Source organism: Leptodactylus fuscus, chromosome 11, assembly GCF_031893055.1.
Source record: "Leptodactylus fuscus isolate aLepFus1 chromosome 11, aLepFus1.hap2, whole genome shotgun sequence".
In the NCBI taxonomy this organism is placed as follows: Eukaryota; Metazoa; Chordata; class Amphibia; order Anura; family Leptodactylidae; genus Leptodactylus; species Leptodactylus fuscus.
Window position 1 is genome coordinate 11,913,605 of NC_134275.1, and position 144,179 is coordinate 12,057,783.

The 144,179-nt window shown below is 44.6% G+C and overlaps 4 protein-coding genes and 3 non-coding genes across 7 annotated transcripts in view; 5 read left to right on the forward strand and 2 right to left on the reverse strand.

Annotated features, from left to right (window-relative positions):
• The window catches only part of PPP1R26 (protein phosphatase 1 regulatory subunit 26), a 5,739-nt gene extending 5,038 nt beyond the window's left edge, over positions 1–701 (forward strand). Inside the window, exon 2 of the mRNA XM_075260338.1 lies at positions 1–701. This exon is cut by the window's left edge and continues 3,670 nt beyond it. The gene's annotated coding sequence lies outside the window, so the exon portion shown is untranslated.
• A 10,472-nt stretch (positions 702–11,173) lies between these two features.
• PIERCE1 (piercer of microtubule wall 1) lies at positions 11,174–12,515 on the reverse strand. The gene is made up of 3 exons (XM_075259814.1): positions 12,393–12,515; positions 11,839–11,917; positions 11,174–11,359 (listed from the first exon to the last, which is right to left on the reverse strand). The coding sequence occupies exons 1-3, from the start codon at positions 12,500–12,502 to the stop codon at positions 11,174–11,176; spliced, it is 375 nt and encodes a 124-aa protein (XP_075115915.1). The 5' UTR covers positions 12,503–12,515.
• Positions 12,516–13,505: 990 nt separating this feature from the next.
• Positions 13,506–16,357, forward strand: MRPS2 (mitochondrial ribosomal protein S2). The gene is made up of 4 exons (XM_075260225.1): positions 13,506–13,591; positions 14,640–14,774; positions 14,867–14,996; positions 15,741–16,357. Exons 1-4 carry the CDS (start codon positions 13,555–13,557, stop codon positions 16,282–16,284), a joined length of 846 nt encoding a protein of 281 aa, XP_075116326.1. The 5' UTR covers positions 13,506–13,554; the 3' UTR covers positions 16,285–16,357.
• A 5,238-nt stretch (positions 16,358–21,595) lies between these two features.
• LOC142185798 (small nucleolar RNA SNORA17) lies at positions 21,596–21,728 on the forward strand. Its single transcript, XR_012711972.1, has one exon. It is a non-coding gene; the product is annotated as a small nucleolar RNA SNORA17 (small nucleolar RNA).
• Positions 21,729–21,978: 250 nt separating this feature from the next.
• Positions 21,979–22,110, forward strand: LOC142185796 (small nucleolar RNA SNORA17). The gene has a single exon (XR_012711970.1). It is a non-coding gene; the product is annotated as a small nucleolar RNA SNORA17 (small nucleolar RNA).
• Positions 22,111–22,862: 752 nt separating this feature from the next.
• Positions 22,863–22,994, forward strand: LOC142185797 (small nucleolar RNA SNORA17). The gene has a single exon (XR_012711971.1). It is a non-coding gene; the product is annotated as a small nucleolar RNA SNORA17 (small nucleolar RNA).
• A 4,809-nt stretch (positions 22,995–27,803) lies between these two features.
• DIPK1B (divergent protein kinase domain 1B) lies at positions 27,804–89,956 on the reverse strand. Its single transcript, XM_075260744.1, has 6 exons — positions 89,704–89,956; positions 88,205–88,868; positions 59,805–59,939; positions 30,026–30,133; positions 29,259–29,435; positions 27,804–28,836 (listed from the first exon to the last, which is right to left on the reverse strand). The coding sequence occupies exons 2-6, from the start codon at positions 88,265–88,267 to the stop codon at positions 28,024–28,026; spliced, it is 1,296 nt and encodes a 431-aa protein (XP_075116845.1). The 5' UTR covers positions 88,268–88,868; positions 89,704–89,956; the 3' UTR covers positions 27,804–28,023.
• Positions 89,957–144,179: the final 54,223 nt, after the last annotated feature.

Consider the following 144,179-nt stretch of genomic DNA (forward strand, 5'->3'; position numbering starts at 1 on the left):
GACTAGGCATCTGCATTTTCCACAATTCTTTGTATAATATTAGTGATCTGGGGACATTGATCATGAATTCATAGTCCCTGCCATCTCCCCTGTATCCTATAGGCAAAGTCTAGGCCGTTTTGGTGTCGGTGACAAAGTCCTGGCCCACCCCTGAGTGCAGAGCTCTGCTAGGGATTGTGCAGTTGTCAAGTATAAGCCACAACCTCTATACTAATGTAAGTAAGGACACTCTCCTCCGGCCAGTAATAGCACTCCAGGAGTCAGAAGTGTCAGGCAATAGCCGATCCCCCACCTGTGACCTCAGCACTTGTAGTAATAGAGGTTACCTGCAGGAGGCGCCCCTCATCTTCTGATCCATACCCCCCCCCCCTCCAGTGAACATTCCAAAATATTAATTTGTGAAATTTGATGAAATGTAAATATTTTTGGCTTTTAGTGTTTTTTACATTCGGCATCGTGTAGGTTTTACGCCCGTTTGGCACTTGAAGGATTTATTTGCACTCCATTTTAATACAATTTATTTTCTGATTAATATGTTTTTTTTTTCCCTCCGGTCTGTGGCGTTCTGGAGTTTTTCAGCTGCTGCCTGTACAATGTCTGTGTCTGGCTTTTCTGTTTGCACCGCCGTCTCTTGTTCTATTCTGTAGATTTTGTAAATGATGTAAAAACTTTCTCTTTTACTTGGAAAAAAACCCACAAAACCACAAACAACTTGCCTCGCACTCAGATTCCTGGAGCTTGTCAGCGTTATCCCAGTTCTGTGTTTTACATAAAGCTCAGTTTTCTTTTCCTTTTAGAAGACTGGATTTACTTCATGCATTGCTTTTCGTGATTCTGTAACCAGCAGGTGGCGCTGTGTTATGACTTATTTTACCAAGTTTAGTAGTCTGTAGCTCCTAGAATGGGAAGGTTTCCTAGATTACTATGTTAAGGTAAGGGCTACGTGTTAGTATTAGTACGATGTCTATGCAACCTAAAGGATGCTGTGACCATAACTCGTAGTTGTAGAAAAAGCTGCTTTGTTTTTATTTTTTGCAACTACAAGTTATGATCGAAGCCCCCATGAGATCGCACTGCAGTTCTATTCACTTACATTAGTCAAGGGTTCGCAGGTTGACATGGCAATCTGCGATTGTGTTATTGGAGTTGCGACCAAAGTCGCCATATAGCCCTAGTCATAGAAACGTGTAGGGTCTAAGGCCGGTTGCAAACGGTGGTACTGCAACTGGCCTGCCGTGTGTTAAAAGCATAGGCTGCACATGGGGGACACAGGGATGTCCCTTTCGTTAAATGAATAAGAGCGACAGAAGCACTGGCCACAAAGTATGACAAGAATGGGACATGTCTTATCTGACACAGGACGGACTGTCGGCCCGCACATGGGACCGTGAAAATCACAGTCGTGTGTCGGGGCCCATAGAAAAGAATGGGTCAGTGTGTTCTCCGTGAAATACAGAGATAGCACTGACCCCCAGCAAGGTCATCTGCAAACAGCCTTAGTTTCAGGTCCAAATATGACTCCAGAAGGACTTGTAGACAGCGCCACCTGCAGGCACACTGTAGGCCATGGGCTAAGCAACCTGCAGGGCTCCAGTAACTGTAAAAGTACAGCTCCTAGTATGGACAATATGCAACACCCATAGCAGTGAATGGAGCAGGCTGGGAGTTGTAGTTTGTGTCCTGCTTTAGCCCTGCTTTACACCTTGCTGGAGGTCGCTGCATCGCCCAGGACCCTAGCCTGTGATATTCCTTTGGGGCAGAGACCACCAGTCATGCTTTGTTCTCCTTAGATGGACCGGCAGCTTGTTCTATCCTCCTGCAGCGGTTGCAGCTACACCTCGTAAGGCCTTGTTCTCACATAGCAGACGGCACATGTCATTATAGACCTGTGAAATTAATGGGTTAACCTGTCTACATATTGTGTCATCTGCGGCAGCTTGAAACCTGCTGTAAAGGATAATAAACCGCCCAGATGTGCAAATGGAGAGTCAAAACTGTCTGAAGGAAAGGAAAATATTCTGTGTTGTGTGAATGAGGTCCTGCATCGGCCCAGACTTCCCGGTCACTGCACTAGATAACATGGGGAACAGGTCTACATGTAAGAGTTGTATCTGGTCTTCGCTCTATTCACAGTTAAAGCTGCGTTCACAGTGTAATCAGTCAAGTGCCCCAAGTGCAGCTGGATAAGACCTCCTCCCCCCAGTATGCCCTGTACATCGCATGAAGAAGCAAGGAGGTTTGTGGCTGCAGCTTTGGCTGTAACTAGAGTAAGAGCATCTACCACTCAGTATCTTCTCCATTACAGTCAGCTCTTTCCATGTGGATGCAGCTGTTCTGTGAGCGGGGCCTGGGTATCATAAGCCGTTCCACTCTCTCGGGTCTCTGTTTCCTCTGAGACTCTTTGTTTTGGCAACAGGTGACTAAGACTGGAGATCAATTACACTATAAGCCGCAGTGCAGACTGATGTGGAAGCATGTGGAGTCAAGAGAGAAGTGCAAGCCAGAAGGAACGCTCAGTCAGCCCGGTGACACCCTGACATATAGCTGTCACCTATAGAAGTCATCTCCCTGGCTCTGCTGGTGCAGTCACTGTGTACATACATTATATTACTTATCCTGTATTACACTCCAGAGCTGCGCTCACTATCTTCTGGTGCAGTCACTGTGTACATACATTACATTACTTATCCTGTATTACACTCCAGAGCTGCGCTCACTATTCTGCTGTTGCAGTCACTGTGTACATACATTACATTACTTATCCTGTATTATACTCCAGAGCTGCGCTCACTATCTTCTGGTGCAGTCACTGTGTACATACATTACATTACTTATCCTGTATTATACTCCAGAGCTGCGCTCACTATTCTGCTGGTGCAGTCACTGTGTACATACATTACATTACTTATCCTGTATAAGGGTGCATTCACACTAAGTGTACGCTGAGCTGATTCTGAACGTAAAACACGTTCAGAATCAGCGCGTACAAAGCAGATCCCATTCATTTCAATGGGAGCCGGCATACAAGCGCTCCCCATTGAAATGAATGGGCTGCTTTTTTCCCTATTGGTTTCAATGTGATACGCGCGTCTCGAGCTGCGGACACCGCGGGTGACTCAGCCGCAGAATCTCACTGAACATCACTAACGGTAAAAAACTGCGAGTGACTCCCATTGAAATGAACGGGAGGCGGATTTTGAGGTGGATTCCACCTCAAAATCCGCCTGCAAAAAATGTCTGTGTGAACGGACGCCTACACTTTAGTAGACACAATGTTACAGTACAGTTTCTACATTGTATGTGTCTAGTAGGTGACTGGCTCCTCCCCTTATATATGTCTGGCTCCTCCCCATGGTGTCCATCTTCTGAGCGTTCCTATGATTTCTGGGTTGTCTTAGACATGAGTACATATGGTAGGTATAAAGCAGATGTGTAGGTGGCGCTCTGAGTGGGGGCTGCTGTCCTTGTGTAATGGGATCAGTACAAGTGCCCTATAGGTTTACAGCAAGGCATGTTAGTCCACGTTAATGTCCCCGCACAGTATAATACCACATTAGTGCCCCCTCACTGTATAATACCATATTAGTACCCCCTCACTGTATAATACCATATTAGTGCCCCCTCACTGTATAATACCACATTAGTACCCCCTCTGTATAATACCATATTAGTGCCCCTGCACAGTATAATACCATATTAGTACCCCCTCACTGTATAATACCATATTAGTACCCCCTCACTGTATAATACCATATTAGTACCCCCTCACTGTATAATACCATATTAGTGCCCCCTCACTGTATAATACCACATTAGTGCCCCCTCACTGTATAATACCATATTAGTGCCCCCTCACTGTATAATACCACATTAGTGCCCCCTCACTGTATAATACCACATTAGTACCCCCTCTGTATAATACCATATTAGTGTCCCCTCACTGTGTAATGCCATATTAGTGCCCCCTCACTGTATAATACCATATTAGTGCCCCCTCACTGTATAATACCACATTAGTGCCCCCTCACTGTATAATACCACATTAGTACCCCCTCTGTATAATACCATATTAGTGCCCCCTCACTGTGTAATGCCATATTAGTGCCCCCTCACTGTATAATACCATATTAGTGTCCCCGCACAGTATAATACCACATTAGTGTCTCCACACAGTATAAATACAGATTAGTGCCCCCTCATTGTATAATGTCATATTAGTGCCCCCGCACAGTATAAATACACATTAGTGCCCCTTCACTGTATAATGCCATATTAGTGCCCCCGGATATTATAATGCCATGTTAGTGCCCTTGCACAGTATAATGCCATATTAGTGCCCCCTCACTCTATAATGCCATATTAGTGCCCCCTCACCTTATAATGCCTTGTTAGTGCTCCCAGACATTATAATGCCTTGTTAGTGCCCCTGCACAGTATAATACCTCATTAGTGCCCCCTCACTGTATAATGCCATGTTAGTGCCCCCGGACATTATAATGCCATGTTAGTGCCACCATACATTATAATGCCATGTTAGTGCCCCCGCACAGTATAATACCTCATTAGTACCCCCTCACTGTATAATGCCATGTTAGTGCCCCCGGACATTATAATGCCACGTTAGTGTCCCCTCACTGTATAATACCATATTAGTGCCCCCATACATTATAATGCCATGTTAGTGTCCCCGCACAGTGTAATACCTCATTAGTGCCCCCTCACTGTATAATGCCATGTTAGTGCCCCCGGACATTATAATACCACATTAGTGCCCCCTCATTGTATAATGCCATATTAGTGCCCCTGCACAGTATAATACCACGTTAATGTCCCCACACAGTATAATGCCATATTAGTGCCCCCTCACAATATAATACCATATTAGTGCCTCCTCACTGTATAGTGCCATATTAGCGCCCCCAGACATTATAATGCCATATTAGTTCCCCCGCACAGTATAATGCCATATTAGTGCCCCCTCACTGTATAATGCCATGTTAGTGCCCCCTCACTGTATAATACCATATTAGTGCCCCCTCACTGTATAAATGCCATGTTAGTGCCCCCAGACATTATAATACCACGTTAGTGTCCCCGCACAGTATAAATACACATTAGTGCCCCCTCATTGTATAATGCCATATTAGTGCTCCTGCACAGTATAATACCACGTTAATGTCCCTGCACAGTATAATACCATATTAGTGCCCTCACACTGTATAATGCCATATTAGCGCCCCCGGACATAATACCAAGTTAGTGCCCCCGCACAGTATAAATACACATTAGTGCCCCCTCACTGTATAATGCCATATTAGTGCCCCTGGACATTATAATTCCATGTTAGTGCCCCTGCACAGTATAATGCCATATTAGTGTCCCCACACAGTATAATGCCATGTTAGTGCCCCCTTACAGTATAATACCTCATTAGTGCCCCCTCACTGTATAATGCCATGTTAGTGCCCCCTTACAGTATAATACCATATTAGTGCCCCCTCACTGTATAACGCCATGTTAGTGCCCCCAGACATTATAATGCCATGTTAGTGCCCCCGCACAGTATAATACCATATTAGTGCCCCCATACATTATAATGCCATGTTAGTGTCCCCGCACAGTGTAATACCTCATTAGTGCCCCCGCACAGTATAATACCATATTAGTGCCCCCTCACTGTATAATGCCATGTTAGTGCCCTCAGACATTATAATGCCATGTTAGTGCCCCCGCACAGTATAATACCATGTTAGTGCCCTCAGACATTATAATGCCATGTTAGTGCCCCCGCACAGTATAATACCATGTTAGTGCCCCCTCACTGTATAATGCCATGTTAGTGCCCCCTCACTGTATAATGCCACGTTAGTGCCCCCGCACAGTATAATACCGCGTTAGTGTCCCCGCACAGTATAATACCTCATTAGTGCCCCCTCATTGTATAATGCCATGTTATTGTCCCCGCACAGTATAATACCTCATTAGTGCCCCCTCACTGTATAATGCCATGTTAGTGCCCCCAGACATTATAATGCCACATTAGTGCCCCCGCACAGTATAATACCACGTTAGTGCCCCCTCACTGTATAATGCCATATTAGTGCCCCCTCACTGTATAATACCATAATAGTGCCCCCTCACAGTATAATACCATGTTAGTGCCCCCGCACATTTTTCTTGTCTAAACCTGGGGGGCATCTCATAGTCAGACGCGTCTTTTTGTCCGAAAAATACTGGACATGTTCAGCTCGGCGCTTTAATGTTGGACCCGGTCATTAGACCTTTACTAATAGGGGCTCAGGTAATGTTATTGTCCTGTAGACAGTGATCAAGTAGAAAATTGTCATCTGTCTCCAAGGTAACAGACTACAGACAAACCCTTCGTAGTCTGATCCTGAGGTTTTGCTCCACTCCTGCCTTCTCTACTACGGTCTGTAGAAGATCATACAATAACAGCTGAAGGAAGCAAAGTCGACGACATTGACGTCCATGACGTGTGTGTGTATATATATATATATATATATATATATATATATATATATATATGGTGTCAAGGCTGTGCAGAGGGGGCGGAGCATGTGAAATACTGACCAATATACCGCTGTGTGATTGAGACCCTTGGCGGTCACCTCTCCACCTCCAGGCAAGCTTGTGCTGCCCCCACAGTCATGGCCATGTACTACATCAGTGCCGTCCTTGTGAGGGTAACGGACTGAAGTACTATCAACCCATCATTGTGTGGATATGAGGAAAACATGGCAGAGTTCTCACCGCTCCATAGAGCAGTTTGTTATAGGTTGTATTAGGTCCAAATACTTTGCTAAGCCGCTTTATTGTATGTCAGCGGTCAGAGCCTTGTCTCTCTGATACAGAGGTCCAAATCCCCTGCACAACCAGTTACATGATGTTCTGCTGCCTGCAGTCACCAGTAGGGGGAGCTCGGAAGCGTTCTGTCGTTTTGAGTTCAGCTCTGGAGTATACAACACAGGCTGTGACTCAGCAGTATACATTGAGCTGTGTATATCTGTGCTGAGGATTTGGAGTTCTGTATCAGAAAATAAAGTTCTGAGCTGATAAAGATTTGGCTGCGGGGTCTGTGTCCTCCCCGCTGTTGCTCCATTCTAATGGGGGACACAGGGCCCTAGATTTATTGATTGGTGGGGGTCCCTGAGCAGACGCTTAGCCTGGACCCTGTGATAAGTTATGTGGCTGGTAAGATTGATAACAGAGAACAATTGCACCCGGCTGTACTGCAGATCCTTTTATTGTCACTCCCATATAGGTATATATTAGTGATATTGTGTCACATGATGCTGCACCAGATCTATAGAAATGACATAGGGGCAGGATCCCAGCCCTCAGCCCTCCCCTCTACTGTTGTCAGGGGGGGCAGGGGTATTACATAGAGGGCTAGTCCTAAAGCTCACACTCTTGTCTTCTGCAGATGTCTGACCTCTCACTGTCTTCTCTCCAGCTCCTCCATTGACCCCGGATGGACGATGTCGCCCTACATATCCCTGTCCCCCGAAAAGATCTGTAAGCAGCTGTATGCCAGCAGGAGATGTGATAGAATCCTTCCCCAGGTATCTGTGCATATATATATATATGTATTATGTGGGTATATAACCTACTGCTGGGGCGCGGCTGTGTGTACTGAAAATATTCCAAAAGCTTCCACCTGCCCTGCTGATAATGCAGGACACACAGCTGAGGGTCTGTTACCGTGTGTCAGCCATGATAAGAGCCCAGGACAGGAGGGAAGTTTGTGCTGCTTCTGTGATTAGAGGACTGTCTACACTGGTACACAGCCTCAAACCTTCAGCTCTTCTAGGCCAGGTTGGCTTTTCACTGATACACAGTAACTGCAATAATGAAACTAATGGAAACACATCGGGTCCTGCTCTCCACAATTCTGCCATCATTTGCAACTTTTTATGTCGTTGCTTGAAAAATTGGCTCACAAAGCGGTCGTAGTTATCCGGGCAGTCGAATCACACAGGACTATTACTGGTGCTGTGTGTATAAGTTATCGCACTACTGGTCAGACCCCACGTGACCCTCACCCCATATAGCTGTACATGTATGATAATATCCGTGTTATCTGTGCCCAGAGATCATGTGACAGCTCTGCGTCTGCTCAATTGTATAGGTTTGTAAAACAAGAGGTCGCAACACACGGACCAGACAGTGACCGGATACAACAGCAAACTCATACAGGTAAGGATACACCTAAAGGGACACCCCACCTGCAAGAATGTCCATGGCCAGGACAGGGGAATACAATCTATTACTATCTGTTATCAGCCATGTCAGGAGGGGCCAACTGTAGGACAGGAGAATACAATCTATTACTATCTGTCATCAGCCATGTCAGGAGAGGCCGACTGTAGGACAGGGGAATACAATCTATTACTATCTGTTATCAGCCATGTCAGGAGAGGCTGACTGTAGGACAGGGGAATACAATCTATTACTATCTGTCATCAGCCATGTCAGGAGAGGAGAGGCCAACTGTAGGACAGGGGAATACAATCTATTACTATCTGTTATCAGCCATGTCAGGAGAGGAGAGGCCGACTGTAGGACAGGGGAATACAATCTATTACTATCTGTTATCAGCCATGTCAGGAGAGGAGAGACCGACTGTAGGACAGGGGAATACAATCTATTACTATCTGTTATCAGCCATGTCAGGAGAGGAGAGACCGACTGTAGGACAGGGGAATACAATCTATTACTATCTGTTATCAGCCATGTCAGGAGAGGAGAGACCGACTGTAGGACAGGGGAATACAATCTATTACTATCTGTTATCAGCCATGTCAGGAGAGGCCGACTGTAGGACAGGGGAATACAATCTATTACTATCTATTTACCTGTCCTGTTTCGGCTATTCTGTACAGGCGCTTTCACTGCTGTGACATTATTTTCTCTATTTTCTTCCAGGGATATTCTGTAGATGATGACCGGTTGATCTCTCTTCACCGTGTTCACCTCCAATTTATCTTGTTAATCTTCTGATCCATTAGTTATGTTTTTTGGTGTAGACACCCAAGTTATGACGTTATTGTTACTTTGTATATTAGATGAGTGTATACACTCAGGATATCGTTACATTGTACTTTTCATGTCCTCTGACACCGGTGATATTATAAATCGCTAGAAATCAATCAGGGCGTTGAATTCAGCTCTCTATCCGCTTTTCTGGTATTTTCTTACCTGATATCCCTGCACTGTCAGAAGTGCGGCCTTACAGCTCAGCGTCATCTCTAGACTATGAGAAACGCCTGCCTGCTGGTATTCGGCAGTAGCCTCATACTGTCAGTGGGGTGTTACTCACAGTCCCGAGATGATGCTGAGCTGTAACGTCCACACTGCTGACAGTGCAGGGGAATCAGGGAACAAATTAATGGCGCCCACATATCTGGCACTGGGGCGCACTGGATTCAGCACTTTGTCAGCTATCTAGAGGTTTGAGATCCCGCTGATGTCCGAGGTCATGAAAGGTACTTTTTAAGCCCGGGGCCTCACATGGTCAAAACGGCGTGAAAAAAACTGTGGTGTTTTACAGTCATTGTGTAGTAGATGAGATTCTAGTGAATCCCATCCCTACGCCATGTCACTTATACCTAAGGAAACGCTGGCGGTTTCCCTATAGGTATAATGGAATCTTCTGTGAGAAGCCCTGTAGGAAGTTGTGTTGTGCGTTGTGTTGCCGCCGTGGTTTTTCCCACATTACTTTTTGCTGCGGCTCGCGATGTAGGGCCAAAACCAAAGTGAGGGGCATAACTTGTTATAGTGTCAGGTAAGACAGATATGATAGGCAGGGGCCACTGCTACCAAGTACCAAGGCCCCCAAGTCCCAGAGTTGGCTGCATATGGCTGTTTCCTTGAGTCCTGTTCCTTCCTAGGCCCTGAGATCTGGTATAAAGTCTTGGTGCCCCGCAGTAATGGCGCCCTATTCTTCATGGATCCTGTCGGCAGGAGTTACTACTATAATCCGTCGTGTGTCATCTGAAGGATCTGGAGTAACACCCTCAAATATAAAAGGGTCACTTTAATTGATGACCCCTTCATTACGGAGGACATTGGGGCCACAGATCCTGTCGAGGAGGCGACGTAATCTCTCAGGAGATTTCCTATGTGTAATCCTGCTCAGGGTGATGTTTCTGAAGTCTCCCATATTGATATAGATATAAGTACAGTATATACTGGAGGATTATTCACCACAATAAAGTTTCATTCACTTGTTTAATCCAAACTCCATTTATTTCCATTATTTACATAAAGCTGTCATAGTCTGTGGCGCTGTATGCTGCGAGTGTACGGTACAGTAACACAGAGTATATCAGTACATCAACCTACTGGAGTTATATGTATGGTGATATGTGCGGAGACCAGCGGAAGATTCCCATATACCCCCTGCTACTCACTATCTGATGCCCCCTACTGTCCAGCCTCTCCATCATGACCTGCTCCCTACTTTCCAGCCTCTCCATCATGACCTGCTCCCGACTATCCAGCCTCTCCATCGTGACCTGCTCCCTACTATCCAGCCTCTCCATCATGACCTGCTCCCTACTGTCCAGCCTCTCCATCATGACCTGCTCCCTACTATCCAGCTTCTCCATCATGACCTGCTCCCTACTTTCCAGCCTCTCCATCATGACCTGCTCCCTACTGTCCAGCCTCTCCATCATGACCTGCTTCCTACTCTTTAGCTTCTTCATGACCTAATCCCTACTATCCAGCCTCTCCATCATGTCCTGCTCCCTACTATCCAGCCTCCTAACCATCAACTCCTTTACCTTCTTGCTGCCCCACTATCTCCGACCCCCCCTGCACCTCTGCTCCCCACTATGTACATAGTAATGGTGTCATGTTGGTCTTATGTCTTGTCCATGTGTTCAGGCCCCCTCCCCTCCCCCGACCAGGAACCTCCTCATCTTCGTCAGCCATTGAAGACTGTCGGTCATACCCCTGGAGTAAGATACATTATTATGGAATATGGATGTATATCATCCTGTATATAGGGTAATATAGTGCTGTCTATATATATATACGCACACACTTATATATATACACTGCCCTTGTCCCAGACATCAGAGCTGATCACAGAGATCTCAAAGTTCAGGAGTCACCCAGCACCAAGGCCTGGGAAGCGTTTTACTTGTTATTGTAGAGCGGGGCCCTTCATGCTGTAGCTCCTGTGGAAGTTCCTGCGGTCGTGGACGGTGATGAGATTGTCGGGGCCGCTCACAAAGCTCTTCTCTATGTGTGTGTTAAATCCGTTGTTCCGGTACATTCCACATTTGGTCGTGGCTTCGGAAAATTTGTCAGATACTCCATTAAATGTGGTCTGGAAGTGACAAATACATTGTTAGAAAGGTGGAGTTAGGTGCAATGGGGCAGAGCATAGCGCAGAATCGGCCTGACACCATACAGGACACACCCATTACACAAAAATCATAAAAAATCCAAACCTGCTGGGTTATTGGTCAAAGGTCACAAGAGACTGAGCCTAGCCTAGGAATTGTACCTGCCGACAAACAGCGACTTTATGTCACATGACCAAAGCCGGTGTAGCCTGCGGCCTATTCACACACAAACTACATCACGGACCTGCAGTCGTGACCTCACGCTCACATTTTCGCAAGGATCGGCCTCTGCATGGTAAGAACACGGCCCAATCTCTTATTTGATCTGTTTTTGCAGGCCAGAAAGGTTAAAAGAACAGCGGCTGTGTGAATACGGCCTTAGCCAGAGCAGGGAGCGACGCTCTGGAGGGCTGAGTGCAGCCAGTGAGGGATCAGACACGAGCAGGGTTCAGGCTCTCACCGGCATCTCGTGGACGCTTGGCGCTTTACTCCCGTACGTCTGGTTGGTCGTCCTGTACAGAGGATTCCCCGGCTTTATTCTGTAATGAAAAGTAAATCCTCAGCATCAGAAATACACAGAGAGCGGAGCGAGACCCCACATCACATAAGTATGTGCCCCCCGCCCCCCCCAGGATTCTGCTGCTCCCATCATCCTCTGCAGGTGCTGTAAAAAATTTTGTTCATTATATCTGCTTCTGGGAAAGCTGGGTTACGGCTGCCATGACCCATCACCTTCTCTACAGTGCAGTTTCACTGTTCAGAACCCTGTGGAGATTGCATGTCAGCCATATTGGTTGTCACCCAGCTTTCCCAAGAGCTGAATAGAAGGTTCCACAAGCTACCCAGGATTCTTACGGTATTTGCTGCAGACATTTCCCTGTCTCTCCGGTTCATCTGAATGGAGTTTGCAGAACACAAGGCCCTCGGTTATAAGTCTTAGGAATTTCTGCAACAAATCTGCAGTGTGTGAACACACCCATAGTGAGGAGATTCTATCTCTGACCCAGAACATACCTGTATCCTCCGCTCCACATCTGCGGCTGATTGAACCTGGCAGGTAGGTCCGGCTGTACCCGGTAGTAGTCACTGGTTTTGGGGTTGGGGGGCTCCTGGGGCTCAGACATTGTATCCTGGTCCTGCACACAGAGCACGGGCTGCACTACAAGCTTCCTGGAGACTGTTGCTAGGAAACCACCAGAGGGCAACAAAGTATCCACAATGAGGAGTATAAGGGGAGGAGTTTCCGGGTTTTACTCCGGGGGGGGGGGGGGGGTGTCACCTCTGAGGATGGGCTGCTCAGACTGACAAGAGTCCAATGTCACTGCCCACAACAACCAATCACGTCTCGGCTTCTTCCTTGGTTGGCACTGTATGGATTCTATAGTCTCCACTATAAGGAGGTTTTTCTCTTTCTACAACTGATGTCCTGCCCATAAGATATTGCCTTTAGATTGATAGGAGAGCGACTGTCTGGACCTCCGCAGATCAGCCAGCGGGCACACGGACAGAGAATACAGCCGCTCCGCGGGGGTCCTGACAGTCTGACCCCTCAAACACTCAGAGGACAGAACCTAAAATCTGAGTATGATAAGCCTCACCGGGTCCGGGCCCTAATCTCTCCATAACCCCCATCCATAGGGGCCACATGCCGTCAGATTGGACTACACTGTCCTATATGGAGGGCGCACCTGATATACATTGTTTTACTATAGGCGGTTCTATATGGTATCCATACGTATGTACACACATGAATTTTAGGTTCATACACAGTGTATACAGATCCTTAGTGATATCTTTTCCTAGAAAAGCTGGGTACAACCAACATGGCCGCCATCCAGCTCACAAAGGGTTGTCCTTCTTGAAGGTTGTGATAAATTACAATGATAGAGGATCTGGGAATAAAACTGGCCCTTCAGGAGTCAGGGAAAGCTGGGTGAGCACCAGTATGGCCGAGATAAACTTCCACTGAGGTAGTTGTCAGACTTTCCAGCAGTAATAACAGGGGATCGGGAAAGCTGGGTGCCTGCTGGTCTGCTCAGGTATATGCAGAGCGATGTGATAAGCAGGAGGGAAGTACAAGGCTTGGCCACCAGGTGGCGCTGCAGAGCCCTCAATACTGGAAGAGGAGGCGCAGAGAGAGGAAGCGCCGCACAGTGTGACCTTACCCACAGACAGCATGGCGGCCCCTGGACTGCCCGGGCTCTGCAGGACTGGTGAGGACAGGACAGAGGGGGTTAATAGTTGTATGTACCCTATACAATGTGACATGTGCTGGATTATTACCATAGGATTACATGATATATTGTATATTACTGCATACATTGTTATATACTATATTATTATTACATGTGCTAGATTATTATTCATATAGGATATTACTGGATAGATTATTATAAGACATTATTACATGATATAATATTATTGTTATTTACTATATTATTATAACATTTATAATTCTGAGAATCCAGCTGAGATCTCATCATATTTTCCCTTGAGTATGAGATAAGCGGCGCCTCTGTGTTTGTGCTGCTACTCCTCAATCCCCTCCTTAGTGGTCAGAAGCCATGTATAGGGGCTGTATATGCATAGGGGCTGCATATGTATAAGGGCTGCATATGTATAAGGGCTGCATATGTATAAGGGCTGCATATGTATAGGGGCTGCATATGTATAGGGGCTGCATATGTATAGGGGCTGTATATGTATAGGGGCTGTATATGGTGGGCGTCCTCCCCACTGTACTCATATACATTTAGTTTGTCACATGACAGCCGGGGCCCCGAGTGACATCTGTTATATGGGGCTGGGCTCTCTGTGTAGGGGGAGGGGATATACATTTAGTCACTGTCCCCTCTCTCCAGATATGGGGTTGGATCAGATTATGGAGCTTTCCCTTTAAGGCCAGGCAGGACATATACAGAAGGTAGAAAGTCTGGAGAGATTTACTGTAAAGCGGATGAGATTCATCCTGAGTGAAATCTGCAGCAATCCCTCAGCCATCAGTGCATGTTCACACATGGCAGATTTTGATGCAGAAATTTCAGCAACTAAACATCAGTTCTATTCCTTATAAAGGGTCTCCAAAGTCCAAAGCAACCTGATTCAGATGAATGGAACAATTTGGGACAATCTGCCATGTGTGAACACTCTGCATGATGCCTTATACAATCCACATGATAAGATTTCGGTTCCCCTCCAGGACCTCTGCAGGACTCTCATTGCGCCCCCTGCACTTCCCACTAATACCCGTCTGTTTTGCAGTGATTTCGAGGTTCGGCGGCCTTGTCCTCCCCGCAGCAGCTTCATCACGGCTCTTCTCGTCCATCAGTCCTGGCACCAGGTCATATGGAAGCGCCGCGACCCCTGCAGCTGAGACCCCTGAGACCAATGTGAAGGGTCAGTGACCAGATGTCCTCGGGTGACACCTGAATAAAGCTGCCTTAATAATTCCGTGTTAACCCTTTCCTCCTGCTCTTTGCGTTTTCTAGATTTCACGGACTGGCTGATCTCCGAGCCCCTGAAACATCCGGATTTCTTTAATGTGAAGGAATTGCTCTCTATACGGACGCTGTTTGATGCTCGTGTCCACCTGGGACACAAGAAAGGATGTCGTCACAGGTGCGTCCCCTGTCCACCATACTGGGGGAGGGGCAGAGGAAAGAGTTAAAGGGGGTGTCCAGGACCAGGATGCTACACCTGTCCATGGCTTTTGTCTGGTATTGTAGGCCTTGTGATGAGTTGCACTACCACTTAAACCCTGTGGACATGGGTGGTGCTGTTCCTGGAAAACTTCCAGAGTGTGTAACCCTATTCACATGTATAGGATGCAAAGTGTTTGTGGATTTTTTTGCAAAATTCAACCCAAAATCTGTATAAAATCTTTAACATATGAACACGAGCTAAATCAGGGATCAGCAACTTTCAGCACTCCAGCTGCTGTGAAACTACAACTCCCAGCATGCTCAATTCACTTCCATGGGAGTTCCAAGAACAGCAGAGCCATTGTGCATGCTGGGAGTTGTAGTTTTACCACAGCTGCAGTGCCGATGGTCGCCGACCCCTGAGCTAAATGATAATCAATTAAAGGGGAAGTGTGTCTTTAAAGGAGGCTGTCACATCCTCACTGGGGGTAGATCTTGTTAGTACACTGTGGCGAGTCCTGCAGCTACGCCAGAGCTCTGGATATAGGGGATTTCTAGTCACGTACTGAGGGTTTGTGGCCCCGAGTATCTCAGGAGGTTACAGACCTCAATCCTGTATATATGAAGTAGTCAGAGCAGCGCTCATGTTTGGTGCTGTGTTTGCAGCGTCTGCAGTAAGTGGAGTTTCTCTCAATATTGCCTTTGTTTCCCATTGCTCCAGGCTCATGGAGTCGTACATCTTTGGCTGTCGATTGGATCAGGACATCATTGATCTGAACCAGACGTTGGAGCACCTGCAGCTGGCGCTGAATTTCACTGCCCACGTCGCCTACCGCAATGGAGTCATCTTGTTTATCTGCCGTAATCGTCAGTTCTGTCACAGGGTGGAGACTTTGGCGGAGGAGTGTGGTGAATATGCCCACACCCGGTTCTGGAGGGGCGGCCTGCTCACCAACGCCAATATCCAGTATGGCCGCGGCGTTCGCCTCCCAGATCTCGTTGTCTTCCTGGGGACTCTCAATACTGTGTTCGAACAGCACGTCGCCATCCGGGACACTGCCAAAATGAACATCCCAACGGTGGGGATAGTGGACACCAACTGCAATCCCAGCCTGATCAGCTACCCCGTCCCGGGAAACGACGACAGCCCCTCCGCCATGGAACTGTACTGCCAACTCTTCAAAATGACCATCACCCGAGCCAAAGCCAAGAGGAAGCAGATGGAGATTCTGTACGGACTGAGAAATAAGATCGAAGACTCCTAAGACCCTCAGAGACCCCCACACTGTAAATGTTCACCCTTGTACATTGTTTACTATCAATAAAGTTGTTAAGATATCCCATCTCTTCCTGAAGTCACAAGATCAGAAAAGTCACTGCTGTACTGTCATGTCTTCTGTTATATTAGACGTCATCTCCCCTCCTGACAGCAGCCTGTACCTCAGCAGCCCCCTGCCATATAAGGCTTGTAGTCACTGGTATTGGTCAGACCCCCGGTATTACAGGGATTGTAGCGATCATTTATCTACAGCTGTCCAACCACAGAAGCCCCCCAACAATCATAGAGAACAGGGCTCGCCTTCCCCAATATGAATGCAGCAAGGGATGAGCCCTGTACTCTGATTCTCTTAGACAGTGTCATAAAGAAGGAACAAGCAACAACATACATGATAGACCGCTGACCCACTCATGTGCAGGGGCCACTACGGGACATAATACTGTGTGCAGGGGCCACTACGGGGCATAATACTGTGTGCAGGGAACACTACGGGGCATAATACTGTGTGCAGGGGCCACTATGGGACATAATACTGTGTGCAGGGGCCACTATGGGGCATAATACTTTGTGCAAGGGCCACTATGGGACATAATACTGTGTGCAGGGGCCACTATGGGGCATAATCCTGTGTGCAGGGGCCACTATGGGGCATAATATTGTGTGCAGGGACCACTATGTTGCATAATACTTTGTGCAGGGGCCACTATGGGACATAATACTGTGTGCAGGGGCCACTATGGGGCATAATACTGTGTGCAGGGGCCACTATGGGGCATAATACTGTGTGCAGGGGCCACTATGGGACATAATACTGTGTGCAGGGGCCACTATGGGGCATAATACTGTGTGCAGGGGCCACTATGGGGCATAATACTGTGTGCAGGGGCCACTATGGGGCATAATACTGTGTGCAGGGGCCACTATGGGTCATAATACTGTGTGCAGGGGCCACTATGGGGCATAATACTGTGTGCAGGGGCCACTATGGGGCATAATACTGTGTGCAGGGGCCACTATGGGGTATAATACTGTGTGCAGGGGCCACTATGGGACATAATACTGTGTGCAGGGACCACTATGTTGCATAATACTTTGTGCAGGGGCCACTATGGGGCATAATACTGTGTGCAGGGGCCACTATGGGGCATAATCCTGTGTGCAGGGGCCACTATGGGACATAATATTGTGTGCACGGACCACTATGTTGCATAATACTTTGTGCAGGGGCCACTATGGGGCATAATACTGTGTGCAGGGGCCACTATGGGACCTAATACTGTGTGCAGGGGCCACTATGGGACATAATACTGTGTGCAGGGGCCACTACGGGGCATAATACTGTGTGCAGGGGCCATTATGGGGTATAATACTGTTTGCAGGGGCCCCTATGGGACATAATACTGTGTGCAGGGGTCACTATGGGGCATAGTACTGTGTAAAACTTTGAAAAATTCCAGCAATCACTGTTTTGTAAAACTTAACTTTTACTCCGATATAAAGATTAAAAACCTGGATATTACATCACCATTCACGAGGCGGAAACATGGCAGAAAAAGATGACGCGTTCCAGGATCGATATTCTTAACGTCCCTTAGCTATGAGTAAGGGAAGCTTTGCCTTATATTCACCTTATAACAGTCGGGTGTTTTTCCGTGCAACCATATTTTCAAAACCATGCTGTGCAACCAAGTAGAGGGTTATTTTTCTTTTTGTGTTGTTTTCATAATACTGTGTGCAGGGGCCACTATGGGACATAATACTGTGTGCAGGGGCCACTATGGGACATAATACTTTGTGCAGGGGCCACTATGGGGGATAATACTGTGTGCAGGGGCCACTATGGGACATAATACTGTGTGCAGGGGCCACTATGGGACATAATACTGTGTGCAGGGGCCACTATGGTGCATAATAGTGTGTGCAGGGGCCACTATGGGGCATAATACTGTGTGCAGGGGCCACTATGGGGGATAATACTGTGTGCAGGGGCCACTATGGGGGATAATACTGTGTGCAGGGGCCACTATGGGGGATAATACTGTGTGCAGGGGCCACTATGGGGCATAATTGTGTGTGCAGGGGCCACTATGGGGCATAATACTGTGTGCAGGGGCCACTATGGTGCATAATAGTGTGTGCAGGGGCCACTATGGGGCATAATACTGTGTGCAGGAGCCACTATGGGGCATAATACTGTGTGCAGGGGCCACTATGGTGCATAATAGTGTGTGCAGGGGCCACTATGGGGCATAATACTGTGTGCAGGGGCCACTATGGGGGATAATACTGTGTGCAGGAGCCACTATGGGGGATAATACTGTGTGCAGGGGCCACTATGGGGGATAATACTGTGTGCAAGGGGCACTATGGGACATAATAGTGTGTGCAGAGGCCACTATGGGGCATGATATTGTGTAGTGTGTGTGCGGGGGTTAATTATTCCAGAGTTCTCCCTAAAATGTTTTCCCATATTACGCACTGGCCCCTTGTACATGACTATATCTGCCATATGGTCTGACTGAAAGTTTGTGTGTTTGGATGTTTGTTCCTCAATCACGCAAAACCCGCTCCACCGATTTGGCTGAAATTTTCCACAAACATAGTTACTACACAGGATTGCGCAATAGGCTACTTTTCGTCACAATAGCGCACATATGTTTTTCCCAGGACCCCCACAAAAGCCAAACTCACATCACCATCTCTGCAATCTCACACACTTTGGACCATAGCAAGCCACAAAATTCATATTACCCTCTACAGCCTCGCCCCTAACCCCACACAATCACATTTACATATACTTTACCACTTTGCCCCTCACCTTAACGATACTCCAGGAGGCTACCTCTAACCCTCCGGAGCAGCAATGTTTGCCGACCCCCATCGCTCTGACGATCCGCGACACCGCCCACCCAGCCACTCCACTCTGTTGCCAGGAGCATCCACAACTTAGCCACCTACAGAACGTGTTTCCAGCATGCCACCATTTTGCACCTCCACCGTAGGCCGCAGCACCCGAACTACTCTCTCCAGCCTGCCAGACTCCCCGACGGCACTCTCACCTCACTGCTGTTTCGTCTTCACGATCCATCCACCTTCCCTAGGTCTTCACGCCAACGACACTGGTAAGTTCCGATAGCATGTTTGCATTGGGACTACTTCTGGCCTGTATACTTCGATCTACCCTTTCAACACACCACGAACATGTAACGGTCGATAATAATGTCACCGATCTGCCTTACTGCCCACCTTACAATTACCCGGCGTCCCTTCACATAAACTAGAACTGAAGATTGGCGGCCCTGTTCTACTCATGCGTAATCTCGCTGCCCCCGATTGTGTAATGGCACGAGGCTACGTGTCACACAACTAGGAACAAATCTCATTGCAGCCACTATTCTTACAGGAGCAGCTACAGGTGACAGTGTGTTAACCCCACGCAGTCCAATTATACCAAATCAATTTCAATTTCAATTCAAACAACTACAATTTCCCCTTAAGTTGCTTTTACAATGACCATTAATAAATCCCAAGGACAAACGCTGAAAGTAGCAGGAAGACATTTACCACACCAGGCTCCTCATATGGACAACTTTATGTGGCTGCTCAAGAGTATCCTTTGCCCAAAACTTACATGTACTGGCGGAAAATAACGAATCATACAATGTCGTATATAGAAGTATATTCACTTGTAATACCTCTGTCCCAAAGACACTATGTACAGTTTATACCAACACCGTATAGCAGCTGAAATACTAATTACATTCAACACAAACGTCTCACGTATTCTCAGAATTACAGCAAAAACAAGATACAAAGTTACATTTCATATCCCATACCTTATACACAGTACAAAAACCTTACCCGCGCCTGTATATACCCACTTCTACAATCACCGCAGACGAAGTCGTGGGTACCAGCTAGTGGTAAATAATGACACAATGGAGTAAAAATTCATAATAAATTTATTGATAAATAATCTAAAATGAATAATAAACAGCAGTAGGACAGATGGTATGAGCCATGATACAGAGAGAACATATAGAGAAACGCTTGACCAGGCAAGTAAATAATATGTAGATAATAGAAAAGTCTGTAGACTGTCGCCTACCACATATGGTGAACTTCAAGCTTCGAGGTGCTAGGCCGTGCCTCTGGACCTGGAGGCTAGCCGACTAGGAAAGGATTCAAAAGGAAGGCGGTCTGCAACACTCTTGGTTCATATAAAAGCTAAATCTTTAATTCATCCTCTTTAAAAGTACAAAATCCACGCAACAAAAGTGAAAGCAAAGAAATACAAACACAAGGTGAATTAAAATAACAGCTGACGCGTTTAGGGGTGGATTATGGGGGACCTCCACCCCGAAACGCATCAGCGGTTATTTTAATTCACCTTGTGTTTGTATTTCTTAGCTTTCACTTTTGTTGTGTAGATTTTGTACTTTTAAAGAGGATGAATTAAAGATTTAGCTTTTATATGAGCCAAGAGCGTTGCAGACCGCCTGCCTTTTGAAACCTTTCCAAGTAAATAATATATCAGAAAGAAACATATATGTACACGCCAAAACACACGTATCCTGATTGTACAATCGAAAGTGTCTAATGCTCGGGGTCCAGAGGTCTTTATTTGACTTGTCGTTTTTCCAGCCCTGGTTGTTTGAATTTTCGAGGTGCTTTTTTGTTTTTCTGACTATATACTGGGCACATATATACTGGGCACATACAGTATATACAGGACACATATATACAGGGCACATATATACAGGACACATATATACTGGGCACATACAGTATATACAGGACACCATAGGTATTATTGGCTGCTGGTCTGTACTTGGAGAATGATAAATATTGGGATTTGATAGTTTTCATATTTCTTTCGCCATCTAGTGGCCACTTGTGTTATCACAGCCTCTGAGGCTACAGATACATAATAGCAGTGATCCCTCTGCCGCCATCTAGAGGCCACCTCTTGCATCACAGATTTGTCCCCTTCGGCACTCCGTAGTCGCCTATTTATAGCCTGGTGAGCACGTGCACTTCCTCTGTCTGCTCGGCCTGTGGAGGGGAGCGGAGCTGTGGAGTCCGGGGGCTGCTGGGTGAGTGTCCTGCGGGGGGCTGTAGTGTTGTCAGGGGTATATAGGGGTGAAGGGCTTTATGTTTTGTGTGTTCAGGGTGGATTGAGTTGCTCCTTTTGTTCTGTTTGTCCTCTGTATTTTTGGAACTACAAGTCTCAACATGCCCCTGGAGTTTGTAGTTTGCCCCTGGGAGTGCCATATTTATGGTGGGGTGGGGGTATTTTTGCCCCTAGAGGCGTTGCAGACATGACCCTGGTTTCGTGTTTGTGTCATTAGGTGGCATAGAGGGACATGGCCATGCGCTACACTTGGTGCCCGCTGTATGGACACCAGGAATGGTCTTCAGCCTGACATGTGCTGAGTGCTGCGCTATGATTACAGCTCTGGCAGTCACGGGACACAAGTCCTTAGATTCTTGTGTTTTAGTCTTGGATTGCCCTAACACTTTCCTATCCACAGCCCTTGCATTGTACTATGAGGATGATGGTGGTTGTAGTCTGCTGCTGACGAATGACTTTTATTCCTGCAGGATGGAGGCCGCATTGACCCCCCCCCCCCCTCGACTGGTTTGGCAGGTACAATTCTTATCTTGATTTCGGTTTCTCCTTGCCCCTAGAGGCGTTGCAGACATGACCCTGGTTTCATGTTTGTGTCATTAGGTGGCATAGAGGGACACGGCTGCGTCTACGCTCGGTGCTCACTATGTGGGTACTAAGAATGATTTCCAGCCGGACATCTGTGTAGTCTTACATTGTGGAGTGTACAGAGCCCCCTCCCCATATTGTTTCACTACTACAGTATCCATAGCTTAGATTTGTTCACAAGGTTATAGGTGAATGCTATGGTGGACCTCCAACTTCAGTATCTCAGCCCGCCTGTGTGCCCATACAGGGGGAGTCGGTATTATAACTACCTGGGTAATGGCCCCACACAGTATGAAATGGTCTACAGTAGTCCTCCTCCCCACAAAGCAGTCATCGCTCACTAACTGCTAATCCTGTACCAGATTCCCCATTAGTGAGCGATCCGGGTGACCGCATGTGTGCTATAGGTTCGCCATCACTGCCCTAGGTAAAGGTCACTTGGGGGGCGACACCAACTTGGCCAAAAAACAGTCTCATTTAGCCCTCACAGTTTGAGTTGGGGGCTGTGTGACTTTGCCAGGTAATGGCGGCTTCACCTGCACAACATGTCGGGATCCCCGTGTGTGGGTATTGCACTCGTGTACCCAATGCAGGACGCTGTATCAGAGTTGCCTACCTTGTATGTTGTTATGGATAGCAGCTGTATAATGGGACCTTCCAGTTTTTCGATAAGGCCCACCCCCCCTTGTGTAGGACGTGTACAGGATAGTTTAGCTGCTCTTATGCTGCTGCGTTGTCTCTGCTGTAACAGTTCGGTCACTTGTCATGTCTTGTTCCTACAGGTTGGACGCTGTGTCCCTGGAGCGCCGCTCTTCAGGTATGTCTGCCTTATTTTCAGAGTTCTTCTTGCCCCTAGAGGCGTTGCAGACATGACCCTGGTTTCATGTCTGTGTCATTAGGTGGCATAGAGTGATGCGGCTGCGTCTACGCTCGGTGCTCGCTATGTGGGTACTAAGAATGATTTCCAGCTGGACATGTGCTGAATGCCCACCAGGGGGCGCTGGTGCTCTGCTGATTATCTCGTATACCTTAGTACTCTCTATATTTGGGGTGATGTCTCATATGTCTTTCCCCTTCTTTTCAGGATGATGCCCCCTGTACCAGGATGTGGTGAGGAGTAGACGGGGGTCTTGTCTGACACGGGTGGCCTCTTCCTTGCAGGATTTGGGGAGCTCTCATCTGCTGGGGCCGCTCGTTTATTCCATCACTAGTGCAGTAGTGGATTATGGTGAATGTCTGTGGCAGCTCAGAGGGATACAAATGGTTAAAGGGGCCATCACCGCACTGACGCTCACAAGATTCTGGTGCAGGGTCTGTGTGTTTTGGGTTTTCAGGCTGGTTCTGACCCAGGGTCACTTGTCTGATAACTGGCTCTCCTCTGCCTGGTCCTTTGTATATTGCAGGGGCTGACAAATGTGAATTTGCTTTTAAACTGAATTAGTCTGTAAGCGCCCCCCCCCCTTCCCCTAGTATACCAAGAAATGGGGAGAGAAGGGCGCCGGACACATGACCCAGGGTCAGTAGCCGCATATTCAGTCCCCTGGGCTTTGGGGTTCAATTTAGACTTGAAGCTAAGTATTTATGCTTGGTTAGACTCTTCTAAATAAAGAAAGTCAAGTGTTATATACCCCCTAGTGGTGACTGTATAATCTGTATGTAGTGAGCTCCTCCTAGTGGTGACTGTATGATCTGTATATGTAGTGAGCTCCCCCTAGTGGTGACTGTATGATCTGTATATGTAGTGAGCTCCTCCTAGTGGTGACTGTATGATCTGTATATGTAGTGAGCTCCCCCTAGTGGTGACTGTATGATCTGTATGTAGTGAGCTCCCCCTAGTGGTGACTGTATAATCTGTATGTAGTGAGCTCCCCCTAGTGGTGACTGTATGATCTGTATATGTAGTGAGCTCCTCCTAGTGGTGACTGTATAATCTGGAGTCCATGACTCTGCTCAGTGGTTCCACCTTGTGGCAATGTTATGTGTTTCCTGTTTTCAATAAAGTTTTATAAATCGGCGTTGGCTTCTGTGTATCTGCTTTATTTACAAATCTGCTCATCTTGGCTCCAGGTCTGGTGATGACCAGTCAGATATGGGTGAGGGGTATTGGGGGGGGGGGGGGGGGGGGGGGGGGGGGCTTCTCCAGCCAGGGCCTCTCTGTAGTGTCTTAGAACTTCATATATTTGTTGCTCGGAGCCCCCAGACTGTATTGTAGGATTGGTCTGCCTGTGACCTCCTGCCATGATGCTCTTGGTTGGGGGGAGTCTTACATTGGGGGTGCTGGCTCACACCTGGCAGATACCCCGCACAAGCAGCTGCCTCGCTGATGACTTGTCGCAGGCTGACGGAGCGATGGCTGGTGTGAAGATAAATAGCCTGGCAGGCTCCGGCACCGCAGAACGCTGGGAAATTTCCCTCATTAATCTGGAATTATTGGGGCCAAAGGTGTTATTAGCCCAGCGGCTGGCGGCAAAATGAAGCAGTTAATTGCTAAAAGTCATGACTAATGGAAGAGTGTCCTAAAAGAATCTTAATGAGATTTCCCACAGAGGCGGTGAAATCCTGGAAGAAACGTTCATGTGCACCTGTAGTCACAGAACAGACACCGGCGGGTGGTGGGCGGCTCTAACAGTGGGCAGGTGGTCACCTCCAGAGCACCAGGACCTATACAGTCACATGTGTCCTGCTCATGATCTATGGGGCAGCTGGGTGAGAACCCTGCCCTGTGTATAACCTATAAAGCCTTGCACTGATCTGTATGTTCTAATGGATCATTATATTGGGTAGGGGGTCTATCATTCCTCTACTATTGTGAGTGGTGATGATCAGTTCCTGTGACCTCTATGCAGGTCTGCATGAATTTTCCTCTCCAGGGTATCGCATGAGAATTTTCTGCTCCTGGGGAGAAATTTCCATAATATAATGCTCTGTAGGTTACGGCTGGGTTCACATGTGACTTCTGTCTCCATATGACATGTATGCAGCAGGGCTGCTCTGTACATATACTAAATGTTCTGGCCCTGTGGGGATAACGTCTTTCCTTAGGAAGAGACCACCTTCTCAGGTGTGTGGAGACTTATACAGCCATAGTTGCTCCACTGCAAAGGAACATGGGAAGAATATGCGAATCATCTGTCTCCCAAGATGTAAACAGGGCCTTGTGACCCTGCATTATATATAGTCCCATATAGCACAGTATACAGGACACCTGGACTCCAACCACGATGGATCACAGGGAGCCCTGGCCCCATTCAGGTCACCTGCGGACTGGATTTTCTGGACAGGTGTTGCCCATTGTTTGGAGCCAAGTCCAGGAGGGTCTTATAGATATAATGGGCATCACTTCCCCTCTAGGATTCGCACTTGGTCAGCTATGTCTTATCGGTGCAGACCACATGGGGCGCTATCGGGAGGATGTGTCTGATCCGATTAGTATCTGCACTTAATAAGCTGCCATTCGCATGTAATGGTCTCTAGTGTGCCCCCCTGTCTGCCATTTCAGGCCACTGCCCTTGTGGATATCTGAGATGCGTTATCTTGAGCTAGTTACATCCTATTTGGTGTGGAGGAGCGGCAGGTACTACTACTCCCAGCATGGAATAGTTCTAGGCCTGATTACAGTGCACTGCTCTAGAATAGATGGGAGTCTGTGGCTGCAGTACCTCAGTGTTACCACGTGAGGGCAGTGCTGTGCCACCAATCTCGGCGGTGCAGTCAGATTCTGCAGGTCGCCTCCTGGTCTGAATTGTGTGTTAATGTCTCTGTTTGCTGTCAGTGACTGGAAATCTTAATAGTTTTCATCCCTGTCTCCTGATTTTTTTTTTTTTTTGCTGCCCCACGTTAGGACAGATGATGATTTATTCACATACAGCAAGCATAACTGCACACCCCTACATCAGTACAAGGGCCCTGTGCACAACATTACGCGTATGACTGACCACACATGGACTTTATGGGGGCCCACACCAGTCCCAGGAATTTCGGGGGATCTTTCGGACAGACGTATATTTTAGTTGCATAAGTTTGCACCAGAATTCTGCTGTGTGAATTGCCCCTTACAGCGGATTTGCCCCCTTAGCACCATTCATTTACAGATTACATCCACCACCAATATCTGATCCCTAAAATTTTCACCATTACTAACAACCATGTTTGCTATGCAGCGCCCCCTTCAGCTTCTTACCATTACAGCACCTCTTCCCACCTGAATGAGGTTATTTGGGCACAAGTACACGGACTGTGAGGACACTGTTGGGGTCCTGGCCCCCCATTATTATGACCATCTGTTATGTGATACTGGTGTATTGGTGGGATCAGTCATCTATCGGGGTATATCTGAGCGCACCCACCACTCTGCTGGCCACAGGGTACTCCCCTTCAGCTGTACTCTGCCGCCTCATCCATGGCGGTGGTGCAGCTTCATCCTGTTATTACGGTATTTGAAGTAGACCATTGTGGCCCCTCACCAAGCTGAGTGGTGGGCTGCTGCTGATCACTGATCTGATGGCCTATGCCCCTTAATGAGTGAGCCCCATCCTCCAGCACTAGGTGGCCTATGCCCCTTTAATCCGTGAGCCCCATCCTCCAGCGCTGGGTGGCCTATGCCCCTTTAATAAGTGAGCCCCATCCTCCAGCGCTGGGTGGCCTATGCCCCTTTAATCTGTTAGCCCCATCCTCCAGCGCTGGGTGGCCTATGCCCCTTTAATCCGTTAGCCCCATCCTCCAGCGCTGGGTGGCCTATGCCCCTTTAATCCGTGACGTCAGCTCCTTCACCGCTGGAGTGGTCTTGGCTTCTTTCCGTTGTGTCGCTGCTCTCAGGTATAAAGGGGCTTATAAATGGCCGCCCTTTCATTACCAGGCACCGGCGTTCAGCGTTGCCATAGAAATAATTTTCCGTAGCATAATCTGAACAGCGTTGATCCGGAGTCACTGAGCTGTGCCGCTGTGTCCTATCTGTGAATGTGAGGCCGCCTAACAGATAAGAGACACCTTAGTCACACCGGGTAGGTACGTGTTCAGGTGTCGCCATGGACGTGGGCTCCTCCATGAGGGATGAGCTGACGCCGCCGCCTCCAGCTTGTGTGAGGTGTTTGTGGATAATGGTGACAGAATAAAGAGGTTTACAGAAGGAAAAAATCTCCGGGACGTGTCACATAAAAGCTTTTAATTTACATGTAAATTGCCGGCTGGAAACTGTGCTGACAATTCCAGCAGCTGCAGGCGCCATGGAGGGATGTGGGAGCCTGCGGGAGTGATTATCGGGGCTGGCGCGCTTCGCTGTTGGCTGCATGGAGGAAGCATGGTGTCTGCAAACCTGGCCATAGACAGTACAAACCTTCACCTGAGGTGCCGGACATGAACAAGTACTGACCGCTACAATGACATACGCCACAAGCGGTAAACACAGCAGATAATGGACCTACCCTTAAAGGGGAAGTCCAGACTTACTTTACTGCCAGCTCTGATCTTAGGCGTAGAGACACAGCTGTACACTGGGCAGGAAGGTAACCATGCGATGGGTCGTATTCTAATAGTACCCATGTATGATACCTGCTAAGGGTCACCTGACTGCGCCACGTGTGGCTGTATCTCTCCGTCCAGGCCTGGACAACCCCTTTAAAGGAGAGTTCCTCCTATATTTACCCTTTGACATAGTAGATCTTAAGACCACTTATATGACCTTTGTAGGGCACTGTTGGACTTTTGGGGTCCCAAAACATCCGCCTGTAAGACTGTAATCACTGCCTTGTACTTGGTAAGTAGCCCAGGGATGTTACCCTGTGATATGTCTATAAGTCTAGTGGCCTACCTCAGATATTGGTACCATCTACGGCCAGCATCCTGTAGCCATACATATGATATGTAGGTTGGCAGATGTGGCCAGTCTTGGTGACATCTTGCAGCCATGTAGGGTCTATGATCCACCATGGACATAAGACTTGGCTGTAGATGCCACCACTACTGGCTGGATCCACCACCAGCTCTGATGTTCGCAGCTTGAGACTCCAGTTAGGAATATTTGGTATTTGAGATCTTTTTCCACAGCAAGGTCTTGAGATTGTTTAGGACCAGTGAATGGTGGACTTCCATCTGACTGGCAAGTCCGCTGAGGGTCATACAAGTCCGCAGCTGTTTCTGCAGCTCCTCCCTCAGGTCTGCGGGCGAGCCGTACAGCAGGTATTCCTGCAGCAGTTTACAGGCCTTGGCCAAGTTTGGCTGGATCACATCATTTTTACACTGTTTCATGAGTTTGTCGCAGGCGGCGGTGCAGTCTCTGCCATATGTACAGTCCGAGTTCTGCTCGCAGTGGCGCCCCTTCAGGAAGCCTTTGATAGTCATTTCGGTAGCCACCTTCCTCAGGTCCACCACCTTGAAGTCGTACTTCTCATTGTACCCAATGTTCTTGAAGCTGGTTTCACAGATGAAGAAACTTCCATAAGTCCCGTGGAAAATTTCCTCCACAAATTCCAATAGTCCAATGGCAATTTTAGCTCTTCTGGGCCAGGCGGGAGCGAACCACTGGTGGACGAGTCTGTGCACAGGATAAGGGAGGAGGTTCTGTAGGAAACTGGGCATCTGAGTGCCATACAGGGAGTCGTGAGGGATCTTCTCGGTGACGTAGAGGTCGCCACAATGGCCGAGGAGCTGAGACGTGTGCTCCTTCTCGTGTAACGAGAGAATGAGAAGAAATTCATTCAGTTGCAGTAAGGCCCAAATTGATTTGGCTTCTGCCAAAGACACTTTACCATCATCATTTACATCTGCCATGGTTAAAATCCGGTTGACCAGGGCTGTTAGTGACGTCTGGTCTCCCAAATTAGCCTGTAACGATAGAGAACAGATACCATAAGGCAAAAGGTTTTAGCAGTGAGGACAGAGAAAGATGATAAAACAGGATCAGTTTCCACTGGACAGAACCAAGCGTCTAGGCCTGGCTATATGCTGTAGGTATCCTTAGGCCAAGCACTCGTGGTCATGCACCAATCCTCCTGACTACCTCCCAAACCTTCATTCCCCTGATATCTGTCATTGGTGTACAGTCAGGGCCATCCCATAAAACGCTGTTCCTGCCCTACTACAATATACTAATGTTGTGTCATTATAGGGGTAACATCCCCTTGGCTGGCAGCCATAACCCCTGGGGGACAGGTGACGGATTTCCTCATGCTCTGCTATATATGTGTGCTCTCCTGACTATATACATGATGGGCTCTGCCTCCATTCACAGCGTACCCCATTCTCACCTTCAGGAAGTTCAGAAGCATCTCCTTGAACTCGTCCATGGACGTTCCTCTGGTGGGTTTATCAAACAGGACTAGTTCTCTCCGAGGGGCGGTGTCAGGGTTACTGTCCACTTTTAAAGTCTCCTCCACCCCGCACTTGATGATGACCTCTCTGTCCCTCCACAGTCCCCTGTAGACCTGCAGAAGACAAAAATGTTGAGGACATTACGGCTTTAGGTAAATCTATAGGTAAAGGTGCAGGACAGGGCGGGGGATGTGCCGCTTGGTTCAGTGTAGACATTCCTATAATGATAATCTGACTTGAGTGATCACTGAAGGGGGACAGACAAGAGGTCGCACCGATAGTCACCGACCATTGAAGTGAATGGGAGATATGAGAGCTGACAAGCCTCGCTATGTAACATGCAGACTGTCTGCTCCGGTATACACAACCACATGGGTAGTCACTGACTACTGCAGCTTCCTAACCAGAGAGGTGAATAGCTGCAGAATTTATACCACAAGATGGCGGAGTGTTTAGCCACCATGGACAGGGTTTTGGTTCCATTTGTCTATATTCTAGGTGTCAGTCCACGCACAGCAGATATTTTCGGGCTTACATCCTGGGTTTCTGTACATTGTCATACTCTGAATTCTGCAGCTACTTTACCCTGACTATTAGACCGGCCGATGACTATTCTGTGCTGATGCATATATACTTATAGGCTGACAGGAGTGACATCCACATTCACCTACACTGGAGAGGATTCTGGTTTATGACGTCATACCTGTTGGGTGGGCGAGGAGGACAAGCACTGGTGGAAGACCAGCGAGTGGTCATCACATAAGTCTTTGCAGGCGGAGCCCGAAATAATCCCCTTCTTGTACTGGTCGCACTGTAAGAAAGAAAAACCGTAGAGTTAGGGGTCGCTACACCAGGTTAGCAGAGTCAGACACCACCCCGTTCCCCCATCCCCCTCCTGCATACAGACATCTCTCAGTTTACCGTAAGGTCCCATGACAATATTCAGTAATTTTTCATTGCACTTTTATTTTGCCATCTTTAGCACCTCTGCTTGTGGCCAGTGAATGGACTGGTTTTAGGTTTTCTCTCCAGGTTGTGAGATGCTGCAGTAAAAGGTTTGCAGGATTTACATGAAGGATATTCTGCAATGGCGCTTTCTGCTTTCCTTCCCCGGGCACAGTACAGCCGCTCTATAGCAGAAGCTTCCTAACAGACTTCAATAAATAAATTAGTCCCAGCAGACGCGGGGTCAATACATTGTTATCAGTCCGTCTTTAACAGTAACCACCATCTGACAGACGCACAAGTACCTTAATTAAAACAGAGTGGCAGCCGGCCGGCCGCACAAGATCTGCCACAGCTTTAAGAGACAAAGCCATTTTCAACAGGCTCCACTTTAATTGCATTGCCGGCTTGGCCTGAGCTGCAGAATTGTCTGCAATATTGTCATCTGGTAATGGGGGACGGAGGGAAGGTGCTGCAGGTTGGAGGCCATGTCTGCAATACACTGAAATGTACATGAGCTGTGAAAATACAACAGATGGAATATGGAGCCGCCGGAGGGTTCAGCATAAAGCCCAGACACTGTGGAGGTGAGAAGCAGAGTCTTATTATCTACAAGGAACGGTGCACGACTACACTTCGCATCCCAAGGATACTCTGGTACATTGTGCGTCTTCTCACTCACTATGATCTGGGCAAACATCTGCCACTGTTTAATCATGTGCTGCCACCTACAGGTGGAGTTATAGAGCTAAAGTAGTAGTCCAGGCCAGGCACTCAGGGATCTCCTCCAGGCTCCGCCCCCCAGACTGTAGACAGGAAGTGACATAATAGCCGCCGCTCATTGGCTGTTGCAGAGTGACTTCCTCTTCCAGCCTTGGTCATTAGTGATGGACATCCGAGTGGCCGGATTGATTTCCAACCTGTTATATAACCCTACATAACCTCCAGCTATAAGATTCCCTCTGAAGTGTCAGAAAACGTGTAGTTCCCCTTTAAGGAGACTAGCACATGTCCCTATCTTGGTAGCATATAGTAAGGTATGTGCACCTGGTTTTATCCCTCCACGACCCTGACATCTTATCTGCAGGACAGGAGTGACATGGACAAAGGATTCATTGACCGACACTGGGAACCAGCTGAGAACAAAGCGGCCGAGTGTAACACGGTAATTTGGCTGCTTTAGAGGTTTCTGGCCTTTTCTCTGAGCCGCTGCTTCTACCTTCAAACAAAGCTGAACTTCATAGTGAACAATCGGCAGCAGCTCCAGATGTCTCCAACCCAACTAAAGTCCTAAAACAGAAGTCCCCGTATACCCCATGGCCGAGACATCAAAGTGTACAAGAAATAACAAAGGTAACAGTCACATATATCCCCAATAAGAGCCAAAGATCCAAGATTCAAAGAATAGTCTTCTACCTATGGCTTCCCACTAAACACTACAACTCCCAGCATGCGCTATCAAGCAAATGGTAACCTATCGTCATGGAAGATCCAGCCTGGGTGAATTCTCTGGATTTATGTCTCAGACCTTCCAAGGACCAAATGTTGTTATTATGTCCTAACAAATTGGTAAATCCAAGCTCAGATGAAGGACATCACACAACGGAGTCCACCGGGTCATTCTGTATTTACCAACAACTAGGCCAAAATGTAGGAGCCATGTGTAAAAAATGAAGGGCCATAGGAAATAAGGGGGTAAGAAACTGCCAGGTCCTGCTAATAACATGCCCTCGAGTAATTTATCACTAGTACGTGTGACCACTGCTATCATGGCAGAAGTTTTGGCAGTTTGCTGGTCTGGAACATACAGGTGTGTGTGTGTGTGTGTTAATCCCAAGGAGAAAAGATATCAGCACTGATCTTAGAGATGCAGTTGATGCCGTCCTTCTGGGAAGGGTTATATAAGGCCATTTCCGAACACTATGAAGTCGCCATTTTACATTGGAAGAAAATTCAAGACAGGTGGCAATCTTCTCAGGAATGGACGTCCTAGCAAATTCACCTCAAGACCAGCCCATGTGATGCTTAGAGAAATGTATGAACAAGTATGGCTTGTCTGGAGGAATAACATGACAGCGCGTCTTATATTTGTAAAGCTGCATGTGAACAAACCACAAGACTTCTTTGGACAGAGGAGACCAAAGTAGAGACGTTTGGCCATAATGTCCAGTGCCACGTCTAGTGAAAACCACAGCCAGTGTTGGCACAAACACCTTATAGCACAGTGGTTCTTAACCTTGTTTGAGGTACTGAACCCACCAGTTTCATATGCACATTCACCAAACCCTTCTTTAGTGATAAATCAAATATGATTTATTTCCAAATTCAAGACATAGGTAAATGTTTTTTTACTGGCACACAAAATGAACCATGCCTAGGGACTAGGGTCGATCAAACCCTGGTTAAGAACCACTGTTATTGCGACTGTGATTTGAGCTTGTTCATCTCCTCTGTATAATAAAGAGCTGGTCATAGACCTGAGTACAGCAACAAATGTACAACAGAGTGGACAAAATGGAGAAGAATCGGTGACAGTGCAGACCCCGACCCAATAGAAACGCAGTAGAGATCTGAGCAGAAACCAATGTGAACAAACATCAATTACTGTAACTAACGTTGTAATGAGAAGTCAGACGAAATTCCTCCAGAACAATGTGAGAGATGGATAAAGTCATCCAGAAAACCAGGATGTCAGGTCACTGCTGTATAGTTGGATCTACATGGTATTGATTCATGGGGGGCACTTACTTTATCACACATGGCGTGTCCATTTTGGCATTGTTTTTGGTAAATAATGCCCCAGTGGGATGTCCTGAGGTGAGGTTGGATTTGTAAGACCTTCTAAGGAGCAGATGGTTTTATTATGTGCTGATACGTAAAGTCGGAGAATTCCCCGAAGGGCGGACGGCGGAGTTCTCTAGGTGCGAGAGAAGAAATGATGTATTGGTGTCTTGCCAGCTGTAGCAAAGCCATAACTCTCAGCATGCCAAGGAGTGTCAGGGTACGCTGGGAGTTATTGTCTTGTAACATCTGGCGAGCCACAGGTTGTACCCACTTGTCCTAAAGCATTAGGTAAATCCTTTTACGGCGATTCCAGGACTCGCATTTACAGTTTTGTTTTTTTTTGATATTTGAGAAAATTTACCAAGGAATTTGCAGCTCGGTTCATGTACTTGGAGGAGGAAGAGACAGAAAGGGGAACGAGATGAAGCTGCGGAGACTCCCAGATTCCCTTGCGCCTGGTCAGCAGCCAATACATGATGGAATTAAAGCCGCGTTTCGCAGCAGGTGTTTGGTGGCGATAAGTACGGCGCTCTGTCCGTGTTCCAGGATCACCTGGCGCGCTCACTGAAGTGGATTGAGTCTCAGCGCTCTTGAATAAGCAGCTTCTTATGGAACATAAAATGCCAAAAAAATGAAAATGGGCCTAATCCTCTAATAAAATCCATCAAACATACGGCGCGCACAAAGACCGAACAGATGAAGCAGCATTAGGTGAAGCATCCAGAAAGGCGTCCGCCCTTCTCATGTCTCATCCGCTTTACCTACAAACAATCAAAATACACAATTATCAAACGCCAAAGCGAAATCCTTTCCTGGTAACTCAGCTTTTCTGCTTTCTGCTGCATTGAACCAAGCTGGATATCAAAAAAGGCCGGCTCCTTGTAATGAATATTAATGACCGAGAACCACTTGTAAGAGCCGCGCGGCTCCCACAAGACACAATCTCTGGGTAATCTCATGAAAATACCCGCCTGCGTCACGAATCCTGCTTTACTGGAGATTTGGGGGTTTATTTTTGATGCAGTCAGAGCAGAAGACTGGCAGCAGCAATGGGAGATTGGGCAGGCAGGCGGGCATCCTCTGCTGGACAGGCACCAATGCCATCTGTCCTGGCCGCTCCGCTACCTGCTAATGGACCTGACAATTACCCTATATACTATAGTGGAGACATCGTACTTCATTTGGTCTTGTCAGAGCCGAAGCTTTAAGACCCGGGGCCCGAAACAAGATCTGAGCGGGGCCACTCATGTATTAGTGGGTGGTGTCAGGGAGGAGCAGGCAAGGGGGTGTGACTCACAGATCCAATCAGAACCACAAAGCCACGCCCCCTTCTGTTACTACCTGATAGCGCGATTCACATTCCCGCCCTCTGTTCTACCTTGTCCTGCTCACACAGCTGCAGTTTACACCAGTAGATCAGACCCATCCACAGAGAGGCGGACACAAAACACTAAACTTTTAATAAAGTTGCAGAACTTTGCAGTTAAAAAATTCCAAAAAACCCATCAAGACTGGGCGCACTGAAGAATGTATATATTTACTCCTGTATTTTGGGTCCCTGCCTGAGGCCTGTACACATAGAGGTGACCATACTGTGACAGGGCTCAGTCCTTACCGGAGGGTGGGATTCTGTGGGCTCAGAGCCTGTGTTTGTGTATATGGCGCCCCTTCCTCTGGCCTTGTATTTCCATGACAATGACAAGGACGGCCTCCCTGGAATTAGCGGGGGTTCATTACAACCTTATTATCCGATCATTAATCTTGCACATGGGCGGCTGGCGATGAATGCCGGCGTCTACGTGCTGTTGTCAGGAGACGGAGGCTCGCACAGCAGGTTGGTTGGCAGGAAGGAGACTTTACTAATTCCCCTCAGGTGCCGTTCACCTCAAAAATCACAGTTACCAGAACAGAACTGGCAGCGGGGTCAGCCGCAACGTCTGCGGGTATCTGACGGGCAATTAAAAGCGGACAGGCTGTCCAGGCAACCGCGCACTCATCTGCATATTATACTCAGCCTGATGGCGCTCGCTGCCACATGGCGGGGGATACAGTCTCTGCAGAAGTAAACACGGCCGGAGCGGGAAGTCAGAACGCAACAAACCGCAGACAGTAGATGGGCGCCAGCGAGGATCCAGAGTGACAGCAGGGATCAGAGGGCGAGCCGAAAATGTCACCATTACAAGAGGAGGAACGGAGAGCTGTGCGGCTCATGGAGACAGTATCACACAGGACAGGATTAGATACAGGATCACATCATAGGATTAGATACAGTATTACATATCATAGGATTAGATACAGGATCACACATCATAGGATTAGATACAGGATCACACATCATAGGATTATATACAGTATGACACATCATAGGATTAGATACAGGATCACATCATAGGATTAGATACAGTATTACATATCATAGGATTAGATACAGGATCACATCATAGGATTAGATACAGTATTACATATCATAGGATTAGATACAGGATCACACATCATAGGATTAGATACAGGATCACACATCATAGGATTAGATACAGGATCACATCATAGGATTAGATACAGGATCACATCATTGGTTATAGTCAGTGGTTTATCAGGCAGTATACCACAATATGCTTAGATACAGCAACAGTATTATGTATCATAGAATTAGATACAGTATCATACATCATAGAATTAGATACAGTATTACACATCATAAGATTAGATACAGTATTACACATCATAGGATTAGATACAGTATTACATATCATAGGATTAGATACACAACTCAGCAGATTTTAACTTTGCTTTGTTTTCCTAGCTCCTCCCATTACGCCGTTTATGATGAGCTGATTGGACTGCGGGGGATGCCATAGTAGGCTCCAGGAGATTATAATGTGCCAGATAGCAGACCGCGCCAGTCACAATGTACAATTATTGGTTGGGGCTGAATCCTTTACCCCAAGTGGCAGCGGAGAGAGCGGCATTACCATGGCGAACACCACAATGACGAGATCAGATTATCCCCAACGTCTGAGATCACAGGTCACAGAGAAGATGGAGGGAGAGACGTTTGCTGAAGTGCTGATGTCTGTCGGGTTCATGCGCGATGTTTACACAAAGCGCCAAGTCTTTTGGCGTCGTCTTTTCAGGGAAACAACTGAATCTCCTCAAAATCCTTTATAAGTCAGTGGATTTATGTACATCAGCGGGGACCGGATCTGTACCGACAAATCAATGGCAAGGTCGTGTCTGTACAACATCACAAAATCCGTCTCACGTACATGAATCACATGGAGGACTGCAGATAAGACAAGTACTAGGCGGGTGAGAATCAGGGTGTAATCCATATAAATAACTACATAGTATAGTGAGCGCAGCTCTGGGGTATAATACAGGATAAGTAATGTAATGTATGTACACGGTGACTGCACCAGCAGAATAGTGAGCGCAGCTCTGGTGTATAATACATGATAAGTAATGTAATGTAGGTACACAGTGACTGTACCAGCAGAATAGTGAGCGCAGCTCTGGAGTATAATACAGGATAAGTAATGTAATGTATGTACACAGTGACTGTACCAGCAGAATAGTGAGCGCAGCTCTGGTGTATAATACATGATAAGTAATGTAATGTAGGTACACAGTGACTGTACCAGCAGAATAGTGAGCGCAGCTCTGGAGTATAATACAGGATAAGTAATGTAATGTATGTACACAGTGACTGTACCAGCAGAATAGTGAGCGCAGCTCTGGTGTATAATACATGATAAGTAATGTAATGTAGGTACACAGTGACTGCACCAGCAGAATAGTGAGCGCAGCTCTGGAGCATAATACATGATAAGTAATCTATGTACACAGTGACTGCACCAGCAGAATAGTGAGCGCAGCTCTGGAGCATAATACAGGATAAGTAATGTAATGTATGTACACAGTGACTGCACCAGCAGAATAGTGAGCGCAGCTCTGGTGTATAATACATGATACGTAATGTAATGTAGGTACACAGTGACTGCACCAGCAGAATAGTGAGCGCAGCTCTGGAGCATAATACAGGATAAGTAATGTAATGTATGTACACAGTGACTGCACCAGCAGAATAGTGAGCGCAGCTCTGGAGTATAATACAGGATCAGTAATGTAATGTATGTACACAGTGACTGTACCAGCAGAATAGTGAGCGCAGCTCTGGAGTATAATACAGGATCAGTAATGTAATGTATGTACACAGTGACTGCACCAGCAGAATAGTGAGCGCAGCTCTGGAGTATAATACAGGATAAGTAATGTAATGTATGTACACAGTGACTGCACCAGCAGAATAGTGAGCGCAGCTCTGGAGTATAATACAGGATAAGTAATGTAATATATGTACACAGTGACTGCACCAGCAGAATAGTGAGCGCAGCTCTGGAGTATAATACAGGATAAGTAATGTAATGTATGTACACAGTGACTGTACCAGCAGAATAGTGAGCGCAGCTCTGGAGTATAATACAGGATAAGTAAATGTAATGTATGTACACAGTGACTGCACCAGCAGAATAGTGAGCGCAGCTCTGGAGTATAATACAGGATAAGTAATGTAATGTATGTACACAGTGACTGCACCAGCAGAATAGTGAGCGCAGTTCTGGAGTATATATAGATACTAGATATAATACTATAGATATAATATGTATACTAGATATAAATAATAGTACAATGCCCGTTATACCATTAATATTGTGGTTCAGTGATTGATCAAAAAGTGATCCCACAGTCTGGCTGACTGGGGTTGATTTGCCACTAATTCTCTTTAATGTCAGTCTCCTTTCTTGCCCTATAATGGGATTTCTGGCAGAGATTCAGTGAAGATACTTGGAGAATTCTTCGCTGCATCGGCCATTTATACTTTCAAAATGTACATGGAGGAAAAGAAAAAAAAAAGCGTTTTCCCTCCTAACAAAGCTTCAGATTTGCGCCGGCTTTTCCCGTACGGAGGATACAACGCCTCCTTTTTTTCCTAGAGTTTAATTGGTGGTTACTATGACAACAGGAGTATTATTTATCCTGGAGGTTTCTGAGTTTAAATACTTGTAGAGAAGAAAAACTGTCTTAAAGGGGCGTCACAGCAGGATGATGGCATGGATCCCTTTAATCAGCTGAGGAGGTTTTATCTTTTGTTCTCTGGTACAATTAGAGAAAATGGCAAAAACAGCTTAAAGGTGAATAATCTGCCGACAACGACCCCCCGGACCCCTCATATATACTGCCTATCGTTTCGCAATGGGTATAAACAGAACTCAGATTCCTCTGATGATGGCGCTATATAAGTAAGTGGAATATATAATATATAGATGTAGCCGCACATTACATACCCTGTAGTGAAGGGAAGTTATTGGACGCCAATGCCAGGAGCGCTGACAGACACATGCGCAGGTTCAGTACAGGCTTAGACAATATTGTAAAATGCACCAAAATCAGCTTTTAGACACATTTATGAAGAAAATGCAACAAACCAGTTTTCCAGCTCAACGAGGGCAGTGACGTAAAACTCGCCAACAATGTGCCAATACTTGGTAGAAGATCAGACAGGCAGTTCACATCACCTAAAATACATGCCAGGAAATTCTCGTTTGCGGGTCTGCGCACCCATTACACCCATTCTATACTGTTGATAAGGCAGGACCCCGCTCTTCTACCATGATGAATAATAAGCGTCTGTCACTCACAGCTATTGAAATCAATGGTTTGCCATGTTGGGTCTTAAGCATTTTTCTTGACAGAATCAGCAGTGTGAACTTGGTCTAAGGATGCCCCAGATTTATCATCCAGCAGCAGCCATTGTGATACACAAGAGACGTCAGGGAGAGCAGCAGCGCCAGTAATGGGGGCGCCGCTCTCCTGATACAGCTGCATTGCCTCCCACACACTCCTGCACGACTCTGACTATAGGGATGGGCCGGCAGGAGCTGCTACTGAATGGAATCGCTCGTATCATGGGAATCAATCCATCTCCAGACAGGAAAGGGTTAAAATCTCCCCTCTTTCCATCTGTTCTACAAAGAGAAGTCAAGCTGGTAGATCCCAATATAGAGAGAACCACCAAAAAACAGGAGTGGCCCTTCTGAGGGGTCTAGCTTATATAAAGGGTGTGATTAATTATATCAAACCCCCCCCATATTAAAGTTATGGGCCACTTTTTTGCAGTCTCAGGAGAGGACAGAAAGGCTAGAGGGCCCCCTGACCTACTGGGCCCTTGTCTGGGCGCACAGACTGCATCAAATGGTAGGTCCAACCCTGGGGTAACCATCAGGAAATCCAGGACATGTCTATAACCAGCCCCTCCTCTGCTTCATTAGCTGACAACCAATATTATTACAGCTCACACAAAGGTTGTCACCCATCTCTACAGGCTCCTGACTGGCTTATCCAAGTACACAAAGAAAATAAATCCCATACTCACATCACAAGATTTACCATTCAGTAGTAGGAGAAAGCCATCTGACAACCCTTGTCAGTTACAGCCGCATTTCTAGTTGTCCTGAGTATATGGGCCTTGTATTTCCTGTGGATTTGGGGATTGTAGGGGTTAATGCTCTCTGATGTTCAGGCCTCGTCCTGATGATAAAATCCGCTGAGCGTTTTCAATGTCGCACAATGGCAGCGGCGCCTGGATTTGCCTGGAATCCATTCATTTACATTAATCTACAGATTATCGTCGGCGACGCTTTTAACTTATTATATTTGTGTCAGATAGAGGACGCCCTTCAGCAGTGCAAGGATCTTCATCCTAAACTTTCCTGCCCCCTCCTCACGGACACCCCCCCCTCCCCAGCCTCTTCAGCGACTACTTTGGCTGAGCCTCAGCGCATTGGAGCTAAAACAAATTAAAGCACTTGTAGAAAGTGCCGCACTAATCAAGGTAAATCAAGGCTGGTGCTTAGGCAATTACTTCCCGAGCCCAAGGAAGGAAGGAAAATCAGCCGCACTCCCATGTCGCATACGCCGGCCACTGATGAAGCCTTATATTACAGGTCTCTCTAACAGCAGCCACATGGATAACCCTTTGAGGGAAAGCAATGTTCTCCTGGAAGATTCGACAATACTATACAATTAAAGAAAGTATAATCCACGGTCTTACATGGGACTGCAGGTAACACCTGGAGCATTTATATGGTATAGCAATGCAGGCAGGGGGGCCAGACATACAGATCTTTACAACATAAGAGATAATCCTTTAAATAATCCCACAGTGGGGATACTCAGTATGTTACAGCAGCATAGTAATACAGATACAGGATAATACACAGTAATATATTACAGGCGTAGACACACATCTACTGAGAAGAGAAGATATACTAGGAATCCATAGCAGCTATGGAACAGAAGAAGAAAGAAGGAAGACTTCATAGTCACAATCATTAGTTCTCTGTGCGGAGTGTCTTTGCTTGGTCTGATGTAGATTATACAGCCTGACCGTGGTTGAGAGGAAGGACTTGTGATAGCTTCTTCTCACACTTGGGGTGAAGCAGACGGTCACTTACAGTACTGGCAAGTGCCATCAAGGTCTCATACATGGGGTGGGAGTTGTTCTTCCACATGGAGCTCACCATGGACAGTGTCCTTCTGTCACCCACCACCTGTACTGGGCCCAGGGGGCTCCCCAGAACAGACCCGTCCCTTCTAACCAGCCTGTCAAGTCTATTTCTGTCCCTGGAAGGCATCACTATGGTGGGGCCCTGCAATAGGGCCCAGGAGCTTCAAGATACACCTAATGTAAGTGAGAGTAACAGAACATGCTAAAAAGAGCTTTTGGGCCCCAACAGCATTTTTAATAGGTCATCAGTATCCAATCATTTAGTATCAGATACCTGGACCCCGCACCGATTAGCTGTTCTGGCTGCCAGCGATAGAAGACACTGCACTGGATGGGGCTAGAAGCAGCTCTACTCTTATATACTGTATATGCTACGTGCCCAGCTGCTCCTATATATGTGCTATGTGCCCGGCTTCTCCTATATATGTGCTATGTGCCCGGCTGCTCCTATATATGTGCTATGTGGACGGCTGCTCCTATATATGTGCTATGTGCCCAGCTGCTCCTATATATGTATTGTATGCCCAGCTGCTCCTATATATGTGCTATGTGCCCAGCTGCTCCTATATATGTACTGTATGCCCAGCTGCTCCTATATATGTGCTATGTGTCCAGCTGCTCCTGTATTTGTGCTATATGCACGCTGCTCCTATATATGCAATACATGCCCAGCTGCTCCTATCTATGTGCTACGTGCCCAGCTGCTCCTATATATGTAATGCGTGCCCAGCTGCTCCTATATATGTAATACGTGCCCAGCTGCTCCTATATATGTAATTCGTGCCCAGCTTCACCTTGATGAGGCCCACAATATTTTGCATTATCCAAAAAGCATAGCTGCTAGGAGTTATAGTACAGACAGAACATGTTGTTGCTTTATAGTGTAATAGTAAAAGTATCTTCTCTCTTTCTTGATGATGTCTATACATGAAGTTCACTGCCCCAGACGTATCAGGCTTCCATGGGCTGGGAGTAATTGTCATATATACAGGATATTCCTAGCTGATATCGTTTTATACATAAAGCGGGGTAGACAGAGGAGATGATTTTGGATTCATGCTTCTGATAACAGTTAATATTTGGGGGTCCTGATGTTCTCCATGCTGCACTGAGAAGACAGGAGCCAGAGAGATAGCAATGATGCCTTTTCCCATTTGACTGAAGTGTTTAGACGGGTTTCAGGAAGGAGAACGCTGACGCTTCGTCTTGTCTAGTAAACAGCTTGTGAGACACATACTGAAGGCACTGACTGGAAAGACACCTTGAAGGTGACATTATTCTGCACACTCAATGGGCTGCTGCCCGGGCAAATGATATGGTAGCATCAAATTACAAAAATGGCTGGCGTCTCTTATATACTGAGGTAACAAACTGATGCTGGGAGTTGTAGTTTTACAACAGGTGGGAAGCCACAGGTTGCAGATCACTGCTATGAATAGGCCCTTCTGCATTTTAGGGTAGTTGCAATGAGAGAAGGGAAAAAGTGCACTGCAATAGCCCAATGCAAGGGGGTAGAATCAGGACTGGTGGGGCTGTTATGTTCCACCCAGTCACAGCCACATTGGCGCTGTCTACTATACTGGATGGATTCTTAAAGCAGGTTACATATGAAGTCCATCAGATGAGCGCACAGTAAGACCAGGGACCACCTTATTATTACCCCACCATTATCAGTCCACCTGCTGACATTGCCTGATACTTATGCGTTTCAGCTTCCACATAAATAAGAGATGATGTCAGAAGCCATTTCTTTATACTCTGTAGCCCACACTACATGTATACACACACTCAGTATTCCCCTTGCAGTCTCCAGGCGGATCAGTTCTATAATGAAGGCTCTGGCCTTGGAGCCGTTGCGAGGGTCCTCTGCTTTGTGTAACCCCAGGCTACTAACATTGCTGTTTGATTAGAGAATTTAATGTGGACAGAATATCAATCAGCTGCAGGACGGGGGGAGATGATGAGGCGTGTGCAGAATTCACACTGCTGCCCGATCCCCACAAGAGCCTTGTCCGAGACTTCTCCGCTGCTCGCCGGTGTTGTCCTGCAGGACGTGGCACTCATTATCAGCGCAGAGTGACAGCTCCGATGGCGGTGCTCAAACTTACAGAAAGTAATAATGAAGACTCTGTGCATTAGGCTGGAGAGCCTCAAGTGTCAGGAACAGAATTCCTCACACCACGGCCCTTAATCGCAGGAGATAATATTTGTGCCATCAGCGAGGCGCTGAGGAAACACAAAGTGAACCGACAGGACATTATGTGAATCTGAGAAATGGCAGAACGTGGTGCCAGAAACCAAGGCTCCCACAATAAATGTAGTAGGGGGCGTGGCACAGCTAAAACTGCAACAACCGCAACAAGAAAAACTGCATGCAGTTTTGCTGCAGTTTCTTAAGCGGGTTGTGCAGAAATATTTAGGGCAAGATTAGCTCTATATATATATATATATATATATATATATATATATATATATATGATAGGTGGTTGGCCAACATTCATACCCCATGCAGATCAGCTGGAAGTACATCCAGTCCACATAGTACATAATGCAGAGAGCTGGAAGCAGATGGCTCCATGCCCTGTATAGTAGTCAGGCACCATGACTGCAGCTCGGCTGCCACTAAAGGCATAAAATATACAAATATTCCTGGACAATCCTTTACATTTCATAGGTGAAGTCCATTTATTTCACATGTTTCACCTGTATTACATGCAGTTTTCAGATGCACCAAGTGCGTGTACCCATAGGATGGCAGGCATATCAAGAAACAGATACAGGATTAGGATTTTTAGAAATTAGTCTGAAGGGGAAGGTCTTTTACTTTCAGTGGAAACGCAACCTGTCCTCATGTATCCAGAGGGTGATAGGTCGCAGTCGTCCTAATGGGGTTAGGTGAGGCAAAGATTTCATGGTAAAGAGAATGTGTGTCAGGAGTGAGATTAACAAGGTGACCCTGCCCGCGCCGCTGGGGAGATGAAAATCCAACAAACTGGCGGCCTCTGAAGCGCACACCAATTAATCTTTTGACAGGTTTTAATTTCAGCAAGTCCCATTGTTTCACACAATCGGTTCAGGTTCACTTCACAGATATCTGTTTATTTAATTCTGCCGTTTGCTGAAACTTCTCCCGAGACAACGATGTAAAGGTGGGAGATGTGTACGGGGAACAGAGCGACGGTGCAGCCTCCGGCAGTCAAGTGTGTCCATAAGAGGGAGGCCTGATAGATATAATAGTACTCGAGGAGGAGACAAGGAGCGCAGGAGCTGAAGTGTATACAAAGGCAAATTAATATAGTCATCTGGTAGTTGTAGTGATTGTTAAAGGAGTAGGAGCCCTATAGGATGTAACTTATAATAGTGCAGGAGCGTTATAAGAGGAGCAACTGATAACAGATAACGACATATTGTATTCCCCTGTCCTACAGTCGGCCTCTCCTCTCCTGACATGGCTGATAACAGATAGTAATAGATTGTATTCCCCTGTCCTACAGTCGGCCTCTCCTCTCCTGACATGGCTGATAACAGATAGTAATAGATTGTATTCCCCTGTCCTACAGTCAGCCTCTCCCCTCCTGACATGGCTGATAACAGATAGTAATAGATTGTATTCCCCTGTCCTACAGTCGGCCTCTCCTCTCCTGACATGGCTGATAACAGATAGTAATAGATTGTATTCCCCTGTTCTACAGTCAGCCTCTCCTCTCCTGGCTGATAACAGATAGTAATAGATTGTATTCCCCTGTCCTACAGTCGGCCTCTCCTCTCCTGACATGGCTGATAACAGATAGTAATAGATTGTATTCCCTGTCCTACAGTCAGCCTCTCCCCTCCTGACATGGCTGATAACAGATAGTAATAGATTGTATTCCCCTGTCCTACAGTCGGCCTCTCCTGACATGGCTGATAAGAGGGAGCACTAGATGACATCCCACTACAGTACACATGATGATGAGATAGTAGTAAGTAGATTCACCATCCCTTTAATCCCACCATACATACAATATGAGGTTCGCTCTTGCAATGTGTCAGCAGGGCCCTGGGGCCGCTTATTCTGTTCAGGATATTGATTTAGCGGCTCAGTTCGTGTACGTTATCAGAATGGCGCAGGCGCTCGCCACACATTAATATTTGATGAAGTTGCGCAGACACTACATATCGTATCGCTCCCCGTCTTCTGTACATAAAGTTTATTCAGTGATCAGTAAAACTTCTCAAACTTTCTAAGAAACTTTCTGATACAATGAATAAGCTTAGATCTTCGTTGGCAGACCTAGAACTTCTCACAGCTGAGTATTTGCTACCATTGTATTCAGTCTAAACAATCCTCAGAGCCAGGATTACAGGTTTATGGTTCTTAAAGGGTTATTCCCATCTTATCCTGCTTGATTTTGTTATCATTGCAGACCCCTCACCCCTCCCCACCATGGGGGTCCCCGGCAGTCCTGACTATTTAGGACTTTGTTAATTCACTCCAATAGCCATTAGCTAAGCAAGCAGGCCAGCTGTGCCCGTGACTACCACAGAAGTTAGCGCAGCCATCTCATCAGGTGGGGATGGGGTTGAGGACCCTCACCCTTGAGATCATTGTAGGTTCCCGCAGTGGGGCTGAAGCTATCAGACTAGAAAGAAAATATCCCTTTAACTACACAGATACATTGTAGCAAACAGAGAAATGTGTACGGCTAATGTCTGTCTTGGCCTAGACTGGTCACAATATCTGTATCTAATATTAGAGGAGGGGTTTTAGATCTGTAGACGTCTTCAGCTTTTAGATCCAGGGTACGTTCCCATCTGCATTAGGGGAAGAGTCTAAAATTGTGGATGAAATCTGCCAAGCAAGAGAATTGACGGCGAAGACAAACAGATTCCCGATGGACCCTGTTACTGTCAGTGGGGTCTCTCCATAGTATTGTCTGTTATTAGATCCGTTATAATGTTTAGTCCATTCTTTTAAGTTCCTACACAGAACAGAAGAGCGGACGACAAGGACACAAGTATGAAAGCATTAGAGCATGTTCACACTGTGCATTCTGCAGCACCGACAATTGGCAGAAGGATTTTCTTCCGCCAGAGATCTTGAACATGAAGATAAATTGAAGCTCGCAGAGAATTACAATGTACAGAAGGGAGGATGAGGCGCTTGCCTGCAGAACCTTGCAGAGCTGTCCCTGCAGAGCATCGCACTGATGACTGTCAAGGATACAGGTGGGGTATAGTCTAACATAGCCCCCCCCCCCCCCCATAATCCTCTGCACCCTCATAATCTCACAAAAACAACAAAAGCCATTGCATTCCTTTAATAGTCACTCTAGCCCTCCGCGCCGCGGTGTAGGGGACGCATTATTTGTAGTGTTAAACTGTGTTACATCGGTAACTTGTGGGATTCATGACAATGAGGACAGGAACATGATGTGCCATCTATTCTAGTATATCTTGTTTCTATGACGATCGGTTATTTAGGTCTCCAAAATGTTGGTTACAATTCTATAACATAGATGGAAAAAGCGAGAAAATATAACAAATGTGCACAAAACCTGGAAGAGGCCCCAACAGACAGAACATTCACCCCCATCCATACACCGCCATATCATCCATACACTGCCATACCATCCATACACTGCCATATCATCCATACACTGCCATACCATCCATACACTGCCATATCATCCATACACCGCCATACCATCCATACACCGCCATACCATCCATACACCGCCATATCATCCATACACCGCCATACCATCCATACACCCCAAGATCATCCATACACTGCCATACCATCCATACACTGCCATACCATCCATACACTGCCATATCATCCATACACTGCCATATCATCCATACACTGCCATATCATCCATACACTGCCATATCATCCATACACTGCCATACCATCCATACACTGCCATAACATCCATACACCCTGATGCATACACCCCCAGATCATCCATACACCCCCAGACCATTCATACACCGCCATCCATACACCCCCAGATCATTCATACACCGCTATATCATCCATACACCCCCAGATCATCCACACACTGCCATACCATCCATACACCCTCATCCACCCCCCCACCCCCCCAGATCATGCATACACCGCCATACCATCCATACACCCAGTACTGGGGCTGTCACACTAACCAGCTGTTCAGAAGAAGTTGATCAAAATTGACACCAAATAAAATTTTCATCATTTTCCATCCACCATAAGAATAGGAATTAGATGATGTAACTCAGTCTAGACCCAAAGTAAGGGGATGGTCAGTCAGGATGGGAGCTATACATTATCCTGCTAGAATCCATTACAAACTGTCTATGGAGAGCGCCCTCTTAGTCACAGCATTGTCTTGCAGGTTACTACACCACTATGAACACTCCTGTCCAAGACCCAAGATGTATGACCTCTCCATAGGACAGCTCCCTGTGTCGTACACTCTGCTCAGGACAGCTGATCAATGGCTGGGTCAGGTACAGACCCCCCATCGTCTGCCCTATGAGGATGGACCCTAAGGCTATGTTCACATCCACACTGGGTTTTCAGCCAGAAAATATGGGTCAGAAATTGTGGAACAAAAAAGTGCTGCACACTAAGAAAAAAACCAGACCCCTGAGGGACCCCATTATAGAGAATAGGGTGTCTTGGGATCCATTTGTGGTGGTCATTATATGGAGCTTTCTTCTGACGGACCATCGCAGATGTGATACAGATTAGTAATGTCATTCATAGCTGACTACAGATTAGGACACCACGTAACGTGGACTTTACAGCCACAGAAACTAGTTGTGACATGGAAAGTTCAGTTCCCTTACAGCAGATGAATGGCGGTCACTTATTCACCAGTAAATCTACAAGTTGGGAGGTGTCCACGAGCAGCAGGTGACATTTATGTGATCGGCCATTTACAATATTCTTTCCATAAACCCACTATAAGGAATCACAAAACGACAGAGCAGCGAGTTCATCTAATAATCTCATCTGTATGAACAGGGATGTCACAACCAACAATAATCCTGGCAGCTGACAAATGTAGCGTGAAAGCAGCGGTGTGCGCGTCCGCGGCGGGGAAAAGCTGGATTATATAAAATACATTAAGTCATTAATAATATACACAAAGCCTGAGGAACAAACACATCATATATAATATACAGAGTACATAATATACATGATACACGTGATATAAGCAGTACATAACATAGAAAACACACAGTACATTATATATAATACACAAAATAAGTATATAAACAAAATACATAACATACAGTACATAATATACATAGTATATACGGTAATATATACAATATACATAATATATACTAAACATAATAATACACAGTATACATAATACACAGAGTACATACTATACAAACTACACAGTATACATAAGTGTACAAGTGTCTTCTACACTTTTCAAGGATTAGTGGTGCGTCCGCTCCTACCAGGGCTTTGCTCTCTGCTTTAGATTAAGAGTAGAAGCCGCCCTACAAGGTCATAGCATTAGTTTGATACTGATTTTCCAGACTCATTTTAATACTGTATGTAGAGCACTAAGGGAGCATTATACAGTATAGGAGGTCACTATGGGGGCATAATACAGTAAAGGGGACCATTAAGGAAGCTGTATACAGTATAGGGGCCACTAAGGGGTCATAATACAATAAAGGGGCCACTAAGGGAGCATTATATTATAATGCTCCCTTATTGCCCTCCATACTGTATAATGCCTATATAATACAGTAAAGGGGGGCACTAAGGGAGTATTATACAGTATAGGGGGCCACTAAGGGAGCATTATACAGTATAGGGGGCCACTAAGGGAGCATTATACAGTAAAGGGGGGCACTAAGGGAACATTATACAGTATAGGGGCCCACTAAGGGAGCATTATACAGTATGGGGGCCCACTAAGGGAGCATTATACAGTATAGGGGCCACTAAGGGAGCATTATACAGTATAGGGGCCACTAAGAGAGCATTATACAGTATAGGGGCCACTAAGGGAGCATTATACAGTATAGGGGCCACTAAGAGAGCATTATACAGTATAGGGGGCCACTAAGGGAGCATTATACAGTATAGGGGCCCACTAAGGGAGCATTATACAGTATAGGGGCCCACTAAGGGAGCATTATACAATATAGGGGCACTAAGGGAGCATTACACAGTATAGGGGCCACTAAGGGAGCATTACACAGTATAGGGGGCCACTAAGGGAGCATTACACAGTATAGGGGGCCACTAAGGGAGCATTATACAGTATAGGGGCCCACTAAAGGACCATTATACAGTATAGGGGGCCACTAATGGAGCATTATTCAGTGTGAGGGCCAAGATCATGATGAAAAATGAATTTGGACACTGAGGGTGATTCACGCAGTGCAGTTGTGGTGCAGAAAGCATGCAGTTTTGATGCAGTATTTTAGTGACATTTTCTAATTTTACACGCTGTCCTGAGTGTGAAAAATTTGGACAACACTGGTGGCGACAGCTGGATCTATAGACTGTATAGCTGTCGGTGGGTATATTACAGTCTTGCTGCATTTCCTCTCTGACTTGCAGACGTCTTCAGTGCGGTGCACACATGACAGCGCACAGAACAAGGAATCTTACAACGGCAGACATTTTTACAGGGGGATTGAGAGCAAATGGGACCTGACCCACCAGTGGCGTGACCTTGTGCAAGCTGTAATGAGACAGGGTCACCCCCTCTCCTGACACCTATACTGCAGGTCTCAGACGCTGTATGCGGTGGTTTCCATGGAAACCATAGCCTCAACCTACTTAAAGGAGCCTCATGGAAAGCCGTATTATTTGACAGGAGAAGAACGAGAGGTTTAAGCAGCCAAGATATAAAAGGCTGATTCCTTAGGATGCTGGCTGAGCGTGTACATGAGTGTCAGCCGACATAATGCTGAAGTCAGGTGTATGGGGATATCACGTATATAAAACATAGATCGCATATCGACATATCCTCTGCTAATATTCTACTCCATTGTTTCAATGTTATCTTGGACTTCTATATGAAGATCAGACGCTGGAATAAAACTACAGAAAGCAGATATATCGGAGCCAGCAGGTTTACAAAGATTTCCATTACCCCTCCTCCCGGCCTCCTACCACGATGCTTCTGTGTCAGCAACCACTGTAAGGATCAATTCACATGGAGCAGATTTGTTGTGGATTTTACTTGCAGATATGCACAGGTAATATCTGCAGAGGATTATTTACAAATCTCGTCTATATGCTGCAGACATTTTCTGTCTGGAGACCGAGTTTGCTGCAGATAGTCGATCCATGGCCTGTTCATTCTGCAGCAGATTTGTTGAGGGGTCAAGTCATCCGAGTTTACAAGGTTTAGGCTACACACACACACACACACACACACACACACACACACACACACACACACACACACACACAGTATTTGCAGCTGACAGTAGTGGGAGTAGTAGCCTAGGAGTCACATGTGGCTTCCAAACCCCCCTTCTATATGCATACCTCCCAACCGTCCCGATTTCCGCGGAACATTCACGATTTGGGTGACATGTCCCGCGGTCCCAGTTGGAGGGAGGTATGTCCCGATTTCAACTCAGATCTGCGTCCAGAGGACGCAGATCTGAGTTGAACACATATGCGGTTGAAGCAAGGAGCTGACACAGGTCAGCTCCTCGCTTCGCCGCTGCACGCCTCTTTCGCTGACACATATGCGGCTGAAGCGAGGAGCTGACCTGTGTCAGCTCCTTGCTTCGCCGCCGGCTGCTGGCTTGTAGACGCGTTGTGATGTCACATCGCAACTACAAGCCAGTAGCTGGCGGCAGCGGCGAAGCGAGAGCTGACACAGGTCAGCTCCTCGCTTCAGCCGCATATGTGTCAGCGAGAGAGGCGCGCAGAGAGCGGTGAGGGAGCGGAGGAGAAGGTAAGTGTAATGTGGAGGTGGAACGTGAAACTGGGGGCAGATGAAGGAGAGGACGGCATGACACTGGGGACAGAGAATGAGTGGACGGCATGACACTGGGGGCAGCGATGGAGAGGACGGCATGACACTGGGGGCAGAGATGTGAAGACATGAATCTGGGGGCAGAGATGGAGGGACATGATTCTGGGGGCAGAGATGGAGAGGACATTAATCTTGGGGCAGAGATGGAGGGGACATGAAACTAGGGGCAGAGATGGAGGGGACATGAAACTGGGGGCAGAGATGGGGGGACATGAATCTGAGGGCAGAGATGGGGGGACATGAATCTGGGGGCAGAGATGGAGGGGACATGAAACTGGGGGCAGAGATGGGGGGACATGAATCTGAGGGCAGAGATGGGGGGACATGAATCTGGGGGCAGAGATGGAGGGGACATGAATCTGGGGGCAGAGATGGAGGGGACATGAAACTGGGGGCAGAGTTGGAAGGGGGACATGAAACTGGGGGCAGATGAAGGGTGTATATGAAACTGGGGGAGAGATAGAGGGGGGACATATAATTTACAGGTGACTGTAGGAGGATTATACTGTGTGGGAGCACGTGAAAAATTAACGAGTGGGCGGGGCTAAATTTGCTGTGGCGCTCGCCGCACATTTTGTCCCTCTTTCGGTTCTTCAAAAGTTGGGAGGTATGTATATGGCTCACCATGAAAGCTCCCAGTTACGGCCATAAGCACAGGTTATATATGACACAAACACTGGCATTACTGCGTATATATATACACGAAGGTAGTCTGAAAAGTTTCCGAACTCCACATGTAGATGGCAAAACTCGTCAACCAAAATTGGGGAATGTGTTCGTGCATTCATTGGAATGTACGCACAAAAATTTCAGCCATTTTGCACCAGCGGTTTTGCTCTGACAGTCGTTGTAGTGAGTCGATGCGAGTGATTTTGTGAAAATGGATAAAATGGAATATCGAGCTGTCATTAGATATTTGTTTTTGAAAGGCTTCACAAATTAAAGACGCGTTGGACGTTGTGTACGGGGACCCTGCACCATCATGTACCACCGTCAAATTTTGGGCAGCTGAATTTCAACGTGTGAAGACTCAGGGGGCGTTCACACTTGTGCCCGTGTCTGCCCGCCGGGTCTCCATCTTATTCCCCAAGGAAGATGGATAGGGAACGGTTGACTGGTGGTCAGTTTTAAAACCCATTCCTGCTTTAAAAACCCATTCAAATGATTAGGTTTTAAAACTGACCAGTTTCCCTGGGAAATAGGACAGAGACCTGACAACCGGACATGGACGCAAGTCTGAATACCCCCTGGTCTCAGGATTATTTTATGGTAACAAAGAGAAGAAAAATCATTTCCACTTTCCATTTTCTCAAATGTATTAAGTTGTATGAGTGCGCGGTGTCACCCAGAGACAACTGTAGCTTTCTCTTCGGTTCCTCCACAATCTGCTTCGTGACTGTAACTGGTGTTTAGCCATGAATAGACCAAACCAGACCCCGATAATCCTAAACTCGCCCCCTGAGGAAGTCGTATGTACGTGAGACTAATGGCAGGTAACCTTTTATGTGTGGCGTGTGAGTGAGTATACAATGGGCACTGCTATACTGGGAGCCAGATCAATATCTATTATAGTGCAGTTTATCAGTCCACGAGAGGTGGCCAGAGATTCCAAGAACATTGGAAGCCATCAGGAACGTCTGAGAAGTCTCCAGTTAAGAAGCTGATGTATTTTATGCATTGCAAGGAGAGAGAGAGAGAGAGAGAGAGAGAGAGAGAGAGAGAGAGAGAGAGAGAGAGAGAGAGAGAGAGAGAGAGACAGGTCAATCTTGGCTGTGACAGGTGATAAGACAAACCTCATTCCGTCTCATCACTGCATCGGCTGCGCTCAAGTGAGAGGTTAAGGAGATAGAACATCCTTCCAGTGGCATGGCTCATTACCCTGCAGACGAGACCATCTCACTCCACCGGACACATATGGAAGATCTTATTTATCCCTGAAGCCTCACAATGGAGGGGGAATCCTGGATCCCTCCGGGTGAAAGTAGATTTATACAAGGTTTTAATATAGGTAAAGTCACAGCCTAAAGAGGTGGGAGGTGAATGGAGTCCATTACTGCAGAAAGAACCTGGGTCTCCTACAAGGGCATCAGTTCTCTGATCACTAACCCTAGTATGGAAACCATAATTCAACATGTCACAAAGTAAAACAGGTAACACACATAAACCTACTCCTCAGAAGTGGTACATAGCCCATGAGCCATAACAGGTTTATAATGACAATTCCTCTTGTCAAGGGGCAGGAAGGCAGCAGTGCAAGGAGAAGGCATGTGGATGATCATGTCAGGTTATGTGGCTGGCCAGGCGTGCGTCACTTACCTGAAGAAGAGACCGGCGGAGATAGTGGGATGCTCTGAATTATGGTGTCATGTGGATGAGACATGTACCATGTGCACACCTAGTACCCTTCCTTTGTGAGTATCTTATTCCTGGCTGCAGGATTGTTGGGGTTACCTGCACTGGTCATGGCGGATGAAAGAGAAGAAGACAACAACCCTTTTATTATGGCTAATCAGAGTATATACATGTATATCCTCCCGCAGGTATCTCACACCTCTCCAGTCTCTTACTTACATACCAATAGATAAACTACATAAAGACATCCTAATGAGTAAACTAGCGCCCTATGACGTTCAAGAGCTTAGAGGAAAAAAAACTATCAAAATCAGGAGGCAGTGGAGACAGGCCAAAGCTTCAGACATGCTGGGCACAGGCAGACACCAGAGCCCATATGGTTTTCTTTATTATGTTGCCCTATATGAGCTGGGGTGCTTCTTACAGCTTGGGCTGTGACCCCCGTCATGTCACCAAAGATCGTTGGGTCAGCCTGCCAGCTCCTCCACTCATTGAATAGAGTGAATTGAGTTTCATTATGACCCCAAAGGTGCTATGACATACTTTTAGCGGCAAAGAAAAAAAAAAAATCTAACTTCGCTCCAGTTTTTTGGGACAGTTGCTGGACCCTGTGGCCCCACTGTGACTCCATTCACTAACATGAGCAAAGGAGTAGGGCGAAACAGCAATCGCTGGTCACATGACAGGAGTCATGGTCAAAGTCACTGTGTACCCTTGCCTTAGAGGTCAATGTAACAAGTCCATTACCAAGAAGAAATCCTAAAACTGTGGAAGAAATGCCGGAACATTAGAAAGCTTCAGAACTTGTCAAGAGGCAGAACAAATGAACTTTATTTACATACAACCTGAAGACAACAGTCAGAAGATCAGATAAGGACAGAGCGCTCCCTAACAAAAAGAGCGAGAGCCGCGTCTGATCAGAGTGAAAGATCATGTGAATGCACACGGCAGGAGGCGAATGTGATGACACTGAGTGACAGCCGCACCGCACAAGGCCCTGCAGGATACATGGTACCCTACTTTCTACAGTAACATCTCATCTTCTAGGACCCACAGCAAAGTGTATCAGTATTCAGAGCCAATAAGGGATCCATGCATTGACAGGAGTAATCTGCAGATGCCACTTTAGTACACATATACTATTAGTGTCCTGGTGGGTACACACATCTATAGTCACATGTACAATAACACATATATGCAGCATATAGGTGCCAAGGGAACACTGAGTTCTTGAAGTTGTGTTGGAAGCAGAAAAAAGGGCACGCATGAGGATCGAAGCAACTGCGACCAGTGGCAAACTGTGATGGCAACGAGTGGGTCAGAGCGTCACTGAAGCAGAGGGTCTAGGGGGTGTTCCTGGCAGGCAATAATTGGCATCTACCAAAAGGCTCCAAGGAAGGTCACCCAGTGATGTGTGTAGGAGGTGAAGGCTTAGACTAGAGAAGTTACTGGAGCACTAGAATACACCAGGTGAAGATGGCAGTGGTGGAGGCGGTGCAGTGCTCTGGGCCCTGGTATTATGTGGGGATGTTACTATCACATATACCACCTAAGCACTATACTAACCAGGTCCCCTCCAGCATGGCAGTGGTGCCCCCTAATGGCAGTGGCCACTTACAGCAGGATATAACATTCCTGGTCACAATGCAAAATAGTTCAGGAATGAAAAGTGCAACAAAAACTTCAAAGGGTTGTCTCAGCGAAAACAATACCCCAAATGTCGATCTGATCTATGGGACATGCAGGAAAGCAAGTCTTCAATCCACGGAGCAACTTAGAGGCCGGACAGGATCTGCTGCTGACATGACTGGAGTCTGCAGAGGTCTTGTGCACTCCAGCCCTTGGTGGGTTAGAGCTGTGACCCTGGCACACACTATTAGGTACATGTTTTGGCCGATCGGTGTATATACACATATACATGGCTATGTTACAAGGGACTGTCTAGGATAAACCAGTATCCACCATCAGTGGTGCCAGCCTGTATACAGAGGTGGCAGCAGAGGTCCTATCTACATGATATCAGCATTGCAGTCTTTTTGGATACATGCAGAGACCCTTTAAGGCTGCGCACACATGTTGCATCCATACTGTGGGTTAGCTGCTGCGAGCCTGCTAGAGACTACCCGCTATGAGGTATAGTAGTAGCCCTATAGTGGATGGGATTGACACATCACCGCTGCAGCCTCTCTATATATACACAAGCACAGAGCGGCGGTAACATGTATATATATATATATATATATATATATATATATATATATATATATATATATATATATATATACACACACACACACACACATATACACACTTATGGAGATTTTATTCTTACAATTAAAAAACAATATTGCCACAACAGGGCATCCAGGAACCTGGAAAAGCTGGGTGACGATCCTTGTCAGAGTTATATTGGCTGCTCTATTGATTGCTATCCAGCTTTCTTATATGCAGAAATCTCTCAGTCATGTGGAGACTTAAGGACTTCTATTTACTGGGAATTTGCAGCGCTGTAATGGTTCCAGCCAAGGAAAATCTAGATGGGAGAGTAAGCAACAGAAATACACATGAAAAGACTTCCAGATAGTTAGCCAGGCGTGTGGTCCCATTAGGTTGTCTGTGCATATAAACCCGCTATCATCCGCTATGAGCATGCATGTGTGCTACAGATAAAACCCGCCGCGCATAATCTTGCATTTCATTACAATGTTAATGAATGAGGGTTGGGTTTGCTTGCGGCCATTGTATTAGCAGCTGTGTTCCAGGTGATGTGCGGTGTGGCCGGGCTCCGCGCTTCCCTCCTATGTACAATGGCCAGTTAATGGGCTGGCACGCTGCAAGGGCTCGGTATTTGTGTGTGCAGACAGCACTTTGTGTTACTATCAAATGAGATGCAAAGCTTGATGCCCCTGCCGTGCCCCGCACCATATGCTCTGATGTGTTTTGACGCATCCTATATGCCAGGAGCACACGCGGGCACGTTTGACTAAAGGACGAAGACCTTTATTTTGTGTCCTCAGGGCTCTGTTGGGAGATCTGATCAGAGATGCCAAGAAAAACATCGAGACTACAGAATGTGGAGCCGCTGAACATACAGGAGGAGGAGATCGATTTGTGAGTGAGGTCGGCAGGAATTGGGGTGAAGGAGGAGGTTAAGAGCATTGGACTGTCACTGTCTGCGGCCTAAGCAACAAATGGAGGGAGAAAAATGCAGAAAACCCTCCCCAACAATGGGGCGCTTGTGTATGATGGAGGGACAATGTAATCGCTCATTCAGTGACTATACAGAGAGGCTCAGTCCTCCGCACTGCACTAGAATAGCCCCGCATTAGTCTGCCGCCCAGAAGAGATAACCTGAGCCTTTATGGACCTCACTTACTTTACAGCTCCATATATCTGACTCTAGTCACACCCAGAGCTGCATTCACATCATCCACCAGATCAGATGAGTGACACGGCAGATAACCCATTTACTTTATAAACAGTAGCAATGGGACAGTGAGTGCAGCTCTGGATGTGACTGGAGTACAACTATGAAAATATCTCAGAACAAACATTAAATAGAGTCATAATGTACAATGTAGTGGTATATAACACAATATACTGATCTATACAGTACAATGTAGTGGTATATAACCCAATATACTGATCTATACAGTACAATGTAGTGGTATATAACCCAATATACTGATCTATACAGTACAATGTAGTGATATATAACCCAATATACTGATCTATACGGTACAATATAGTAGTGGTATATAACCCAATATACTGATCTATACAGTACAATATAGTGGTATATAACCCAATATACTGATCTATACAGTACAATGTAGTGATATATAACCCAATATACTGATCTATACCCTACAATGTAGTTGTATATAACAATATACTGACCTATACAGTACAATGTAGTGGTATATAACCCAATATACTGACCTATACAGTACAATGTAGTGGTATATAACAATATACTGACCTATACAGTACAATGTAGTGGTATATAACACAATATACTGACCTATACAGTACAATGTAGTGGTATATAACACAATATACTGACCTATACAGTACAATGTAGTGGTATATAACAATATACTGACCTATACAGTACAATGTAGTGGTATATAACACAATATACTGACCTATACAGTATAATGTAGTGGTATATAACCCAATATACTGATCTATACGGTACAATGTAGTAGTGGTATATAACACAATATACTAACATACTGATCTATACAGTACAATGTTTTAGTGGTATACTCCGGGGATATAACACAATATACTGATCTATACAGTACAATGTTGCAGTGGTATATAACACAATATACTGATCTATATAGTACAATGTTGTAGTGGTATACTCCTGGGGGATATTGATCTATAGGGTGCACCCTTCCAATCCTATACTTTCTATGTATTCTTGACAATTTTCTGTCCCCACCAGTTTGATACATGGGTCGGGGGTCTTTTCTACCCCTCTTTTGCGGTACTCTGAATACATCTGTCACTCGCTTAGCAGGTACTTGCAGTGCAGCTCAATTTGCTTTGGAAATAGATGTTTGCAAGTAAATGGTGATCATTGTTTCCCGGCGATAGCAATCTCTGGGTGCTCTGGAGAATGTCAGAAAGCCTGCCTGCATTATATAATGGAAACCATTGCAGCATGGCCATGTTTTATTGATGTACCTGCGTAATGAATGGGTTATGACATTTGCCTGGCCTCGCCAGAGAGAGGGCTGAATAAAAGACCTGAGCAGAAACAGCAAGAAATGGTGAGCAGGATAGCAACAGAACAAAGTCTGCAATGTGTGCCAAGGAGAAGGATAGGAATAGATAAAGCAAAGAGAGACAGCCATGCATTCACCACAATGCGGGCGACGTACAGCAGGATGAAAGGTAATGAAAGCCAAGTCACAGGAACGCCGCCATCTAATACAGCATTGTCTGCACATGGATATATAGTGCAAGATACCAAGCACTGCTCAGAAAGTAAGAGAAATGGCAAAGAGACACTCAGCGAAAGGAAATGACTCAAATCCATTAGAAAGAAACAAAAATGTTACAAAAATATCAACGTAATGAGATAAGATAATAGAAATTATCCAGAAATGCCTAAAATTACTGTGAAGATACATAATATAGAGATATACTAGAATACAGCCTATGTATATACTAGAGATCAGCGGTGACATCACTGAAAATACAGCCTATGTATACATACTAGAGATCAGCGGTGACATCACTGAGAATACAGCCTATCCCTATACTAGAGATCAGCGGTGACATCACTGAAAATACAGCCTATGTGTATATACTAGAGATCAGCGGTGACATCACTGAGAATACAACCTATCTGTATACTAGAGATCAGCGGTGACATCACTGAGAATACAGCCTATCCGTATACTAGAGATCAGCAGAGACATCACAGAGAGTATAGCCTATCCATATACTAGAGATCAGCGGTGACATCACTGAGAATACAGCCTATCCATATACTAGAGATCAGCGGTGACATCACTGAGAATACAGCCTATCCATACAGTAGGGATCAGTGGTGACATCACTGAGAATACAGCCTATCCGTATACTAGAGATCAGCGGTGACATCACTGAGAATACAGCCTATCCGTATACTAGAGATCAGCGGTGACATCACTGAGAATACAGCCTATCCATATACTAGAGATCAGCAGTGACATCACTGAGAATACAGCCTATCCGTATACTAGACATCAGCGGTGACATCACTGAGAATACAGCCTATGTATATATTAGAGATCAGCGGTGACATCACTGAGGATGCAGCCTAGTTATATTCTATATATTGGATATAATTTGGGGTTGGATCAGGGTGGGCGCATAGAGATACTACATTAGATGACACATTTACTTCTGTCATTGTCGTCTTCGCTGCATTTTCTCCACCTCAGGCCTCAGACCTGACTCGCATAGATAATTTAGAAAACTTTGTGATTTTTCAGCTTTTACAACTTGAAGTCTTCCTGGATGTTCTTTTTCGGAGCGTTCCTTAATCCCTGTGACCTGAGAAGCTGTTGAGCAGGTCCTTGTAGCCAGAGATTAGATGGCTTTTTTAAGCAATCCCGAGGACTCAGAGAAGTGATTTCATTCTTAAATCTTTTGATATGAGAACCGGTTTAATTTAGTCGCTCCCAGAACCTCTTGATAAGGCCAAGTGCTGCAGATTGCGCGGCGGAATAAGCCGGACGCACATAATAGTGTGAAGTTGGGAACAAATAAATTAAGTCGTTCTGTGATGTTCAGTCGCCTCTCAAGGACCTGACGCAAAAGGCTTAAAGTGACAAACCAGCGTTGTGGATCTGTATCTGCCACACACATGTTTTTGAGAAAAAATTCTGTTTTATTCCAATCCACTGTGAATACAGTGATGATAAATAACGCTGTAGTCGCCCCCACAGATTGCAGGAACAGGTGCAGCCATACATACAATGTTCACACGTTTTACGTAATGCCTTCAGCTTATCATTTATTGTCACTTTTTGCTGTTGCAATTTCATGTACTGCAGATTCTACTTAACGATTCAAACACTAGAGCAACAGTAAAGACTGACACTTATCCACACAAACCTTATCGAAAAAGCAATGGGAACGTGGCGGTGCATAAGAATTAGACATTATACCACATTGAGGCTCCTAATATCCTACAAATGAGAGAATGACACCTGACCGGCTGCTGGTACAGCTAGTAAAGTGATGGACTAAGCATAAAACTGAGCGATCTGCCAGCAAAAAGCAGGAGAAGTGGTGAACGCTGATATATGATGACGGGTACTCACAATAATCATGCGGCACACGTGTCCTCTGCACAGTTCTGAGTAGGATGAATAGTGGATGTAAACCACCCAGCTGCCCACAAAGATGCCAAGCCATGCCAAGAAGAGATATTTCACCTTGATACCAGGAAGGCGACTCTAGGATGAAAAAAACACAAGAAGACAGATGAGAAGTTGAGTATACATCACACAGCGGCGGATATTAAAGAGCTGGATGGAAAAAGAAAAAAAATAGACTTTACTTTCATCAACAGAATTGTATGCCGGGCACGGTAAGACGACCGGGGGCTGCTGTGCCAGGCTCACAGTGTCAGCATCTTGCTGTGCAGAAGATAGCTCTGAATATTTGCTTAGAATTCAGTGTCTCAAGGTCACCGCTTCTTGTCGAGTCCGTATATAACTGCGACAGGTTTGGGTCACGCAGGATACAAGAAACCTCGCAATCACTTCACTTTTTCTTAAATACATATTTTACCAGTCTTTTTGTGCCTACACCAGATAACTAGTTGCAAGTGAGACATATCCCAAAAGGAAAGCTCCAGCCTGCACAAGGAATTAAGACTCACAATACCTGACTGTCAAGTCTGAAACATTTCCACACCAGAGGACCCCACAACAAAGAGCCCAGAGCCCCCCAAGCTTACCCTGCACGAAAACATTATCTGCTTACAACTAGGAGAGGTGTTCAAAGAACCGATCCAATATCTGGAAACAACTTACTATAACACTGATACCTGGGGGTACGGGGTAATGGCAGGCTGATACTCGGGGTACAGGATAATGACAGGTGGACACTCGGGGTACAGGATAATGACAGGCTGATACTCGGGGTACAGGATAATGACAGGCTGATACTCAGGGTACAGGATAATGACAGGCTGATACTCGGGGTACAGGATAATGACAGGCTGACACTCGGGGTACAGGATAATGACAGGCTGACACCCGGGGTACAGGATAATGACAGGCTGACACTCGGGGTACAGGATAATGACAGGCTGACACCCGGGGTACAGTATAATGACAGGCTGATACTCGGGGTACAGGATAATGACAGGCTGACACTCGGGGTACAGGATAATGACAGGCTGACACCCGGGGTACAGGATAATGACAGGCTGACACTCGGGGTACAGGATAATGACAGGCTGACACCCGGGGTACAGGATAATGACAGGCTGATACTCGGGATACAGGATAATGACAGGCTGACACTCGGGGTACAGGATAGTGACAGGCTGACACTCGGGGTACAGGGTAATGACAGGCTGACACTCGGGGTACAGGGTAATGACAGGCTGACACTCGGGGTACAGGATAATGACAGGCTGATACTTGGGGTACAGGATAATGACAGGCTGACACTCGAGGTATAGGATAATGACAGGCTGACACTCGAGGTACAGGATAATGACAGGCTGACACTTGGGTACTGGAAAATGACAGGCTGATACTCGGGGTACAGGATAATGACAGGGGACAGGATGACATTGTCTTGGACGTCTGTGAATCTCACAGCTTCATCTTGTTATCGCTCCTTCCTCAAGGGCCTTTGTAACAGGTTTAATGCAGAGCAAGGCAGGGACACAAATCCTATTTGTTGCTCATATTAGGAAGCAAATTCTGGCCCCAGGCACCCAAGACGTTCCCTTATTCTTTATCTAGCCGGGAGGACGCCATCTGGATCTTCCGGCTCTTGATGTATTAGCCATCACTTAGTTGTACAGATCTGCTGTCCTGCTCCCCGTGTTTAGTAATACAAGGTGATGTGCAGGGCCAGAGCAGCGCTTGCTCACCACACCACCATCTTCTAATGCAATAACATTAACTGCACAAGCGCAGAAAATGGAAGCAAAGGGTTAATTGGATCTATAGGCCTGTGTGTACAGGCTGGACAGGAGGGGAGGGGGGGGATATATATATTTAGTCCTATAGGTACATATTCCATCATAGAGCAGAGGAGATTGACTCAAGTCCTTTATATGTGTAAGGGCACCAACCAGCCATAACGTTACAACCCCCCTCCTCCGCCTAACATTATGTAGTGCCCCCCCTCTCAGACCCATGTAGACCTGGTCCCTACTAGATCTCCGCAGGATCCTATAGTATGGATAGTATCAGCAGTAGATCCCATCAGACCGGTAAGTTGCTCTGGGTGGATCAGACTTGTTCTCCAGCAGATCCCACCAATGATGGATTGGATAGAGATCTGGAGCAGTCATGGCCTCCATCCCTCTGCTCATCATCCCTGCACATTACCCTACTGATAGAGGACACTACAAAGATTCCACCTCGTAAAGGTCAAAAAAATTAATGGGTGGCAGAAAAAAATGCTAGTTGAAGATACCAGACCAGGCCAGCTGTATGAAGATACCAGGACATCCCAATCTGGCCCTTGTCACAGTCTCTCAGACCCTTGCCCAGTTTCTTACTTCTTAGTCATTGACTAAACTCCCCGTGCCCCTCCATTGTCACAAGGTAATCAATGTCGCTCCCTGCTCCTGTGGTTTTATTGTTATGGCTGCCCCGTGTCGCCCTCCACAGCACATAATAAACTTTCTGTATTTTATGCCAAGTATTTAGAACATCAATAACTTGGAGAAATCTCTGGTCTTGGAGCTGCTGTTGGATTTTCTGTGCAAATCTGGACCTGGAAGGCATTAAAAATGGTTGAAAAATTAAGAGACGGGAGGTTAAAATGTATATTTATGGGCGAGCCTGGGGCGGCCTCGGCGGTTTCCATGGTAACGTCAGGCACGGAAGATTAAAAGAAACAAATTAAGGCAGAATAAAGATAAATACCCGGAACGTTCAGTGCGAGGACAGAGCTGGGGAAGTATTAGCATCAATAGATTAGCCACAGAAAGGGTCAATGACACGGGCAGGGGTGTAGGTACCGGGGTAGTCAAAGGATCGCCACATGGCCCCCGCCATTCCTAGTTACACCACTGGACATAGAGGCAGCACTGAGCGCACCTCATACACTGCACATAGTGTGAATGGCAGCCAGCGCTCTCTTAGGCCATGACCCACAAACCTCCGGGTATACGGTCAGCTCCTCACCAGTCATGACATTCACCATTCCTTATACTGATATTTTCCCCTCTTTTTCGCCCATTCTGTGTCCCAGATCTCCTGCACTTACATCAACCCTCCCATTTGTATTTTGCCCCCTTTTATAGACCGTTCTTGAAGACTTATTGCCCTGAATATTGGTCGTGCCCTTACTGGTTCTGTCCCTATACGTTACACCTAGGACCCTTGTCATATATATTGTCTGTCACAGCATATACTGCACACATTATATGTATATAAAAACTGTGGAATAGTAGGTGGGCTACTGGCCCCTGTTATCAGCCATGTCAGGGGAGAGGCCGACTGTAGGACAGGGGAATACAATCTATTACTATCTGTTATCAGCCATGTCAGGGGAGAGGCCGACTGTAGGACAGGAGAATACAATCTATTACTATCTGTTATCAGCCATGTCAGGAGAGGCCGACTGTAGGACAGGGGAATACAATCTATTACTATCTGTTATCAGCCATGTCAGGAGAGGAGAGGCCGACTGTAGGACAGGGGAATACAATCTATTACTATCTGTTATCAGCCATGTCAGGAGAGGCCGACTGTAGGACAGGGGAATACAATCTATTACTATCTGTTATCAGCCATGTCAGGAGAGGCCGACTGTAGGACAGGGGAATACAATCTATTACTATCTGTTATCAGCCATGTCAGGCTAGGTTATCTTAGTGCTCATAAACAGGGTAAGTGTCACAACCCTCCTCATTTTCATTACATTATATTACATACTGATATACATGTGTACATTATATATACCGTATTTATTTAATTTTTTTTTTTTTCTTTTTTGGGCCTCATGGATACCTTGTGCTTCTGTTAAAAATCGCAGATTGTAAGCGCTCATATACTGATAGAGCATTGGAGGGGGGAAGGGGCAACTTTAGTCTGACGGCAGATATAATAGTCTTCTATACAATTCTGATATATTTAGGATCTTACGGTTTGTGCTTTAGTTAGCTGCTGAACATCTCTGCAATATCATCTGTTGTAGAGACGCTGCCGCCAACCAGAAGTAAAAATAAATCTGTCATTCACTACGATATAAAACACGACTTTTGTGTAAATCAAAGGCAGTGAGGTCTGCTCGTCTCCAACCATAGGGATGGACTTGTTTTATGCCCACATAATGTTACTGTAACCCTGTAAGATTCACCAGTGCCGCACCGTGTCCTCCCCCATATACCACAATCATTATTGTGGACCCCAAAAGGTGCACCAAAGGGGGCTGCATATAAGGAAGTGACAGAAGGTCTGAACAGCGATTTATAATTCCACCTCCAGCTGCCTCCGCAACAGAACTTCACTGTAAGGACATTCTGCTTTAAGGGAACCTTTCATAGGACCCCTAGTAGATATCGCATACAGTGTAATACATGTCCCCGAGTCACAAAACTGATGCACAAACCCGATGTTACTGCCTTTAAGAAGTCATCTAGGCTTATACCAATGATCCTCAGCTAGCCTTGTTGAACGGGCATCTCTGCTTTACTAGTCACGGTCCTGGGTGGTTATTTGGCGCTATATCATACCCTTCCAGGTGTGACCGACCTCCCGCAGGCTGTAATCCTGATCTGGCGCACCCCAGGGCTTCTTCTATGTTTGTCTGCCGCCCACTGTGACTAACAGGATCATCTGCATCACCCAAGATGACATTGTAAATGGTAATAAGTTTGGGTTTGGGATCAGTGTTGTGACTATTATGCTGCACTGGATACAATATCGGCTGGTGATGACTGGGGGGGTCCTATGACCTGAGAGGGTCCCTTTAGTATAGGGAAACTTGTAATGTACGCCTTGTGTCTAGGTGACAACCAGCATTCTGCATTATGTATGGATTGACATGTATACATGAAAACCTCTCGTATGGGAAAACTGCACAGGGTTAAAGTTAACCCTTAAATATGAAGAGACCACAGGGCACGTCCTCGATCCCTTCACATACTACAGCGTGCTCATTCCCATCACTATGCCATTGTCCCTGCTGATTTATTCTGTCATCTCTCTGACCTTGTTGGAATGGGAATCCGCTCTCCATAGACAGCAGGGATCAATCTGAATAAGCAGAGCTGTAGTGTACAGCATGGGGGACGCAGCAGCCGCCTGTGGCTTGATAAGACAGTAAATACATTTTAAGCTAACAGAATCAGAAATAACAGCGTACTTTAATCTAGATAAATCAATTGCTGGAAATCTATCACAGAACTGTGGTGCAGTCTTATGTATTGAAGCGTTATGTCTTCCCCCTCAGCTGTGGCGTTGTACATAGCTGCGTAGTTTAGTTCTTAGATGCAGAATGGAGCCGGCGGCTTGCGGTGTCGCAGAGTAAGATTCGGCCGTACCACTTACACATCTCCAGTGATTCTTCCTGAAAGGTTTGAGGTTTTGCTCTGTTTGCAGACTGCAGGGGATCTTTCCTCGTGACAGATGGATCAGTTTGGCAGAGGCAGTCGCTTCTTCCCCCTCAGTGTATCTGGATTCGTTCTCTGGCCTCCATTAATTCTACCTTCAATCCCGCAGCCCTGTCCAAAGCACAGCAAGCAGGATCTGACATGCGGATAATTCGCCAATTCTACCCTGCCGGGACATGGAAAGTGGATTTTTCTTCACAAAGTAAAGTTTCATAATTAAAGATATGATATTTTGTAAGTACAGACATGTTTCTGACTTCTGTGATACTAACCCATGTACTCTGCCTGTCCCACATACACCCATGTCTTTGTTGTAACCTGCAGATACAGGGACATCTTAATGTGTATTTACAGTCACGTCTTTGCAACCTTTTCCCAATACTTCAGTCTTAAATATGCACTAAGAAGCTGAGGTGAGAGGTTAGGGAGGGGAAAGCAAACTACAGGAGGAGGATGGAGCAGTAAATGGCTGAAGGATGGAATAGTCTTAGGGCAATATCTGGCCACAGGCAGCCCGTCTCCCAGGTAGAAGGAGATAAGAAGCGGCTTAATGAACTAAATCTATTCTTCAACAAATTTAATCACACACCAGCTCCTCTGACCCCAGCATGTCATTCAACCACCCCACCTACACACATTAGGGCCCCACCCTCACCTGATTGCTCAAACCAAACCAGTTCCTCTTGCACTCATCTGCCTACAATCTGATCTTCACAGAATCCCAAGTGTGTAGGAAAATCAGGAAGATAAAACCAGACAAGGCCGGAGGACCTGATGGGATAAGCATGAGAGTTCTTAAAATGTGCGGAGACCAGCTGTGCGGTGTTATTACACACGTACAATATGAGCCTGAAGCTGGCAGTGGTATCACAACTGTGGAAAACATCTTGTGTGATTTGAGTCCCAAAGAAACCTCATCCGAAGGACCTCAACGGCTACAGACCTGTAGCACTGACATCCCGCCTGATGAAGGACCTAGAGAGACTGGTCCTGACACACCTATGCCCCCTAGGGAGCTCCGCTCTGGACCCCCTCCAGTTTGCCTATCGGCCGGGCATTGGGGTAGATGACGCCATCATCCACCTTCTTCACAGAGCTCTCTCTCATCTGGAGAAACACAGGAACACTGGGAGAATAATGTTCTGTGATTTCTCCGCTGCTTTTACCACCATTTAGCCAGGACTACTGAGGGACAAGCGGGACCTTGTTGGAGGTGACCATCACCTGTCCAACTGGATCCTAGACTACCTGACAACCCGCCCTCAGTATGTGAGAGCCCGGGACTGTGTGTCTGACACTGTGATCTGTAGTACAGGGGCACCACAAGGTCCGGCTCTCGCCCCTGGTCACACTGTACACTGCTGACTTTAGGTGAAACTCATCCAGCTGTTACTTACAGAAGTACTCCAATGTCTCTACAATAGTAGCCTCATCACTAGTGGGGACGATAGGGAATACAGAGACTTATACTGGGACTTTGTGGACTGGTGTCAGCGGAACCACCTCAGGATTAATGCTGGGAAGACCAAGGAGATGGTGGTGGGCTTTAGTAAGTGGAGACATGCCCCGAATCTGGTGAAGATCCAGGGGATGGGCAGTGAGATAGTCAGGACCTATAAGTACCTGGGTGTGCTCCCCAATAATAAGCCGGACTGGGCCGATCACCTGGATGTGCTGCACAGCAAGGGCTACAGCGGGCTCTACCTGTTGAGGAGGCTGAGGGCGTTTGGGGTCCAGGGGCCACTTGTTAGGGCCTTTTCCATCTTCTTCGAAGTGGCCTGCTGGGGGAGCAGTATACCAGCCAGGGACATACATAGACTTGACAGGCTGGTTAGAAGGGCCGGCTCTGTCCTGGGGAGTCCCCTGGACCCAATACAGGTGGTGGGTGACAGAAGGACACCGTCCGTGGTGAGCTCCATGCTGGAGAACAACTCCCATCCCATGTATGTGACCGTGACAGCACTGGGCAGTACTGTCAATGACCTCACCCCAAGTGTGAGAAGGAGCTATCGGAGATCCTTCCTCCCAACCGTGGTCAGGCTGTATAATCTACATCTGGCCAAGCAGAGATCACTCCGCACAGAGAACTAAATGATCCTGAGTCTTTCTTTTTTTGTTGCTATGACTCCTGGTATCTTTTCTATCTGCTCTGAGCTTGTCTGTGTGCTGCCCTGTGATATATTACTATATTATCTGCTGCTGTAACACACTGACTATCCCCATGGTGGGACTATTAAAGGATTATCTTATCCTATCTTAAAATCAAGATGTGATGGATTAGTGACATAAAACTTGTAGCCCCTAGCTCACAATGCACAAGGACGTCACAATATGGAGCCTATGAAATGCAGTTTTCATGGGATACACTGTAGACTCTGCACACAGTCCACTAATAGAAAGGCAGTTTGGGTCAGCAGCAATGCAGGGACCCATGAATCCTGCATCTCTATGAATAATGCCCACTTGACTTGTGACCCAGTATACAAGCATGCCCCCTGAAGACCCCAAGGTTACCTTCCATTATATACCGCTAGTTCACTAAAACTTTGTCTACACAAGCACAAGCATAGATTTTTCTCAATTTCTTCCAAATGGCTATAAAATATTTTCCAGAGACGTCAAATCTAAATGAAATGTCAGGCTTTCTGGTTTGCGCATTTGCCGTGGGCTGCGTTGAAGCCTTACCGCACCAACTACAATTCACAGAGTCACGCACTGTCATTACATGTCATTTTACCAGCAATTTTTCCCTTCCTAGACACAACGTGAAATTACAGTGTCCTGCGGTTTCCTCTTCAATCGGAGCTGCCTCATTGCCTCTCTGTACTGCAGCAAGTGGGAGGGAAGGGGGTATCTCTGAGTGATGTTCTCCTGTGGACCCACAACCCCTGCAGACCTACCCCAGACCCTCTCCCTGACACATCTCCTCCTTATTAGTGTGCCCTACAGCTCCCAGGACATCATTACCACTGTTATCTTAGAAATCCCTTCATCATCTCGGTCACAGCTCCCATCACGTAGAGGATCCAAAGCTTCAGGTGGGCCGCACGGCTTCACGAGCCCCTGCTGCTTGACTGCATACATATATTTTTGGCCAGCAATACATAAAAAGATGAAGCGAGATGTGGGGGGCTGGGAGCCTTGTTCTCGCTCTTATCCTGTGGCTTGTTCTGAAGCTTTATTCCACAAGCATTTAGAATCTCGCTGAGGATTATTCGCTGTGATAGTCCGCACCTTGATTTCTGTGGCTGACGGGCAGAGGTACAAGGGTAACGTGTTCTCATCAGTACCCAACCTGGCCTTACTATCACCTTGTATAATTGTGCAGATTCATAGCCAAGGGCTGAAGCTTTACAGAAAAGGGCAAGGTCAATTAAAGGGACCTTGACGGATTTCTCCTGAGTTCTCTCACTCTTCATCAAAGGGACTTTTAGGCTTGATAAAAGACTTGACTTGCCTGGAAGACAAAGCTTGTCTGAAGGCGGCCGGTGCCATCCTGACCAATTGTCCCTATCGGCCTTATAATCTATGCTAATATGTACAATGCCACAGCTGAGGTATATAAAGCTTCAATATAGAAGTCTACAAGTCTAAGGAGATATTCACACATGGTGGATGAGCTTATCAGAACAAATCGCAGCAGTTTGGTAATGGTTTTTGATTTTGTTGTGTTTCGCCTGTATGATCCACATTTGTTTAACCTTTTTCCTGTAAAGAACATATTTCTTACACCCAGACAGGGAGGCCGTAGTGAAGGACATATAAGACACATCGCTCCTACTAATGGCTATGTCTCAGGTTGTATAGCAACTAGAGATAAGAGCCGTTTCTCATATTCATGGAGATGTCCAATAGGGGGAGGTTGATTTTAAAAAAAAATATTTATATATATATATATGACCACTGAGACCAATCAGGAACTGGTGACATGTGAGTGATGTCACTGGTCTCTCTAAAACAACCAGTGAGGTCACAGAGTGATGTCAGCAGGTAGGTGAGGCGCAGGACTTCTGACAACAAATCCTAAGAACAAGCCTGAGTGGACCCCAGAGCATGAATTGCTGCAAGTCCTGGACAACCACTAGAATGGCAGCTTTAAGACATTTGATGTGATTTAGTCACCTGAATGGAGTTCTGCCTATTTCTGTAGGTTTTAAGGTCGACCATGTATTCATTTGACTGTATCTCCTGCTGTGTCACCGCTGGAATCCATCCAGACTTAGTTTCATAGCTGGGAACCCCATCTTGGATACAGCCTGAGATATAGCCAGCTGAAGTACCTGCAGCTTCAGCCCGCACTCACCTCAACCAGAGTGAGATGTGATGGCAGACTGCAAGGAAAAGGAACAGATCCTCGTCTCCTTGTATACTCAGGGAGGGGAATACTAATGACATTTGGGTACTATCATTCCCTTCAGCAGAGAGCCTCCTGTACTTGCTTGTCTATCTACTCACTCCTCCGCACCTAAGCAGAGTATCTACTGACCCCATGAGCCAGACACTTACTAGCATCTGGATCACAGTATCACAATACTCACCCCATTGACACACCCTAAAATGAATTGATATTTTCTGCTGTCCCCATCGTATCTTTGGCAGAATGAAGCTGACTTTCTCCAGCGTTCCCCGTTACACGCTACAGTAATAGCGATAACCTATTACTAGAGATAACGTCTAATACATTTCCGATAGATGGAACAGATTTCCATCAGTCAGTTTGTTCACTGACAGCCACCATAAAAGACTATTTGGCAGCTTTCAGGGACTAATGCATGTGCTTTTTGGGACCAATATCAGATACAGGACACAAGGACCAATACTCTAACTTCTGGAAGATCGAGTGCTGTGTCCTTAAAGGGTTTATTCAGGATCTAGCAAAGTTGAATGCTGATGACTTATCCACAGTTATCAGTATCACATCAGTTGGGGTCCAATAAGCAACCCCCGTATCCATCAGCTGTTTTGGCCACCTGAAGCTGTATACCAGGAATACGACCAGAACAAGCTTTGCTCCTATTTAATGAATGAGAGCAGAGCTGCAGTTCCTAGCTCTACGACTACAGTCTACGGTGCTCTGTACACTGTATACGGCTTCCTGTCTGCACAATGAAGCGGGAGTGGTGGGAACTTGAATAGGAGCAGAGCTTGCTCCAGCCATATACCTAGTGCTCTGTACACTGTATACACTTTCCTGTCTGCACAATGGAGCGGGAGTGGTGGGAACTTGAATAGGAGCAGAACCAACCCTGGTACCTGGCATATATGGTTTCTAGCGACCAAAATAGTTGGACCCTGATCGATCTGATAGCGATGACTTATCTTGTGGATAGGTGATCAGTATCCAACCCCTTTCACAAAGGAGTAATAAAGCTCCGGTATTACACACATCTGAAAGCCACCGTAGATTAGGTTTACAGATTTACAATTATTGATCAGGGTTACGGCCTGGATAGGGGAATGGAAAATCATAGTCATCAATTTCATTTGTATATAAACATTTGTAGGAACCCTCCTGTGGTATCGGCACAAGTCACCCTCCTAGCTCTGACCTCACTCCTGGTTACCGCCTTGGATCTCTCATATTACAATGGAATTGAATAGTCGGATAATACTTGAATTTCTTACAGAATCTAAAAAGAAATGAAAAAAAGCAGCTGTTACGGGTCAGTGGGAACCAGTGACTAGGACCCATCCACTGCCAGAGAGCTATTCTTTGGCTTTCTTTCTCTTGGTGTTCTCTAGTAATGCATGGAGCGCCAGTCTGTCTCTTGTGCCATTAACAAGTGGGTGCCGGTCTGACTGCTGGAACCTTCCGATCTGCACCAGGAATGCGAAGATATTTTCTGAGATGTGACGCTACATGTACCTCTTAGAAATGACATTGCACAGCCTCACACCAGCATCGGAGGGAGGGGGTTAGGTCAGGCATCCCTAAACATCCCAAACTTGTATATATGGTATAAATCTATTCCATGTGATCCACTTGTTACTAGAAGTAAAAATGGCGGCCGTCTCTTCATTAAGGAATCCGACTGAAACTAAGTTTAGAATTGTGGCTTAATGCTGGCGGCCCTCATCTGATCTTGTGTGTCATGTACACCCTGCCGTTAGCCGTCCAGGAAGTTCCTTACAGCTAATTAATTAGTTTTGATAATGTCTTTAGCTTGTGTGTCTTCCTGGCAATCACAGAGCGAACAGACGTTGTGTGAGAGGACACCCAGCGTCTTCTACACCCCCTGCGGAGCTGCGCTTCCTATAACACTGCACTGGCATAGACATAACTGCAACAGACTGGTGCGACACAATGCTGCTATATATATTGTATCTATAGGCTGCTGTATATATTGTATCTATAGGCTGCTGTACATGTTGTATCCATATATGCTGCTGTATATATTGTATCCAAAAGTTCTGCTGTACATATTGTATCTATAGGCTGTTGTATACATTGTATCCACATATGCTGCTGTAGACATTGTATACATATATTCTGCTGTATATATTGTATCTATAGGCTGCTGGGGGGGATTATAGTGAACAGAGGTTTCTTGTGTGTGTTCAAGAGCATTATCTCACTCATCAGAGAATCAGCTTTTAATTATGGTGATTACGACCTAAATCAAAATCACGATTAATTTGGTATTTTATCTCAATTACGTTTAATGGCGATTATTTAGGTCACGCCCCTTTTAAAACCCCACCCCTTTAAAGAACGAGTATGCATTGGACAAGCCTTGGTCTAGCGGTTTTATTCACTCTGAAGACCCCACTCCTGGGCTCCGGCACATCTCCCTGTTCTCTTCATCTAGTGATCAGGCCTCAGGGGTGACACAGTATTGTGATGCTGTCAAATGACTAGTGAGGCCCAATCCCAGGGCTCAGCTGTGCCTGACATCAAACAGAAGACACAAGGGAGTCACACCGGATCCCAAGAGAGGGGAGTAACGCTATTATTTTTTTTTTATGTATATATTTGATTCCCTTCCCCGGGGCCTCCTCTCCATTATACTCTGTGGTCTGAAGAAACCCTACAGTATAAGGGTAGATTGGGTTCAGACATGTATGGTCCGAATAAAACTGCTGGTGGAATCTCACAAATATTGGAGAAACTGAATTGAAGTAACAGACAAGCACAAAATGCCATAAGCTATCTAGGTTACCATTCGGTTCCGGTTATTTTGTGATGGATTGACCAGCCCTAATCTGTATGTAAATGAGTATCTTGGTGCACCTGGGATATGGCCACGTCCGCCAGAGTCTCACAATTTCAGCTGTGGTCAGTACACTGTCAATCTTAATGTTGGGGCGGCATTAGCTGGCACTAAACAGGTACTCCGGCAGATGGGGCCACACCCTGGTGCACCGATCAGCTCATTTGCATGGAAATTAAAAATTGATTTTCTTGGCAGCAATATTCTACTTGAACACAAAAAATGCATGGACACTGTAAAAGCAGATAAGGTGTGCAGCTTTGGTGGTGCTAGACTCCCTGGAAATAAAATGAATTTGCCTTAGAAAACACAATAGCAGAATGAAATCTCGGCCTTGGTTTCCTGGAGATCGCGAGATGTAACAGAAGACTCATTAGAGAAGGAATTGGAGGGACTTTCTCAGCTTTTCTCAGGTGAGCTTCTGCATTTTGTGAATGTTGCATTAATTAATCCAAACACATCTGGGCCCCGGTCTCCGGCGATGGCTGCGCTCTTGTTAGACGCTCTCTGGGTGGTTGGTTTATCCCTTTTAGCATTTTTCATGCCGGTGTAAAAACAATTTCACAATCTATTGACCTAATGGGGCTGAGAATAGGAGTCGGCTGCACCCCCACAGACATAGGGATCTTCATTACAGACACACAGATTTATCAGAGCCGCTGCTTGTGCTCCTTATTAGATCCACCAGCAGACATTTATTCATGGATACCAGGTTAAAGCCTTTTGTGTCCCCCTTCACCCTCCAGTTTGCACTCCGCACACTTGTCACCTTTAGCATGGAATCGGGGACACACAGGCGTATCCTATTTATATATGACCATATTTACTATGTATCCAAGTTTCTGAGTTCAAATGCAAAATTTTAAGCATGTTCCCACTTTTATTACCGGTGTCCTCTTATGTGTCAGTGGGAGCTTTAGGCCCCCCTGAGGCGCCAGGGTGTGACTGCTAACTTTACTCTACTTAGAACTCTCTCTTGAAGGGGTTAATCTAAGTTAAGAAGAAAAGTAATGAAACCAATAACCTGGATGTGAAGTGCCAGGACCAGGAGAAAGCGAGTACATGATGATGAAGTGTGCAGGCTGCACCGTACAGGCATCATGATAGATAACATGAGGGGCTGCGTCCCCCATACAAATGAGATGGAGGCGAGATTAATGTCACAGAGGCGCTGAGCTATGTACGAACGGACAAGGAGTCAATGGCAGCAGCGAGAAACTCATCACAAGAGCTGAAATCCCACATGGAACTATAGGAGGGGTCTTCAGTTTTATGTAAAAAAAACACTTCATCTTTGTCCAGTTTGGGTTCTGTTCATACTAATGTGGCTTCTGTTCACAGCGTGATATGAATGGCCCAAAATCTGTACAGAGTTAATACTACTCACAGCTGATGATTTGTTACTATTACATCTAAACTAATAGCAGAACCTACACATAGAGGATTATGTATGGATTAGATAGTGAGTAACTGTTCCACCATCTTTGTATTATAAATTATTATAGAAAATGCCTCTTTCTCCACTTCTCTTCTTCTTCTGACATTCACTCTGAGATCTCTGCTGAATATGTGTTGATGGAGGAGAACAGAGTGAATCTCAGGGGAACCAGATAAAGTATATGGAGAGGAGAGAGGATGTGAGAAGAAATACAGGTATTTATTCATTTCTCTTACATATCGCCATCATATTCTGCATCGCTTTACAGATATTGTCAGTCACTGTCCCATATTGGACTCAATCTACATTCCCTATTGGGATGTCTTTGGAGTGTGGGAGGAAATCGGAAAGATGTATTCCACTTATACACACAGCAGATTATCCAAAAGTACACTTGAAGACAAGGCTACACAACATCTTCGGCTGTAAGTCTCAGACAAGTTGTGCACCCAAATAATTTGTATGACTATCGATTATTTCTGAGATGTGATCGGGCAAGTCCCTGACAATTCACATTTTCATCTGATTCACATTGTGGTCTATGATGGTAGTGACATGGGTCAAAGGGGGGGTTGGGGGAATAGGTCATGGCGGTGCACGGGGGCATAGGACATGGTGGTGCACAGGGGTAGGTCATGACGATGCACAGGGGAGGTAGGACATGGCGGTGCGCAGGGGTGTAGGTCATGGTAGGTCATGGCAGTGTGCGGGGTAGGTCATGGCGGTGCGTTGGGGGGTAGGTCATGGCGGTGCGCTGGGGGGGGTAGTACATGGCAGTGCGCGGGGGGGGAGGGAGGACATGGCAGTGCGTGGGGGTAGGACATGGTGGTGCGCGGGAGGGGGTAGGTCATGGCACGACATCACTGACATTTCTAGATGCAGCAATGCAAACGAACAAGAACACACAGGTGTAAATTTACCCAGACATTTACAGGAGGAATAAACGAGTAGCAGCAGAATGCAGAGTAGTAAGTACTAAGAGGTATGTTGGCATTTCCTAAAGCAGACATGTCAGGAGAGCGGTCAGGTCTGTTTTGGCGCTGTTCACATGATACTCTATGTTCTGTATCGGGTGCTGCTACTCCTTGCACAGTAATTCATGGTCTACTGATTTACTTTGCATTTAATAAAGCCTCCACAACGCCGCGCTTCTCGATTGCCATCGCATGAAAATCCTGTGGCCCAGTCATGCCTGGAGGCAGCGTGGGTGTCAGGAGAGAATTGGCAATTCACATTGTGAGCGAAAGTTAAATTCAGTGTTCAGCATTTACGGCACAATGAGGCTCCTTTCCTCAGCTCAGGGGTAGGACGACCTTGCAATACCTGCCTGTTATGGCAGAAGAGTGTCAGAGCCACATCACCAGGTCCCACAGCAAATCATCCGGGTAGACTTGACAGGCAAGCAGCTGTTGGGGGGGTTGCTGCTCAACCTTCTTGAGAACCTCCGGGAGACAAGGAGCCCCATTAAAACATTATTAGTGTGTAAATATGCCGGGGACCCTTTTATGGAGGTGAGAAGATACATGGAGCGCGCACACAGGCGAAATGTCGGCGGGGAAGTAATGAATTCAATGCATCTGGGTCTATTTAGTAAACTGATTGAAATGTCTTTGACTGCGCTGATGCCAGGAGAACTTCTCACTAGAAAGACACATTTATGAAATATAATAATGCAGGTTTATATCTCCGGTGCCTTTCAATGTCAGTAAGAGGCATTTTCTTTATTCAGACTTAACATTCTCCAGAAATAGAACAGACGAGGGCATAATAGGAAAGAGAAGACATTGCTGAGACATGTTTGATGCCGGTCTGGGGAACCTCCAAGGTTTTCGCCAAGTAGTCTCAAGGTTTCCCCAAGAATAGCATGACTATAGGGCGGGTTGTGCCAATCAGGATGTTCCATCTAGAACAAGTGGACTAAAGGTCCCAAAGCTCCTGAAAATCATACTTTATGGAGGATCGGGGGTATGCATCTAGGGTTGAATGAAATCATTGACATTTACTTAGAAGGCCACAAAGTAACAAAGTACCTTGTGTCAGAGGAAACAGAAGATATGAGGGCACCATCATATATAAAGTGCACACTTAGGCATATGCCACAAGTTTGGACAGTCTGCCCCTACTATACCCACAATGACCACAGTTATTGTAAGGCTGTGTTCACATTTGCTGTTTAAGGCCTGGACCCCACATTGCAAAAAATCACTGTGTTTTACATCAACTGCAAAGTGTATGGGACTCTGCCTATTCCCATCTATACATTGCAGAAAAAAATTCCACAGAGTAAATGCCGTGTTTTTGTAAATGGCAGAATGTCAATAACAGCGGCGTTTTCTGTATAGGTATAATTGTGGCAGAAAGTCCGCGGGGGAAAACTCTCTGTGAAAAATTGTGTGGAAAAAACACAATGCATTTCCACCGCTGTCTTACAGTTTTTTGCCTGCAGCTCAATATATGGGCCTTAGCCTAAAGGGGTTTTCAGGCAAATCTCAAACTCAGGGGAATTGGGCAAAATTAAAATTTAGTGATATAAACCTTCTCCCAGTCCTCTGTTCTGGTGTCAGGTCCATCTCATGCAATGGCCAAGGTGACCACTATGGTCAATACCAGTCACATCAATGTTACCCAACATGTGGCTACTAGGCCAACGACTGCGTACAGAGGTCACCTGAGCAGAGTCATTTCCAGCTTGAGCACGGCCTAGAATGGGTAGATCTGGGGATCAGACACTGGAACGGAGGACTGGGGATAGGCAAGTATCCCCCCCTTTTTTATTGTACCCCAATACCTACATATGTGAATTGTTTACCTTTGTAAACATGTCCTTACAATGATCCCACCAATATGCCTTAAGGTTATGTTCACATTTGTCAAATTAGCCTATAAGATGTGTATTTACAAAAGAATCTGCAGTGATCCAGTGATCAACCCATGTGCCACTAGATCCCAGATCAGTTCAGCCCCGTTGGAAGGTTTTATTTTTATGGCATGGACACAATGAAGGCTAAGTAAAAAAGATCTGTGGCCATGTTTACTACATTGTGTAGATTTTGGCCCTTACAGAGAAGAGATTTCAGCCACTTGTAACACTGTTGCGGCACCTTTGACAGTAGGTGACCCTGGCACTCTACAGGACAGTCCTCCTGGTGGTTCCAGCACTGCAAAAACATGGCTACCGGCAACCTAACTATAACTAGGCAGGGAAACCATACTGGCTTTTACATACAGTGCAAACCAAGATGGCTGAACCTGGGCAGCCGTGAAATAAACATGCACACCCATAAACTCTTCCTACATTTCTATTAAAGCAGATGCATTGGGACATATATAGAATGATAAATTAGTTACAGTAGACATGGAGATGCAATATAAGGAAAATACACAAAAAAAACCCCTAACAGGCTTTCTGGATAATATGGTGGCCCGTGGCTCACAGCGGTTCTGCAGAGATCAGAGTTGCTGCATTTATTCCTGTCCTTACTTTGCGCCCCGTAATTCTCTGCCATTTTTATATATATATATCTTTAATAAAATATTCAGCCCCCAGTATAAGTGAATCACCGTTCTGGATCTCTATTGGCTACCAGGAAGGCTTTTACGCTGCAGTTGAAGAGACTTAAATATATGCCATCCATAGGCTCAGTGGTAATGAAGAGAAATCTGCTACTGGAGAGACGGTGATGTCGGGTGGTCTATAGCCTGTCCATCTGTTACAACGCTCAGCTTCTGGCCGCTTGCCCAGATACTTTGCATAGATGTCATGTCTACAATGGCCGATAACAGAATGTCTTTTTACAGTACACCTGCTTCCTCTCTGCACTGGAACATATAGCCAAAGCTCAGGAGTCTACACCTAATATAGCGGCTCTGCTGCTGGGTACGGACAGATATGACCAATGCAATAAAACAGCATTAGCGTCTTATCAACTAATGTGCATTTTGGGTTTTCCACTTGGCCGAGCGCCTGAATCAAGAACGATTGCTGGATTTTTACTGTAATGTAATAACTACAAACTGATAGGACTCCGTAGGGGCAGAGAGATCAGGACAACTGTCTGGGTTCATCTTGGAATCGGTCATTGCATGAAGGATGGCGTAGTTATACAACCAGTGACCCTCGGCTAAGGGGATAGCATTAAAGAATATTGCCGCCATTATCAGTCACCCATGGCTGGACCATGCACGACAGAGACATCAGAACACATTTAAATGTCTCCATATAGTGATATATTCCGGCCACAGACGACGTATCATCGCTTAGCGTGACACAGGCCGCTCCTCTGACCCTTCCTCCGTGTCATATCTCTGTCACAGTAATGAAGTACCTTAGCACGGATAAGGATCTCATTCCCACCTCTCTGTCCATATCACGCAGCTCTGTCCAAGCATGCCGTGTCTGGGCAGGTTTATAACCAATTTAAGATCACTATGCTGCCTGCTCTCGGTAATAATGACGACGCCTGCTCTGGGTTTCCATGCTTACTACTCACAGTTTTATGAAGACCCATCTTGCAAACTGAACACTATTATATTCTGACACTTACTAGCATCTGACCATAGGCAAACCAGTGACTGTTATACAAATGAACTGAATCCACACACACGACACGCTTGGAGGAGCCAGTGATCATAGTGACCTGGAGAAAGCCAGCTCAGAATAAATAAACCTTAATGTGGCCCTCAAGACTTGTCCTTACCAAGGCTCATTCTACCGTTGTGTCCTCATGTAAAGGAGAAGACTCTGGTGAGCCTGGACTTCTCTTTTTAACTTAAACTGCTGGACCATCGATTTCCCAAAGACACTCCAATAAGAACCTCCAAGAAGATGTGATCCCAGCACTAGATGGATCTTGATAGCACTCACTGATTTTGGAGAATTTGGCCATCCAATAAGGATCAGCCAGTTGGCTTTCCCTGCCTAATTCTTTTCTTTCATTGTCAGACGCCTTTTCTTTTCCCTTTCCTTCAATGATAACATTCCCGCGCTAAGCTAAGCCTTGTGTACATATATAGGAGAGAGCGTGCTGAGAGTTTCCGCTGTCTCATGTGCGGCCAGCGTTACGGACCATTCTTGAACAGATAGTTGCTTTATGGTGGGTCAGTGCAGAAACATATTCAAGACTTATTGCTCGAGTAATTCTCTGGTCCAATGCTCTGGTCACACCTAGAGCTGCATATAAAATGCAGTCCAAACACCCCAAACTTATTATCAGCAGCACTGTATTCTGGTATATTTCTCTTCTAAATGTGACTATTGTACAGCACTACATCTCTCACAATGCTAGACAGCAGAGCATGCTCAGTGCGGAAAATGAGGCAGCATGTGATGGGCGGTCATGAGCTGTAAAGTTAACATGAAGTCAGCAGGTTGAAGAATGGCCGCTCACATTTGGGTCGTATTCTGTGCACGTTATACTAATCTCCGTCTTCACAACCCCAGATGTAACACATCATGCAGACTTCTCTATGAAGGCCACACCGATGCAATATCCAGGCGGCTAATCCATAGAGGCTCATGAAGCCTGATGCAGAGAGTGCTGTAAGATGGCCCTTTATTCAGCGGCTCCTGACTGATGGGCCCTATATGATGTGTGTGCCTCTTGTGACTGGAGAAGAAAGCTGCTCCACTAAACAGCGCTTGTATATTTGGGGCTCTGAGAAAAGATGTTTAGCTAAAGAAGAAAGGCGTAGAGCTTTCTCGCTGGCGCCATCAAACGTTGCCCTCTCTACCTTTAACTGTAGGCGCCGGCGGCCTTACTCTGGGGTGTCTCTGCTCTCTCATGTGCATTGTGTGCATTCTGCAAAGCAATCCATTCTGTGTCACTGTTATGCAAATCAATATACACTATATGGCACTCAGACATCATTTTTATTAGCAGGCTTTTCATTTGCCTAATCCTCTAGGAATTGCTCCTGAATGATGATCCCGAGGTTCGCCGCTGAAATGCAACCAACAAACCAACTTTCTAGTTCCCTGCACCCTGGAGAGCCCGGACCACTGGATGGGAGAAGGTTAATGGTTGGTGCAGGATTTACTTGGCACTAGACAGCAGAGAACTCCCCCATGATATAGACAGAATCTCCCTCTGAAGATGCATATGAGATATTCTGGGCCTACACTGAGCCGTGTGTGATATTTAGCCCAGATAGAATGGTAATGATTATTTATAATGAGAATTTTTCGATATAAAAGGGTAAAACCAACCAGCAAGGACTAGCAGGACATATATCATCTAGGGGTAAGAATGTAATAAATGCAATGTATAGGATGTGATGGGGTGAGCAAATACCCAGAGCTCGACCAATGCCATAGAAAATCAGTTGCACTCATTTTCTAAGTCTTAGGCTCCATGCACATGAAGCGTTTTCAGGGCTAGCAAACTGACCTCTTATATTGTAATGGCACCATACACACACCCATGTATTATCAAGGGCTCATTAACCTGAGGCAAAACTCAGGACAGGTCACATAGCTTTCCATTTTGCAGTCTGGCCTCACTCAAATGAAAGGGGCTGTAGGGTCGCGGGCAATGCACACATATCATCCATTTCCCCTTCAACCAGAGACCTGGCACATGAGTCTAAACCCTTAAGTACTATCATGGTGTCTGTCATACACATATCATTATGATAGACACCATGATAGTACTAAAGGGTTAAAGGAATCCCACCAACACCTAGACCGATTATATGCTGTTGTTGAGGGGGTTACAGTCAACATAAGTTGTGTGTATCAAACTTACTGCCAAGAAAATCCACTTTCATACCAGGTTCACATCTGCGCGGGAGTTACTGTTAAAGACTTGGCCACAGAAACTACTGAAGATTTGGGAGAGAAAAGGCCTGCATTATAGTCTATGGAGCCTGCAGGTAACCGCAGTTTTTGTGGTTTAAGCCTCACTCGTTTGGGTCCCCTGATGGACCCGTGGAAGTGCCGCTTTTTTGGTTGCAGACTTTGCTGCTTTTTTTTTTTTTTTTTTTTTTTTTTTATAGAGCCAAAGCCAAGAAAGGCTACAGAAGGAATGGGAAATACCTAGGAAGTTCTTATTATACTTCTACCATTTGTTCAATCCACTCCTGGCTTTGGCAAAAAAAAAAAAACAAAAAAAAAACCACAGCTAAATCTGCAACAAAAAAAAGTTGCACTTCAACAACGCGGGACCTCAGACTTAATGTCCATGTAAATATGCCGTTTAGCATCCGGGGTGTGCCCCATACCTCCAAATCTCACCTGTGGTTGCCACCCCTAGAAGACTGACAGGTATCAATGCGTGGGCAACACTAGCAGAAACCAGTTTTCTGGCAGGAGCGGATAACCCCGGATGCAAGGAATAAATCAGGCTTCACTGCCCCAAGCTCAACCCCATGTACCAGGCTGCACTTCCCCAAGCTCAACCCCATGTACCAGGCTGCACTGTCCCAAGCTCAACCCCATGTACCAGGCTTCACTGTCCCAAGCTCAACCCCATGTACCAGGCTGCAGTGCCCCAAGCTCAACCCCATGTACCAGGCTGCAGTGCCCCAAGCTCAACCCCATGTACCAGGCTGCAGTGCCCCAAGCTCAACCCCATGTACCAGGCTTCACTGCCCCAAGCTCAACCCCATGTACCAGACTTCACTGCCCCAAGCTCAACCCCATGTACCAGACTTCACTGCCCCAAGCTCAACCCCATGTACCAGGCTTCACTGTCCCAAGCTCAACCCCATGTACCAGGCTGCAGTGCCCCAAGCCCAACCCCATGTACCAGGCTTCACTGCCCCAAGCTCAACCCCATGTACCAGGCTTCACTGCCCCAAGCTCAACCCCATGTACCAGGCTTCACTGCCCCAAGCTCAACCCCATGTACCAGGCTTCACTGCCCCAAGCTCAACCCCATGTACCAGGCTTCACTGCCCCAAGCTCAACCCCATGTACCAGGCTTCACTGTCCCAAGCTCAACCCCATGTGCCAGGCTTCATGTTTTGCAGAAGAGTGTCCTGCCTTCTTTGACTGCTTATGTTCTGGTGTCAAAGAATGGGGATCAACCCTAAACAGACTGACACCACCCATTAAGAAGTCAATTTGGGCTGGAGACTCCCATGTGCAGGGCTGCTGAGGCTTCACTTCTGGAAAGATCCGCTCATTCTGTAGAAAATGGAGATACAGCAGGTAACAGAGCGTCCTCTCTCATCTGCACATTATGACAGACTCCATTTCAGACAAGATTCATGTAGCAAAATATTATTTATTTATTATTATTATTGTAGCAAAATAACAAGGTGACATTAAATGTACAGGTACAAACGTATCAGCTACCCGTCTTACACCCTCCAGGGACTATATACCGGTGTACTATAGTGATGTGTTATACACATATACACAAGTTGTGCACCAACAGACTATAAGATGAGGCATGCTGCATACATATAAGGGGTCACAGTTACCAAGACAAAAGAAAGGCAACCCAAGACGGGTAACAGCGGCTTCCTGATCACGACACCGTGGAGCTGCTGAGTGACTTGTTTTATGTGTCGCCTGACCCCGCTGTTGGTGGATACCCTTACAGGAGATGACAAGCAGATAGGAAACTTGATGCATGGTAGGCACGTTTACTGCTGGCACATCGCACAACAGACAATCCAGCTGCTGTTTAACCCTTTCCTCAGACAAAAAAAAAAGAAAAAAAAAAAAAGAAGGGTTTGATATATTCGAGTCCATTTCTCTGAAGAATATGTTGCATCATGCCTTGAGAAGCGGCTGGCCACGACCATCTGCAGAATATCGAAAACCAAAACCACTGCAGACATTTAGAGGGGAAAGCTCCCTGCAAGAACAGCAAAATCCATCACATATCATTTACTCCTAAATGGAGCAAACTACGGGCTCCTCTCCTGCACCGACCGTCCCATGGTGTGTAGGTGGTTGCAGATGGGCGGCTAATAATAACCCTGCCATATACACTTATTCACCGTTACACAGGATGGAAATAGACAAGCGGCCAAGTTCAACCTTTCCTCAGGAGCTGCTATTTCGTCTGAGGGAAAAAAAATAACCACCCGGGCGATTATGGGCATTTTTCCCTCTAGATGCCTCCTATTTAGAGTGTGCAGTCACACCGGGGTCCAGGAGCCTTAGGGGCCCATAAGCACTAGCATGAGCAATGAAATTGCAGCTTCCATCTGGCCCATAAACCAAGGAGCCCCACAGATTACCCCTAACTACACTAAGGTTGATCTGCATTCTTAGTCAACACTATCAAGAATTTGCTCTAGGGATGAGGTAATGGCCCCGGACAAAAGGTTACAGCGGGGCCCACAAGACTTTAGTTACACCACTGCTCCTGCTCCTACAAGGGTAGATAGATAAATTCAATCTTTACAGTAATTCCTACATTAAAGGGGAGGTGATGCCATTCCCAGTGTGGAGACATGCTTGTAGCTTACTTGTAGCATGCAGAATGTCGCTCCTGCAGGACTCAGCAGGCACAAGTATCTGACATTTGGACCTCACAGTCAGTGACATTTACTTAATCAGATTAGAAAAAAAATAAAAAATAAAACAGAGGCTCCGGCAGAGAAGATGAGATATTTAGGAGCGCATGATATCGCAATAACAATAACTGGGGAAAAAATTGAATAAATATTCCTAACAAGCGTATACTCACACGGGACAGAGGATACATGTAAATGAGGTTGGCAAGCACAGGCATATCTGTACATTGGATTCAGAGGAAATGCACAGTTGCAGCTATGTGTGAATTCACTCTAAAGCCACGTTCCACTTCAGATGACCATTAGATAAAGTGAGTTTGACCAAACTAATCAGAAATCGGCAAAATGTGAGCATTCATGTCACATGACCACAGCCAAAAATATCTAATGAATGTTTGTGGGATTTTCACGGATGACAGTCAGCTAATGTGTGGAACCTGATGAAATACTGAAATAATACACAAAAATACCCCTTTAAAATGGGCTTGTAAGTCTATTATTCTTAGTCTATGCATGCTGCAGGAGAAACCCCATTCAGATATATATACATATATATATATATATATATATATATATATATATATATATATATATATATATATATATATATATATATATATATATATGTGACTTCTTAGTATAAGCAGTTGTGTGTACATGATGTGTAACACCATATCTGGCCATTTTGTGACTTGTATTCTGCATTTTGTTTTAGCAGTTTTCCCCTGGACTCTAACTATATTTCTAAGGGCTCGTTCACATCTGCGCCCACCACTCCGTTCTGCAGGTCTCCATTTCCTGCACAAAACTGGGCAGGAGACGGAAACCTGCCAGCATCTTTCCAAACCCATTCAGTTGAATGGGTTTGAAAAGTGTCCGGCCCTGAGCACCGGTGAGCTTTGTATGCTCTCCGCGGCGCTCACGGCCGGACTCGGCATGACAGGTTTCCATCTTCTGCATGCAGAAGACAGAAACCTGATAACTAAGTCCAGATGCTGGTGTGAACCCAGCGTAATTCTCAGTTTTCCCTGAGCTGGTTGCTGTAGACTAGCTATAGTAATAATATAATAATAATAATAATAAATTTTATTTATATAGCACCAACATATTCTGCAGCGCTGTACAATTTGTAGGGTTCAAATACAGACAGAAAGATGCATTACAAAGAAAGTCATTTCACACAATGGGACTGAGGGCCCTGCTCGCAAGAGCTTACAATCTATGAGGTAGGAGGGGTGACAAGAGGTAGCAGGGGCGGCATTGCTTATACTGGGGTCAGACAATTTTTTAATAGAGGTGACTGTCATTACACAAACATAAAACTGTATGAGTCGTCACCAATCGTTTCCGTTAACATGTGGATGGAGCTTGGACATATAAAGTTGCCTGAAATGTCCTCATATTATGTGGGAAAATGTGGTAGCGGGAACAGAGGAGGGTTAAATTTTGGGGATTTTAATGATGGTGCGGAAGGGTTTATATTAGGACATGTGATAGGCCTCTCTAAAAAGATGTGTCTTTAGTTTGCGTTTGAAGCTGTAGAAATTGGGAGTTAATCTGAATGTCCGGGGGTAGAGCATTCCAGAGAAGTGGTGCAACTCAGGAAAAGTCTTATATACGAGCGTGGGAGGTTCTGATAATAGAGGATGTAAGTGTTAGGTCATTGAGTGAGCGGAGAACACGGGTTGGGAGTAGACAGAGATGAGGGAGGAAATGTATGGAGGTGCAGCATTATGGAGAGCCTTGTGGATGAGAGTAATAACTTTATATTTTATTCTATAATGAATAGGCAGCCAATGTAGCGACTGGCACAGACCAGAGGCATCGCTGTAGCGTCTAGACTGAAAGATGAGCCTGGCCGCTGCATTCAGAATAGATTGTAGAGGGGAGAGTTTAGTGAGGGGAAGACCGATTAGTAAGGAGTTACAGTAGTCAAGGCGAGAATGAATCAGAGAGACAATAAGTGTCTTTAATGTATCTCTGGTGAGGAAAGGGCGTACTCTGGAGACGTTATTGAGGTGGAGGTGACATGAGCGTGCGAGTGATTTAATATGGGGAGTGAAGGAAAGGTCTGTGTCAAACACAATCCCGAGGCAGCAGGCCTGCTGTCTAGGAGTTATAGTAAGGCCTGAGACTGCAATGGATATATCAGGGACAGATCTATTAGATGGTGGAAACAGTAGTAGTTCAGTCTTAGAGAGATTTAGTTTTAGATAGAGCGAAGACATGATATTTGAGACAGCAGAGAGACAGTAACTGGTGATCTGTATTAGTGCAGTGGTGTCGTCACGGGAAGACGTGTATAATTGGGTGTCATCAGCATAAAGATGGTACCGGAAGCCAAATAGACTGGTGATGGTTTGTCCAATGGGGGCTGTGTAGAGAGAAAAGAGCAGGGGGCCTAGGACCGAGCCCTGAGGAACCCCAACAGCAAGGGAAAGAGGGGAAGAAACAGAGCCCGCAAATGATACACTGAAAGTGCGGTCTGAGAGATAAGAGGAGAACCAGGAGAGCGCAGTGTCCTTGAGAAAACATACCGAAAACAGAAGATTGTGCTCCATAACTCACTGCAGTATCATACAGGACAATTCTGATCAGACCTAATGCCAACAATGTTCCTGGGGTGAGATGCCGCCTCATATCCTCATAGACTTTATGCCTCACTTGCAGAGACCAAGGGCGGCTCCTTTGCTACTTCCATACTGTTCTAAAATACTGGCCTGAGCAAAAAGCACAGAGCCAGGTGAGATTGGCACGAACACAAGGGACGATTGAAGGAAGGCATATTAGAACAGAGGGCGGACAATGGAGTTGGGGAGCGGCTTCTTTGCTCCCCAACAGCTCCTGACCACTCATTTGCACACTGTGAAATACATAAATATCTCAGCAATGGAGGCACAAATTATTATGTGAAAATGGGGTAACATTCAGGTCAGCCCAACCTATATGCGTTTCTCATTCAATGTTGGACTGGGGTGGCAGACTCCCTTTAAGAGAGGGTAGCAAAGGAATGAGTCATGACACATGGAGAGCAATAAGGTAGATTATAAGGTTTCTTCTATTTAATTTTACTACTGATTTATACAAAGTTTGTTAAAACGGTGATAGATGAACTACGAGATTGTGCAAAAATGTTATAATCCTATATCTTATCTAGGCAGACAAGTGTAGGCCATGTGTTACTGTATCACAGGAAATATACAGTATGGGACAACCACTCTCTAGGTCTCCCTATGAAAGGCCATGGCCCATGCATTAGAATATGGAGCGTATTGTCTACAGATTTGACCAGGACAGCCCGTCTTTGGACTTGATGTACAGTTGTGATGGACAACTGGGCATTTATCAAAACTTTTAAAGGCAGAAAGTAACAAAAAAAAAAGTTAGACATTAACATATGCCTAGGCGCACTGATCACCAGCCCCAATGTACAGTGTGACCATGCAGAATTTAAAGGTTATAGCTTTTCTATGCAGGATGGCGCACCATTATAGTATAAAGCCAAGAGCCATCACAACCCCAGCTCTGCAGAGAGACATATAGCAAAGCTAAACATCCATTCAGACTGATACTGAGGGAACAGGTGGGCTCGTTGTAGTAATCCAACCAAGCCATCATTTTATCTATAGCAATTACCCTGGATGTTTTTCACCAGGACTCTATTACAAAGGTCTTGAGAAGTTCAATGAATGGTGGCTCCACGGTTTATAGTGAGCTCTCCATCTGAGACAAGAAGGCTTCACACCAGTTTACTCCTCTCTGCTATCCTCTATAAAGACAATGGTGGAGTGAACCCCAGGCTGTGCAAAAGACAATAAGTTGCACCCCTGGATTAAGTCACCTGACTGCATTACAACTACTTTTTGGGGACTTCTATCTATCAATATATCCTACAGGACCATATGGGTAGATAACAAGGACCAAACTCACCACTGCACCTCTTGCTATAATACTGCATTGCCTTGCAGACAATTCCTTCCTTATCAGGGAACTTATTTCTGACAAATAACATCTTTAAGATACAGAAGTTAGCATCTATATAACAGGCCACCATCCACCATACTACCTGATGAACTAGAGCATGGACAGGACTCAGTCTCACATACAGGTGACCCATCCAGAATCTCTGTATAGGCGTCAGATAATAAGGCTGCACAATAAAGGCGAGCCGAGGATGTGAGGACATACCAAGACGACACAATGCCAAGTAAACAGTCAATGATCTTAACTAACAAAGGTCTTCAACTCTTCTCCGGGGACCATGAACTGAAAGTACATTAATATCTGCTGTGATTTCCTCAACTTTGCTCCTTCATTATTAATGAAGAGGATATTGAATGTAACTACAGCTCAGTTTCCTTCTCTTAACCCTTTAAGAACAAGGCAGAAGGTTTCTCTGTACACTCCAGAGGTAAATATCACCACCAGATTGAAAATGGACTAAAGACAACTAAACTAAAACTGCTTAGTAAATATAGGGGCCACGCCACCAGCACGGAGCGAGAACAAATCACGTTAATATTAGTGTCACCCTATAAGGGTTATCAGATATGGAGTTCAGGAATATATCCCCAGGATGTGACCGCAGTTACTTTCCATCATCCTACTGAACCTCAGACCAAGAATTCCCTGTTGATATATAAAGCCTGGTATAAGTCATCATGCAGCGTCCTCCATACTACTAGGCGGTAGAACACGCGTCCTTTAATGAGGGTAAGAGGATTAGGAAGTGATCAGAAGTCACACATGGGCTTTACTGAGGAGTCATACAGAGCATTGGCCACTTACCTGAAGTCCTTTGGAGAGCGGGCAGAACAGGACCATGTGGACGAACCGTCTTAGTTTTCTCATCCTCTTAAATCATAGGATCTTGTCCAGTTAGAGGAAGGTTAGGGTGCAGGCTCCCCAAAATTAGTGTTCATTGACAAGCTGTTATGTTATTCAACCAGGAGTGCAGCTTAATGTCAGATTTAGTAAATCTCAAGTTCTTACTTGGAGTAAATTTTTATACTAGTTCATAGAGTTTTACCTAAGGATGGATGTTTTTCATTGCCCATTAAACTGATCCATCAGATTACGATCCTGGGTCCACTTGGGAACTAAATGTCCTCTTTGTAAACCAGGGCGAGACTCCCAGGTCATGTAGGTGGCCACATTCCACACTGTGTTGCCAGGTTGCTTTACCTCTGACTTGTCCAGGAAGCAATGTTGTTGTGAGGCTGGTAGGGTGCAGTTCACACAGAGGGGGCAGCTCCTCGCAGTGTCAGGAGGGATTGTTTATCTGCTGCTATCTGGGGCTCTGTCCCTGCTCACCAAGGAGTTATTGTACTCTTCAATGCTGCCACACAGGAGTCATTTAATGTTTCTTTAGCCTGGGGGTGCTATATCTCCAGAAGATCAGTCTAGGGTCTGGACCTCGCTCTGCTGCCGACTGCAGGCTCCCTGCGCCCAACTGTAATGAATAAGGGGCAGCACTCGGGCACAGCAACCTGCCCTCTCCTCTAGCTATATGCTAGGTATAGCCCCTTGGTTTGCTTAGTAAATCCCTCTGCTGTGCCACATTTCTTCTCCTAGTCAGACACTACTCCTGATTATTACCCTATTACAGAGTAAGAACATCCCAATTCTCTCAGTTATCCTGTAGTTCTCACATCAGAGCCTGGACACCTTATATTAAATGTTTCCTTCTGGGGTCCCCTCTGAACCCACTGCCTCAGTCTGGGGGCAGAGCTCCATCTGCTTACTCCTATCAGTCTGCATGTCTCTGCCCTGGTCACCCGGTCTATCCACTTCTCGTAGGCAATCCCCCCTTATAACCTCGCTCTATCTGATGACCCGGTGATCCACGTTTAATCCCTGCTCCCCCACTATCTCCTGAGCTCACCTAGATTCTCGAATGTGCCACCTGACACCCAGTAACTTAGCCACCCAGGGGTAAACCCCATACTCTCTGCTCAGCAACTGTACCCCCTAATTTCTCTTTTTATTACCTTTTCTCTTCAGATATCCCATAATATTTCTTCTCCCCAAATCCCATACAGATGAAGGACACCTGTTTTCTCAGTTACCCTCCATGACTCCTCATTTCCCTATAGCCTCTTATTTCTTCAGAACCCTCCCAGGTTACCCCCTTTCCCTCCTGCACATCTAGGGAACCCCCTTAAAACCTTCTCATCTAGCACAGCCTGTATTCCCCTGCACACCCCCTAATTCCTCTGCACACCCATGACATCCCCCATTGCCTCTGCTCACCCTGAATTTCCCCGGGACAGCCTTTCTGCGCTCACCCCTCAATGAGTCCTCAGATGAGCAGCGCTTCAGGCAGCGGGTCCATGGTTGCAGCCCCCTCCTCAGTGTCTGCTCATCATCAACCTCTCCTCCTCCTCCTCGCACGGCTCAGGCTGTGGAGAATGATGGAAATGATCTCAGTTACACCCGGCCCTATAGATGCAGTCCAGTCGGTTGTCAGCGCCAGGTCCCCGGGTGTCTTCCCTGGGCTCCAGCACACGATGCTCTGGACCAGACAGCAGCTGCTGCTCCTTAAAGAGAGATCCGGCTCTGAAGCTTATTTGTCCTCCGACACAAAATGCAGCACAGGGAGGGGGAGCCTGGAGCAGGTGCAGCCCAGGGAGGGTGGGAGGCAGTGTTTCATTATTAACCTCAGCCTCTTATTCATCGCCCAGGCTGAGCCTCAGCTGCTGCACCTCCTCTTTACCGCTGCAAGCTTGTTCTGAAACAATGCTGCATTCCTATAGATTCTGTCATTATTCCAGGCACTCACTGCAGACTCAGCTGCTGCACAACCTCTTATCTGCCACAGATGCCGGTCACTGTCCCTGCTGACCCTACACATCTGCCATTCACGTTCAATGCCTGCGGAATTACAATGCAGGAGACTCCTCATTGGCTCAGGTTTCCTCTATAGTGTACGGTTTCCTAGGTAACGAGGCAGCCATCTTTAGGAAAACAGGAGGTGGGGCTGATAGATTGTGACAATGTAACCTCTCCACTGCCCCTTATACATTGTATCTCACCATAGACATTTCATCATCATTATCATTATTATTATGATTCAGAATCATCATTTCTTTTACTATTACTTACTCTGGGAGAAACTTTCTACTGAGCTCAGCGTCGCCCCCTGCTATATAATCCATGTAAATATGGTAGGTGAAGTGGAATGACAACTGATCCGTGTCCAGCTATTCTTACCAGACCCTTCACAATGTTTTTGTATATTTTGGTTACATTTAGACATTGAAATTGAAAAACGACTGCATCTAAAAAAGTGCATGTAGAAATGCAGGCGGACATGCAGGACTATAGAAACACAGGCGGACATGCAGGACTATAGAAACACAGGCGGACATGCAGGACTATAGAAACACAGGCGGACATGCAGGACTATAGAAACGCAGGCGGACATGCAGGACTATAGAAACGCAGGCGGACATGCAGGACTTTGTGTCCATCCTGAAAAAGCAGATTCACGGCGGAGAGGCTGCAAACAGACACCTGTGGATTGCTTTAAAGACCCATTGAAATGAATGGTTTTAAAACAGACCATTTGCAATCCATTCCCAATCTGTTTTCTGCAATTTCGGCAGAGTCACGACAGACGGACAGCAGGCGCAATTGTGAACAAGGCATAAGGTATAAAAATCGGTGTATATTGGTAGTCTGTGGGCAGACACACTATGGCTTGAATACTACGTGTCTTCCTATTTGTTAACAAATAAAACTCATCTTATTTTGCTTTAGACGATCAGTGATATCATAATTTGATAAGGATTTGGAAGTTTCTCCAGTTATACACAAGCATTACATTTACATAAACATGAAAAGCGCATGTATGTGTATGAGTATGTGAACATAGGTAAAAACACCCGCCTTTCATGCTTCTAATCAATATTATCATCGATTATGAAAAAGTCAGTACATGTATTTTACAAGTGTTTTTCTCATTTCTTTTTTTTACAGATTTCTTATAACTTCTGACACAAATTAGCATAAACTAGGTCTGCTCATATTAGTAGTAGTAGATAACAATCTTTAGAACAGCCCAAGATGCACCGAACACAGTAATAGGTGTGCAGATTTGACTTCATGTATGAGTGGAAAACACCAACCTTATTGTCTCCCAATCAGCGCAGATCCCGGCACATAGAAATACTGAGAGGACATCCAATGTCATCCTATGGGAAGTATAGAAGGTGAGAGAAGATGAGTGTAAGGATAAAAGATGTGTAACACAACTAAGATGACTTGGTGTAAGTCTGGTATACTGCAGGAGCTCGCATAGAAAAGCCAAGCTATTCAATCATTATACAATATTAATTTACTTTATAACATATTTAAAAATATTTTATTTTGAAGCCGAACTCTGTAACTTTTTTCCAAACTTGGACCTGACTGACTCCACAGCCCTGCAAGTGAGTACAAGAGCCCATCAGGTACATACATGGCTAATACTACATGCAAGGAACATGATCTACTCTACAAACCTCCTCACATTGGGTTTCAGACTATCAGGATTATCAGGACTATCATTTTGGTGGCCCTTATCACTGTACATGACTTCGTACTTGTAGTCACCTTTGCGGAGACACTTTCACCCTCAGCATTTTGATTAAGTCTGCAGACATCACAACTGCTGACTTCAGCGAGGATTTCACCTGATTGGGTGAAAAACTAACTAAAAATTCTGTCTAAAACCTGAAATGTTGAATGCCGGGGTCCTGCTTGAAGGATGAGTCATTTGGCAACACACTGGCTGATTCTAAGTGGCATGTTGCCCAGAACTGAAACTATTCATTGTATATTGCAGATGGCCTGTAGCATGTCAAGTGGTCTGGTGGGAGGAGATCTCACCGGGGAGTCGTTCTCCTGCAACCTTGGCTCATGTACACACAGCCCCCAGGTGAGATGGGATCCACTTAGTGAGCCCCTTCCTTGCCCAAATTTAAAGATTACATGGAAGAATCAAATATTCTATTTTATTTCTTCTCCTCCTCCTATCTCCTCATAGATTGTAAGCTCTTGTGAGCAGGGTCCTCACTCCTCTTGTGTCCTCTCTACCTCCTCATAGATTGTATGCTCTTGTGAGCACAGTCCTCACTCCTCTTCATAGATTGTAAGCTCTTGTGAGCGGGGTCCTCACACCTCTTGTGTCCACTCTATCTCCTCATAGATTGTAAGCTCTTGTGAGTGGGGTCCTCACTCCTCTTCATAGATTGTAAGCTCTTGTGAGCGGGGTCCTCACTCTTCTTGTGTCCTCTCGATCGCCTCATAGATTGTAAGCGGGGCCCTCACTCTTCTTGTGTCCTCTCTATCTCCTCATAGATTGTAAGCTCTTGTGAGTGGGGTCCTCACTCCTCTTCATCTCCTCATAGATTGTAAGCTCTTGTGAGCGGGGCCCTCACTCTTCTTGTGTCCTCTCTATCTCCTCATAGATTGTAAGCTCTTGTGAGCAGGGTCCTCACTCCTCTTGTGTCCTCTCGGTCGCCTCATAGATTGTAAGCTCTTGTGAGTGGGGTCCTCACTCCTCTTCATCTCCTCATAGATTGTAAGCTCTTGTGAGCGGGGCCCTCACTTCTTCTTGTGTCCTCTCTATCTCCTCATAGATTGTAAGCTCTTGTGAGTGGGGCCCTCACTCCTCTTGTGTCCTCCTCCTTACACACACACGTACCTCTGTTGTACTACAGTATTTTGGCTAAACTACAGTACGGTGGTGGGATATGCAGCTTTTCTCCCATTCATTTGGATAGGAGCAGAGCTGCAGTTCCTGATGCCCCCTCTACAGTACACGGAGCTCTGTACACTGTATACAGCTTCCTGTCCGTACACTGTAGTGGTGGTGCTGGGAGACTTCCGATGCCTAAAACAGCTGTAAATTCACACTGTAATCCACTTAACTCAATGAGACATTCTATTTCTTATGCACATTATGAAGATTCTTATTTATTTCTTGTGACTTTAAATTTCACATGTACATTTATAAGAAGCCGTACAGTTAGTGCAGACTTTGTGCATGGATTTTGTGTGTATTTATAGGCACTTTCTGCATGTAAATCCGTATCATGTGCATGTAAGCTTAGTCTATGGTCGCACATTGCAGAAAAGCTACGTCTTTTGTTCCAGATTTTGGCTTAATTCCATATTCACATAGTCATGTGGCGTACAGAACACACACACGTGGCGACCACTGAGGAGGTGTACGGCGTACAGAACACACACACACGTGGCGACCACTGAGGAGGTGTACGGCGTACAGAACACACACATGTGGCCACCACTAAGGAGGTGTACGGCGTACAGAACACACACACGTGCCGACCACTGAGGAGGTGTACGGCGTACAGAACACACACACGTGCCGACCACTGAGGAGGTGTACGGCGTACAGAACACACACACGTGCCGACCACTGAGGAGGTGTACGGCGTACAGAACACACACACACGTGCCGACCACTGAGGAGGTGTACGGCGTACAGAACACACACACGTGGCTACCATTGAGGAGGTGAGGTATACGGCGTACAGAACACACACACGTGGCCACCACTGAAGTGGTATACAGCGTACAGCAGACATGATGTGGTGACTAGTGAGGTATACAGCAGACATGATGTGGTGACTAGTGAGGTATATAGTATACATGGGGTGACTAGTGAGGTATATAGTATACATGGGGTGACTAGTGAGGTATATAGTATACATGGGGTGACTAGTGAGGTATATAGTATACATGTGGTGACTAGTGAGGTATATAGTATACATGTGGTGACTAGTGAGGTATATAGTATACATGTGGTGACTAGTGAGGTATATAGTATACATGTGGTGACTAGTGAGGTATATTAGTATACATGGGGTGACTAGTGAGGTATATAGTATATATGGGGTGACTAGTGAGGTATATTAGTATACATGTGGTGACTAGTGAGGTATATTAGTATATATGGGGTGACTAGTGAGGTATATAGTATACATGTGGTGACTAGTGAGGTATATTAGTATATATGGGGTGACTAGTGAGGTATATAGTATACAGTATATATGGGGTAACTAGTGAGGTATATAGTATACAGCAGACATGATGTGGTGACTAGTGAGGTATATAGTATACATGTGGTGACCAGTGAGGTATATTAGTATATATGGGGTGACTAGTGAGGTATATTAGTATATATGGGGTGACTAGTGAGGTATATAGTATACATGTGGTGACTAGTGAGGTATATAGTATACAGTATATATGGGGTAACTAGTGAGGTATATAGTATACAGCAGACATGATGTGGTGACTAGTGAGGCATATTAGTATACATGTGGTGACTAGTGAGGTGTACAGTATATAATATACAGTATACAGGTCTGTCTCCAGCCCTTACATTGCGCAGCCTCAGCTTTCTCTTCTCTGAAGATTCCCGCTCAAACTCTAAAACCTGCTGCAGTGGAATCCTGTCAGACGCAGGAGCTGCTCCTATTGGTCAGTGTCCTTGTCACTCAGACACACATCAGGGGCGGGACTTTTTCTCATTGGTCCTTGTAGAGCAGTTTAGTGATTGACAGCTCTTTAGCCAATGAAAGTTCCAACTCACATGAATGCAGAGAATTGATTGGCCAAGAAAGTTTTCCTCAGACTGCAGGTATCGTGTACAGAGCGTATACAGCTGACAGCAGAGGAATGGAGTGCAGCTCTGAAGGCCGGTGCCAGACCATAGGTGCCAGACTATTACATTACAGGTGTCAGACCATTAAGTACTATATACAAGCGCATATCAATGAATTAGAATATATTATATTGTATTATATTACACAGACACCCCCATATATTATATTATACACTGACCCCCCATATATTATATTGTATTATATTATACAGTCACTCCATATATTATATTGTATTATATTATACACTGACCCCCATATATTATATTGTATTATATTATACAGTCACTCCATATATATTATATTGTATTATATTATACACTGACTCCCCCATATTATATTGTATTATATTACACAGAGACCCCCATATATTATATTGTATTATATTATACATCACCCCATATATTATATTGTATTATATTACACAGAGACCCCCATATATTATATTGTATTATATTATACATCACCCCATATATTATATTGTATTATATTATACAGTCACCCCCATATATTATATTGTATTATATTATACAGTCACCCCCATATATTATATTGTATTATGTTATACAGTCACCACCATATATTATATTATATTATACATCACCCCATATACTGTATTATATTGTATTATATTACACATAAACCCCCATATATTATATTGTATTATATTACACAGAGACCCCCATGTATTATATTGTATTATATTATACAGTCACCGCATATATTATATTGTATTATGTTATACAGTCACCTCCATATATTATATTGTATTATATTATACAGTCACCCCCATATATTATATTGTATTACGTTATACAGTCACCTCCATATATTATATTGTATTATATTACACAGAGACCCCCATATATTATATTGTATTATATTATACAGTCACCCTATATATTATATTGTATTATATTATACAGTCACCCCATATATTATATTGTATTATATTATACAGTCACCCCCATATATTATATTGTATTATATTACACAGAGACCACCATATATTATATTGTATTATATTATACAGTCACCCCCATATATTATATCGTATTATATTATACAGTCACCACCATATATTATATTATACACTGACCCCCCATATATTATATTGTATTATATTATACACTGACCCCCCATATATTATATTGTATTATATTACACAGAGACCCCCATATATTATATTGTATTATATTATACAGTCACCCCCATATATTATATTGTATTATATTATACAGTCACCCCATATATTATAGTGTAAGATCAGGTCATGTTTTTATAGCCATTTATATAGACATCAGTGGTAAAGACAATGGATGGGTTTCTTTCTGTTTCTTTGAGGGTTACTTATAAGTTGCATAGACAGAGATGGCTCCTTTAACCACTTCAGGACTAGACACATTTTCCCGTTTTTCGTACTTGGAGCTTTGAGGGCTATAACATTATTTTCTTTTAAGGGGCGTTCACACTACCGTCTGTGTCCGACAGGTAGTGTCCGCTCCTAGTGTCCGTTCAAAATCTCGCACGGACATTAGGAGCGGACACTAGCTGATCGGGTGCGTTCTTTTGCACTCCGTGCCCTTCCTTCACTGTCCGCATGTAAAGATGTCCGACTTTTCAAGCGGACATAAAAACCCGACATATAGGGTTTTTTTGTCCGCATGAAAAGTCGGACATCTTTACATGCGGTCAGGGAAGGAAGGGCACGGAGTGCAAAAGAACGCACCCGATCGCCATTTAAATAAATGACAGGTGTCACGGACACAGCTAATGTCCGCTCCTAATGTCAGTGCCAGATTTTGAACGGACACTAGGAGCGGACACTACCTGTCGGACATAGACAGTAGTGTGAACGCCCCCTTAGGTCATTCAAATAATTTTTATCTTTGTGTGACACTTGGGACTTTATTTTTTATGTTGTTTGTTTTTTTCTTTATTTTTATTTCCAAGCAGATGTAAATAAAAAAAGGAGGTTCAACGGGACAGTTTTTCACATTTTTTTTTTTTTTTTTGTAATAGCAAAAAAACCAAGGCAAAATCAGCAAAAAAAAAAACCTGCTGTGTGTCCGCAGCGTGGGGCTTCTGCCTAAGGGTGCATTCACATGGAGGAGAATGGCGCTGAATTTGGTGCGGAGTCCGTGTCAGATTCAGCGCTGTAAAAAAAGTCTCCCATTGACTTTTGCTAGCAGAAAAAGGAACCCATTGAAGTTAATGGAAGGCTTTTTTTTCAGCGCTGAATCTGACGCGGATTCCACACCAAATTCAGTGCCATTTTCCTCCATGTGAATGCACCCTTAGGATGAAGCCCCACTTTGCGGAAACACAGCTATTTTTGTTGCAATCAGCTGAGGGTCGGCGCAAGGGTTTTTTTTTTTTTTTTTTTTACATTTTTTTACGCAATCTGGGTAAATAGATATCAGTATTAGGATCAGTATATTATGATACGTTATTGTGTCCACCTAAAGGAATGGACAGAAGCAGATCTGGTTGGGAGGTTTTTTTGTTTTCCCTTTTTTTTTTTTACGATTAACCTTTTGCGTCCATTTGTGTCCTTTTTTTTTCTTTTTGCATCTGCTAAGCCAATCTAGTGAGTGGATGTAGAAATGTGATTTGAATAGAACCTATGGTTGGTTTTCTTCTGGTCAAGTCCATCGATGGTTCACGTATTGCCAAATATTCCAGCCTCAATGCATCTTGGCTGCTCTGAACTGACTTACTGAGTCGTGTGTGCTTGTAAATCCATCTGACACCCGGATTGTTTTCCCAACTGGGACACGTATCACAAGCCCAGATTCCATCCCTTTAATTCCTCTGATGTTTGGCAGTTTTATAATCTTGATCTTTCCCCATGAGAAGTTGAGCATGAAGAATCCCATATTGTCTTCCTCTCCACTTTCTTTAGCCTGGTGGATGTGGTTTCTGTAATCGGAGCGTTTCCTCAGGGTCTCTAGTGGATATAATCTTGATAGATTTACATATGGATGGGTATAATTAGACGGGGACCAAGGAGTTCATATGTTTAGAGCGAGATTGTCCGGAGAATGTAATTAGCGCGGAGATCTGCGGCTATAGAATACACCAAGTAATTAAGTGATTACTATTGATTGTACAAATGTCCACCGAGCGCGTCTCATCTCCCATTCATTAATTCATCTAATAAAAAGGTGATATTAAAATTCCAGTCACTGGGATATCGTCCTGCATAAGACTGGGTGGGTTATGGAATGGGTGTCATACGAAATCTTATACAATTACTACAAAACGTCTCAATGGATCTCTTGCAGCTATGTCATCGATTGGCCATTTGGGAAGCGACCATTCATAGCCATGGACGCTGTTCACACTGTGCACTCATAGCTGGATTTTTGCAGGGTTTTTTTTTGCAGAAAAGCAGCCGTTTCACTAAACTCCTGTGTTATGCTGCAGTTAGGTCAAAATCAATCTCTCACCACAAAAAGAACAATTAAAAGGCAGTGTAATTGGAAAGTGTGGACGCTGTAAAGTAAACGAAATTGCTTCCTCATTTATTGTTGTGTCTCCTTCAGATTTGTCCCCAGGCAGTGATAGTCCAAGCAGCCAGATGTGCAGCGATGGTCCAATTCAAGTGAAAATATTCATTGTCAAGCTTGGTGGAGCTCCCGGGTGTCTTAGAGATGTCATCACCTTACCAGGTGAGAATAACCCTTTGATGGTGAAGACAAGGACCCTCTTAGACTCCACAGGCTTCACTCATCTAACTGACAGTTATCACTGAGGTTCTGTAAAGCAGTGGTTTGCAACCTGTGGTAATTGTAGCCCATGGGATACGTACTTACCGAGGTGTCTGGGGGTATGTGCTGTGGCTAAGAACACTCCACCTCCCTGCTCAGTAAGGGTGGGCGCTCGCACATAGTCAGTACTGATACAGGCATGCATTGCCATTTTCAAAAGTGTGTGAAGATGAGTTGGATTCAAAATTTACCCTTGGTTCACATCTGCGTTGGTAAACCGTCCCGAACGGACTACTGTACACATTTGCAAGCGATGTGCAGTAAAAGCACACAGACCCCATAGACTATAATGGGGTCCATGTGCTTGCGCGAGATCTCCGCATGAGTCATGCGGACAGAAACGTAGATTCCCTGTCCCCATGTTCCCTGCAGAGATCTTGCGGCAAGCACACGGACCCCATTATAGTCTATGGGGTCCATGTGCTTTCACTGCACACGGCTTGCAAATGCGTTCTGGGGGATCCCCATGACTCCCCTGAACGGATTACCGACGCAGATGTGAACGAGGCCTGACTGCTCTGTTCCCTGCTCCCTCTATGCTCCAGGTGCGAGTACTGTTGTGATATTAGCCCATGGAGCAGAGCAGTGAGTAATGAATCCAGCTCGCTGCCTGGACATTACTGCAAATGAGGCCACTGAGGGAGCCATTATACCATATGTAGAGGACTGAAGGCGCCATTATACCATGTGTGGAGGTGCTGAGGGAGCCATTATACCATGTGTGGAGGACTGAAGGAGCCATTATACCATATGTGGAGGACTGAAGGAGCCATTATACCATATGTGGAGGACTGAAGGAGCCATTATACCATATATGGAGGACTGAAGGAGCCATTGTACCATGTGTGGAGGCGCTGAGGGAGCCATTATACCATGTATGGGGGTGTCGAGGGAGCCATTATACCATGTGTGGGGGCAATAGGAGGATCTTTTATTGTGTGGAGGTATTATGTTGATGGGGCAATAAGAGGGCTTTATTCTGTGGAGGGGAGACATTTTAGTGCTTTGGCACTAAGGTGGAGTTACTCATACTTGACAACTCTCCTAGAACATTTGGGAGTGTCCAAGAAAATGAGGTGACCTCCTAAAGACCTGAAAGAGTGGGCAAAAGTGGGACAGCGAGATGACCACTTGCTATTTTGCTGCAGCTAACCCTCTATGAGAACACAATGTGGGGCCTTACCCTGAGCAAAATCAGAGAACCACAAACATCTCTCAAGTTCTTGCAATGTTTCTTTTTTCCGCAGCATTTTATAGCCACATGTTCACACAAGGCAGCATTTTTGGTTGCTGTAGAAGTATAAAATAAAATCCCCACTACGTTTTACAGTAACAGCAAAGTAAATGGGATTTCATTTAATCTCATCTCCATGATGCAGATAAAAAGCTGGGGGGGTTTCTGCAGCATTTTTTAGCTCTGATATACTGTGTGTGGCCTAAGGTTGAGCCCACACATTGCAGATTTTGTTGTTGTGTTTTTTTTGGGCCAAAGCTAGGCCTGCCAGGATTTAGCAGAACGGAGGAGTATAAATCCTTGGTTTATATTTTTCATTCCTTAAGAATCCAATCTTACCTTTGGCTTAAAAAAATGCAGCAAAATCTGCAAAAAAACCCGTCAGCTTTTCTGTAATGTTTGGACAGCTTTTGCTGCAGCGCGCCCGGTTCTGTGATGTCACGTAGTTTGTGCTATCCAATAGGTTTGGATTCCAATATCATCTAATTCTAAAGGATTGGTCAATCTCAATGTGCACTTGGCTTCTATTTCTGGATTCAGATCTCTGTAGGAGATTCTGCCTAAAGTAAGCAGGAAGAAAAGTCTCTGCACTGTTCTCAATATAAAATTGTCGGAAACCCGGTGGACCCTGTTATAGTCTATGGAGTCAGCGGGTTCCCACGGGTTACCATTTTTAAGCAGACAAGGTTTTCATCTTTCGGGTCCACCTGCAGACCCAAACACTAATGTGAACCTGGTGTAAGTCTTTGAGTGATTCTCTAGTATTTCCTGTTGTTTGGTGGCGGCTTCTTGCAGATGTGTTGATAGATGGCGCTGCTCATAGGGTACGGGATGAACTCTTCATTTTATACATTTTCTTACTTGTTGTCATGTTTGTCGGCTTCTCATGGGTTTTTGCATTAAATATTAAAACCAAAGCTCGCCTGTAAACACTTTGATATTTCTGATCAAGAAACTGCAAATTGTAATGAACATGTGAAAATAAGATTAGGAGGAATTCACAGCCGCCTTTTCATGCCTGGAATTGTATTTACTCTGAGTTACAGCTACCAGTTCTCGGCATCTTCTTGCCAGGGCCCCTCAGGAAATGACTTTCTCCAGTCTCTTCTCTCCTATTTGTGGATGTTCAGTACTGGAGATGGTGTCCTAGACTCATATTATTACAGTACGCTCTTGTTTGTGAAAGGATTGACCTATGGCGCTAAAGAGACGAGATGCCAGGTCCTTGGGGAGCGCCGGGGATCTTGTAGGTTGATACAAGGGAAGTAATACTGTGAATTCTTCCAGACTGTTGAGCAGAGACTTTGCCATGGAATTAGTGATTTCTGCAAATAAAGATGTGTGATCCACTCAATATACAGAACATGCACATCTTACAAGGATTGTTGCAGGTGGAGAGCTGGCCATTCTTTTAATGTCTCAAAACCCAATAGTATATCCTGAGCTGCTGGTGAAGGCTTCTGCCCCTTAGTGCACAATATATGGATATGTTACAATGTGCAATGACCTTATTGCATGGCCCATAACACCTGACATATTAAAGGTAGCCTGTTACCCAGCCCCTCGGGTTAGGTTGTTATTCCCTTGTGAATGCAAAGGTGTTCTTTAGAGTAACCAGGATGCCACTTACCCCTCTCAAGCAATGACAATGCCCTCAATACTCCAAAGAACCCATTTACATTTTCCCAAATATTACCACCAGGGCACCGCCAACTGCGTTTTTTTGTTATTTTGGCTTGCTTTGTACTCATCTCTCTGCTGAAGATTTAGAATGAAATGCGTTGAAGGCTATTTGAGCAGTTTAAGGAGCCCTAATCTATCTGTATTGATGTATCTACTGGGGCTTTCCTTTCTATATATGCTCGTCATCATGGGAGGTTACCTCCTTTAATCCAGGGTGTATAGGGCACCGGGGGGTGTACTGGAGAAATTTGCAGCATCCTCCCCAGTGCAGTCATTGCGATCTTTACTCACATATACCCAGTACTATGGGATTGTTTGTGTAAGGTCATTAGGATTAGAACTGGTTTAGACGGAGAATTTATTGGCCATCATTACCCACCCTCCTTCTAATATTATTTATTTGGGCTTTCACGATCTCCAGTCCTGGTAATGAGCCCTCAAAAACTGAGAGGAATATCTTTGTTGGGATTTCAGCATTGGGTTATTGGAGTCTTAAACACTCCCTCAATATCTAGGACACTAATAGTGACAATTATTTGACTGTATTCCATGGCGTTGTTGTGACACAACATTTTTCATCCTTGTATTGTGTCATTTGAAGTATTCCCTTATAACCTTTTAGGGCCAGTTCCCACGGAGTTTACAGGCGCGCATTCTGGCACATATACACGTGTCAGAATGTGCGCGCTCAAAACAGATTCCATTCATTTCAATGGGTCGTTATGGGCGTATAATGCGCGTAATTTTGCGACTGCAAAATTGCGCATGCAAAATTATGCACGTTATACGCCCGTAACGACCCATTGAAATGAATGGGATTTGTTTTGAGCGTGCACATTCTGACACGTGTATACGTGCCAGAATGCGCGCCTGTAAACTCCGTGGGAACTGGCCCTTATATGTATAGATTTTTTTCTATTACGTCCTTTGTTTATCATGTTTTGAGCCGACTCTTTTGATAGTAATAATAAGAGTAAAGAGGCAACATGGAGGCTCATTGGTTAGCACTGCAGCCCTGGAGTCCTGGGCTCGAATCCTGACAGCTTCTGTAAAGAGTTTGTATTGTATGTTCTTCCTTTGTTTGCGTCGATTTCCTCCCATACTCCAAAAAGACGTACTGATAGGAAGAAAATGTAGATTGTGAGCCCTATATATATGTAAAAAAAAAATAATAATAATAGTTATATTTTATTATTCATGTTAGATTTTTTTCTTTTCTTATTTCTTTTGTGTTTTTTTGCAGTTGGCTTTTCAAGACATCTTAAGCCTGGGTTTACACGATGCGTTTTTCTTTAAAGACACAACAATATATGTATTTTTTTTTAATAATAATAATAATAATAAAAAAGTCAAACAGAATGTGGTTAGTGGAGAGTATATATTATATTCCTAACAAGATACAGAATTGTGGATCACACAGGGTTTTTTGTGGTTTAATTTCATTCACCATACTGTACTTTGGTTTATGTTCTGTATGTATAGACACTGCACAGTACCACTTCTCTTCTCCTGTATATATGGACACTGCACAGTACCACTTCTCTTCTCCTGTATATATGGACACTGCACAGTACCACTTCTCTTCTCCTGTATATATGGACAGTGCACAGTACCACTTCTCTTCTCCTGTATATATGGACACTGCACAGTACCACTTCTCTTCTCCTGTATATATGGACAGTGCACATTACCACTTCTCTTCTCCTGTATATATGGACAGTGCACAGTACCACTTCTCTTCTCCTATATATATGGACAGTGCACAGTACCACTTCTCTTATTCTGTATATATGGACAGTGCACAGTACCACTTCTCTTCTCCTGTATATATGGACACTGCACAGTACCACTTCTCTTCTCCTATATATATGGACAGTGCACATTACCACTTCTCTTCTCATGTATATATGGACACTGCACAGTACCACTTCTCTTCTCCTGTATATATGGACAGTGCACAGTACCACTTCTCTTGTTCTGTATATATGGACAGTGCACAGTACTACTTCTCTTCTCCTGTATATATGGACAGTGCACAGTACCACTTCTCTTCTCCTGTATATATGGACACTGCACAGTACCACTTCTCTTCTCCTATATATATATGGACAGTGCACAGTACCACTTCTCTTCTCCTGTATATATGGACACTGCACAGTACCACTTCTCTTCTCCTATATATATGGACAGTGCACAGTACCACTTCTCTTCTCCTGTATATATGGACAGTGCACAGTACCACTTCTCTTCTCCTGTATATATGGACACCGCACAGTACTACTTCTCTTCTCCTGTATATATGGACACCGCACAGTACCACTTCTCTTCTCCTATATATATGGACAGTGCACATTACCACTTCTCTTCTCATGTATATATGGACAGTGCACAGTACCACTTCTCTTGTTCTGTATATATGGACAGTGCACAGTACTACTTCTCTTCTCCTGTATATATGGACAGTGCACAGTACCACTTCTCTTCTCCTGTATATATGGACACTGCACAGTACCACTTCTCTTCTCCTATATATATGGACAGTGCACAGTACCACTTCTCTTCTCCTGTATATATGGACACTGCACAGTACCACTTCTCTTCTCCTATATATATGGACAGTGCACAGTACCACTTCTCTTCTCCTGTATATATGGACAGTGCACAGTACCACTTCTCTTCTCCTGTATATATGGACACCGCACAGTACTACTTCTCTTCTCCTGTATATATGGACACCGCACAGTACTACTTCTCTTCTCCTGTATATATGGACACTGCACAGTACCACTTCTCTTCTATATATATGGACAGTGCACAGTACTACTTCTCTTATTCTGTATATATGGACAGTGCACAGTAACACTTCTCTTATTCTGTATATATGGACAGTGCACAGTACTACTTCTCTTATTCTGTGTATATGGACAGTGCACAGTACTACTTCTCTTCTCCTGTATATATGGACAGTGCACAGTACCAATTCTCTTATTCTGTATATATGGACACCGCACAGTACTACTTCTCTTCTCCTGTATATATGGACACCGCACAGTACTACTTCTCTTCTCCTGTATATATGGACAGTGCACAGTACCACTTCTCTTCTATATATATGGACAGTGCACAGTACTACTTCTCTTATTCTGTATATATGGACAGTGCACAGTAACACTTCTCTTATTCTGTATATATGGACAGTGCACAGTACTACTTCTCTTATTCTGTGTATATGGACAGTGCACAGTACTACTTCTCTTCTCCTGTATATATGGACAGTGCACAGTACCAATTCTCTTATTCTGTATATATGGACACCGCACAGTACTACTTCTCTTCTCCTGTATATATGGATAGTGCACAGTACCACTTCTCTTCTCCTGTATATATGGACAGTGCACAGTACCACTTCTCTTCTCCTGTATATATGGACAGTGCACAGTACCACTTCTCCTCTCCTGTATATATGGACAGTGCACAGTACTACTTCTCTTATCCTGTATATATGGACAGTGCACAGTACCACTTCTCTTCTCCTGTGTGTATGGACAGTGCACAGTACCACTTCTCTTATTCTGTGTACTGTATATGGACAGTGCACAGTACCACTTCTCTTCTCCTGTGTGTATGGACAGTGCACAGTACCACTTCTCTTATTCTGTATATATGGACAGTTCACAGTACCACTTCTCTTCTCCTGTGTGTATGGACAGTGCACAGTACCACTTCTCTTATCCTGTATATATGGACAGTGCACAGTACTACTTCTCTTATCCTGTATATATGGACAGTGCACAGTACCACTTCTCTTCTCCTGTATATATGGACAGTGCACAGTACCACTTCTCTTCTCCTGTGTGTATGGACAGTGCACAGTACCACTTCTCTTATCCTGTATATATGGACAGTGCACAGTACCACTTCTCTTATCCTGTATATATGGACAGTGCACAGTACTACTTCTCTTATCCTGTATATATGGACAGTGCACAGTACCACTTCTCTTCTCCTGTATATATGGACAGTGCACAGTACCACTTCTCTTCTCCTGTGTGTATGGACAGTGCATAGTACCACTTCTCTTATTCTGTATATATGGACAGTGCACAGTACCACTTCTCTCACCTTATCTTATTCTGTATGTATTAGTGTGGCACAGTAGCACTTCTCATGACCTATATGCTGTATGTGCTTCCAAGTTCTTTGACCATTTGCTGTGTATTGTGAGAAGGTGACAGGCAGAGTGTTGGAGTTCCGCTATATCATCCCCAGACTCCTGCCATATGTGAGGTCCAGGGCGGGTCTGGATTAGGTCTCAGCCCCAGGTGTGGGTCATAGGCTTTTTACCAGGCCATAAAAGGCTGCAGAGCCTGCACTTCAGGGCAGATCCAGGGAGAGAATAGGCGTTTGGGTCTCTCTGACACTGTAAGGCGGTATTGTGCTATTTTTGGTTGATTCATGTGGCTGGTAGTAAGCCCCTCGTACCGTTAGTATTTGTTATTTAGTTAGTGCTCAGACGAGCAAGGTTTTCCTTCACACTGTTTTTGCCTGAACTTAAGGCTGTATTTTATTTTGCTCACTTTGTGCCTGACGTAAAAGCTTTATTTATTTTTCTAGTTTGTTTTTGTTTGTTTTTTTAAGTATACCTGTTTGCTGCAGATTTAGTGTCCTTGTCTCTGGTTTGGTCCGCACCACTGCTGCTACCGAGCTACCTCCCCCACAATAGACCCTGTATAGAATGAAGTATGATAGTACATTTGCCGTTTCTCAGGGTGCGCTTCTTCCATTAGACAGATGCTCCGCTGTGTTGCCCCTTCTATTGTCAGTTCTGTTCTGCAGTCGCTTCCTTCTGCAATCTTCTCCACTGTGTTTGGTAGGCAGCTCTGCGTGGGTGACAGGCAGCTTCGGTTGACAAGTGACTTCTTCTATCACAAATGCGCCACACGTCACCAAGAACGTCTCCTGATTAAAGCGTCTTCACCTTGGAGCTGACAGGCATGGCAAAGCTAAACAGATGTGACAGCTATGTAAAAATAAAAAATAATATGCAACAGCTGATGCTTCCCGATATATAAAACGCTTTCACAGCAGCAGCGGGATTCATGCTCTGGATACAGTCAGACCTGCAGAACCTGCTCCATCCCTGTGATAGAGACCAAACACAGCAAGTCTGGGCTGTCCATGGTACATATATATCCATATATATATGGATATATATATTATCCCTGTATATAGCATGATAGTCCGTATGTTATCATACTTCTTACTTTCTATATATTCTTCCATCTGCTGGATCAGGGATCTTTGTAGTATATGAACCAGGAGGCTCTGGATGAATTGTTACACCCATTCTAGATAGTGGGCTGTGTAAACCAGTGTTGTACACCATAGCATTGTGTGATAAGAGAGAAGAACACAACAGGATTCTTATTAATGGGGCTCTATCACTGGGAAAAGTAATTTTTAACTAATCACATCCTTGCATAGGCTTTAGAAATGCTATTCCATACCGACCTTTAGTATGTAGATTGCCTCAGTGGTTTCTGAATAAGTCTGTTTTTATTCATATGCTAATGAGCTTCCAGCCAGCACAGGAAGTTCCCAGCAGCACTGGTCTCTGCTATTATCTCCTATGTGTGTGTGCAAACAGGAAGCTGAGTCATCATCAGCAGCAGCAGCCTGTGCTGTGCTCATAGGAAACAGGAGAGGAGTGCACGATGTATCGTGTACCAGTCTAATTAGCATATGAATAAAAACAGACTTATTCAGAAACCACTGAGGCAATTTACATACTAAAGGCTGTGCAAAGATGTGATTAGTTAAAAATGACTTTAGTGTTAGAGCCTCTTTAAAGAGCCATGAGACGTCTGTCGCTGCCATATACGCGGCTGTTTAATTACATAAAGTTCCAAAAAGTGATTGGCGGTCTTTATAAGGTTAAAGGGCAACATTTCAGTTTGGGTGGACATGTTTTCAGTGGGGAACACTCCATAGTTGTCAGGAAAGCTGTAGTCCTTGCTGTTAATAACTTGTTTTTATTCCTCTTTATTTTTAGGGGTTCATATGAAGAGCATGTTGGCGTGTACTGTATGGAGTGAACTACATTGCAGGTAAGTGATGTCGGTGTTTGGAGATCTAGCTATAAATCCATCAGGCATTCAGTGTATGAGCGGCACCAGCTTAGTTCTATCCGAGGGAGGCACCAGTGGCCCTTCAGTGAGGATCACATTGCCCTCTTCCAAGCAAGTGGCATGAAAGAGAGTAGGCCTGGGAATTGAAGTGTTGCTATATACTCTATGGGGCAGATTTACTAATACTATCTAAAAGTTAGAAAGGTCAAACTTAAGCCTCATGCACACTTGTTATGTGCAGACCAAGGCGTCCTGCATTGATTTCGATGGGGAGTTCTGTTCTGATCTGACCTGATCTATAATCATCCGAATGCAGCATCGGACCCACCATTGAAGGTGCCTCGGCCTGCAAATTCGGATCTGGACAAGACATCTTAGACCGGTCTACCTTAATTTGAGCCCGACTTATCAAAGCGTCTATTGCTGTTAGATAACTCTGTATTTCTGTGCTTGACCACATTCCGCAATATAATTGGCCGCAGAATTTGCAAATTTTGCACCAGCCAGGCGGTCTTGGTTTGCTATCTATTCACTTCATTGGGTGTAGCTAATAAAAATCAGCAACTAACTCTCATTGAGATGAATGAGAGGCTGATGTGGAAATGGATTCAGATTCTGCCATGTGAACTTGTCTAACCTCGCACCTCCTACTAGTTGTCTTAAAGAGGACCTTTCACCACTTTTGGGCACATGCAGTGTTATATACTGCCAGAAAGCCGACAGTGCGCTGATTTCAGCGCACTGTCGGCTTTCCCGATCTGTGCCCAGTGTAAAGAGCTTACGGTGCCGGTACCGTAGTGCTCTATGGTCAGAAGGGCGTTTCTGACCATTAGCCAGAGACGTCCTTCTGCTTCGCGGCGCCAATCGCGCTGTGCTGTGGAGCGGGGAGGAACTCCCCCCTCCCTCTGCTCGCAGTACTCGTCCATAGACGAGCATTATCAGGAGTGGGAGGGGGGAGTTCCTCCCCGCTCCACAGTACAGCGCGATAGGCACCACGAGGCAGAAGGACGTCTCTGGCTAATGGTCAGAAACGCCCTTCTGACCATAGAGCACTACGGTACCGGCACCGTAAGCTCTTTACACCGGGCACAGATCGGGAAAGCCGACAGTGCGCTGAAATCAGCGCACTGTCAGCTTTCCAGCAGTATATAACACTGCATGTGCCCAAAAGTGGTGAAAGGTCCTCTTTAACTTATGTCAGAAAAATGCACCATTTGCCCAAACCTTTTCCTTCAAAGTCACTCCACTTCTTAAAACTAATTGTTAAGTGTTTAAACAATGCAAATGTTGTAATTTACAGTATATTACAGGAGAATTCTGCTGAAATGCGCTCAGTAAATCTCTCCCTCTGTACCTGGTAACCGCAATCTGAGCAGTTCAGGACAAAACACATGGCAGCCATTCTGTCCAGAGCAACAAGGTCCAAGCTGGTTGAAAGATGTCTAATTTGTTGTCCCATGTATTATTCCCTCTCTATAACATAGGGACTTTATGTCTGGTCACAGCTGGGACCTAGAATGGGGGTGCCATGTCCCCTTTAAATTGAATAAGTTTCACACATGTCCAACACTGCTCCATACAACTCTGTGGGACTACCAAAAGCAGTGAAGTGAGCGACAGGTGATGTCAAAGACCGCACAGGTGACAGAGAATGCATAGGTGGCATCAGATACCTCATAGGTGACAACAGAGGTGACAGAGAATGAACAAGTGGCGTCAGAGATCTCACAGGTCACGTCAGAGACCGCCAGGTGACAGAGAATGCATAGGTGGCATTAGAGACCTCACAGGTGAAGTCAGAGACAACACAGGTGACAGAGAATGCACAGTTGATATCAGATAAATGTTCATTATTCATATTTTTGCTATTGTATGTAATCCCATCGTGTGTGATACCATGTTGAGCTGTTGTATCTAATCTTATCATGTATGATACCATATTGAGCTGTTGTATCTAATCCCATCATGTGTGATACCATGTTGAGCTGTTGCAGATGATGCGCTGCTCTTGGATCAGTGTATCTAAGCCGGTTGTGTGATTCTTTCTGCTGATGTTGTGTTCCTAATCCTGTCATGTTTGATATTTTGTAGTGTCCGACATGTGATACAGCCTTAGAGAGCGTCACACTGCGGCGGTCCCCATAATAGATGTTACCGAGTTTCATTATACAGTCATTATATATGTGTATCTCTATTATGTGTGCACAGTATTGCAGGCAGTAGGTGTGAAATAATAGTGATGGAATTGAAATCCCCCTCATGCAGTGCCGATGGCGTATTAATAGCTACTGATACTTGTCTATATGACGCTGGCTGTACAGACGGTGAGTGCAGGGAAGAGCGGTCTATGTGCCCCGATGTGTCAGACTCATTCATTATCTGAATGTGAAAGAAATAACACAGTAAGGGAATGAGCCCAGAGCCGCTCGGCAGCGCCCCGCATACTGCCAGAACTAATTGCATATTGATTCACAAAGTGTATCTGTTTCCAAACTAAATTTTCATTTTGATGAACCCACTAATGGTCTGTTTTTCCTCCTGGCTGCCACTTTCCATTCCTTTCCATCTCCCAGCAGGATGTCTCCGGCTCTTGGAGAGGTTTACTTTATGAAGACAAAAGATTATAAACCAGGTAATCTGCCTGTTCACATTCTGCTGTTTTGTAAAACAGACAACTACTAGTCCCTGGTGGATCTGCAAACATTTCATTACTGTACGTCTGTCATTGTGAGTTATAAGGATTGGATTCAATAGCACATCAAAGAATGATGTAAGTTATAGCCAAGCAGCCATTGGTGCCAGGAACGCTTTTCAGGTAGTTATACCCTTACTTGTGTGGTCCTTCTCCTTCCTAGAGTTTGCCCTGTTCATCCAGAGCTTTTTGCTTCATGATTAGACCCAAAACTACATTCACACTAACATTGAGGATCAGAACAAGGGACAATAAAGTTTTGTGTAATTGACAGATATAAAGCGACGACATTCCAATTGTTTCCATCCTGATTGTCTGCAATGCCGATATGGAAACAGACGTTCTGGAAACCTATCCGGTATGGCAGAGAGCTCTATTCACATTGGACGTATTTATTCACTGTTAGTAGGTTTTGCCTTTGACATCTCTTTATCTAAATAACCATCATTGTGACCATCTTTCTGGGTGTTGTAGTACATCCATTCCATATATTGCTGTTCTTTCATACAGATACTCAGTCCTGTACAATATTACATGTGTGGCCTGACTAGTCATTAGTAAAGTGGTAGACCTAGTTCTTGTCATGAGTACCTTTGCTGCTTTTCTTGCACACCGTGATCCTATTTGTGTCAGCAGAAGTTCCTGCCACTGGTTACTACAGTCATGTTTTACTGTAAACTAAAATTTCTAAGTCCTCCTCCATATTTGTGTTACCCATTGTTTTCCTATTGGGGTAGTATAACAGTCCGTGGAGTCTCATCTTCCTCTTGTTTGGTGACAGCTGGACACGTATTGGGCAGCGATCTCCACAGTGGCTTCTTCTTCTCCCAGTAGGGTGTAGAGTTTCCTCTTCTCGTCTACAGATATGAAGTCTGGGATGTGGGCAGAGAGTCTTTGGAAGTAGACGGCCCTCACAGCTGAGTATTTGGTGCAGTATAGTAGGAAATGGGCCTCGTCTTCTAGGGCCTCCTGGTCACAGTGCTGGCACAGTCTGTTCTCCCGTGGCTTGTACGACTGCCTGTGTCACCCCATCTCCATCTCCAGGTTGTTGGTGCTCAGTCTGTACCGGCTCAGGGTCTGTCTGTGTTTGGGGTGGCGGATTCTCTCCAGGTAGGTGGCCATGGTGTAGTCTCTTTGCAATGACTGGTACACAGTGAGTTTCTTGGATTTATTTATTGCGCTTCTCCATTCCTTGATGTACCGCTCTCTGTCTCTCTCAATGACTCCTTTTATTTGAGTCTTGTTCAGGGCATGTTGGGGGTTTTGGCTTGGCAGATAGCTTATGCTTGGTTGGGGGGGTATCAGTTTTTCTCGGGGCTCTGTGGCTAAGCCAGGCTTGGTGTTGGTAAGAACCAGGACTGCGGCCCTGTATGTGTGTCCAGAATGATTGCCCCCTCTTCTGCATGGTGAGCCATAGGGGGAGTCTGCCTAGCTCTGCCCTGCAGGCCATGTTGGTGGTGTTGCGATGGACATGGAGAAGGTATTTGCAGAACTCCAGGTGGAAGGTCTCTGTTGGGCTGGAATCCCACTTTGACTGGTCTGGGTAGGTGGCTGGGCCCCAAACCTCGCTGCCATAGAGAAGGATCGGAGCGATGACTGCGTCAAATATCTTCAGCTAGACCCTCACCGGTGGTTTGAGGTGGTACAGTTGTCTTCTGATGGCGTAGAAGGTTCTGCAGGCTTTTCCTTTCAGAGTTTCTATTGGATATATGATTTTAGTTTCAACCTGGGACAAAAAGGCATAATATAGCTATATCCATATATTGCTGGCGTCATCTTGTCACATAATATCATATTAAGTTTGAAACATAAATAGTTATACTGCATTTAGTTTTAAGGATAACAATGTTTTTGTGATCATATATTTACAACCTTCACACTAGTGATACATAATAGCGCCCATTCAGAGGTATGCTCTATTATGTAATGTGTATTTGTGCTAAGCCCTTGTGAGTTCTCCACTACATGTATATAGAGAGCTGGAGGGACAAGGGCCTTAATATTTACCATCACAATGTTGTAATGAAGACTGCTGGAAACAAGACACATAACTGGACTGCACCTATATCAATCCCCTCAGGTCACAAACAACAGGAGAGCACTAGGACCCAGAGACAAGAACTCCAAACTAAGCAAACCTACCCCAGCACCTGGACAAGGAACAGACTCCAACAGGTAGTCTACAATAAAACCAGAAGTATACAGAGAATTACACACAGCACACACCGTAACCTGCAAGGCAGCTGTAAGAAGCCAGGAGTTGTAGTGAGAGCCACCGAGTCAAGTAAGTCACAGCCGCCCAGGACTACAGACTAAGAGGTGATGACACAGCAGGAGGAGATGCACGTTTATATGTAATATCTAGAATGTAGTTACTGAAGGAATCCGAGCCTTATTGGGGTGTAAGAGCCTTTCTACAGAGCCAGGAGTCCATTAAATTCCTAGAAGGTAAGGCATGTATGCAGTGGTCTTAGGGTCTTTTTTTTTGGCGCTGATTTTGACGCTGAATCCGCCTCAAAATCAGCCTCCAAAAAAATCTATTGGGAGGCTGAGTTTGAGGCGGATTCCGTGTCAAAATCCGAGCCAAAAAACTTTGTGTGCACTGACCCTTACTCTCCTGGAGTGCAACTACCTTTAGATCATGTGACCATCAGACTTTGCAGTAAGCGTAGTGTAGGCTGAGGTCAGCACATTGACCCCTCTACAGCCTGGGGAGGGAGGAAAATTAACCTGTACAACTGAACATTATCTGGATCCATTTGCATTAGAGAAAAATGCATGTGGGGATGTTGTGCCTGACTTGTCTGATGATCTGCCGTGCAGGGTCTGCGGACAGCTGTGATAACTCAGATGCAGCAGGATACACTTGTTATTTAGTGAATGCTCTTCAGCTTTAGCTCTGTATACAAGGCAAAAAAAAAAAGAAAGCAAAATGTGAATACTGTTCAGCTCTCAAAGTTACTACAATTGCTGTCACCATCTCCACTGCTTCTGATTTTACTGCCAGAACCAAAACCAACCTGAATTATTGTAGATATTTTTAATAGTCATTTTTTTCTGCTGAAAGGAAAGCTCTCATGTGACTGGAACGCTGAACTGTAGAATGACTCTGCCCTGTAACCTTGCAGAGTATAAGAGAAATAAATGACCGCTCCACACCGATTAATACCCAAATGCATCATATATGTGCGGCAGCCACAACAACATCCCAGAGACCGGGAAAAAGATTCATGTCTCTGTAATGTCAAGCAGCACACTGAAAGGGACAGGGAGACATTACTCCAACAGATTTAAAGAACAATGGCCGTGTAAAAATAGCGCGCACATCTTATGCTGAAGTAACGGTAGGAATTATCACAGGACATTACTGCTAACACTAGTACAATATGGACACAATGACCTAGTGTAAGCCCGAGAGAAGCATATAGTAAAAAAAGGAAAATAAACCAATTTACTATGAGAGAGCAAATAAACCTTATGTCATGGTGAAAAAGAAACAAAATAATTTAAGAGATACTAATGAAATTATCATAAAGGATACAGTAATCAGTCTGAAGATACTTACACAGATCCATACTATAATGCTGCCCCTATGTACCAGAAGATCACTAGTATAATACTTCTCCTATGTACAAGCATATAACTACTATAATACTGCTCCTATGTACAAGAATATAACTACTATAATACTACTCCTATGTACAAGAATATAACTACTATAATATTGCTCCTATGTACAAGAATATAACTACTATAATACTACTCCTATGTACAAGAATATAACTACTATAATACTACTCTTATGTACAAGAATATAACTACTATAATAAGGCTCCTATGTACAAGAATATTCCTACTATAATACTACCTCCTATGTACAAGAATATAACTACTATAATACTGCTCCTATGTACAAGAATATAACTACTATAATACTACTCCTATGTACAAGAATATAACTACTAATACTACTCCCATGTACAAGAATATAACTACTATAATACTACTCCTATGTACAAGAATATAACTACTATAATAAGGCTCCTATGTACAAGAATATTCCTACTATAATACTACTCCTATGTACAAAAATATAACTACTATAATACTGCTCCTATGTACAAGAATATAACTACTATAATACTGCTCCTATGTACAAGAATATAACTACTATAATACTACTCCTATGTACAAAAATATAACTACTATAATACTGCTCCTATGTACAAGAATATAACTACTATAATACTGCTCCTATGTACAAGAATATAACTACTATAATACTGCTCCTATGTACAAGAATATAACTACTATAATACTGCTCCTATGTACAAGAATATAACTACTATAATACTGCTCCTATGTACAAGAATATAACTACTATAATACTGCTCCTATGTACAAGAATATAACTACTATAATACTACTCCTATGTACAAAAATATAACTACTATAATACTGCTCCTATGTACAAGAATATAACTACTATAATACTGCTCCTATGTACAAGAATATAACTACTATAATACTACTACTATGTACAAGAATATAACTACTATAATACTGCTCCTATGTACAAGAATATAACTACTATAATAAGGCTCCTATGTACAAGAATATTCCTACTATAATACTACTCCTATGTACAAAAATATAACTACTATAATACTGCTCCTATGTACAAGAATATAACTACTATAATACTGCTCCTATGTACAAGAATATAACTACTATAATACTGCTCCTATGTACAAGAATATAACTACTATAATACTGCTCCTATGTACAAGAATATAACTACTATAATACTGCTCCTATGTACAAGAATATAACTACTATAATACTGCTCCTATGTACAAGAATATAACTACTATAATACTACTCCTATGTACAAAAATATAACTACTATAATACTGCTCCTATGTACAAGAATATAACTACTATAATACTGCTCCTATGTACAAGAATATAACTACTATAATACTACTACTATGTACAAGAATATAACTACTATAATACTGCTCCTATGTACAAGAATATAACTACTATAATAAGGCTCCTATGTACAAGAATATTCCTACTATAATACTACTCCTATGTACAAAAATATAACTACTATAATACTGCTCCTATGTACAAGAATATAACTACTATAATACTGCTCCTATGTACAAGAATATAACTACTATAATACTGCTCCTATGTACAAGAATATAACTACTATAATACTACCTCCTATGTAGAAGAATATAACTACTATAAGGGTGCATTCACACTGAGTAAACGCTAGCTTATTCTGAACGTAAAACACATTCAGAATAAGCGGCGTCTAAAGCAGCTCCATTCATTTCTATGGGAGCGGGGATACGAGCGCTCCCCATAGAAATGAATGGGCTGCTTCTTTCACTCCGTGCAGTCCCATTGAAGTGAATGGGGAGTGCCGGCGTATACGGCAAGCTCTGCTCAAGCCGGAGCGTACACGCCGGCACTCCCCATTCACTTCAATGGGACTGCACGGAGTGAAAGAAGCAGCCCATTCATTTCTATGGGGAGCGCTCGTATCCCCGCTCCCATAGAAATGAATGGAGCTGCTTTAGACGCCGCTTATTCTGAACGTGTTTTACGTTCAGAATAAGCTAGCGTTTACTCAGTGTGAATACACCCTTATACTGCTATTATGTACAAGTATATAACTGTTATAATCCTGCCCCCTATGTACAAGAATATAACTAGTATAATACTGCCTCCTATATATAAGTATATAACTGTTATAATAATGCCCCTTATAGACATGATGGTGTGACCTCCTTGTTTCATGTATGGGGTGTAGTATTATTGTTTTTGTTGTCTAGTTACTGCGTCATTGTGGTCATGAGCTTATCATACGTGTTCTCTATACGTTGCTGTGAGTTTTGGTCTTTAATGAATGATGATTTTTTGGAATCCAATATTAAGATATTTCCAGTATTTGGGGACCCCTGTATTAGGAGATTCCCTCACAGTAAGTAAGACATAGATGGTCTGTAGTGCTTAGGGTTGAGCGATCGGGAAAGATCGGATCCCGATCGGCGATCGAGCAAATTTCACAATCGGGATCGGCTGGAAAATGATCGAAAATCGGATTTTAAAAACGATCCTGAAATCTCAAGATCGGCTCAACCCTAGTAGTGCTCCATTGCTTCTTATCAGCACATAAATGGCAATGTCTAGAGAGCAGCGTGTGAAGATCATAAGTTGTAGATTTACATTGCAGCGAAACGTGTGGGTCGCCCCTTCCATATGGACACCAGACGGGGTCACCTGCTTATCTTTTGTCTCTTCATCAGGTTGTCATTAGGCCTATCTGGATGGGGTTTGTTGTGTTTTGCTTTTCACCTTTATTCGATTCCGAGTGACATGAATTGTAATTTGGCAGACTAAATTTTCGTGTTGCCAGGACACATCTGCCTGCAAGTGCGCAGAGCCAGAATAACAAACTAAAATGTCTGTCGCCGGTGAACATCACAGAATGGGGAACATTAGGATTTGTGTAGGGGTTTATGCTGTTGCTGGAACGTGCATGGTGGGGTGTAACCCACCTGTATTGCTTCCTAATAAGCCATTCCCAGCAGAGCTTTGCAGCCTGTTTAACATGTTCATCACCAGGAGAGGAGCCAGACGCCATCTGAGCCATTTCATTTAGTTCTAGAATAGATTCCATTTTGCAGATTCATTTGCATGTATAATGGAAGTCTTCGGCTCAGGCGGCCTCCATTGTGTAGAAAGATACAACATTCTCCACTGCGCTGCCAAACAGCGAGGCTTTAGTGAATTGCATATGGAAGATAATAGAAGTGAATGGCCGTTACTTACCTCCCCGGGGTCCTGTGGCCCCAGGCTGATTCTCTGGATCAGATGGATCAGACCATGGCGCTCCTTTCCTTTTTTGCAAGGCAACCAGCACCTGAAGATGATAGACCCTGGCGCCCTGTTATTGGGAGATCGTGCTTCTGCACGGCACCTAAATATTAAAGGGGTTGGCCACTTTCACACCAATATTGACAAACAAATGTACAATAAAAAGATATACAACTTTCCAATATATTTTCTGTATCAATTCCTCACAGTTTTCTAGATTTCGGCTTGCTGTCATATAGAAAGTATATTGGAAAACTGTATATCTTTTTATTGTACATTTGTTTGTCAATATTGGTCTGAAAGTGGACAAGCCCTTTAAGGCAAATCCTCATCCGGCTTTGTCCCGACTTATTGTCTTGACTTTGTTCCTTTTTCTGATCTTGACCCTTAGCTGGTTCCTGGATTACAATCCTGACTTGTCCTCAAAACTAGAAGACTGACAGCAGATAAAGCCCCCGCTCCATCGAGTCTGCCCGTATGTAATTTCCATGTTATCTTAGGATAGACGTGTTTATCCAGGCCAAGCTTACATTCACTTACTGTGCATTTCCCAACTTCATCTGCCAGAAGTTTGTCGCAAGCCCCGACTACTCTTCTTAATAATATTCCTGGCATTGCTTTTGATCTTTCCCTGACATTACATCTGATCTTCCTTTGTCTTTGTGGCCTGGTTCTTGTAGTTCATCTTGGTTCCTGACTATGGTTCTTTCAGCCTGTGTTGTCCACATTACTACATTGCCCACGTTCCTGACTTTCTTCACTACATCACACTTGTCGGCAGTCAGTGACTGTTCTAGGGATCTTTACTCCCCCCCCCCCCCCACACACACACACATAGACCCTTGTGGGTGTGAAGGGTAAAGAGTGAAGTTTCCTGACTCTGTAAATCTATGGTGAGAATCACCACAAACACCAATAAGTACTAAAAATGTGGAAGAGAATCCAGTGGTGTTTGAGACGGTGGTAGGGGAGGCTCTTTTTTTATTTTGCTAAGGGAACCCCCCTGTACATGACTGTTTTGTAGGACTTGATGAATATGTAGTAGAGGTTCTTATTCTTATAGATGTATGACTTAAGGACCAATGTGCTGTGTGATACAGTCAATACATAATGAGATACAGGAATAAAGGACAACAGTCCAACGTGTCATCATGTCCAAGAGATCTGGAGTGACAGAATCACAGCCCACACCGCAGGATATAAACAGTCTATAACATTTCACAAGCTTCTCCCTTTTATAAGCCCTGGATTCGGAAACTGCCATCATCTCCTCCAAGTGCTCTCCTGTGCGTCCTGTAAAAGTATCCGGCTCCCGCCTCTTCAGCCGAGTCTTATTCTGCTTTACAAGCTGCCGAGCATTTGGCCAGTAAATTGTCTTATTTGTCATTATGTGGAGGGAACAGCCAGGCCCCCAGTGCTGGACCCTCAGAAGATATCTATCTGGCTTTAATCTGAATTGTCCATCAAGTGGGGGTCCGTTATGGCTTGTTACTGCACAGAGCGGTCCCTTGAAAATCGAGGGGATCTGGAGCTACACGATCACTTAGGGTGCGCTGTATTCAGCACTTCAAGGAATTTTGCATTTGACTAGTTAATTGGATCCATAAAATCTTCCAGATTGTCGGTGCTGCAGTGAACCCCCCACCCCTCACCTCCGAGGCTCAATAGCAATGGCCTCCATAGCCGCTACCAGTAAGCCAATTCCCGGAATATTATATTGACTTAAAAAGCAGATGCCAAGTAGCTGGTGGTGATGTATCGCCCCATAAACGTAATTGTGAATGTGACTAAGCCGGGCCGCGCTGCCTAATGGCTCCGACATGGATTATTTCCCAGTCAAAGGGCTTTACCAAGGAGAAAGTCAGAGGAGGAGTAAAGGATTGAGCGGTCGCCTGCACCACCGACAATACGTTATTAGTGGCCTCTCCCAGAACACAACTGGCAGCGCAATAAACATGTCATATCTTAAAAGGTGCCGACGATTTATGCTCCGGCTTCTCAGGCCTCCATTTTCCTGTCACAGTGGCGAGGCAGTCTATCATTTATCTCTTATTTTTCCATGAAGGCCGAATGACTGAAAGTCACTTGTGACAGACTCCTCGCCATTAATGTTGATGATTTACCTAAAATTAATTTTAAAAGGCTCCTTTTCTCCCCCCCCGAAACGTATTATTGGACTTGGCAGCGGATCGGAGGTGGCATAAACAGCCGGCACGTCACAATACTTCCTCGCAATGATTTAGAAAGTTCTGGCATTTTATTTAATTACGACCGGCCCTTTTTCATCTTTTTTTATGGACCGCGGCGATCTCTGGGAATAGCAATTATGCCGTAAAACCGAGAAAAGTTCTTAAAAGAATTAATTCGAGGATCATAAGTGGTGACTGGCGGACAGGACTGCACATGAATATTCCCTATATTGTTGGACAGTTAAATGGATTTTATGTTGCAAATTTATTAATGTCATTCCTTTGGAAATTCTGAGCGACTCGTCTGTTACTCGCTGCGGCGCTAATTACTATCTACAGATGAGAAGAAAGTCACGTTAGGATGTAATCGGTGCAAAGTCCGGCCCCGCTCAAGTCTGGGTGCACATCCGGCATCTGCACCCTGAATTATGGGGAGGGAAGGACAAAAAAACGGAAAGTTTACCTCTAATGCCATCATAGCAACGCTGGTCACTGATGGGACGGAGATGGCAATGTCTCCACCCCAATGATCACACACAAATACTCCTGGTGATCACAGACCACACGTGACATGATAGGGGTGATAGTGACGAGGGGTTCTAAGAACCTACCCCATGTGATCACCAAATGTAGGATTAGATATAGAGGCTCCAAGGACATTACAACACATGATGGGATCAGATACACAGCTCAGCAGCCAGCATAGGATTAGATACACAGCTCATCAGTCAGTATCACACATGATAGGATTAGATACACAGCTCAGCAGTCAGTATCACACAAGATAGGATTAGATACACGGCTCAGTATACAGTATCACACAGGATAGGATTAGATACACAGCTCAGCAGTCAGTATCACACATGATAGGATTAGATACACAGCTCAGCAGTCAGTATCACACATGATAAGATTAGATACACAGCTCAGCAGACAGCATAGGATTAGATACACAGCTAAGCATACAGTATCACACAGGATAGGATTATTCACAGCTCAGCATAAAGTATCATACAGGATAGCCTAGGATTATATACAGCTCAGTATACAGTATCATACATAATAGGACTATATACAGCTCAGCAGACTGTATCACACAGGATAGGATTAGATACACAGCTCAGCAGACTGTATCACACAGGATAGGATTAGATACACAGCTCAGCAGACTGTATCACACAGGATAGGATTAGATACACCACTTAGCAGACTGTATCACACAGGAGAGGATTAGATACACAGTTGAGATGACAATATAACACGTGATTGGATTAGATACACAGGTCAAAAGACAGTGTCACATGTAATAGGCTTAGCTACAGCCACTAAGCAGACAGTATTCCAAGTGTATGGTTAGATTCAGCAGACAGTGTCACACATGATAGGCTTAGATACAGCTGCCTAAGGAGACAGTATTTCACAGGGTATGTTCAGATACAGCAGACTGTCATATATGATAGGCTTAGATACAGCCACTTAGCAGACAGTATTGTACATGTATGGTTAGATACAGCAGCTCACTCGACAGTGTCACATATGATAGGCTTAGATACAGCTCCTGTGCCAACAGTATTGTGCATGATACAGCAGCTCAGCAGTCAGTATCACACATGATAGGATTAGATACACAGCTCAGCAGTCAGTATCACACATGATAGGATTAGATACACAGCTCAGCAGACAGCATAGGATTAGATACACAGCTCAGCATACAGTATCACACAGGATAGGATTATTCACAGCTCAGCATAAAGTATCATACAGGATAGCCTAGGATTATATACAGCTCAGCATACAGTATCATACATAATAGGACTATATACAGCTCAGCAGACAGTATCACACAGGATAGGATTAGATACACAGCTCAGCAGACTGCATCACACAGGATAGGATTAGATACACAGCTCAGCAGACTGTATCACACAGGATAGGATTAGATACAGCTCAGCAGACTGTATCACACAGGATAGGATTAGATACACAGCTCAGCAGACTGTATCACACAGGATAGGATTAGATACACCACTCAGCAGACTGTATCACACAGGAGAGGATTAGATACACAGTTGAGATGACAATATAACACGTGATTGGATTAGATACACAGGTCAAAAGACAGTGTCACATGTAATAGGCTTAGCTACAGCCACTAAGCAGACAGTATTCCAAGTGTATGGTTATATTCAGCAGACAGTGTCACACATGGTAGGCTTAGATACAGCTGCCTAAGGAGACAGTATTGCACAGGGTATGTTCAGATACAGCAGACTGTCATATATGATAGGCTTAGATACAGCCACTTAGCAGACAGTATTGTACATGTATGGTTAGATACAGCAGCTCACTCGACAGTGTCACATATGATAGGCTTAGATACAGCTCCTGTGCCAACAGTATTGTGCATGATACAGCAGCTCAGCAGACAGTGTCACGTGATAGGCTTAGATACAGCCACATAGCAGACAGCATTGTGCATGATACAGCAGCTCAGCAGACAGTGTCACGTGATAGGCTTAGATACAGCCACATAGCAGACAGTATTGTGCATGATACAGCAGCTCAGCAGACTTTATTGCACATTTATATTTATATACAGCAGCTCAGCAGACTATCACATGTTATAGTCTTAGATACAGCCGCTTAGCAGACAGTATTGTACATGTATGGTTAGATACAGCAGCTCACTAGACAGTTTCACATATGATAGGCTTAGATACAGCCACATAGCAGACAGTATTGAACATGTCAATCAGTTTAGAAACACTTAAAAAATCCCAAAGCATGAAATGAAGGGGCAACAACTACCATGAAATGCAGCAGACCTGTGCGGTGTTAGTATTCTGCCGGTGTCCGCTGTGCCCACTAAATATTGACCAATATTCACACATGAGGCACAGAAGGCTTTTTATATAATTGCACTAAATAGAGCGTAGAGTTCATCCAGACCTCATGTCCTCCGCCTAAAAGGCTCCATCTCCAGAGACTGTGGCTACGTATAGGAGCGATGCTTAAGTGTCTGGACCGTCTTGTCCTGCAATTATCCTCATTTGGGCTGTTATCTTAAATGACTGCGCTCACAACCAGATGTACAAGAGGCGAAGACAGAAATCAGACGTAATCAGAGGAGATCCCAATGTCGGAGCCGCTAATAACATTCCCATTAAAATATGGATGTGTTAATTATAAGTGGATGTGTTCCTACATGTAACCCTCTGATTGAGGCGGGTGGGGGGGGGCTGTTTACTGATCCCACTGACTGATGATTTCACTAATTAAAGGCAAAGTCACGTCTATGTAGGCAGGATTGTAATGGCGCCTACAGAGAGAACACTTATCAATACTATATTGTAATAGCTATGGGCAGCTGGCAATTCACGCTTATTTATGAAGACGTCTTCATCATCTATGACCCCTCGGTGACATTTATCATAGCTGTACATTAGAGATAGAAGTATACGCTATGTACTGTATAACTGGAGGAGACGTCTGCTGACATCTGGGGCTTGTGGATTCATTTATTATAAAGGTACAAAGATTATTTATCCTCTACAACATAAAGCTGGAAGAGTTGGGCCTAAATGTGGTGACTCTCTGAAACCCGGCCTATATTTGTGCCACTTGGCGGAGATCTCGGCCTGTCAGATGTAATGAGAGACCTATACCAGAAATCACAGGTCCTGACTGACATAGATTTAATTTCTGATGCCTTAGAATTGTTAAGAAGCCGGAGACTCTTGCAGTTCCCTCTGAACACCATTGCTCTCAGGTTCTAGGACACTTTACTACAGCCACTTGGAGTCATCCCTCTGTCTGGTCTTTCTTGCTTTCTCACTCCCCTGGTTGCACCTTCAGACGCCTTCTTCTTGCAGCTCTCTATATTATTGTATCGCATACTTCTGCCCCCTGGATCGATAGGATGGTCTACAAGAAACTGGTGCAGATTTACTGATACAGAGGTCAGCGCTGAGGCCTGTGATTGGATTCAGTGATCCCCTAACACGATCAGGATGTCAACCAGGGGACCAGTGGAGGCGACCCCCGTGCTCACCTGTCACCCCAACTCTCTGATACCCTAGGCTACATCTTCAGGCTGCAATTGTGATGTCTCAAATGTGGAGGCTTCATTGTAAGTCTAACCTTATCTCTACTAAAAGAGAACCCCGCCACTGCCACTCTCACATACACATGGACACGTGCAATAGGGATGGGATGGCTATACTGTACTAGTGTGGATATTTGGTCACAGGTTACTATTAGTGGCACTTGGTTGGTCTGCAGTGTGGGTGGTGGACACGTATCTGCATGGTTTAGGTACAATATGGATGGACTGAGTATTCTGTGGAGGTGGATCTGTGTTCCACAGTGGCTATGATATAATAAGAGACCATTATACTGACATATTATAATACCCTCCATCCATATTGCAGCTCATGTCCATGCACTGATTCTGTCTTATTGCCATGCTGCTTCTGGACATTGCCAAGTGTCCGGGTGGGAACATACACCTGTTTCTGTAGCCAGACCTTTATGCACATAGTCTGTCTTTGCAGCAACTGCTCTTATATCTGAGAGGTGAATGTTACAGACAATTCACAATCTGAACTGCAGCCAGTAGGATAGCGGGTAGATTGATGCGGTTGGGGTATGCGTCGCCTCCTTGTTCAGCAGACACCTACCTGCAGCTATGTGATTTAGAGCAGAGTCAGTGGGCTTAATAAATGGAAGCAGATTTTGCCAATCCATCTCTGCGTCATGCGGTACAGATCACCAGTCACGGGAAAACATTGAATTGACTGGGAGGAATGTAACATGTCGCTTTCTATTGTACGTATAATGGGTGTAATACAGCGGGGTGTTCATTCATCACCGCCATCTCCTGTGTGTCAGGAAAGCACATTAAAGGGAACCTGTCACCTGATCCTATTCACAAGCTGCTGCTACACCCCGGACCCTGCCGACCAGCTTACTTTAATCATTATTTGCTGTTTGTTGCCTCTGTTCTATTTCTCTCACTTCCATTATAATTTCGTATAAAAGGATTTTTCCCCTTGAATTGTTTTGGAGGGGGAGGTTCAGGGGCTCTACTCGCGGTGTCCCATGGGGAAAATGTATGTAAATTCTCTCATGTCAGCCAAACTTAAGACTTCTCTCTTCCTTTAGGCGGAGCCTAGGGCTTGAGATATGAGCTCATCTGCATATATTGAACTGTCAGAGAGGTAACTTTAAGGAGGACCTTTCCCTACCTCTACCCAGTCCATCTCTCTGTATTATTTAATAGACGCCGCCCCACGAATTCTGGCACAGTTGGAATATTTCTTCTAGTCCTGTCCATTACTGAGCAATAAGCCAGATATGGAGTCAAGGCTCTATCAAGTGGGCAGGGGCAGGCAAGGGGTGTGATTCGGACACCTCCATGTCTGATCAGAGCTCTGAATAACACCCCCTACCTGTATAGAACATAAGTATATCAGGCACCAAAGCTAACAGCACTTATTACTCAGGAATGGTGAGGGATAGAGGCAAAACAACCCCCATTCTGAAATCAGTGCAGGGGGGCTTATAACAGATGCTAAGAACTGGAAGTGGTGAAGTGTCCCCTTTAAGGCTGAGGCCCCACATTGCTGAAAAGCATCTTATTTTTATTGCAGATTTTGCTGCAGTTTTTTGAGCCAAAGCCAAAAGAGGCTACAAAAGCAATGGCAAATATCTAGGAAGTTCTCATACTTCTCCCCAATCTGCAATAAAATCTGCAACAGAAAAAGCAGCTTTTCCCACAACTTGTGGCCTCAACCTAAAGGAGTTGTCACAAGCAATCCCTTATTAATACGAGAGTCCTATAGAGAGATGAAGGGTCAAAACCTGGTGAACACCTCTATGATTTATATGGACAGAGACGTTTCTATGTGATCTCACCAAATATTACCCCAAGCTCCACTTCGGCAGTAATGCAAATGAGTTCTCTCGCAGCATTAGAGGCATCCTCAATACTGCCAGAGAACTCTCCAGTGCCGCCTCCATCTTCTTCAGGAACCGGCCTCTACGCGTCGTCTTCCGGCCTGGCTTTCAATCTTCTACGCATGCGCAATCAGCTCTGCCAGCAGGCCTCGGGCAGAGCCGACTGCACCTGCACACAGCCATTTTTTTGTGGCCGCTTACTACAAGAGCTCGTGTAAGCGGCCACAAAAAAATGGCCGTGCGCAGGTGCAGTCGGCTCTGCCCACTGGCAGAGCCGATTGCGCATGCATAGTAGATTGAAAGCCAGGCCGGAAGAGGACCAGTCCTGCAGCAGCCAAACACTGGACTAAGCAGTCATGTGCGACTAGTCAGAGTGGGAATTGGCTGTGAAGTGCCTGAACCACTGAAGCGGCCGCGTTCAAGCTAGTCAGGGGTGTAACATGGAAGGATAAGTCTATTCTTTATCTCACACAATATCCTCTTCACACCCAGTGTACTTATCATCCTAATGAGAGAGAAAATACAAATCTGCCCCAAAGTAACTAATAAGAATATATATAATATAATAAAGTAACTAATAAAGTAACAGTAAACTAGTAAAGTAACATAATAAAGTAACTAATAATAACTGATAATGTAACCAATAATAGCAATAACTAATAATAATGTAACTAATAACAGTATAGTTTCAGTATGTTGTTATAGTTACATTTTTATTATTATTAGGTTACATTCTTATACAATCTAGAGTTCTGGATCCCGGTAAAGTAAAACTTGTGGGTAAAATTCTGATCTCAAACTAGTCAGCGTTCACACTGGGTAGGTAAAAATCTTGTATTGCTTCTATATTCATTGTATATCTGGAGATTCTAGTAATGGCGGCATAAATGTCAGAGACGGGGACATAACCCCAAACCTAGTAATGGCTGGAATATAATCTGCATGCGTTACCCGTATCAGTGACTGCTGGAGGTCCAAGGGGTTCAACGTATTGTAATGTTCATCGCGTTCAATAAAGAATCATTTATTTTAGGTTAAGTGGAGATTGTCATAGCAACCGAGGCACCTGTAAGTCTGCGCTCACACAACGTCTTCCATACTTTTTAGCACACTGTGTTCTATTACATTCTGCATAATCTGATGTTATATGACTTCCCAGGCACAATGGTGGTGCGGTATCAGGTGCTTGGTGTATACAGCCAGGAGGAGCAGATTGTATATAGTGTCCTATCTACAGGTTATAGAGGAGCAGATTGTATATAGTGTCCTATCTACAGGTTATAGAGGAGCAGATTGTATATAGTGTCCTATCTACAGGTTATAGAGGAGCAGATTGTATATAGTGTCCTATCTACAGGTTATAGAGCAGCAGATTGTATATAGTGTCCTATCTACAGGTTATAGAGGAGCAGATTGTATATAGTGTCCTATCTACAGGTTATAGAGGAGCAGATTGTATATAGTGTCCTATCTACAGGTTATAGAGGAGCAGATTGTATATAGTGTCCTATCTACAGGTTATAGAGGAGCAGATTGTATATAGTGTCCTATCTACAGGTTATAGAGCAGCAGATTGTATATAGTGTCCTATCTACAGGTTATAGAGCAGCAGATTGTATATAGTGTCCTATCTACAGGTTATAGAGGAGCAGATTGTATATAGTGTCCTATCTACAGGTTATAGAGGAGCAGATTGTATATAGTGTCCTATCTACAGGTTATAGAGGAGCAGATTGTATATAGTGTCCTATCTACAGGTTATAGAGCAGCAGATTGTATATAGTGTCCTATCTACAGGTTATAGAGGAGCAGATTGTATATAGTGTCCTATCTACAGGTTATAGAGGAGCAGATTGTATATAGTGTCCTATCTACAGGTTATAGAGGAGCAGATTGTATATAGTGTCCTATCTACAGGTTATAGAGGAGCAGATTGTATATAGTGTCCTATCTACAGGTTATAGAGGAGCAGATTGTATATAGTGTCCTATCTACAGGTTATAGAGCAGCAGATTGTATATAGTGTCCTATCTACAGGTTATAGAGGAGCAGATTGTATATAGTGTCCTATCTACAGGTTATAGAGGAGCAGATTGTATATAGTGTCCTATCTACAGGTTATAGAGGAGCAGATTGTATATAGTGTCCTATCTACAGGTTATAGAGCAGCAGATTGTATATAGTGTCCTATCTACAGGTTATAGAGCAGATTGTATATAGTGTCCTATCTATAGGTTATAGAGGAGCAGATTGTATATAGTGTCCTATCTACAGGTTATAGAGGAGCAGATTGTATATAGTGTCCTATCTACAGGTTATAGAGGAGCAGATTGTATATAGTGTCCTATCTACAGGTTATAGAGGAGCAGATTGTATATAGTGTCCTATCTACAGGTTATAGAGCAGATTGTATATAGTGTCCTATCTATAGGTTATAGAGGAGCAGATTGTATATAGTGTCCTATCTACAGGTTATAGAGGAGCAGATTGTATATAGTGTCCTATCTACAGGTTATAGAGGAGCAGATTGTATATAGTGTCCTATCTACAGGTTATAGAGGAGCAGATTGTATATAGTGTCCTATCTACAGGTTATAGAGCAGATTGTATATAGTGTCCTATCTACAGGTTATAGAGGAGCAGATTGTATATACTATTATTATTATTATTTATTTATTTATATAGTACCATTAATTCCATGGTGCTTTACATTTGGGGGTTACACACAATACACAAAATATACAGGTAGATATAATACTGACAGTGATCGGCTGGCACAGTGGGGTAGAGGGCCCTGCCCGCGAGGGATTACAATCTATGGGGGAAGGGGGGAGACACAGAAGGAGAGGGGGAGACTGTACAGATGGTGGTGTGGTGATAGTGTTATTGGAGGTTGTAGGCCTTCTTGAATAGGGGAGTCTTCAGGGCCTTCTTGAAGCCTGTGATTGTGGGGGTCAGTCTTATGTGTCTTGGTAAGGAGTTCCAGAGTATGGGGGATGCACGGGAGAAATCTTGGAGACGGTTGTGTGAGGAGCGGATTAGAGAAGAGCGGAGTAGGAGGTCATTGGAGGATCTGAGGTTACTTGTGGGCAGGTAGCGGGAGATTAGTTCAGAGATATATGGAGGGGACAGGTTGTGGATGGCTTTGTATGTTAGCGTTAGTAGCTTGAACTCAATTCGCTGGGCTATAGGTAACCAGTGGAGGGACTGGCAGAGGGGAGCAGCCGATGAAGATCGGGGGGAGAGGTGAATTAAACGAGCAGCTCAGTCTAAGGTGGACTGGAGGGGGGCGAGAGTGTTTGCTGGGAGTCCATGGAGAAGGGTGTTGCAGTAGTCTAAGTGGGAAATTATGAGGGCTTGGACAAGCATCTTGGTAGTTTCAGGGGTGAGGAAGGAGCGGATTCGATGGATGTTCTTGAGCTGGAAGCGGCAGGAGGTGTTGAGGGTTTGAATGTGTGTAGTGTCCTATCTACAGGCTATAGAGGAGAAGATTGTATATAGTGTCCTATCTACAGGTTATAGAGGAGCAGATTGTATATAGTGTCCTATCTACAGGTTATAGAGGAGCAGATTGTATATAGTGTCCTATCTACAGGTTATAGAGGAGCAGATTGTATATAGTGTCCTATCTACAGGTTATAGAGGAGCAGATTGTATATAGTGTCCTATCTACAGGTTATAGAGCAGATTGTATATAGTGTCCTATCTACAGGTTATAGAGGAGCAGATTGTATACAGTGTCTTATTTGCAGGCAGCTGTTTAGAGGCATCTGCAGTCTCTCTTAGTCCAAATTGACACCTCCAGGGCCCCTAGTACTTGGAGTACACCTGCACCTTCCGCTGTTCGTAGGCTCCTTCTGATCATGTTTTTTGGTTCTGTCTCCAGTCTTTGGTATGTCTCTACTTGTTGGGAGAAATTTCCATAGGTTCTTCTTTCTTGAAGTTGCAGCAGCTAGGGTTTGCTGTTCTGTCGGTGCCCAACATGGCAGCTTATTTTGGTGATGGCACATTCCCCCTGTGGCTATGAGGCTTCCAGAGATAAGGGTACTGCAGTTGGTCAGTAGTATAAACCATTGTGAAGCCTGTGTATGGATGTTCAGGAGAGCAGATAATCTGTAGATATACTGCAGTATATAGAGTGTAACAAGCCGTAGTCTCTGATGGCTGATTAATCTGTAGTCCATCAGCCCTGTATTAATACTTGTTCTGCTGTGTTATGACTCTTGCTGATATCTCAGTGTGAACACTGCTGTGTCTGTAATAAATAGATCTCTGCTCACCATCAATTATTCACAGAGAGCGGGAATGAGGGGCCGCGCTGCCGTCTTCATAAAGTGCACAGGTGGTGACGGCTTACCCCGGCTGACAACCACCTGAAGAACACAGTGAATTTATCAACCTCACAGAGACTTGTGGCAGCTCCCACCACCCGGGGTAATACAAAGAGTCTGCATAATACTCATTGTATACTAACACTTCAGGGAAGGCTGGGAGATGTGGTCATTCTTCAAGACAGAGAATCAGGTAGTAATAGGAGAAATGCTGTTATAATACCTCGCAAATAATAGTATTATGTTTAAATGATACCGCCACATAACTGTACCATACCATCTTCATATAATACCTCCATATACCAACACACAAGAGAGTGAAATAACAGTACTCTACCATCTTCATATAATACCGCCATATACTAACACACAGCAGAGGGAAATAATAGTACTACATCATATTCATATAATACCGCCATATACCAACACACAGCAGAGTGATATATCAGTACTCTACCATCTTCATATAATACCGCCATATACCAATACACAGCAGAGTGATATATCAGTACTATACCATCTTCATATAATACCGCCATATACCAATACACAGCAGAGTGATATATCAGTACTCTACCATCTTCATATAATACCGCCATATACCAATACACAGCAGAGTGATATATCAGTACTATACCATCTTCATATAATACCGCCATATACCAATACACAGCAGAGTGATATATCAGTACTATACCATCTTCATATAATACCGCCATATACCAACACACAGCAGAGTGATATATCAGTACTATACCATCTTCATATAATACCGCCATATACCAATACACAGCAGAGTGATATATCAGTACTATACCATCTTCATATAATACCGCCATATACCGACACACAAGACAGTGAAATAATAGTACTATACCATTTTCATATAATGCCGCCATATACCAACACACAAGAGAGTGATATATCCTTACTATACTATCTTCATATAATATACCGACACACAGTAGAGTGCGCATATAATGCCATACAAAGTGTAAATAATACCGCTATTCAACACTAATGCAAATCTGCCTGATAATGAGACCTAGAATCAAACCTACAAGAATAGGCAGCAGCACCGCAGTATATAAAGGTTATTTCATATGTGTGTGTATATATATTGTAATATATATATAGTGGGCATAGACCTCACAAGATCTCACAATGAGATCGTTCAAAAGCACTATATTCCTGACCAAATTCAGAAATACCCCATAGTAAATAATATGCTGACTATAGGCAGAAATCATACCAACAAGACCTGACCCTGCCAGGAGCAGACCCCGACCCGCGTCCTGATCACCATGATCAGGGGTTCTGCTCATACTGGGCTGTAGCCTACAGCAATGCTCCCCCTAAGGCTGGGGACACATGGAGCAGATTCTGCATCCTCCTCTGTAGGCCACGCCAGTGCCCACGGGAGTTTTGCGGCAGCTCCCCAGCTGTCAAAGGCAGAAACCTGCACCAATAAATGAGACCCTGCTGGTTTACAGGCCGCAGCTCTGGTCACCACCACAGGTTTTAGTCTCAGTAAATGGATGAGATTGTGTCATGTCATCCGCAATGCCACTACGTACTGTACATCACAGCAGGTTAGTGGTCAGAGAGTTGGTGACTACTTACCTACAGTGATCTCAGGCCCTACATAGGTGTCATCAGCCAACACCACTAATTTCCATGGCTTTGGCCCACCAACTAATGTACATGGCAGCACCCTGCCTCTCCCCTGATGGCAGATGTTGGGGACATAAGGCCTGAACATTTGGATTTGGACATGTCTGATCCAGTTATTCAGCTTGGTGGCTGTGCTGTGATTATTGTGGGTTTTATTGTGATTTCTTTGATGAGATTTTATCTATGTGCTTAGGAGAATCTTGTGCTCTGCCTCCTCCTCCTCCTCGTTCTGTCGACTCTCACTTTAGTTTCTTCATTTTCTTGACTTTTTCTCCTTTCTTTACATTGCTAATTTCATGTCGTTGGAATCACAAGCGCTTTGGTGCTTGGCTGCATAGAAATGACTCTATAGCTACGCCATAATTTTCCTCCAAAAATGTCCTTGAAGCCCCGGCACAAATCATGTGACGAGATCTAAGGCCAGGAGATAAAGAAAAGAAATAGGACACTGAATATTTATGAAGGTTTTGATCTCGAGTGCTTGTCATCCATTTTCTCAAATATAAAAGTTCCTTATAAAGAGAGAAGGCTTTTGACGTCGATCACTTCCCTACATAAGCCTGTATAGCCGAACTCTAGGACATAACACGGCCTAATTTATGGTCTGATCTAGACGACCAGGGGAGGAAGCGCAGGTAGAGGGTATATATATTGTCCCGGAGAAGGTAGAGGGTATATATATATTGTCCCAGAGAAGGTAGAGGGTATATATTGTACCGGAGCAGGTAGAGGGTATATATATTGTCCTGGAGCAGGGAAAGGGTATATATTGTCCCAGAGCAGGTAGAGGCAAGGGTGAACCTGCTTTTATCGCCGCCCAAGGCGGATGACAGAAAGCATCCCCCACCCCCCGGGAGGAGGGGGCGGAGCGAAGGAGGCGGGGCTTAGCGGAGTTCGCAGGCAGGGAGAGGACCTGCTCTCTGCCTGAGCGTGAGGGGAGGCCGCTGGAGCAGCGCTGCTCCAACGGTCTCCCCAATCCACCGCTTGGTGCTAAGCCAGTCCAGGACAGCTTAGCAGGACAGCTTGTCCTGGACTGGCTTAAGTAAGCAAAAATGCCGCCCTCCCTGGGGCCCTGGCATAGCGCCGCCTGAAGCAGTCGCTTCAGGTCGCCTCATGGGAGGTGCGGCGCTGGGTAGAGGGTATATATTGTCCCGGAGAAGGTAGAGGGTATATATTGTCCCGGAGCAGGTAGAGGGTATATATTGTCCCGGAGCAGGTAGAGGGTATATATATTGTCCCAGAGCAGGTAGAGGGTATATATTGTACCGGAGCAGGTAGAGGGTATATATATTGTCCCAGAGCAGGTAGAGGTTGTATATATTGTCCGGGAGCAGGTAGAGGGTATACAGTCCTATGAAAAAGTTTGGGCACCCCTATTAATCTTAATCATTTTTAGTTCTAAATATTTTGGTGTTTGCAGCAGCCATTTCAGTTTGATATATCTAATAACTGATGGACACAGTAATATTTCAGGATTGAAATGAGGTTTATTGTACTAACAGAAAATGTGCAATATGCATTAAACCAAAATTTGACCGGTGCAAAAAATTTGGTACCCTTATCATTTTATTGATTTGAATACTCCTAACTACTTTTTACTGAAGCACAAAATTGGTTTTGTAACCTCACTGAGCTTTGAACTTCATAGCCAGGTGTATCCAATCATGAGAAAAGGTATTTAAGGTGGCCAATTGCAAGTTGTTCTCCTGTTTGAATCTCCTCTGAAGAGTGGCATCATGGGCTACTCATAGTTGTTCAGGGGAAGGATACAAAAAGTTGTCTCAGAGATTTAACCTGTCAGTTTCCACTGTGAGGAACATAGTAAGGAAATGGAAGACCACAGGGACAGTTCTTATTAAGCCCAGAAGTGGCAGGTCAAGAAAAATATCAGAAAGGCAGAGAAGAAGAATGGTGAGAAGAGTCAAGGACAATCCACAGACCACCTCCAAAGAGCTGCAGCATCATCTTGCTGCAGATTGTGTCATTGTGCATCGGTCAACAATACAGCGCACTTTGCACAAATAGAAGCTGTATGGGAGAGTGATGAGAAAGAAGCCGTTTCTGCAAGCACGCCACAAACAGAGTCGCCTGAGGGATGCAAAAGCACATTATACAAGCCAGCTTCATTTTGGAAGAAGGTCCTGTGGACTGATGAAACAAAGATTGAGTTGTTTGGTCATACAAAAAGGAGTTATGCATGGCGTCCAAAAAAAACAGCATTCCAAGAAAAACACTTGCTACCCACTGTAAAATTTGGTGGAGGTTCCATCATGCTTTGGGGCTGTGTGGCCAATGCCGGCACTGGGAATCTTGTTAAAGTTGAGGGTCACATGGATTCCACTCAGTATCAGCAGATTCTTGAGAATAATGTTCAAGAATCAGTGACGAAGTTGAAGTTACGCCGGGTTGGATATTTCAGCAAGACAATGATCCAAAACACCGCTCCAAATCGACTCAGGCATTCATGCAGAGGAACAATTACAATGCTCTGGAATGGCCATCCCAGTCCCCAGACCTGAATATCATTGAACATCTGTGGGATGATTTGAAGCGGGCTGTCCATGCTTGGCGACCACCAAACTTAACTGAACTTGAATTGTTTTGTAAAGAGGAATGGTCCAAAATCCGTTCATCCAGGAACTGATTAAAAGCTACAGGAAGCGACTAGAGGCAAAAGGAGGATCTACTAAATATTACTGGCACTTTTCTGTTGAGGTGCCCATACTTTTGCACCAGTCAAATGTTGGTTTAATGCATATTGCACATTTTCTGTTAGTACAATAAACCTCATTTCTATCCTGAAATATTACTGTGTCCATCAGTTATTAGATATATCAGACTGAAATGGCTGCTGCAAACACCAAAATATTTAGAACTAAAAATGATTAAGATTAATAGGGGTGCCCAAACTTTTTCATAGGACTGTATATTGTCCTGAAGCAGGTAGAGGGTATATATATTGTCCCGGAGCAGGTAGAAGTTGTATATATTGTCCCGGAGCAGGTAGAGGGTATATATATTGTCCTGGAGGTTCTGTCAGGGATCTGGATGTACACAGCTTGCACATAACAGAGGAAGCTTAAGGGGGAGCTCCTGCTGTAAAATGGATTTCTGCCATACACTGCAGCTCACTGGTATAAGGAGTGATAATGATTCTTAGATATCAGCAGGGCTGAGCCTCCGATACCCATCAGAGAAGGCCTTGGGCTGTCCTAGCAATTGTGCTATCTATTACTAGTGTGACTACTGTGCAAGTAAAGTCTTAGGGCTGACACCTGGCATCTTAATATATGTTCCCCTCCCCCTAGAGAGAGGATTTATTTGTTCACCTCGAGGCACTTGCATCTTGTACAGATCACTGGAAATATGTTATAAAACCATTAGGCGAGCCTATCAGGACACGATGCTATCATTATGGTGTAATGTTATCTCCAGATAATTGTGTAACAATGACTTTTACTAATTCATTCAATTAGGAGACATTCTCATTATCAGATTGTGAGCCCCGGGGGGTGGTGGTACAGAAGCCCCCAAACAGCCCCCAACCTAGATCTGCTTCTTTTGGTTCAGATTTGTATTTCCTTTGTTAAATATTATTAGATTACAATATTCTTGGCCTATCAGGGTCTCTGCTGACAACACTCTTCTATCTTACACTACTTGGGTCTGGTTAGGGTCCACTTATTTTAGTGTTGTCCAAATACAGTTTTAAAGGATTTGAGGATGCAGGGGAACACCCCTTTCATTAATATAGGTGATTGGCGGTTAGACATGGCGGGGTCTGATGGACAAACATGGCGGGGTCTGATGGACAAACATGGCGGGGTCTGTCTGTCTTTCTCTGACACCGTTAGAGATGTCTGGACAGTGGCATTACTAGGAATGGCTGGGCCCCAAGGCTAACACTTGACACACTATTATGCCCCATAGTGGCCCCTTCACACACTATTATGCCCCATTGTGGTCTTTTAAGACCCCAGAGTATAATGATCGGAGACCCAGGGGAGGATACAAACAAAAAATCCTCACTGTTACTTACCTCTCCTTGGCTCTGTCACGTTCCGCTGATTTTGTCTATGTTCAGTGATTGACCAGACGTCACATGAGCCAGGCCTGCGTCGTGACGCATAATAACGCTGCCCTGGCCCACGTGACGTCTGGGATATCATCAAATAGGCCCAAAGCCTTCCAGAGCACATGAGAGGTAAGTAACAGTGTTTTTTATGTTCCCTTACCTCCACTGGGCTTCTGATTGTTATAGTATAATGAGTATAATGATAGCGGTGTTTGTGGGTTTTGTGGCCTTACATACCGATCCCCGCTCCTGATCACAGCCACCTCTGCTTCTTGTCATTAGGAGCGGGGCGGGAATTGGTAAGTAAATCGTTACCTGCTGGCCTCTAATGTCCCAGCAGTGGTGAGCCTAGCCTTTCTGCTGCCTGAGGCGGACGATAGAAATACGACAGAATGGGGGGGGGGGGTGTAATTCCCATTACAAGGTGCTGTCCTATATTCCTGTAGGCCTCTGTCACTTGAGTTTCATATTAAAACCAAAGTGAAGTCTTGATAGATTTATACAGGACAGTAAATAAATTGCTCCATTGCAGAAGGCTGTAAAAATGGAAAAATGAATCTGTGTTATCTGAATGTAGAGTGCGGAGGAGCCTGATTATAACCCGGCCGCTGACAGTTCTCTGATGCATTGTACCTGGAGGAATGGAGTGTGATAAAATACTCTGCAACTGCAAAGAGCATGGCCGCCAGGTGACGTGCAAAACCTATTAACCTGTTCCTTCTCCTGCAGATTACTCTGCCACTAAACTCTTCCAAAAATGGTGGGTTTTTCCTGGGAACGTCTCTCAGAATCTGCAGGGTGAGAGCATGACACCCCCTAACCAGGAGAACCCATGATAGGATGTGGTGGACAAGATTTACATGAAAAGTGATGGAAAATATTCATGGATTGTTACTATGAACGTATTGGGACAACATTGTCATTTCTTAAAACAGTAGTGCTCTTGTCTATCGGCTTAAAGAGGTTTTATAACCCGTCCTATTGTCCAGGCTGGTGCTCCATCATCCGGAATCTGTCTAATAGGCTTGTAAATGTTTGGAGTAAAAATGGGAATAGGAACAGGAGCAGCACTCTCAGAAGTGTATAATGACAGGCAGCCATGTCTCTGCTACTAGGCCATAATGGAAGCCATACCTGACCTCCACCTGCACCAGATACGACCATGTCACATAAGACAGAATGACATCTGTAGGAAATCTTCTAAGACTTGAATCATATAATACTAACCAGAAAGCCTTGGCTGAGGGGCAGTGATGGTGCAGAATGTATGGTGCAGGTGCATGACATGTTCTCTCCTTGGAATAAACCCATCAGTACATGATCAGGACAGAACAGGAGCAATTACTTAGACTTTCACAACTGTAACAAATTGTAACAAAGTATCAGAAAGTTTCAGAACTTTTCACTGTCCAATAATTGCGGTGTCTGTAGATTAGGCCCAGATACAATGTAACAACCCATTAAAAGTTCCTTGTAAATGAGCGCTGTCATTACTGCGGAGCAGAAGGAGCGCCGGGCCCTGCGGTGCTATCCTGCTAATCCATTATTAAAATAAGCTGAAATTGATCTATAATTCTAATATAATCTGCACAGGACAAAGTGTCCCACTCCAGCAGCAGAGAATGATGGGCCAGGTAATGCTCTGTCATTATAAGACTGGAGATGATGTACGGTCCATCACCTGTGGAGTCAAAGCTCTTCACACCCTGAATAGAGACCACTCTACTAAACCTCTTCATTTCTGCACTTGTGCACTGGCAGAATCTGCTCCTGTGATAAGAAATGTACAGAAAATCTTCTTGCAGAAAATTCCAGCTAAAGAACGGTGGCCCAGGGTTATCATTAAGTTTTAATTAAATTGTAATCCGACTGCTGGAGCACCAAGCTGCCGCGTAGCATTCCCTGACCCATCTTTGCTCTGTCGTACAATGTGCTGGGATCTTTGTAGGAATTTCGCTCTGCCGAGTGCGCTTACATCACTTTGACCACTGCAGTTCTGTATTATGCCTCTCATCCAGGGGAAGGGGGTACACAGCAGGGGTGAGGCTGTATCTATACTGCTTATTGGGAAGGGGTTCAGCCTAAAATATGCAGGGTGGACATTCAATGGGGTGCTGACTGCATCCACTGCCATGTACAAAGTCCCGCCCAGTTGCAGTGGCCAGTGGTCCATGCTATTGTCCATAAAACCGCAGTTTTACCTGCAGCCCTGCACATAGAGAGGCCTATATTAGAACTAGAGAAGTTCGGAATTAACCAAACTTGATATGAATTTTACAAAAGTTTTGGGTTCAACCAAGAACTATGATGGTTCATCATCTGTGACCCAGAACTGGAAGTAAAAAGTGAAAGGGAAAGTGTAAAAAGAGTTATACTCCACTTCTGGGCATTCTTGCAGAGTCTGGTGCCCCCTCTGGGTTCACTTCCAGGCCCCTGGCTGATGTCATGCGTCCTGGGGCCCTGCCATTCCTAGTTACGCCACTGTCTATGCTGCTTTGGTTGACCAGCCCAACCCTAGTATACGGGGAGTGGACATAATCCTTGTGGTTCTGCCCTCTTGTACAGCTAATGTCGGGATCAGGAAGTTAAGAATATGGGAATAACATGGTTGAGAAAGATCATGTGAACAAGTGCTCAATGGTTTCCTTGCGTAAATCAGCCGAGGCATTAGCATAAAGCCAGACGTATTTGGGCTGAGCTGGCCAAATGTCATCATTTACAGAAACCTCATAGACCACCCATTCTATAGCCCCATAAAGTGACGGGCAGAGCGCCGCTGATCTCAGAGCAATGCGACACGGAGGAATCTCTGAGATCTTATCCTTGGAAATCTGAATAAATAACCCAGATTAATGTCAGCAAGAAAACTCTGATGAAGAAGACGATTAGCATAAAGGGAACCAATGTATTACAGGCTGGAGAAGAGCTGACAAGTTATAATTCTAGAGATGAAGGGAGTTTATGCCGCCATAAAACTGTCCTTCCTGCAGCTTAATAAGACTAATTTGTGGTCTGTCCTGACTTTAAATAAACCCTGAAAGCAGCATGTAAATATATCTCATGTCTAGGTGTGAACAAGGACAAAATACTGGGCTGTAGTTTACAATCAGGAGGTCCTATAAATACTGTTATGGTATTATAGTATAGGGGGCAGTATTATAGTAGTTATATTCTTGCACATAGGAGGTAGTATTATAGTAGTTATATTCTTGTATATAGGAGCAGTATTATAGTAGTTATATTCTTGTACATAGGACGTAGTATTATAGTAGTTATATTCTTGTACATAGGATCAGTAATATAGTAGTTATATTCTTGTACATAGGAGGTAGTATTATAGTAGTTATATTTTTGTACATAGGAGTAGTAATATAGTAGTTATATTCTTGTACATAGGAGGTAGTATTATAGTAGTTATATTCTTGGACATAGGAGCTAGTATTATAGTAGTTATATTCTTGTACATAGGAGCTAGTATTATAGTAGTTATATTCTTGTACATAGGAGCAGTATTATAGTAGTTATATTCTTGTACATAGGAGGTAGTATTATAGTAGTTATATTCTTGTACATAGGAGGTAGTATTATAATAGTTATATTCTTGTATATAGGAGCAGTAATATAGTAGTTATATTCTTGTACATAGGAGTAGTATTATAGTAGTTATATTCTTGTACATAGGAGCAGTATTATAGTAGTTATATTCTTGTATATAGGAGCAGTAATATAGTAGTTATATTTTTGTACATAGGAGCTAGTATTATAGTAGTTATATTCTTGTACATAGGAGCAGTATCATAGTAGTTATATTCTTGTACATAGGAGCTAGCATTATAGTAGTTATATTCTTGTACATAGGAGCAGTATTATAGTAGTTATATTCTTGTACATAGGAGGTAGTATTATAGTAGTTATATTCTTGTGTATAGGAGCAGTAATATAGTTGTTATATTCTTGTACATAGGAGCAGTAATATAGTAGTTATATTCTTGTACATAGGAGCAGTATTATAGTAGTTATATTCTTGTACATAGGAGCAGTATTATAGTAGTTTTATTCTTGTACATAGGAGCTATTATTATAGTAGTTATATTCTTGTACATAGGAGCAGTATTATAGTAGTTATATTCTTGTACATAGGAGGTAGTATTATAGTAGTTATATTCTTGTACATAGGAGTAGTATTATAGTAGTTATATTCTTGTACATAGGATCAGTATTATAGTAGTTATATTCTTGTAAATAGGAGGTAGTATTATAGTAGTTATATTCTTGTACATAGGAGTAGTAATATAGTAGTTATATTCTTGTACATAGGAGTAGTAATATAGTAGTTATATTCTTGTACATAGGAGGTAGTATTATAGTAGTTATATTCTTGTACATAGGAGTAGTAATATAGTAGTTATATTCTTGTACATAGGAGGTAGTATTATAGTAGTTATATTCTTGTACATAGGAGTAGTATTATAGTAGTTATATTCTTGTACATAGGAGGTAGTATTATAGAAGTTATATTCTTGTACATAGGAGTAGTAATATAGTAGTTATATTCTTGTACATAGGAGGTAGTATTATAGTAGTTATATTCTTGTACATAGGAGTAGTATTATAGTAGTTATATTCTTGTACATAGGGGTAGTATTATAGTAGTTATATTCTTGTACATAGGGGTAGTATTATAGTAGTTATATTCTTGTACATAGGAGCAGTATTATAGTAGTTATATTCTTGTACATAGGAGTAGTATTATAGTAGTTATATTCTTGTACATAGGGGCAGTATTGTAGTTATATTCTTGTACATAGGAGGTAGTATTATAGTAGTTATATTCTTGTACATAGGGGTAGTATTATAGTAGTTATATTCTTGTGCATAGGAGTAGTATTATAGTAGTTATATTCTTGTGCATAGGAGTAGTATTATAGTAGTTATATTCTTGTACATAGGGGCAGTATTATAGTAGTTATTTTCTTGTACATAGGGGCAGTATTATAGTAGTTATATTCTTGTACATAGGAGGTAGTATTATAGTAGTTATATTCTTGTACATAGGAGTAGTATTATAGTAGTTATATTCTTGTACATAGGAGGTAGTATTATAGTAGTTATATTGTTGTACATAGGAGTAGTATTATAGTAGTTATATTCTTGTACATAGGGGCAGTATTATAGTGTATATAGTTATTGAGATATAGCACAATTGATCCTCTGCTTCTTTTCACTGTTCTTTTGTCAGTTCTGTCACATTTGACTATAAGACTAGTATACAGTAGTTTTCTTGCCAGATTCTTTTTGCCGGAAGCTACAGATCAGATGTGAACACTGCCTTACTTTTTCAGGTTGGCTGCTTATTGGACTTGGCAAGTGACAATCACATTTGTTATCTGAGCCTTGTACAAATAAACTTCCTTTATTATTTGTCTGACATTTTATTCACGCTGTGACCTTCACAAGAATGTTCTGGTTTTTCTTGATTGTGTTAAATTTACCAATTTGCAGATTCCCTGTGGAATACGCCAGGTGACATATTGCCTCATTACAACTGCAGACGTTTGACACAATAAATTTAGGTCTTTAATTTGCTCTAAATTATCATCGACATCTAGAAAATCTTTCCAGTTATTTATCAGTTAGATGTAAAATAAAAATGATCATTGTTGTTACCATCGGCTACAAATAGGTCATGAGTATCAGTCTGTATATAGCATGTGCCTAATGTATGCAGGAATAATGAACCATTATTGTAGGACACGCCCCCTTTTACATACCACGCCTCCTATATATGTGCCACTCCTCCTATCTATATGACACGCCTCCTATGTATGTGCCACACCTCCTATTTATGTGCCACGCCTCCTATCTATGTGCCACGCCTCCTATCTATATGCCACGCCTCCTATCTATGCCACGCCTCCTATCTATATGCTGCTTGACTTTGGTCTCAGTTATTCACAGATCCTGATCGGACAGTGTAAGTCAGCGATATAACCTGTAGCCGATGGCAGTATGAGACAGGATGACATGGATATAAATAATACTATTGGTGTCATTAAATTCACGTCCATTCATTCAGCTCACTGCAGATTTTGGTAAATTTGTGATTTATTTCCCAGTCCTTGGTTATATATATATGTATGAGGATACATTATTATTATTATGTTATATTATGTTGCTACAGCAACGTATCCAAGCCTGAGTTACTGATGTGTGGCATTGTTTGCTGAATTGTGGTATCTAACCCTGTGATGTGTTACTGTCTTCTAAGCCTTGTGTATATGAAGGGGTATAATACTCAGCGTGTTACAGCAGCCTGGATAATTCAATAATATATTACAGGACAGAGCAAATACAAGCTCATAGAAGATACCAGGAGTCAGAGCAACTAAGAAGAGAAGACAGACTCAGGATCATTTAGTTTTCTGTGCGGAGTGATCTCCACTTGGCCTGATGTGGATTAAACAGCCTGACCGCGGTTGGGAGGAAGGATCTCAGTACTGTCAGGTGTTATCACAGTCCCATACATGGGGTGGGATTTATTCTCCAGCATGGAGATCACTACGGACAGTGTCCTTCTGTCACCCACCACCTGTACTGGGTCCAGGGGACTCCCCAGGACAGAGCCGGCCCTTCTAACCAGCCTGTCAAGTCTATTTCTGTCCCTGGCTGGTATACAGCGCCCCCAGCAGGCCACTCCGAAGAATATGGTTGATGCTACCACGTAGTTTAAAAAGCCCCAAGAAGTGGCCCCTGGACTCCAAAGGCCCTCAGCCTTTTGAGCAGGTACAGCCCGCTGTGGCCCTTACTGTGCAGCACATCCAGGTGATCGGTCCAGAAGATGAGAACTCCTTTAACTGTATTATGACTTCTGAGCTGCTGTAATCTGTGTATCTAAGCCTGTCTTGTGGCTTACTGTTTTCTCCGTAGTGTATCTGATCCTATCATGTGTGATGCTGTCTTCTGAGCTGTTGTATCTCAGCCTATTCTTTTAATATTGTTTGCTTATCCTCCACTAGGTGGCAGAGTGAGAGAATAAAGATCCAAGAGCCCAGCCATGTATTTTGCTAATAGGACTTGTCATGTTAAAAGTACAGCTGTCCTATAGTGTTATGTAAGTATTTCTGTGTATATGTCCTATAGACATGATGGCAAACCTATGGCACGCGTGCCAGAGACAGCACATAGAGCCTTCTCTGCTGGCACACGCGCCATCGCCTGGATCACTCACTAACGGGGGAATCTGGGGTGTTGATGACATTTCTAGGTATTAATTTGCAGGAATATCTTTAGGATAACTTCCAAGGTGCGCTTTCCTCCTCTGCCGCTATCTGTAGTCCCTGGACACATCTTTGGGGTGTCATGAAGTGGATTTCCCTACAAAGGCCTGCTATAACCCGAGCTGCAAGCATGGCGCTCATCCCCCCCTTCCCCCTCCAAGGACTATTTTGCTTTGGAGATGTGAGGTGTCTTGAATCCAGAATTCTCCCTCTTCTATTCTTCCCTCTCAATAACTCGTGCCGCCGTCCTGATGGGCCCCAGCTTCAGTGCCGGTGTGTCACATTGCTTGCCTACGTTTCCATCTTGTGAAATAATGACTCCCCGGTCTCTGGGCCTCGTTGCGGCTGACATTATAAGGCTATTAATCCTTTACTCTCTTCCCTGGCCCTTGTGCCATATACAGCGCTTAAGTGACATTAAGCTGCAGTGCTCATCCTGCCGTTATATTTAGTGAGCTGTCACCCCTCTTCCGCCCACATCCATTGTCTCTTTTTTTCTTTTCTTTTTTTTTTTTTTTTTTTTTGGGGGGGGGGGGGGGCAGTGCACCCCATTATCATTAGATCTGATTGTAGCAGCAGGTTGGGAGGGGTGTGTGTGTAGAGAATGAGTAAAGCCAATCTGCTGTCTTCTCCATCTGTATATAAATACTGGCCCCTTCTAGGGCAATCCGTGTATGGATGCCAGCTGATACACAGAACAAGTACTGCTGCAGTGTAAAGCACAGAGGAGGGCCATAGCAAAACCCTAAGCCTCTGCTCAGACTGGACGTGGATTTTCTACGACCTCACGCTCCACAGCACATTGCAGCTAATCATTGCTGTGCCTTAAAGGAGCAGAGCTGCAGTGTAAAGCATGACAAAGGGACACAACAGTAGCCTGAGCCGCTGACGCAGGACATGGACACACTATGGACCCGAAACCAAGCTGGAGTCATGGAACAGAAGAAGTGGCTGAAATTGTGTAGAAGGTTTCAGACGTTACTTTGCTATTGTTTTCCAATAGTTTTTGGTGCTGTTTTCAAGGTGTACAGAGAAACCTATGGGAAGAAATAACTAAAGCTAAGCCCTGAGCGTGCCGAAAAAAAACACCATAAAAAAACACTCAGCCCAAACCACCGTGTCTCATATGTTTATTCTCTACTATAGATTCTGCAGTAACATGCAAAAAAACATGAGA

Excerpts from the sequence above, each read along its gene's own strand:
- PIERCE1 (XM_075259814.1), bottom strand. The coding sequence starts at position 12,502 with ATGTCTGAGCCCCAGGAGCCCCCCAACCCCAAAACCAGTGACTACTAC. Across the intron at positions 11,918-12,392 it reads ATGTGGAGCGGAGGATACAG|AATAAAGCCGGGGAATCCTC; the intron begins GTATGTTCTGGG and ends TTTTCATTACAG. Across the intron at positions 11,360-11,838 it reads CAAGCGTCCACGAGATGCCG|ACCACATTTAATGGAGTATC; the intron begins GTGAGAGCCTGA and ends TGTCACTTCCAG.
- MRPS2 (XM_075260225.1), top strand. The coding sequence starts at position 13,555 with ATGGCGGCCCCTGGACTGCCCGGGCTCTGCAGGACTG. Across the intron at positions 13,592-14,639 it reads GCCCGGGCTCTGCAGGACTG|TGATTTCGAGGTTCGGCGGC; the intron begins GTGAGGACAGGA and ends TCTGTTTTGCAG. Across the intron at positions 14,775-14,866 it reads CCCTGAGACCAATGTGAAGG|ATTTCACGGACTGGCTGATC; the intron begins GTCAGTGACCAG and ends TGCGTTTTCTAG.
- DIPK1B (XM_075260744.1), bottom strand. The coding sequence starts at position 88,267 with ATGAGAAAACTAAGACGGTTCGTCCACATGGTCCTGTTCTGCCCGCTC. Across the intron at positions 29,436-30,025 it reads CCTCCTCGCCCACCCAACAG|GTCTACAGGGGACTGTGGAG; the intron begins GTATGACGTCAT and ends TGTCTTCTGCAG. Across the intron at positions 28,837-29,258 it reads TGCTTCTGAACTTCCTGAAG|GCTAATTTGGGAGACCAGAC; the intron begins GTGAGAATGGGG and ends CTATCGTTACAG.